Source organism: Leuciscus leuciscus (genome assembly GCF_965113295.1).
Source record: "Leuciscus leuciscus genome assembly, chromosome: 11".
Taxonomy (NCBI): Eukaryota; Metazoa; Chordata; class Actinopteri; order Cypriniformes; family Leuciscidae; genus Leuciscus; species Leuciscus leuciscus.
Genome location: NC_138735.1, coordinates 16,587,375 through 16,715,540, shown reverse-complemented (window position 1 = coordinate 16,715,540; position 128,166 = coordinate 16,587,375). Strand labels below are relative to the sequence as shown.

Here is a 128,166-nt window from a genome sequence, read left to right as displayed (position 1 = left end):
ACGGTGGCCATTGACTTTCATAGTAAAAAAAGAAAAAATACTATGAAAGTCAATGGCTAGCCTACCGTCAACTGTCTGGTTACCAACGTTCATCAAAATGAATTGAGACAAACTTTGAATTTTGACTTGACAACCCTGTTTGAGAGCTTAAAAAAGGTCTTCAAGTTTGAAGGTTTTAAAAGACTGGTTTCCCAGAATGCCATTGCTTAAGTTTTTCATTTCCTGTCATTCCAATTCAATTTCTCATGGGGCGTGTTCAGTTAAATTCAAATTCAGCAGATAAATTGAAAGGGAATTCATTTTTAAACAACCCTATTGGTGTTAAATTTTAAATACATTATCTAAAAGCATAAATCCAAAATGCTAGCTAAACAAATGTCTCTATGTGACTGGCTTAAAATAAAAACAGTATTTGCATTTGCCTAGCGGTTTGAGTTTTTAAATGGTATGAACAGACAATTTGATTGGTATGATTGGTATGACGACTTTTCATACTCAAATTCTAGTCAGAATATGAGTCTGATACTGCTCCATAGAGAGCCTAAGTCCCTCCCCTCCGCGTCCGGCTCATGGGACCTTATTTCGGAAAAAATATGAATGGTAGTCAATGGCGAGAGACAACTTATCTTTTTATTCCGTCTGAACTGTGCCCTGAATTACACATATGATGTTTGTCAATTTAAAAGATAATTATGAAAGTCAAGAAAGTCGCAGTTTGTCATAAAACAGAAGAGTATTTAGTCTTATGTGAAAATCGCTCAATGAACTACATCTCTCGTCTCGCACTATGTACATATGTGTGCAGTCTGGTACAAAACACTCAGGCATGACGGCGTAACGTTACGATTATAACGTCTTATAACGTAAGACTATAGAAAAAATGACAGACGTTAGCTCCAGTAAAGTTAGCTTAATTCATTGAGAGAAAATGTATGATGTCACATGTGCGCCTTTTGGGTTTGTAGTCTTTGTAATTACGTATTTTCACAGTCTTATACCTCAACAGTTTTACATCAAACTGCGACTTTCTTGACTTTAAAATGTATCTTTTAAATTGTCAAACATCATATGTTTGAATCATATATTCAAACGAGATTAAAATATTTGTTGTCTCTCGCCATTGACTACCATACAATATTTTTCCGAAATAAGGTCCCATGGTGGTCCACCGGAAGGGGAGGGACTCAGGCTCTCTATTGGGCTGTGATTTTGGGGCGTGTTTCAAAAGAACCAGGAAAGATAAATGCCTCTGCACTCAATTGGATAGACCTACAACCAATCATAGCAATGGAGTAAGTGACGTATGTTCTTCATTCATCTTTCCGATCGACTTGATTCGATCGCGGTTCTCTGTTCCTGTTTTATATCTTATACAGACGCGATAGCGGAATCTACACATCTCAATTCTCCAGCAGCAGTCATCTTTGTTTTAAACGAATTCAACCCAATCGATCTTTGGTGACGTTGATGATTACATTACTGTTGATCATCTGTCCATCATCGTATAAGCCCGCCCTGACAATTTAATTGGTCCGGACAGCTCTGGTTCGAGCATTGTTGCTCCACAATGGATCAAGTCTAGACCGAACTTCCCGACCTCAAATGTTGTGGGCGGGGCTAAGTTCGGCTGGCATCCAGGCTAGCATTTGCCAGCTCTATCACATAATAATTAACAGAAAAACCTCAAGCCAAGTCAAGGTTATAGGTACTACTGTTAAACTTCATGATGAGACACTACTAATATTGTCTACTTGAATGGAAATCAGCTTTCTACTTTGCAATGAAGTAGCTATTGTAAAAAATCAATCACCTCACTTCCATGGTCACTTAAATCAAAAGCGGTCACATGAACCATAACAGCCCAAAATATTCTTAGAGTTTAGCTTTACACAGCGCACAGCTGATTTCCAACAGCCTGATATTATTCTAAATTCATCAACAATCAAATTCCTGATTTATTTAATTCATAAAATCTCCCATCTGATGTTTTTTTATGTGCGGTTTATACAAATCTCTGGTGGATGAGGGCTGACTCTCCCTACAGCGTAACCACATTAAAAGAGCCCTCAGTTATTTCTCCTTGCGCGCTGGTAGATGCATCACTTATCTTCCCTAGACTCCAAAATGTCTGCTTTACCTTTCCCCCAATGTTTGTTTAAAGAAATATCCTACTCTGGGGCAAGGATCCAACAAGGGGCGCGACTGACAGTAACGTACAAATTCCTCTTTTACGTCCAAGCCATCTGACAAGAAAAAATGCTGTATGAACTGCCACCTTACGCTCATCCAGACGGACGGCCAATAGCAGACTGGCAATAACATTAAATCCAATCGGCCTGCTTGCTGCAAACCATCTTTGCAGATGTTCAATGTAATATGAAAGACGCTCACCCACTCTCCATGGCTAAGTCCATTACTTCACTGCCTCATGCTTTTCTTTATAGCTTCAACAGGTATTAAAGAAGAAGAAAAGCTATTTGATTTTTCTTCTGTGTCCTGGGGAGCAGGTCCAACTACTAAGGCCAAAATTCTTTTCAATTAAGGATTCATCCAGGCAGATGGTATTGGCATTAGAGTTGAAGATGAAAAATAGCCCAGACTCTCAATAAACAGCCCTTTCTTTCTTCATGCAGAGAATATGTAACTCTTTTTTGAAATATAAGAAATATTGAAATATTCTTGTTCTATCTATCCAACTCTTTTTTTAATTTAAATATACACTACTGTTCAAATGTTTGGAGCCGGTAAGGGTTCTTATGTTTTCGAATGAAGTCGCTTATGCTCACCATGGTTGCATTTATTTGGTCAAAAATACAATAAAAACAGTAATATTGTGAACTATTATTACACTTTAAACCATGATGCATTTTAATTTCAGGTTTTTTTTGAAGAATAAAAAGGGGACGCAGGGGATCACATAATAGTTACACAAACACATAATACAAAACGACACGGAACAAAGAACAGAGGAAACTAAGGGTTTAAATACAGACAGAGTAATCAACAGAACTAAGAACAGGTGAGAAACTAATGAGTAACTATGGAAATTAATAATGACCAGGAACACAGGCAAAACAGGAACAGGGAAAATTAACCAAAACACAATTAAATTTAACAGATTTAAACATAACCCTGACATTAGGGGTGGAGGGACAAAGTGCAGCTGAAGGGCCAGAATTCCGTGGCACAGGCAGAGCGACGGAGAGATGGAGACGGAGAGACGAGGGAGCTGTAAGGACGACCGCCCCGGGTGGAGCTGAGAAAGGGAGGAGCCAAGGTGGAGCCACTGGTCTACAAACCGAGGTGGAGCGACGGGCTTGGCGATTGGAGGCAGAGCCAGGGATCCCCTTGCCAAGGCGAAGCTGGAGACCGGAAGATCCTGAAGGCTTGCTGGGCTCTAGGTCCGGAGTGGTTCTGGCGTTCCTTGGATTGCTCGCTGAAGTTGAGTTGAAGACTCAAAGCAAGCGATATGGGTAGTGGGTGAGACATGCCAGATCTAGGAAGTCCTTGGTGTGATGCTTCTGCTCTAAACAGAGCAGGCGAACTGCATGTAAGTCCATACATTTTTTTGTTGGTTCCATGTTCTGTCACATATTGTCGCTGTAGAAAGTGTACAATGCAGGAGAATATAACAAAAACATACAATATAGTACACAACCACATAAACCAAAATGGCACGGAACAAAGAACAGGGGAAACTAAGGGTTTAAATACACAGACACAGTAATCAACAGAACTAAGAACAGGCGAGGAACTGATGAGTAACAATGGAAACTGATATTACCAGGAACACATGGCAAAATCAAAACACAGACTTAAACATGAACACAGTTACTTTATATTGTAATAATATTTCACAATATTACTGTTTTTACTGTATTTTTGATTAAAAAAAATGCAGCCTTGGTGAGCATAATATGTCTGTCTGTAAGGCATATCAACTTTAAAGGTTAAGGCTTTTTAAATTTTCAAACAATGGCTTGACAAAAATTAACCAATTTTAATTCTACTGCTGCACATTTAAATTGGAATTGCATCCTGTTTTCAAATTCAATTCAATATTTGGAATTCAGTTATGAATGATGCACAACCCTGCCCAGTCATAGACATACATTTAAAAAAAAAAAAATCCCGCGCAGCCACATGCGTCAAATTGGCCGCGGAGGAGTAGATCAATTAAAAGGATTGTGGGGGGTTGAGAGGAGAAGCTTTTGTAAAATGGATGTCCTCCAAGAAAGCCAAGCAGAGTGCGTTTAAAGCGTGAATAATTTATCCCGAAACTCTATCATGCTGTTGTATCGGTTTCCATCATAAAACCTGGCAACGGGAGAGGGAAAATACATCAGCATCTGTGTGACAAGCCTCCGGTGAAGAGGAGAAGGCTTTTTAGGTAGCGGTGGCACAGTGAAAAAACTTCTAATAAATTAATTCAGCGTCAAGGCTGAGGGACACTGAGGAATGACAGCATATGGCGAGGACCCGTGTGTCACCTCTGGCTGCACAGGGAGCAGACAGCACATGTTCCTGTGCTGCCACACACCCACACACACACACACAAACTGTCTGGGCTTCTGATCCAGGCCTCTGCTTTTTTTTTTTTTTTTTTTTTGCCATCAGCAAGGCGAAGAATGGTAGAAAAACAGGAGAAAGACAGTGTGAGGAGTCTGGCACACTCTCCCAGTATTACATAGCCTCCAGCGACAATTTTAAAACATCATTTCAGATTTGGGAGTGAATCTACTATGAAGCAACGTCTCAGCCCATAATGTGTGTTACAGGCTCTGATTGCTTATCAAAGGCTAACGTCGAGCGCGTAGGAGTTTCTCATCACTACCTAGTGAGACCGGGCCTCTTTTTTTGAAATATGAGAGTATATGAGAGAGTCGTGGCCCAGACAGAGAAACTAGGGAATGTGTAGAATGGCTGGAGAATGAGAGAGCACAAGAAACAACAAATATAAAAAAGAAAAGAAAAGAAAAACATTTTAGTTTCCTTTCTACCAGTTGCTACGGTCTGGGGAAAGAAAAAAAAAACCCTCCGGCCAAAAGAATAATCTGTTATGACAGTGGGGGGAAGAAGATGCTGAAAGATTTTGTTTCCTGTTCCTGTACTCCTGATTTTATGCTAATGAATCTCAGATGCCGACTGTTGTGTAAACACAACCTCACAGTGTTTTGAGAGCGGGGTGGATTTGATATTTAATCAGTGAATTCATCATCTGCCAAAATACATCTTTACGCTTCGGTTCAGTTGAAGTGCAAAACCACCTAAATACTGAAAAATGTTTTGAGATTGTAGTTTGTTGTTGTAGAATTCACAGATTCATGGAATATTCCCATTTATCATATAACACTTTTTTTCATACCTAAATTTTTTTTTTTAATAATTCATCATTTACTCACCCTTATGTCGTTCCAAACCCACATAACTTTCCTTTGCATGTGCAACACAAAAGGAAATTGAAGACTGATCTGCACTGTTAAGCAAAATTCAGAATGGAAGAATTGCCCGCCTTTGATTCATGAGGTTTGAACTGAATTGGAAATGCTGGATTACAATTCATAACATTTCTTTAACCCTGGTCCATTGTTATATAACAAAGTGACCATAAAATAAGTATACATTTCTATAAGTGACATTTCAAACAGATCGATCACCTTTAAGACTTCCTAAACTTCTTTGTATTTTTAAACAAGCCATCATTAAAATAAAAACATGTATTGCAATTACATGTTTAAATTGCATTCTGTTCATTTTAATTTAATTACTCCAATTGCAATTATGTTTGCTACCTCAATACAAACTGAAGTGAAATTTTGTAAATTTAATTCTGAATGCCTTAGAGCCTACGCTGGTCACTATTTTCATGGAGCTTTTAAAGGTGCAGTTAGTGATTTCTGAGAAACGCTGTTGATATTTGAAATCACTAAAACAAACACGGCCCTACCCTAAAGGATCTTGATAGCTCCGCCCCCAAATTCATGAACAGGATGTGCAGCACAGGCACCTCCCTCCTCATGAGTGGACACGCCCCTAACTGCTGATTGGCTACAAGCGTGTTTTGGTGCTCGATGCGATCCACTTTCAACAGTGTTTCTCAGAAATCGCTTACTGCACCTTAAAAGTTGCCATCATATTAATATCTAAAAGGTTGTCCATATAATTAGTATGCTATATTCCAAGTCTTCTGAAGCCATACAATAACTTTGTGTGAAACAAACAGATCAAAATTTAAGTAATTATTCACTGATAATCTTTCCCTCCAGTAAGCTATTAACCACGATGACTGGATAACTGAATCAGTGAGTTGAGCTTGAGAACTGGATCAGTTTGATTCATGGGTGAATCATTTAAACAGTATCTATGAACCGAATCAACCGACTCATTAAAAAGATCGGGCTAAAAATTAATTGCATGAAAAAACCAACAAACGCAGCTTACAAAATGTCTTCTTTTGTGTCCCACACACCCACACACAGACACACACACACAAAGGGTTTGGGATGAAGGTAAATACTTGATGACAGAAATGTACTTTTTGGGTGAACTATCCCTTTAATTACTACACAGTTTAGCCCAGCTGTGTGCAGGGTGATGTGGCACAGAAAACTAAATCATACATGATTTACATTCTTTTCATTCAGCAGCCTTGAACACGGGTAAAATCAGAGGGCTACATTTACATTTGTGTATGTTTCCAAACTACATAAAAATTACAGAGTATGTATGGCCTACATGACTTCTGCATGCCAATGTTTGCCTTTTTTCCCCCCTCCAGACACTTGGGGGCTTGTAGGGGGTGATGGAGGTTTCTAACGTGAAGACTTCCATCTGTTGGTGGCTAATTGTGTCTGAGTTCAGTCTGTAGCCATAATCACAGCACCATCATTTCCATCTGCTGAGAGAGCGAACTCGGCTACCGCACGCTCGCCGTCGCACTTTAAAGTCGGCTGCCAAAGGCCGAGCCTCCCAAAGGAAGGTGCGATTTTCTTCAGAGTGAATGTCCTGTTTCAGCTCCAAAATTAAAAATACCAGATTGTTAGACCATTCCTCCTGTGGCCTGGGAATCTGAAGGACGGTAGAGGAAATCTAGCATAATTATAGCTGAGCCTTAAAGAATTCAGCCAGTCAGGGACTGGATTCATGTAATGTGCTCAAGACAGGAACAAAGATAACCTGTGCTGCTCAACCCCAGTTAAGTCTTTATGGGTGGACCCATGTGTTAATGGGAAGTTTTTATAGGCTTTCATCGACTCCCATTCTAAAAAAAAAAGACATTGCGTATATTATAAATGACAAACTGTTTTGACCTGTTTCTGCCTCACTGTACTGCTGACAGTAATGGACATTTAATTGTATTTTAGCCTGACATAGAGCAGAAACTACTGGGGCTAGTTGTCACAATAGCATTGGTTGTGTATATTTGTTTCAAAAACATATAGATATACTCCAAAATTCATCAATATTATATTTTTATAATATCTTTTGGACATATAAAGGATTTTCATCAAATTGCTGAACTATATTTTTTAGAACTATTATTATTCATAAATGTCAGGTAAAGGCGATTTACACAGGTAAGAGTCATTTTATACTTTTCTTTAAAAAAAAAATTTGTTTTGCCATTTAAATTGTTCTAAAAAGCATATTAAATGCGTATTAAATTAAGGGCAAGGTCGTAATATGACAACTTGGCATCAACTTGCATGCAAGCGTTTTTTGCCGATATTTATACTAAAATTCATTAAAAAACGAACATAATAATCACTGAATAAAAAGTGTGGCAGCTAGCCTGGTCGGCCTTTTGTGAACTGAGTAAACCAACACGTAGATTTACCTCAGAAGTGTCCTAAATACTCACTTACTAAGAAAAGGAGGGAAAGCCCAGAATGCACTATGACACTATGTTGTCTTGAAAAGAAAACCTGAAGACACTTCTCTGCTCACTTCTCACTCACGGATTTTAACAGAGTGTCCATTTCCTTTGCATCTATAAATAGAGAACTTCAGTGTTTCCTTTGTGGAGGTGCACACAGATCATATTTGCCTTGTTAAGGAGGTGCTAATCTGCCGCTGGCTAACATTCCCTCAAACAATACATGTTACAGTGAGAAAAAAAGAAAAAAAAACAGCCTGCAAAATTAGATCAGGACTGCACCTATTAGACGTAGCAGCGCCGCAGCTGTGTACACTGTGTTCGTTAGAGTTATATTTCACCAAGTGAAGAAATGAACATGTATTATTCTCTTCTGTCTGCACTAACTCTGAATATTATCTCACATATCACATATACTGGTTTATTTTATTGTTCACGTTGTGCTTTTAATCTTTTTTTTTTCCGCTGTACTCGAAACACAGAATAAAAAAAAAGTTGTTAACACTTACGAAGCTTATTTTTAGTAACATTTATAAAGAAACTGTAACTATAGTTATGATAAAGCTTACATCTTAAATACAATAAAATAGAAAGCACTGCATTTTATGTAAATATTTGAGGTAGAAAAAGGCTAACAAAAAAAGATTGAGAATCCCTTTTTTAACAATTGTGATTAAAAGAGCATGTATTATAAAGCATTGTAAATAATACTTGATTCATTCTAAACAGAGTCATCGAAGTAAGTGTTACCAAAAATTATATAAATTAGAAGATACTACACTCCATTATGGGTGAATTTGTACCACATGAAAACCCCCAGTGCGCATTCATCAAAGTGATACGTTTGACTACTTTTTTTTTTACCTTGTTCTGGCACATTTTACTTCGTTACGTGACTCACGGCCCCCTCATCAGTGCAGACCACCTGTACGGATGACTCAGCGCTGGCCTCACCTTTACCTGCATCAAAAGAGCAAAACCTGTGTAAACCAGAGCACTTCCTCGGGCCTTAAACAACCCGTCTGAGATACCGCTAACAGGTCGGGCTTCCTTCCGAAACACCTACCTCCATCCAGTAAAAAACTCCTAGTCTGGTGCCAACAACATAAAGAAGATGAGACAACTAATATTGTCTTGGCTACCTTTGCATAGCCTGCAGTCACAAGCCCATTGTTGCCATGCTCTTTTGAAGCCTGGGAAAAATATCAAAGTGTTACGGCTTGACAGAGCTTTGAACACTTAGGTACTGGCCCGATGACAAAAAAAACCTTAGACAACAGAGAGAAAGAGTGAGGGAGAGGAGAGCGAGAGACATTTCTTTTCCCTCCAGTCCTTTATTTCCCCACGTCACACTGGCCATAGCATTTCTCCAGTTTCAAGCCCTGACTTGATTGTTTCAGGGTTATGTGAATGGCCTGCTCTTAGCAGAGAGACGCTGGCTCGGCAGCCCCAGGTAAGGCTCTCCTGCAACATGACAGCTTGACAAGTGAGCTTCCATTTACTCTCTCTCAGGAAGTGAGGGCCGGAGTAGCGCACAAGTTCTGGCACATTAAGGCCGGACTCTCTTCTTTCTCTCTCTCTCTCTCTCTCTCTCTCTCTCTCTCTCTCTCTCTCTCTGTACAGTATGTCTGTCACCCGTACCCCCATATTCACCCGTCCCCCCCGGTTCCCCTGCCCCAGTCTCACACACACATCCCTATAGGGAATTTTTTTTTTTTTTTTTGTCAGATGATGGTGTATCTAACTCTGCAGCACAAAGAAACGGGGGAATGCCAAATACTTCCAATCATGCCATTTCCACATGGAATGAGCCTGTCAAATTGGTATCTTCCATCTGACAAGCTGACAAGCAATGAGAGGAAGAGAGAAAAAGTGGACGGAGAGAAAGAAGAAATGAAGAAATAGGATCACATGAGAGAATGCTGTCTAACTCCTTGATGAAAAATGTTCTTCTTAAAGGGATAGTAATCACCTCCATGCTGCTCTAAACCTGCATGACTGTCTTCATGAATTTTTAACAAATATACTGGTTGCTGTTTTTATGTTTAATTTGACATTGCATATTCAAAAACTATGCAAAACACCTGAAAAGTATTATAAATCACCACTTGTGCACTATATTCTGAGTCTTGAGAAACACATAAATACATTTTAATTACTATTAATTTTCCCCTCCAATGAGTTGTTATGATTGCAACCGAATCAAGTCAGTTAGTCGAATTCAAGAACTGTATGATTTGCGAGTGAATAATTCACATTATTTTTGAGAACAGGATCAATAGATTTAATGAAAATATTCATCTCAAAAGAACAATTTATGTACAAATCAAACTACTTCTCTCATGTAGCCTACTCCCATAATTGTCCCATCCAGTGACTGGATCACTGAATCATTTGAGAACCAGATAAGTGTGATCTGAGACAAAATTATTCAAATAGGTTGTTCAATCCAATTCATTGACTGAATTTGACTCGTCCATTCGCAAATTGGACATCAAAACTTCTCTCACGAAATCGAAAATAATGAAGTGAAGATTTTCAGTGAATTGTGAATTTTTGCATCTGTTCTCCACATAAAGCTATCATGTAGCTTCAGAAGACTTGGAATATAGTCCATATAAACCATATAAACCACTTTTATAGTGAAGCTGGAAGATTTTTGAAGCATGAAAATTTCAGTCCTCATTATCAGTGATCTTCAAAATTTCTCTTTCTGTGTTTCATGGAAGAAAGAAAGTCATGTATGGAATAACATGAGTGAGTAAATGACAACATTTTGTGTGTGTGTGTGTAAACTAATCCTTTAATAGTGTTGGCCAGAGTCAGCATGGAGTATAAGGGAATGACTTCTTCTTTTCTCAATAAATAAATGGTAGATGGAAAAATACAAAATGCTGACAAAATAAGTATTTTAAAACATTACTGTCAAGAGTCGTTAAACTCTCTTTAATCTCTTATGGCTTCTGACAGGTTTTTGCAAGTATTTTTGCAGTCAGCTTTTATTTAACCATGAACTCATGGATTCACAGTTACATCAGACATTCTTTGAGGTTTGAGTAATTGTATTGACTGCATGTGCAATCTCTTTCACAGAATTAAGTAGCAAACTGTGAAATGACTGATTCACTCAATAAACAAGATATGAAATGATGATACATCATCTGAAAAGCATTTAGCGATCCATATTCGTTATAAAAGGCTGAGAAGAGGCTGAGAACTTGGAGGAGTTGTTTAAAGAGCATTATTTTGCTACAGCAGGGGTCCCCTCTGTAATATTGGAGCTTGATTATGTTTGGCTGTGTTCCATCTTCCTTACAGTGAGCCAAACAATATCAGCATATTCGTAAACTATGCTTCATTTGAACATTTTAAGGGGAATTCCACCCAAATACCACCTTCTGGTAAGTCCAAAAGCTGTCTGTCTGTTGTTTGGGTAAAACGGCCCTTTATGTTGTTCATTTTCTTGACATTTACAGACGTTCTTTTGTATACGAGCCTGTATTGGCAGTTAGACTAATGTTCCCATAAATCTCCTGTCGGTTCAAAACACAGGGCACAATATAACGCATGAGAATATAAACCTACGCTTGGCGTAGGTTGTATTTAGCGCTCTCTATCAGAGTCAGAGTAATCACGCCACATGGTTTGGTACCCCACTGTTTTAAAAGTCTAATAACAAACACCATGTTTTACACCCTGGCAACGAATCAAACACGTTTATATTAAAAACACCCCGAAACCACATCCAGTAATTACATGAAAATGCGTGGCTCCTCCATGACCTGGAAATGTCGAATTTTTACCTTGTAATCCAAGTTATGGCTTTTGACACGTAATGGAGGGGCTCTAACTTTCCAATCAGTTTTAGAGTAAAGTGGGTTTTTGGTCTCTCTTCCTCAACTCTCTTTTCTAAAGAGCCTGAAATCTCATAAAGCCATATGAAGTGCTGAAGGTGATGTAATATGCTCTTAACATCAGCAAGAGGGGCGGACTGGTGATTTACTGAGCGGAGAGGGAAGACATGACAGAGACTAATTGCTGTCATTTATCACGTTTGTGCGCATATTCACAGCGTAAACTAATTGAAATCCTCTTACCTGACAGGCAGCCAGGCGGTGTGGAGGAGTGTTGGAGTATGGGTGGATAAAGGATGGAGGAAGAGAGAAAGTGAAGGTCCAGACAGGAAATGAAGCTTTAACTCCAAATAAACCATGTCTTTGTCTAGACAAATCTCCCTGAGAATGGTAATGCCCTCTGAAAACGTGTTAATGTCATGTAAAGTCTTTCAGTGGAGGCAGACTCATGGCCAAAGCCCAGCACAAATGTGGCTCGTGAAGAAAGGCTCTTTTCCGGCATAAAACACCAAATCAAATTATTCAGGCTTGCAACAGCTGCCACTGCCGTCTGAGGGAGGCACGTTTGTACTCTAAAACCCCTGTGTGACAGGAACCATTAAAAAGCCTCAACCATGAGGAATAGAGACATCAACATCTCCACAGACAATACTGATACTTTAGCAAAAATACTGAGGGCTGGATTCACAAAACAATATTTTCTGTGCAGTATTTTTAATCACTAATTACTCACAATATAGTTGAATCAGTAACTAAACACTGCTTTTAATATAAATTAAATGAATGCATAATCAATTACATGTAAATCAGATATGACTTGTTCGCAGAACTTTTTGTTCTGACACAATGAACATCATAATTAATAGTATACAGAATTGATCTGTTTGTTTTAACAAATCACATACGGGCGACGATTTAAGAAACCTGTTTGAAATCAGGTAACTGTCATTCCCCATCACAAACTTGATGTTTGTGATGGGGAATAACAGTTACCTGATTTCAAACAGGTTTCTTAAACCGTCGCCCGTACGTGATTTGTTAAAACAAACAGATAGCCCCACCCCGAACTCACAGCATTGGTTGAGCTGTTGCTATGCTGGGGTGCATTTCCCAAAAGTTAGCCAACTATGGTCGCAAGTTCTGTTGTTATCAGCATAGTTCATTCCAGAAACCATAGTTCCAACGAACATTCGCAAACAGCATCGCAAACTTGTGTGGTTGGAACGACAGCTCTCGACCTTTGGTTAGAAGCATAGTTTCTTGTTTGCATGACATGTGGACTCAATAAATCCTTGTCTTGATCCCAAAAATTACAATCTATATATTTTATTTAGAATACATACAAATTAATTTTCATCTTTTAGTTTGTCAAGAGATTTAAAGCGTCGTTTTTGAAGAGTGCGCATGTGTGAACGTGCTCTAGTACGTAAGAACGGGCCTATTGAATCTGGAAATAAGGCAAAATAACTGAGAAAAATGAGAAATAGTCCTCAGATGCCATGTCCGTAATTTAAAACATCTATCATTAATTCAATCTCAAACAGATTAATTAAAAGTAGTTATTACTCCACCACATGCATGACATCATTACCAACGTGGTTGAACTACCAATTTGCGACACTGCGGTTTCGGGAAACAGTCGTGAATAGCTATTTGATTTCTTCTACGATGCATAGTACTATGGTATATTTAAGCAGAGAGTTACTTTGTTGTACGGGAAACGCACCTCTGGTCAGAATACTTTCCTCATGACTGTTTTCAAACAGGTTTCCTGAACCCTCGATCATATGCCATTTGATAATACAAACAGATAGCCCCGCCCCAAACTCACAGCATTGGTTGAGCTGTTGCTATGCTGGGTTGGTTAAAATGCTCAACTAGCAATTCTGAAAGTGCCATGGATCCAAAGTGTTGTATATATTATTATTTTTCTTCGGAAATAAACCTAAAAATACATTTGAAAAATGTGTCTCTGCATATTAAGCTGGGATCTAAAGTTTTTTAACATTAAAAACACATAAAGCCATGATTATGATTCAGCATTATCAAACGACCCCTGTGCCAACTAACCGTGATTTAATAGTTTTCACTGGGCTGTTTTAGGTCTACACCCACTTCTGTTGTTGTAAAAAGGGGAAGAGAGGATCGGAAGGAGCTTTTATAGGCTACCAGTTAAAGACCAGTGCTTAAAGGAAAGGTGCAGAGGAAAAGCGTAAAAATGTTAATCCCATTCCACCCTCTCCGTCATCCATCAAACATGTCTTTTGTTTTCTGTCCAGGGCTGTAATTACTCAAAATCGGTAGGTGTACACGAGAATGAGAGGGGAGGAGGACAACTGCATAAAAGAGAGAGAAAACGGAAGAAAAAAGGAGAAAAGAACTCATGTTTTTCACGAGCAGTGGGATTTACCCTCCCCTAAAAAAAAAAAAAAAAATCCTCACACAAACAACGCTGTTCGGAGGGTAAATTAAAAGGATAGGTCATTTGTTTTGCCAAGCTCACAGTGTACGCCCGTGGCCCGGCAAGGCATTCAGGAGATGCAGGGGACAAATTCAAAAGTGATTGCCGTGTGAAAAGAAATCCTCCTGCCTTGAGAGCGCAGATCGAATTTCGAGGTCAGAGACAATTAGAGAGAGAGGATGGGACCTGGCCTCCGTTGTCATGGAGCCCGGCCCGCTGCAGCTCAACACGCTCACATGCAGTCAGCCAGCCAAGAAGCCGCTAAGTCACCCATCCTACACGCACATAAAAAAAACACAGACGTTTGTGATCCACCCTCCAGTGACCTCTCCCGCAGAGTTGAACTGGCCTCAGGCTACAGGGTGAACGTGTAATTCAAGGTGCAGATATTAATAAATTCCCCCTTGACAAATATTATCTGTTGATCTGGCAAGTGTTAGTCGCTTCCTGAACATCACTTGTCATTGGTGTGGGGCGCTGTGTGGTGAGAGACTGACTTTAGATGTTATCGCGAGTTTAATCTTATTGGGTTACAGCAATTTTTTAAATGCAGTATTCCAGAAGACGAGACTGTATTCACAACGAGTCTTTTATGATCTTTTTTCTCTCTCTCATTGTCAACGCTATGTCTAAGAGTCTGGATGAGTAGATAGTGCTTCAACAAAATATGTTATGTCTATGGACTCCAAACCCACACACACACACAACAAGAGATATATTATATAATAAGGTTTTCATTATTTTACGCCATATTCTATTTTTTGGCAAATGACGACAAGGATGTTAGGGATAAATGTACAGTTCATTTAATAGGTTGTTCTGTCTTCAAGGTAAAATCTGTATATTGTTTGGTAGATCTTTATTTTGATGGTCCCTTTTGAACATTCTGTTGACTATAAGTAACTTTGTAACTAAATGTCAACTAACTCTCATTAGAGTATTAGTAGACTGTCTGCTTAATATCTGATAACTCTTTATTGTGATGCTCCTTCAGCAGACATTCAACTGATCATAAGTAACTTTGCAACTACATGTCAACTTTTTCTAACCCTAACCCTACCAGTCTACTAATACTCTACTAACACTCTAATGAGAGTTAGAAGACATGAAGGTGCAACGTTACTTGTAGTCAACAGAATGTTTTAAAGGGACCATCAAAATGTAGAGAAACCTTCTTTTTTTATTATTATTATTTTTTTTTTTACCTCATTCAAATTTTACCCCAAAAGAAATTAATAGTACTTTTGATTATTTTATTTCTTTTAAAGCATGTCCATTCCTATAAGATGAATACTCCAGAATATACTATATCAGTAACCTAATAAAAGCTGTTTTATGTTACCAGGAAGCGGGTCACCTCATGGAGGCAGCCATGTTGAAGACAACAGAGCTGTCAAGTCGGACATTTTTTGCTTCCCATTGTGACTCCTGCGCTGTTTTTTTGTTTGTTTTGTTTTTACGGTGTTCTTTTATGAAGCAACAGAAAAACACTTCATGTACTGCTTAATGCAGCGCCATCTCTACAAGGTCAACATAAGCCTATACTATTTAAATACCAATAAAGTGGGTCTATATTTTTTTTATCAGTTTTATTTTGATAAACATGACACAATATAACATTATGGTTAGATGAAAAGAGCTTTTACTGTTACAAAAACATGGATTTGTGAGCAGTAGTGGAACTGAAGGCATCAGAATAAAGACGTAACACGTCATCGCTGTCATCTGTGAATCCGGCCAATCGTGGAAGAGCTGTGTCGGCATTGCTCTCGCGGTACTTTGATGACATTAGTCACAGTGATGTGGCGTCGGCGCTGTCTCAAGTCGGACAACATTTCGAAGCGGTATGCAGTGCTTCAAGTCAGATGGCGATCGGTCTGCGCACCGCTGCATGAAGTCGAACTTACACACCTAGCATCTGTTGGCGTGTTTAAGTCATCTTGGAAAGATCATATTAACAAGTTAAATGCACATGAATGCCACAACAAATTATGAGTGATTTTGCAAGTACTGTTGTCAGTGAGAAAACATGGTGGACACAACGGGCGGTCTGTTTTGATGGTATATTTATTGAAATGAATGTTTCAATGTTCAAAATATGATAGTATTGTACATTTACGATAGAATATATAAAAATTCAGTTTACAGATAATTACATAAAAAACTTAAAAGCAAAAACACACCTGAAGCACATTCTTTATTCATCATTTTGTAGAAGTAGGACCAAAAAACCGTTGACGTCGTTTTAGTAGAAAAGGTATATCGCCATCTTGCTTTTCGACCAAAGTGGTTTGAACACACCTGACATCGTAAACACACACTCATAAATACAAACTTTCTAGGAGGACTCGAACGCACCATGTGTCCTTTTATCACTTTTGCATGTGGAATAAATTTATCATGGCCGACTGTAAATATTGCATTTCTACAAATCCGTCTGTGATTGAGAACTAATGCTACCACTAGGTGTCTGTATAAGTCAGGTACAAGACGAGTACCACATTGTCCAGCGAAACAAACCAATAATTTGATTTTATTGAAGCTTTATTGGACAGATATGGCATCTACCCTGATTAAAATCCATTAACAGACTGTTATGTTATGTTGGAAGACGCCAACATGGAATTCGATCTGCCAAACACAGAGGCACATTATACCTTCCATACTCATTCCATATTCATTTTATAATGTAAAAATGCATAATTATTTATAATCATGGCAGTTATGCACAGCAAGATAAACTGGACTTGACAATGGGAGAGTGTTTCTTTTAAAAATGCAGAGTTTAAATAGCCAGCGAGGGTTCGTATAGACTGAGGGACACTGAGAAATCCACAGAGAGTTGCTGGTTGCCCAGAGTCAGGGTGAGCGAGTGATGCAGGCAGTGTTTCTTTTGCAGAAGTGAGTTTGTGGTTTTAGGACACATTTACACTGACATGTAAGCGCTTACCTGCTAAGAGAGAGAGAGAGAGAGAGAGAGAGAGAGAGAGGGGGGGGAGAAAGAACAATAAGAAGGTCCTAGACAAATGTTTACAGGAGGAGTACAATGAGGTTTCAAACAGAGCAGTGTGAATAATTAAGGTGTATATTGTTTTTACGGGACTATGAATCACTGTTGACTGCATTTTCAAATTAGTTACACTAATAAGTAATATTGTAAACAGGACCAAATAATTACATGTTTCTTGGTTTTTGTCACTAGCACATTTAAACCTCTGAAGATCTGGGACTGTAGAATGAACTAAGTGAGTAAATGTTTTGGAAATATGTCAGACACAGATGTGTAAAATGACTCCTTCAGCTCTGTCTTACAGTCAGCATCAAAATAGACACTATTTACAGTACTTTCTTAATACAAGCTCCTGGTCTTATTTGAGAACAAATTATTGGTTCATATTATTTTAAAGTTTACATTAACTGATTATAAAAAAAAAAAAATAAAATAAAAAAGTTCCCCTTTAGCCAGAGAGCACTTTATATGGCATAGAAATGTTGGCCAATGCCAATAATGTTGATTATTTATATTTTAAAGCCATTAACCGACATATTGGCCGATGTAAGATATCAATTTACATTTGGTAAAAAACAAAAACAAAAAAACTGTTCTTACCCACAAACATCTTATTATAAACCATTGGACTAAAGAAATCATACATGAATTCGGCCATCTTTTTTACTTTTTATTATTAACTTTAAATGAAAAATATAATTTACACAAATATAACAGCGAATAAATATTAAACAATTTTTACAATTAAACAATTAGATAAACCAACTTGAAATAATGATCTTTTGGCTATAAATGATCAACTTAAATATACTTTTTAATACAGATAACATTAAAAAGTCACATTTATTGGCAGAAACAATGACTGCCAATATAATTCTGATGAATAAAGTCATGCCTCTGCCCCCATTTCTTCTTCTTCACGCATTTGAATATCTTGTTTCACTTCAAAATGCTACCTAAGGAATTAAAAAGGTTGCAAATTGCATTTCATGTTGACTTTAAATTATCGACTTAAATATATATTTTTTACTTGTCAGATTAATACAGATAACATTAAAAAGTCACTTTTATTGGCAAAAAGTATGACAGCCAATATATTCCTATGTATTCCTAATATTAATGGATAAAGTCATGCATCTGCCTCCATTTTGTTCTTCTTTACAAATTTTAACATCTTGTTTCACTTTAAAGTGCTACATTAAGTAAAAAGTTTACAAATGGCATTTCATGTTGACTTTAAGCATGTCTTTGAAAACTCTGTACTCTTTAATCGAACAAATAAACCCACCGAGAAGCAGACGCTCCCCTGCACAGCTGAGAGGGTATTCATTTCTACTGTGAGCGCTTTTAATGCTTTAAGGTGATGGCTTGGTCAGTGGAGAGATAGAGCGTATGAATTATTGAACAAGGGCAATGGATGGTCCCTGTGTTGCCCAGAGGGATTATAGCGCTCATCCTGGACTCATTAGACAATAACGCAAGGCGCATTTTAACACTGGACATTTCTGTGAAATTAATAGATGCGTATAATGTTACTAGTCAGATGATCTTCGAGTTGGATGTTGAACGCATTGACTTTTTATAGTACTTGAATAGATTAGTTTGTGCATGTTTTTGAATTCAAGCACGGTTAGTGGACTGACTGATGTAAAGGAAGTCATTACTAACTTAAAGCCTTCTCGCTAATTGTACTGAATTATAAACTACGTCTGGGCGCTCTCTAACCTGTCTGTGATTAAATATGCATGAGCGAGTCATTGTGTGCCCTTGTCCCGAGCGAACCCTGACCCGGCAGTGACTCTGCCAGCTTCCTGTGTCTTGGGGCTGGCTAAGTGGCGGGCAGGGGCCGCTGGCGCAGAATGCCATACTGTATGCGCTCTCTGTTGTAGGGCCTTAGGGATGGAGGGATGGAGGGATGAAGGTGGGGGGAAAGGCTGTGGTTTCCTGCTCTCTGAATGCTTAGCTCCTGTCTGTACGCAGGTATACAAAGCCTTCCTTCAGCTTACCGGAGGAGCAGCGGTCAGATGAAAAGGACTCGCTGATGGCTAACAGATCTGTCCCCCAAGATTCCCTCCCCCACCCTCACAACACCGTGTTTGTTTACACTCTCCCAGAGCCTTTTTAGCATTTTCAGGCCTGGCCCGGGACTTGGCGGTCCTCCATACTGCTGATTGCCATATTCCCAGACCAGAAATGTCACTTACCACTTTGCTTTCCTTCATCCGCCGGCTTAAAGCCTTTGTAATCCCCTGGCCGAGGGGAGTCACAGAGGAAATCAAATATTTTTGCTTGTCCGAAAAGGCTGATTTGCTGGGGTTTTTTGGTCACTGATGGTAATGAAGGGTTGAAAAAAAAGTTTTGTCCAACATTAACATTCCTTTAGAAGAAATAAAGAAATAAAAGAAAGAAAATGCAGTGAAAAACACATTGTGGGTACACTGATTTTTATTTTGTACTTATTAAACAGGCAAGATTTGGTAAAGAGAATTAAAAAATATATATATTAAATAAATATTACATTTGCATTCTTCCTGAAAACAAGTTGTATAGCATATATTTACAAATGTAGTGTGAAAAAGAGTAAATTACAAAAATGAATCAGTTCTCAATTTTGTTAGTTCTTAAAAGGTGACAGATCTGCATGTGTTCTTTAATCCTTCATCCCTCCAGCTGGATTCCAACATCATATAGTTGAATATGGTGAAGAACTCAAGCAGAGCAAGCTGGTACACAAACATGGAAACAAACCATGAAATTAAAAAACAAGGGTGTGTAAACTTTTGAACTAGGAAATGTATGTAAATTCCATTGTTATCATGCCTTGTGGAATATATTATCAATTTTGTTCATGAATCATTACTACTGGTCACCCTTTACGTCTGTCTGTGGGTTTTTGCAAATATTTAATCAATGAAAATTATTAAATGAGTTTGTGACTAAACCTCTTAACTCTATTGGATCCTCGAACTGTTGGTAAAACCTCATAACTCCACCCGTCCTCTATTGTGAATGAAGTGCCACATGCAGTTTGGACTGTCTCTGCTTGTTTGCAATGCATAAATAAGTAGAGTGTTTTCTTTACTCATCTATAAATACTATATACTGTATAAAGGCCCTTAGACAAATGCTTAATGTATTTGAGGAACAGAGAAGAGTGTCTTAGTCTCGCATTTGGCATCAAATCATAGCCAATACGGTCTTAAAAAAGCCTGGGTGTTGCACTTCATCTTTTATAACACGAGATCTTGGCCAAATGACAGAAACAACTGAGTGTCCAGATAGCTACAATACACTTTATAACCTGTAAGCGTAATGCGATGCACTTACTGCCTCAGGCTCAAAGGACGGACAAAACACAGGTCCGAATTTTGATTCGCTGGTCAAAAACCTCGTAACTCCATTTGAGCTTGATGGCAAAATGTTAATAATATAATGACACACGCAAGTGTCTAACCATATGTAAAGCCACAATATCAAGTTTGACAACGCAGTGTTTAATTATTTAAAAAATACTGTGTTTTTTCCAATTCCTGAATATCACGGTATTTAAATATCTTATATATAGCTTCACGAGGGTGGTGCTTTTTATGTTCAAAGAAGTGTATCCGACATGGGAAACCATCTCTGACCCCTTGAAGAACATATTACCTCAGCTGAAGCCAGAGTAAGTGTGGTGTATCTGTCATCTACCCGTCAATGACATCAGTCTACATTCTCCAGTATGAGAGAGTCCGCACCGCTCAAACATCAATCAACAAACCCAGACAGAAGAGAAAGAAAACTGCACTCCCACTTCACTGGAATCCAAGAAGAAAAGGAAGTGTTTTACGAATGTAAAGTTGACTTACTTTAATGCTTTACTGTGGGACCCAATGAGCAGGACACAATAGAAGAATCAGGCAGTAGGAGGAGATACATTTTTATAGAGAGAATAAACGATCCATTAATCTCTTCACATGGAGAGTCTTTTAGCCTCCAAAGCATTTCTCTGAAATCGCCCGTGGAGAGAGACAGGGTGCGAGAGAGGAAAAGCGAGAGAGGAAAAATCCCATGACTTATCGAGGAAAAACAAGCCAAGGCGGGACACAATGCTGTTTTATTAACCGGACGACATAAAGTTTATTAAACTCACAGAGAGGTTGGAACGCGGGCCAGCCGAGAAAGGGCTTGGAGCGAATCCGAGCCATAACGGGAGAAAGTCTGACCAATTAACACCAGACCGGGAGGTCTGAGCGCAGCTCGCTGGCCAAATTAAGTCCCGGGAGATGCAGAAGCTCACATCTCAAAGCAGGGGAAGCCGGAGTCATCGACTCTGTGCTGCCAAAACGAGCCCTGAGCCGTCCATATAACTCACTGCCACTCACTGCTTGGTGGGCCTACAAAAGAGCACTGAGCATGCAGTTTGACCGCAAGTGCAGGTGGAGGTTGCGAACGGGAGAACGGAAAGCCAAAGCCACGCTCTCTCGCAAATATGACTAACAACTCCCAGCTTAATGACTGGGGCCAACCCTCTGCTGCTATAAAACCAGCACTGGCCCATGTGATAGGCTGCGATGTTTACACAGCGGAGGGTTTGGAGGACACATCTCACAAGGCACTACTTTGGCGTTGCACTGAAGATCATCCTTCTAAAATTGTTAATAAATCAAAGATTCTTTCAATGAGCCAATTGGAGAGACATTTTAACACCTTCAACACAGATATCATAAATTGCACTTAACTCGAAACATCTATATGGAATAATGTGATAAATTAATGGTTTGGATCCAAGGTCCACATAAACAGGAGTGCAAAGACAAGCCTCTGAACATTTTTTGTTAAAGTGGAATGACCTTTTCGTGATCACTTGCTTTGTTCCAAAACCTATTGAGCTTCTTCTGTAGGAAACATTTTATGAATTTTTATCATATGCTGCTCCAAAAGATAGGCAGCAACATTATACTGCCTTCTAAAACAATATTGTCACATGAATTGTTGTGCAGAAGGCAGTCCCAGAATGCACTGCGACAAGCTCAGTGAAAAATCTTATGGTGGACAGACTTTTTGAAAGAGACATTTTAAATAAAAGAATTAAATAGCCTAATTAAATTAAATAATAAAAAATATGCTCAGTAACATTTAATTCCTCTCTCTATATACATTCCTGTGTAATTTGTTTATATTATATATAATACTTTTTATTCACACAATATAACACTGAATTAAACCATGCTACTATCACCGTTTCACTAGCGGGACGCCTACGTTTACTTCACTATATTACAATTAAATCCTAATCTAACCATGACAAACTATATATCGTTGGAAAGGTCTAAGACTCCTAAATAGATATTTTAGCACTGTTTTTTGTTACAAATTATGTAGGAACAGTAATAGATGAATTTATAACAAGAGTGCACCTCAAAATAGGTTTAAAATTGGTTTTCATGCTAAAAGTTCATAATAAAACATATAATCTAGTAAATTATAAAATAATATTTACCTCTAAAAAGTATAATATATATAATATATATATATATTATCCTCTAAAAAATGTTTTTATTACATCACATATTTTAGTAGTTATCATAAATTAGGTATCATTTGAAAGCTTACAAACTCAGAATTCATCCCGTGAAAACCGTTTCGATATTGGACGTTGCGTTACAATAGAAACGGTACTCTAAATTATTTTAACGGGCTCCTCCCCTTTTGGGCTCCTCCCCCTCATCCTGTTTCATAATTTATGATCAAAACTTTTCTAATCTTGACAAAACACATATTGTCAGAAAGGTCTGAGTCTCAAAGTTCCATATTTTGTGAAAGAAGTGATATTTGGACAGAAATGTATTAATTTGTTACGGCAGAATGCATACAATTTAAAAGTGGATGCTGCACACTGGAGGTGGTTGAGGAGAGATCCCCTGATATGATTGTAAAGCGCTTTGGGTGTACAGTAGTACATATGAAAGCGCTATATAAATGCCTCATTCATTCATTCACAATTAAATTCAATGGAATGTATGTCACCCGGTGGCTATTTTTGGTATTATGCCTAAACAAAATTTCATGCGAACTTAAATTTTGGTGATATCAACTTCAAATTTGGAACACAACTTGGTTAGATATATGGCTTTGATTTTATAGTAATTTTACAGTAAAAAATATTTTGTAAAATATATATTTTATATAAAAGAAAAAAATATTAAGTACAGTATATTTGCTTTACTGTAAATTTTAACTTCCATAACTTTTTCATACTTTAATGTTTTGAAGTGCTTTCACTTCAGCAATACTCTGCTGAGTGTTTTCTTTAAAATAAGACAAAATCATTTTATTTCAAAGCATTCTTGAATTACAACCATTTTAGTTTGAATAGTGCATTTTAATGTCCATACTCAAAAAGGGGGGTGAAAGTTAAGGGGTTAAAGAGTATACTTTACTTAGAAACATCTAAGTAAATAATACAAAAGATATTGCAAAGGAAACTTCAACTGAGTTTACTCAACCTTTTTTCTGGCCAAGTTAAAATTACTTGTTTTCTTTGTTAATTTTACTTAAAGCCCTCTGAAGTGCCTTGGAACACGCAGCTTTGGATAATGTGTTGATGTAATTTCCACTGAAACAGGAAGAGGGTTAAGAACATATTGAATGGCTCCTCCCCCTTTTCAAATAGCCAATAGCTTTAGTTTACCTCACAGACTGCAATTCGTACTTGACAGCACCATGGAATCTAATCCGAGCGCTGATGAGATGTTGGATTCAATAGTAGAGGTGTGAATAAATTCTAGCCGTTTCTTTCTTAACCAACGTTGGAAAATGGAATAAAACTTGAGCGTTTGAGCAATCGAACTCACATCTCCAACCCACATTGCTCTGTGACGTGTCAACGGTCGCTTTGGCCAGGTGGTATTTATAGCATAGGGGGCGGGACGCTTTAGATTCTAGAGAGCATTTGATTGGACAGAAGATGATGAGAAGCTTAAGTCTGCGGAAGTGAGAGACTGTAAGTTTTAAATGCTTATATCTCCTAAATGTGAATTTTGTCATTGTTTTAGAACACACCGGCTTATTTATAACCTTAAGGCTAACATATTCATACTAAAAGCTAAAAAACGTACATTTTGATTTCAGGGGGCCTTTAATTAACTTAGTCAAGTAGAGTTTACTTAATTACATAATGTGAATTTTACTTTTTTTTTCTTTTTTTTCAGTGTACTTAAAAATGTATCTGAAAGATATTTTTGCAGTGTTTCGTCAGCAGAACAATCCAAAAACAATGAAATAACAGTTCAACCCACTGAAGTCTATCCCTCACAGCCTTGCTTTCATTCCTGTTAAAAATCAAAGATGGCGCTGCTGTGAATAAGGTCTATTGCAACTTTTGTTTCATGCTTACTTTAATCAAGCTTTTGAACTTGAATAAGAACCTGTAAAATGTATTCAGTGCACATTTAAATCATTAAATCATATATACAAATCCAAAAACCAACCAACCAACCAACCAATAAGCCCAGTATGGCAAGGCCCACAGCTGTAATGGCAGGTCAGTCGCTCCCTGGGAGAACTGAAGTAAGTCTTTACTTTGAGCAGTAAATCGGCCTGTCCAAAACACACCATGAAAAGAGGTAACAATAACTTCAAATATGTTTTTCTTCTCACAAAGACAAACATCATAATTAAAGACGATGGCAGTAAAATAACAGGCACCACTGACTTATGTAGTTTCATAATGTTACTGTTGGAGGAATGTGAATTTCAAGTGCTTTATTAGAGCCTCTCTCTCTCTTGTCTGCAGTGTAAAGATGGAGTGAACTCCCTCAGCTTGAAACACATTAGCTACCGCATCTGTGGGGAACAAGGGCCTTTTAATAGACCCTCTGGTTGTAAAGTAACTCATGTGGAACGAGTTTTTAATGTTTGATATGTATGTAATATAATATTAGTTCACTTACGATGCTCCAGGAGTGGCTCTTTCTGTGTGAATCTGCATGAAATCGGTGTCTGGGCTCAGGCAGTAAATCACTCTGGTGCTGTTTGTCAAGGATTTACTCACATAAGAGTGTAAAGTGATTTTCTTTTTCCTATGCCTATAATTTTTTCAAATTCTTTCTTCATTTTTATTTTAGAGGTGTCTGAAACACATATCATGTATTATTACTTGTAAATCTATGAATAATCTGTGAGAATAACTCACAACAAAAATATGACGCTGCATGGATAAGTTGGTTTGAGATGATAGATAGATAATTAGATGATATATATATATAGATAGATAGATAGATGGTAAATTATTAGATAGACAGATTATATATATATATATATATATATATATATATATATAACTTCAAATATGTTTTTCTTCTCACAAAGACTTATATATATATATATATATATCTCCCAGTTTTTCCAATGTGGTCTCAGACTTTTGGATCCATTGCATATCAAAAGTGAACAAAACCCATTCTGTCCCAATGTGGTAAATGAGCCTCAGACAGAAATCTGGCTTCTCCTTCTCCTTCTTCTTTTTTTTTTTTTTTGCATTCCAAGGATAACAGCCCTATCAGCTCTTCCTGGCAGCCTTTAAATCCCCTGGCATATTGCTTAGATGCCATCTGAAAACATAATTGACTTCAATATTTGTAAAATAAGATTCCATGAATGCTTGATTCTTCTGAGCACTTGCAGGAACGCCTCTATTCCTCTGCCAGTCTCTCGTTACATCTTCATTTTGGCCACCTCATAAAATCAGCCTCATAAATATTTTTCATGCGTTATATAAACCAACTCCACTCCCAACTGCAAGTGGCCGAGCTGTGATTTTTTAGAAAAACACAGGGAAACATTTGTGGAGAGGAGCTGTTATTGGAAGCATTTGGCTGTTCTGCAAAGAGAAATCACAATTAGGTGAGGGTTTCACCTTCAACTATCCCCAAGAATAACACAAACCGCCCGACTGACAAATCGCTGGTGCCTATGTAGCACGATTATAGCGTATTCCCCTCATCTGAATCCAAAAATACAGCTAAAACAGAAAATCAAAGCTTCTATCTGTCTCTTTATAAAGAATATGATTAGACAGTATTCATACCAAAAGAAAAGAAAAATTTCAGTCAATTTGTGATCAAATAAGACATCTAACATTGTTTTTGCATCATATTGGGCCCTATTTTAACAATCTAAATGCATGGTCTAAAGCTCACGGCGCAAGTGCACTTAGGGTGTGTCCGAATCCACTTTTGCTAGTTTAACGACGGGAAAAATGGTCGGCGCATGGTCTAAAAGGGTTGTCCCTATTCTCTTAATGAGTAATGGGTGTGTTTTGGGCGTAACGCGCAATAAACCAATCAGTCTCATCTCCCGTTCCTTTTAAAAGCCAGTTGCGCTCACGCCATGGCGGATTCGCTATTTACATGGCGGAATTTGCAAGCGGAAAAACTGAACGCTTCTCCAGCGAGGAAACGGATCTGTTCGTGCACGAGGTTAAAAAGCGCATGCAGACCATCTACGGGACAAAGTGTACGCATGTTGTGGACCCGCCTATAGGCTCATATTACTAACGCGCTCTTTAAATAAAAAATGTAATAAAAAATACTGCGCCATTGACTTTAGACCAGGTTTCAGTTGGTCAATGGCGCAGTCTATTTCAGTTGCCTCAAAATAGCAATGCGCCTGAATACACCTCGTTTTCATCATGGGCGCACAAATGCATTTGCTATTTAAACAATGTGACTCGGGACGTGAAAATGATAACTGCGTCGGGCTGAAACTAGCAAAAAATACTTGCGGCGCGCCTGGCGCTGCATTGCACCGGCTGTATGATAGGGCCCATGGACTGGAAGCGAGTCCCTAAAATGAACTGAACATATTGACTTTAAATGTACTTTGAAATCCCACATATTGTTCTAACAGTTGCTTTGCACAGAGATGAGAGGAACGGAGAGCTTTATATGACATTACATCAGTTATGATGTTTTAAGCAAAAGTGCCATACATGACGTGTTGTCTGAGAATCTGTTGCTGGGGGAAATGCTGAATTGCAGACCACCAAATGACAAAAGAGGCCACACAAGTATTACATTCCCAATCCCAATAAAAAAAAATACTTTTATAACATCATCCTTCTGTGCGTGTGTGTATGTATATGTAAAATGTTAATATAATGATCTCTGGACACACATCAGTTGCTCATATGTTCAGAAGACCGCCATTCCAAAACACTTAATTTGGAGGCATTTGATCGTAGGACCAAACAGTCAATAAATACAAACTCCATGGCAGAATATTGCAAAGCCACCATTTCAATCACTCGCAAAAAGGGGAAATGTGTGTAACAGTTCACAAATCAGTTTTTATTAATTTAAACACAATCAAATAATAAATGTCAAAAACATCTGTACACATCTTTTTTTGTAGACACAACAAACTGTGTTTCACAATGAGGCCCACATATCGTAAATTATTTCCAGTTTGCATTATGATTGCATCATTTATTTAAAAAAAAAAATGCTGTGTTAAATCTAGAAAACATCTACTGTTACCATGATCTAGCAGCAAAATGTGATTCCCCAGTAAGGGGGGGGTGGCGGGCGACGCAATAAGAGGGGTGAAATTGTAAATGTGGTGAGAAAAACTAGGCCAGAGAAGACGACCTCACCTGCAGGAGTCGAACATCATCATGTGCCGGGAGGGAAAATTAGAAACAGATCGAGTTAGCTGGGGAAATTCACAGTCGATAGCACATGTATGTTCTAAACTCCATTGTGAGTGTGTGTGTGTGTGTGGGTGTGAGTGAGTAGTGGCTTTCTTTCTTAAAGTCTAAGAGCTAGAGTTTCCAGTCCACAGTTACCTTAGAACTACCAATATGCATCATGAAAATCCAACTACAGTGGACTCAATCAAAATAAAAAGACTACTTCATACAAAAATTACACTTGCTGTACAAGACTTTCTGCTTTAGCGCCAGTACAAAAGATAATAAAACCTATTTAAGCTTAAATGCCCGGTTCAATGTCCAGCTCGGGCAGGAGATAGTACTGGGAGATACAGACATTTACACTCAGTTTGAAGCTTGACATTCAGAAGATTATTATTCTTATTATGCTGTTTATGTTCTTCCTTGGGAGTTTGAGCTACCGTTGGGACTTAATTCACTCTATCCGGTGTGAAATTCTGACAGAAAGAGTCGCATTTCATTGTGGAGAAAGTCTCTACAAGTTCTCACCACCAGAAGTGTACAAAGGAGGAAACAAAACATCACTGAAGAAAAATACGAAATTATTGACACTTGACATCCATGCTTTTGGTCATGACAAAACAATTATCACCAAAAAAAAAAATCCTTATCTACATTTATTTATTGAATTAAACCTCGAACACGTCAACACTTTCAGGCTTTGCACGAGCAACTGCGGGCAACGCCTTTACGAACTTCCATGAAGCGCTTTCCACAGCATGTACCTTATCAATATAGGAAAGAATAGTCCAGTGATTACAAATTTACACACAAAAAAATTTCTGTACACGATTGTCTCTGCAATGTAAATAGTGTTTTGTTAAATTTTTTTCCTTAAATTACTTAGAAAATCCTTTTTTTTTCTTCCATAAACTTCTTGGTGTAGTGGAATCAAAGTACTTTGTAACACAAAAAGGCACAAGTCTCTTAAACAAAGCGCCTTTTTTTGGGGCCGGTGCCGCTCCACAAAGTCTCTTGAAGATTATAAATAAGAAGAGCAGGACATCCAGGGCGATGGGGCTGGAGAAACGAGAAAAACGAGGGGGCCGTGCCCGACCGTCTTTGTACCATCGATTGAGAAAGACGGAGACATAGAGACAAAACATTACACCAAGTCGCAGTGGGATCGGAGTCCTGCTGAGTTCCAAAGGCATCGGTAGCTCAGTTTTTGTCACAGGTGTGAACCCTTGCCGAGTCCCCCGCGTAGACAGGGCTGTAAAACATTTTGATGGCTTTGGAAAAAAAAGCCAATTCACAGTAACCAGGGCCAGCAGCTGCAGCGCCATAAATTCACTCTCCTCCACTTCGAAAAAGGTTTAGGGTTAAGACGAATTGCGGCCATGTGTCAACACGCTGAGAGTGTCGCTCTCTCTACGTTGTGTGTGTGAACGATTTTGTTTTTGGTCTGGTGCTGTTGGAACGCAGACGCTCGGGCGACGAAGCAGGCTGACGGTGCTGGGTTTGGGTCTTCAGGGCCCTCGCACGCCCTGGGACAGAGCCGTCACAGTGCTACAAGTACTCCAGGTCCAGAGCGTGGTGAAGGGCCATGAGGTCAGAGTGGCTAGAGATCCTCCAGAAAGGCATGTTGTGCTAGAAAAGACACAGAGAGCAAGAGTGTTTGAGGGTGAAAGAGAAAATAAAGAAACACAAAACCCGCAATGAACACTTCACTTAGAAAAACAATCACGCTCATGAGTGCCGACTGAACAGCCTTGATGGCCCGTAACATCACGAGACTTGAGAAGAGGAAGGACTTGCAAACTACAACCACTGAAGCGGCACCATTCCATTGAGGTCACTCAGTAAATATCACTTTAAATAATAGGCTGATAATAAAAATATCACATTTTGACAGTTAGCTAAATGACATATAAGAAAATAAAGCATAATATATTATAAAACATGCAAAGTTCTTAGTAATGTAGTTTTTGTATGCATGTTGGTTTCATATGGTTTTACAAAAAACATTTAGACCTTTTAATTTAATGTAAAAAAAAAAAAAAAGTGGTGTAACCATCAAGTGAAAAAAACAAACATTTTTCTTTAATTTTTTTAATATATATATATATGGACAAATATCACAAATGATTAATTCATAAATATCATAAAAATTGAGGAGGACACATGACATATTACAACCTGAGCTAATTTTGCCTTGTCATAAAAATATTAAATTATCTGATATTTTAAGAAACTTGACCCTTGTCACATAACCATGAAGGTATATAGGTGTCCTGTTTATCATTTCCTGTTTAATGTTTTTTGTTTTTTGGTGCATGTTTCTGCACGATGATTTGGCAGCTAAATGTTTAAATATTAATAGGCAGTGAACAATTTAGATATATAAAAAATTTTATAATTTTTTTTAATACATTAAAAAAAAATCGAATTCAAAATGTCTTACAAATATTTACAAATATGCAAAGTAAGGAATCCCCATAAACCCCATAATACTCCTCAGGAAAAAGAATCTCCAGGTGGGAAATGAAAACTATTAAATGCACTATATATACAGCACCTCTGCACAAACTTATCCGGACACAACGCTGCAAATGAGGCATTGTTCCTGGGAGAGGCCACAGGGAAATATGATTCTGCCAGAATGAAAGAAGCTTGTCAGCTCAGAGACGTCCACACACAAACCATTACTGAGTCTTATCAAAGGTATAGCCTCTCTCAGGCATATGTTCCGCTTAGAGAAGCTTGCACTGACCCTTAAAAGACTCTTTTCTTTTGTTTTGTAAATTGTCTTTGCTTTTAACTTTAAAAGCCAGAGATGGTATCTCCCTTTGCCTTGGTCGGTTATTAACTAGAGGGGAATTGTTTCTGGGATACGATGGAAAAAAAACGAAAGTATACAAAGGTTTGTCTTTGCTTTGGTGGTTTAATACAATGTCACCCTTGACACTAGTGTTGTATCTGACAAAACTGCAGGCTTCTTAAGTGCCAAGGACTTATTAAAATCCCCGGTGTAACATCTAAACACTTTGTTTCAGAGGAAATGGGGACTGACATGTAAAACTTAAACTTGGTGTTGACTTCCTACGTTCACATTCCTTCTATGATTAATTGACAACATGGAACTAATCACTTGGCACAATATAATAAAGAATCACATCAACACTCATTCATCTGTTTGCAACCTGTCTGAACAACAATCTGCTTTGATAATTACATGATGAATAATTTCGGGTTTTGTGGTTTATAGCTCTGGATTTACATGAAAACTTGGCAGAGGTTCTGAATACACAGGCAGCAGGTAACATAAATCTTCTGGTTCGAAGAACACGAGTCGTGGAAAACAACACTAAGGTGTTTGGCTGCCCCTCTGACGGTTCTACTGTTCTTCTGAATATCCTCAACTTATCTAACAATGATTTAAGCCTCTCAAATGCATGTTATATTTATGAAACGGGCTCTCTAACATGCCTGAGAGGACTTGTCTAGCATTACAAATGGTGAAACGGCACAGTCACATGCAGGGACGTGTAATTATGTCATCTTGCCTCCCTTTACATTTGAGCTGTCAAAAGAATTGAGCTGATTACAATGTGAGATTTATTCTCGCTGGTCCAATGACATTTTTCAGAGAATGGATTTAAGTTTTGAAGGAAAAGTGGTGTAGAGTTCTGGGTGTCTTCGTACCTTTTTCGACCCTTGCTCCTCCTCCACACCGTCCCCCACCACCACATAAACAACTTTCCTCCCGAACCTCTGGATTACTCTCTCGAAGCAGCTCTCTTTTCCTGGGAAGAGGAGAAACAGGTTAAGTTTGCTGCGGAAAGCAAGGAAGCCACATCCAAGACCAAGCCCCGGTGAGGGGCTCTTTAAATTCGCAATAAGTTACACAAAATTACGCAGTGTAAACACTTTGCCTTGGGTTGGAGATACGATAAGATCAATGCTAAAATAAAAGTAGTCTGAAGAGCATTATTCCCCACAGAACGTGGGACAAATGGCTAAAACAAGCCAAATCAACCTCACATGCAAATGCTGCAGTGAGGGAGGTGCAAGGGCTTTGCGCAATTGAAAGTACGAAAGTAAAGGTTGGTGTTTATTTTGCATTCGAAAAAGTGCAGAGGCTGAAAAGAAGAAAAAAAAAATGTCAAAGTGGAATGACATAAATTTGCCGAAGTGGTTTCATATGTGGACCTGAAAAGGAGAGGCCCAGTTCAGGCTGAGCTCCAAGAAAATAATCCCAGCCTGATTAGACCTCTTCCTGAACATCAACCCTCTCTTGTGTCTGCCACTTCTGCAGCCTAACCCAATCACACGCCATGTGTCTTGCGCTGTTTACACATAATATCATAGTAATTACGGCCACACTCCAATAGAATCCATTCACACACAGGTAGTTAATACTGAGCTCACACTTACCTATTTTCGTGGCGCTATAAATGTTTTCAATTGGAAATACTACTCCCAGTCCGTACAGAAGGACCTTGGCGAGGGCAGGTATGAGCTGTGTTGTGGTCACTAAGATGTTCACACAGTTTGATCTGTAATTGAAAGGCAAATTATGTCAAGTTAAAGCACACAGGGGAGGACAAGTCTAAAGTTTGTCATCCAAAACGCCCCGTGATAAATGGACCTTTAATTGTTGCAAATAATCGGTGCCCTAAAATTATATATTTTTTTCAAAATAATACAGAGAATAAGTGTTCTTTGAGGTATTGGGGTATAAAGAGCACTGTTATTCATGACTCTCCCTGATTTATGTGTATCAGTGATGGGCTCTATATAATTCGCTCGTGCTAAGGCCTACCTTGAGTGGATTAATGTTAGTGCTTTCAGTGCCAGTGTTAACCAGGAGTCAGTCAGGGCTTCAATTTCTGCTCGCAATTGCAACCAGGCTTCCCTTTTGGCTGGGCCAAGCAGACCTGAAATGAACAGAAACATTGTTTGAGTTGGACTGTCCTGCGAATACTTTGAGAAATTTAGAAATTTACCCAGACCAAGTGGTTTCTGCATAAGGGATTATTTGAGAAACTTATGAGTGCTTTTGTTGACGCACCACCCCTCTTCCCCAGCAATTTTAGAAAAGCAGTTTATTGGGGGATTACCTCCGACGTTATTTTTATAGGTGGTGTAAATTTCTTTTACTCGTCTGTAGCGGAAGGCAAGCTTTCTCATCCAGTCCACACCTCCTCGTACGCCGGTGGCCAGGCACAGGTTGGCACTAGTGGCAGCAGCGTGGAATCCGTCTGTGCTAAAATTATATGTACTGAACAGAGAAGAGAGAAAGAGAGAGGGCTTTTGAGCTCGACTTCAGCCAGAGTGAACTGTGAAATGGCTAGTATGATGCCAACTCTACCTTAGATCCTGCCCGTTGTCGTCCGATGACACATCGTCGATATGGACTTGATCACACTCCTAGACACAAGCAAAACAAAGGATGGTGAGCCGGCTGGAATTAAATATACCAATTTGATTAATTGTTTTCATGTGCAAAATTGGGTTCGATTTGGCAACTTGAATCCATGAAGTGAATAATGTCAACAACTGTTGAATTCCCAATTGAAAGCTCTCTCCTAAAAGCTCAAATCAACCCTCAACCACTTCCAGCCCCTAACCCCCCACCTGCTAAATCTTAATAAAAATAAACACCATCATCAGGGGACCAGGGATCCAACCCATTTGGCCACTACCACTAGGGGGATCTCTTGATATGCACATCTGCTGGTACGGAAAGTCAATTGGGACGGGATCGGTAGACTCCAGGAAGGTAGAGGTGGCCTCTCTGTGTTAGGTCTGCTAGTCCAGAGACTGGTGCCTGAACAAAGAGATAGCTGTGGGATAATGAGTGCGTCTGTGCCCCCTTCAGGGTCTCCACTTCTTGGAGAGGCTGAATGATTCTACAGCTCAAAGCTGATTCAGCCAGTGTACACAGTAACACAAACCAGACTTTCTGGTAAATGTAACGTACTAGAAAAATTGAACCTGATGCTAACCGCCAATGAAATTATGACCTCTGATTGCTGCTGAGCCACACACCAACACAGCCTGAGGCCAGCTTTTTGGAGAAAGCAGACTGAAAATCTGTTATTAGTTTTCCATTTATAGTCGTCCTCTCCCACCTCCCCTCGGAAGAGCCCTAGATATTAGTGAGCCTGAGCATTCAAATCAAACAAAAATCACATGGAAAGACAGAGTTGGTGGCTTGGGCGTTCCAAAAATCATATGCAAAAAAAAAAAAAAAAAAAAAAAAAAGAATTAATAAATTTAAATTAATAAATACATACACATATAAATTAGCTGACCACCATTCAAATTTCAAGTTTAATCTAACAATTTACTTGGTAGTAGAATTTTAGAAGAGGGTATTTCCTTTTAGCCATTCCTTAGAATTTCCTTTCCAGAACATTAAGCCTTTTAATTAAGTTTCAACTGGCTGCTAAGACACAAAAATACAAAAAGGACTTCCTTGTTTTAACTCAATCTGAACCTGGCCAAATGCTGACGTTATTGCATTCCTGTCTAATGCTACAGCAGGGTAGGGGTAAGCGCTTTAGACCGTAAACCTTTTTTATTTTACTGGTTCCCCTCTGAACAAATTTTTCATCTCTCTGGATTTGTGGGGAGAGGGAGGGGAGAGCGACGTGAAGAGAAACTCAAACCAGCTGTTCTTTAACAGAATTAAAATCTTGACCCCCAACCCCTGCTCTAATGCAGCCATTCTCTCGCCAAGCCTCTCCCAGCAAGCCTCGAGATCCAAAGAGGAAAAGACTTTGACCTGGTGCCCTGCTCCTCCTCTCCAGGGCTCCACAGGCTCAGATAAGGGGGAGGGGGGCAGGAGGCGGGAGGGTTTGTGAGGGGGGAGTCGGGGTGACCTCACATGGAGAACTCGGAGTGTTGCGGGGCCAAAAGATGGACTGCCAATTGCAGCCGCGGCTCAGGAACACCTCCAGCTATTTGTGTAATCTGTTTCTAGATAGTCAGCAGTGGATCTGTAATACTTCTGAAGTACCAATTTGTTTTTCAAAGAGGACCTTTGGACAGGCCAAAATCATTACAGAAAGCTGGGGCCGCCGCCACAACGTTTAATCCTGAGTATTAACTGTTATGATGACAAATGCGCCATTTCAGATAAATAAAACATGGAGTATTTGAAATATTTCTAACCAAGATTGATTAAAACATCCAAAACATAAAAACACATTCCAGTAGTTTTGCCCTTGTTCAATTGTGCGCAGCTGTCTAGGTCTCTTGACACGTTACCATCTCCCTTTGACGGAATCACCGCATGTTTACATTGCCTTTTAATTCTCTGGTTATTACGACACACAATTAACAGTCTTGTTGTGGGCTTCCAGACCTCCGGGATGAAAGTGAGGGCAGAGAAAGAATGCACAACCTCTAGCAATTACTGCACACAGCTGGAGCCCACATAAACCACTTGACTGCCACTCTGGTAGCTGCACCCGGACCCTAATGGAGCCGCCCGGTCCTAATGTCTTACAGTAACTCATGAGACTCATTAGGGCAGCTTCTTAAGCGCTCGTAAACACCGTTAAGCCTAATGACCGAGGATGGGCCAGCTTTAAGTGGTTAAATACAGCATGTGGTTGATCTTCAAGGGTGGCTGTCTGAAGGTATCTTCAAAAACGTGTTATGTTGAAAGGAAGAGATACTGTAAATATTGCTTGAAGTTTAGCACAATTGAGCTGGTGGTAGGAATTCAATTGAGATAATGGGGTCAATGATGTATAAGAGAGTTCATGATAGCATGTACTTTAAAACACACTTTTTCTATTCATGTTGGTTGCATGCTTTTGAACTTTTATATCATTTTCAAGGACGGTTTACATTTAATGAACTGAAAATGTAATATGGTGTATCCATTAAGTAAAAAGTGATAAATATACATATACTGTACATATTTAAATTCAGTTTTATAGCTAAAATGAAATTAAATAATAAAAAAATAGAATAAAAAATATTTCAAACAATAAGCAGTGAAGCAATTGAAATAATAATAAAAAATTATAATACAAGATTATGCAACAATCTCATTCCTTTAATGATTTTTCTGCATTGTAATATAAGGACATTTATTAATTTTTGACATTATACCTAAAAAATATAATAATAAAAAAACTAAACAAGCAATTGAAAATGCAAATTAAATATTTTATGCATTTTGAAGGAATATATAAGAAACAAATTGTGTCATGTTGACCCCTTTAGATAGCAATGAAAGTTGAGTGTGATCCAGTGTAAATAGGTCTGTCTTTTCTTCATTGTGGATCTCCTTGTTCACCAAGAAGTGGTTCTTACAAACCTAAAATCACACCTAACCAACACCAGATGTTCCTACAGTAGGCTGTGTAAAGATCCTCCTCTGCAATCCATACATAATTACGTCTTACACAAACACTATGTCTCTGTTTAATTCATCAATTTTTTGATCTCCTCTCATTCGTTACACTATATGAAGGCCCTGGTAGACGAAACAAATGTGTAAATGTGTGGGAAAAACTGTGGGAAACTGCAAGAGAAGCCTAACAAACTACAAAATAAACACCTTGAAATCAGCTCTTCTCTATTTCCATTCACTCGCTCTCATTTTCTTTTCAGTTCCTCCTCTGACTATCCAGGCCTAGAAAAACCTTTTCATTTATGCGAACTATCAGAGCCTCCTTTGTTCGGCTGGCATCTGTCATTAAGCAATCAGGCTGGACTGGCTGATTCTTCCTGTTGGCCAGAGGAAGGGCTTTGCTGCCGACTGCACAGAAGCAAATGCTGCAGAACGTCAAAAAAGAAAATGATTATTTAAAACTACAAACCTCACTTTCTCTCTCGTCCCGAGCTGGAAACATCCGTATTGCATTACTCTCCCTGGCTACCTCCGTTTCTCTTTTTTCCCCCTCTCTCTCTTTCTCTCTCTCTCTCAGCTCAGGCTTTCATCCCTGGCCGTGCCTTTGGGCCAGACCCTAAACTTTGCTGAATCTCATTCTGGAGAAGGAACCAGCTCCCCACACAGGTGAGCGGCCCAGGTAACAAAGGCACAGTGTGAGTGATTACAGCCATCATCACAACATTCCTCCAAGCCTACAAGCTAAGTCCATGTGAAAAAGCCCAATCCATGGTTCGCAGGTTCTCAATGCTGCCACTCCATTGGCAGGGTCTGTCATCCCCCGTCTGTGAGGGGGGTTCATGACCCCAGTGTTTGCCCCCCCCTCCCCTTCACTTTCCCACCACAGTTGGCCCACGCAAAGGGTGAGAGAGGTAAAGGGGAAAGAGGGAGGGTGCAGCTTACCTGTGGGTCGGACACAGGATATGGAGAACAAAGAGAGTTCTTCAGACCCACTTCATTCCAATCCACAGTTTGTGCTTGAACAGTCATGGAATTCAAACAGCCGAGTAAAACAAAGCTCTCTGGAAGCGCGACTTTCCTAAAACCGAGGCTTTTCGCACTCTCTCATATGAAGATAGAAAAGAGAAGGGGCCAGATTGATGAAAATCTTCTTAAGATGATTAATTCTGAAAAGTTCATAAAAACATTCCTAAGTACAATTATTAAAGTTCTCCAAAAAAAACATCTTATTCTTTTTCTTAAGAAGAAAATGACAGGCTTTGGTATTATTTGATTGTACGGCAGTTCTTGCCGAAGACAACACACCAAAGGAAGTCTTTTTATGCTGCCTGTATATTACCATAATGATCATAAAAAGCATGCACACTATTTTTGGTTTGTGTGGTTTGATGGGAGTTCAGCACTCAGAATCCCACTTTTTAGGGTTAGGTTAGGGTAGGGTGTCATGTATTTTAAATCTTTTTTTTAAAGAGTATGTCACAAGATTGAGCAGAGATGTTGAATTCATTTGCGCTCCGTTATTTTATGATGATTTTTAAGAATTCTTTTCAGCAATTCAAATTCTTCTCAAGTTGTGTCTTTAGAACAATCTTAAGGAAAAAAAAGAGATAATAACAGTCTTAAGAAATGGTTTTGGGAATTAAAATAATTCTTAACTTTATTCTTAAATTATATAAAAAAAATAGCAGTTAAGAAGAATTTCATTCTTAAGTATGTTTTGTGTGTAGTAAAGTAAACTTGAGTAAAGTAAGTATGATGGAGAGAAGATAATGGAAAATATGGTTTGAATGTGGTCAAACATGGTCTGGTACATCAACACCAAATGTTCCACTGCGTTTCTACCTTATAGATGTGACGCAAGTAAAAAAAAAAAAAAAAAAAAAAAACCTTTGTCCAAATAGAAGCAAAACCTACACTTTTTAATACCCTAACGGTTTGAGGATTATATCAAATGATAAATTATTTTTACATTTGGTCTTAATTGAGGGACTTAATTTAAACCATAACCTTGCTTTAATCCCAAAAAACTCTATTTATACATAAGGGTGAGCAATCAGCTTCTAAACCATCTTTTGACACCACATTGTTTGTAACACTACATTTTCCACAGACGCATAACCTTTATTGCTTTTAGGCCCCATTACTGTGGGCTCCTGGGTAAGAGAGGGGCCGATGCTGAGAGAAGATAGACAGGCCGACTTTAAAAGCTCTCCTTTCTCTCTTTAGTCATTCCAAAACACATCAGGGCTCCTGCCTGGGGACCTCTGGAGCTCTGACAGCCAAAAGACACTACCTGCGTCTAGACGTAAAAACACATTAAATCCACCGAGTCAATCGTGTTCCCGAACACACAACACGTGCAGGGAAAGTTATGATAATGACTTATTTCACTTTCAAAAGAGTCACTCCTCTATTTTGGTTTGCTCCAAAGAGCTCGAGGAATTGTGATGGAACATTTGCTTGTGGTATTGGCCAGAAATACAGTATATTAAATAACAAAGCTATCTACCTAAATAACCGAGAGGACAACTGGAAACTAAGATAGTTGAATTGCACTGGAAAGATGTTAAAGCGCTGTGTTGTTAAATGAGAAGAAAATGTCACAACTATGCATTTGTAAAAAAAACACTAAAAAAACCACCTCTACTTGATTCCAGCTGTAAACTGATAAGCAAAGCCCCTCCATCCCGAAGGTGCTAAACCCGTCCCGTTTGCAATGTCACCGGGTTGGCCTCAGGTATGCATCGGCCGAGGTAAGGCCGGGGATAATTGAAACCGTTCCCACCTCAGTAGAGTCAGGGAGGAGATCTCTGTCCCGCAGACGGCTCTGTGTTGTTTTCTCTCCCGGCGAGCCGTGGCCCTTCCCTGCTGAGAGGGAGCACGGCCGGGCCTCCAGAGACGCACATTCCCACACACCAACCCGCACTCCACCTCTCACCCAACACACAAGAATGCTTTCATCCCCAAAACATCCTCACACTCAGGTACTACACGCAGCATATCTCACAAGCTGGGTAATTGCATACAAGAGTTATGGTATAACCAGTTGCGGTATAACCAAAGAGAACAACGCCAACAAGTCTCTGCGTCCTGTACACATGTTAAATGTGGGATTTGTCCAGTAAAAATACTACTGTATTTCTTGTGCCTTGTTCTGTCCTAAAAATAACTTAATATTTCAACAAATTAAAGGATTATTAATTTGTAAAATTTTGTTTTGTTTAAAAATCATTTGTGCTTCCAATTTATGTACATCTTTTTAAAAGAAAATAAATTAATATTAGGTCAAATAATAATATTAATATTTAGCAAGGCTGCATTACAACTGCTCAGTTGGTGACAGTAAAGGTATCTATAATGTTACAAAAGATTTAACTTTCAAATAAATGCTATTCTTTTGAACTCTATTCATCAAAGGATCCTTGAAAAAAAGTATCACAGTTTCCACAAAAGAATTAAGCAGCAAAACAGTTTTCAACTATGATGATAAGAATGATTCATGAGCACCAAATCAGCATATTAGATTATGATTTCTGAAGGATCATGTGATATTGAAGACTAGAGTAATGATGGCACAGGCATAAATTACATTTTAAAATATATTCAGATTTTTTTTTTTGTATTTTAAATAAAATAAAAGCAGCCTTGGTGAGCATAAGAGACTTATTATTATTATTTTTAAATATCTTACTGACCCTAAACTTTTGAATGGTAGTGTACTTGTATTTATAAATATAAAAATAGAAATGGGCCTGGAGATTTTTAAGAATATTATATTTTTAAATATACAATAAATTGTTCAGCAACACACATTTTGATTATCCATTTAATAAAGTTATTCGTAAAAATGGCACAGGACATTCTGCACACTCTATTTTAGTATAAACTTGTGGTTCCTGAAATTTTCCTTTGTCATGAAGAAATTTGAATCAATATACTGCAATCAATACAAGGATCATATTGCTGACAAGCATGAAATATATTCTGTCATTGTACAATATTAATAATTTTGTGAGCCAAAAAATCTAAAAAACAAGACAGAGTGTCTCTTTTTTTCCAAAGACCTCTCTTTATGTGTCTGCTCGGTCACAGTAGTGTGTGTGTGTGTGTGATTTATAACCCTTAAGAGCAATACGACATGCCTCTTCCTTTTCATTACTTTCCTCTATATCAACATTCATCTGTTATTATCAGAATATTTAAAACTCCCATCAAACACAGGTGCAAGAAAGCGGGCAGAACGTCAAATAAATACCAACCCATCGACTGCACCGAATAGTGTAACACAACACAATGCAACATGACCCCACACATCACCAACACAGACCGACGCTTTAATCAGACAGGATGTGACCATGAGAAAATGTATCCATGTGGATTTATACACTAAATACAAATAATTACAAGTCAAAGTCCCAAAATGAGCATTGTAAGTGCTTGGCACAAATCAAAAGTTGAGAGGCTGATAGTGTATTTCTGGATTGTGCCGGCTGTCCTTTGCACATTTGTCTAAGTTACACAGTTGACAATCACCAATCACCATTAGGCATTTGTATGTGCAAAGCCAGAGGGAAATCCCTTTATGGCTTTGACTAAATTAGACCGAGCATGTGTATTTCTACAAGGTCTAAAATACATATCTGCTGTGGTATTATTTACAGTTTGAAATTCTCCCACCAATTCAGTGCTGAATTATTTTTTTTTTGTCCATCTGAACACCCCGTTTAGTTCAAAGAAAACATTCTGTTACGGTCTAAAGTACAGAAAGTGAAGTATTCAGCTATTGCATGCAATTGTCGTTTTAAGAGAAATGTCCTTAGCTTTAAAGTGTCAAAACGAAATGTAATAATTCCGTTGCTGAGATATAGCAGAAAGGAAAAAACTGCACATTGCACAATCCAATCATTTTACAAGATGCCTCGACAGCCGAATCATACGCGAGCGGTTTAAACACATGAAACGAAATCAAAATACAGGACAGATGTTGTGAAAAAGCCACATTTAAGCTTTGTCACAAAACTGTCATATTTTTTTTTTCAAATGGGGGGGGGGGGGCATACCCATTATACAAAGTGCAGCGGGCACAATTCAGTGTAGCCAAACATACGGAAATATTTAACAGCCAATTGCTGCCAATTAACTTTGATCAAGATGAGTGCGATTGGAATCTCCCCGTCACTCGAATGTCTCGGGCAGCACAAACATTTTCTTTCTCCCTGGTTCTCGTGGCAGGAAAAGCAGAGCGAGGCCGTTGACTAATGAGACTTGGCAGGCTCGCAACAGTTCTCCTCACACTTAAGTATCAAACAAAACATTTCCTCCTCCGCGAGGTCAGCCACAAGCAGGACACGGAGGAAAATCAATGGGTCAGTGGAGTTGGGTTCTGGGACGAGGGAAAGCGGCTCGCCAGCGGTGTCTGGGATCGGGTGGGTTCAGCGGGCTCGGTTAGATCTGGTCGGCAAAGTCTGCTACTTAAAGGCATAGTTCAGACTTCTTTTATCGTTTATTCACCCTCATGTCGTTTCAAATCTGTATGACTTTTATTCTTTAGTGGAATTCAAAAGGATAAAGTTTGAAGAATGTTCAAGCTGCTCTTTTTCATGCAATTACAATCAATGGCAACTGAAGCTTTCAAGCTTCAAAAAGAAAAGTTATGCATCATAAAAGTGGTGCATAAGACTCAATTGCTATATTCTAAGTCATACGATTGCTTTGTGTGGGAAACAGACTGAATTTTTCCAATTTTTCATTTTTATTATTCATTGATAATCTTCCACTGCAACTGGATATATGAATCAGTGAGTTAAGTAAAACACATTTTTATTATTTTTTGTCAGATTATGTTTATTGAACCAAAATATAAAGAAATCTTTAAAAAAACTTTTTTTTGTTGAGTGTTGAAAAACACAATATATATACACTTAGTTTTATGAACAAATATCTGTAGTTTTTATTGTGGAAGGTAAAACATATAAGTTAATTCAATACTAAGAAACATACACTAAAAAAAGTCACTGCCTTAAATTTGTAAGTACATTCAACTTGGATGTTTAAGTCATTTCAACTTAAATGACATTAAACTGACTAACTTAAAAAAAGTAGAAAATTGATTTACTTATTTTGATGAGTTAAAGCAATGTAAAAACATATGTTGTCAACTTATTGATCATATATTTTAACATGATTTTTCTAAAAAAAGTATATATGGATAAACAAGTAAAAAGTTGGTTCAGTCGAGTGACTGTTCATCTGGAAATATTAGTAACAATATAAAAGTTAGTCTAAAATTTACTTTATAAAAATCATTTAAGATATCAAAGCAAAAAGACAAGTGTGAAACGACCTGAAGGGAATGCTTAGAGAATGAAATGAAAAGGCCTTTTAAACTACCAATCAGAAGACTTGTACTGTAGCTTAGGCTTGTAGCAGATTGTGTACAACAGGTTTTGAGCATGTTGATAATTTAGAGGCCTTGGAAATATGCATACCAAAATATGATACAGTCGGTTTTATAGGGTTAAGAACTTCAGAAAGAGATCTGTTCGATTTGTGAATGAATCATTCATAACAGTTTAATCGGAACTGAATCAACAGATTAATTTAATAGATAAATAACAACTTAAAGTTTGGTCTTTTCTAACACAAAGCCATGGTACAACTTCAGAAGACTTGGAATAATAAAGAAAGTCAGGTGAATAAATTATAACAGAATTTTTATTTTTGGATGAATCGGCTTTTAAGGGTTTGTTGAATTATTAGCATAATTTTAGACCTGAAGCTATTTTAAGAAGCCATCAGTTTAAATCACTAAATGACGTACTAGATCGAGCAACACCAGATCTGGTCAAACTGAATTACACTGCTATGAACACATGGAGTGCTGCCAATCACGAGTAGAAGTGACCCCACCAGTTTCGTTTTCACCCCTCACCAGGCGGGGCAGACAGACACCTAGATACCCTCTCAGTAACTGCCCCCGGGGGCAGATTTTACACTGATCCTACATGAATCAGGCAGAGCGGGCAGAGCAGCCGTTTTCAGACCGTGACTGAGAGTCAGAGACACCGAGCACACAGCATGACACGCAGACAGTCAGAGTACGTACAGAAATATTAGAAGCTGACAAATTGGCCTGGGCGGCAGGGAAGGGAGGGGGGTGGTGGTGGTGGGCGCAGGTCGGGGAGACTGACAGCGCATGTAAAATTCATAGTGTCCCATGGGCTCCGAGGTAATACTTCACCACTGAGGGACGTTAGCGAGAAATAGGCACCCTGCTATTAAATGGTTGTTGATGCTATGGCTTAAACTTTAATGGACTGCTCTTGTGCTCGTAATGTAATGTATACACTCTGTTGTGACTTATCCACATCTTGGGGCTGGGTTTTAAATATGGCCGCTAAAAAAGCAGGCTGCAGAAGTAATCACAGTATTAGAAGGCTTGCAGGAAGTTTCACTGAAGCCAGTGAGAATAAAAAAAAAAATACAAATAAAAGGAATCCCCAAAGCCACAAAAATTGATGGACCTACTTCCAAGTCGTTGAAGAAGAAATGTGTGTCGGCCAAGTTGAAGATCATCTCTTCCATTCTAAGTCCCAATGACACCGACGTTGGTGGATCCTGAAAAAAACCACACAGAAAAAAAAACTCAATAATTACTTATCCTTTCCACAAAACAATATGAAAATATATATAACCAGGCCTAATATTCAATCCTAATATGATTCAGCTAATACACGATGATGCTTCAGAATCAGTAATATAGTATATTTAGCTCTGTTGAACACATTTCCCCATATTTACTTTGGATAATGTTTATTTAATAAAATAATATATGGCTTAAACAGAATAATAGATAAAAAAGTAAATATGGAAAAATGTGATCCATCCATCCATCCATCCATCCATCCATCCATCCATCCATCCATCCATCCATCCATCCATCCATCCATCCATCCATCCATCCATCCATCCATCCATCCATCAGTCCTATCTATCTATCTATCTATCTATCTATCTATCTATCTATCTATCTATCTATCTATCTATCTATCTATCTATCTATCTATCTATCTATCTATCTATCTATCTATCTATCTATCTATCTATCTATCTATCTATCTATCTATCTATCTATCTTGCATACTTTAAAAATAATGAAATAATGAATAAAATACATAAAACACATCTCTGCCTATCCTGATACTACAAGGCTCAAGAATTAAGAGCTTCATTTTTCTCTAAAAAGAAACTGGGCTTAATTTTACACTCTGTAGGCAGTAAAACCCAGTCTTAAATGTGTTATGCGTTGAAATGAGCTTGAGGTCAAAGTGTCATCATAAATATATCACTGTCCACATACCTCAGAGCCAAGATCATCTTTCTACACATTACTACTGATGCATTTCACCCCCATTTCCCCCGAACAATCTTCTAGCATCAGATAAAGCATTTTCCCAACTATTTGTAAAAGGCTCAAGTTGGGAATTTAATAGAAACTTCTAGGAACAGGAAGATGCACATTTTCCTACACAAAACAGCGTTAGCAAGTGATGTTTAAACCTGTGCACTGGCAGTAATCAAAATGGATTACTCACTTAAAATATAATGGACTCTTTTTTTTTTTTAAATGTATTCAGTTTCCACGGTAATGCAATACTGTCAGTAATGGTGATCTCATGGTTGTGTTAGAGCTGACACAAAGACTGGAGTGACTGCTCTCTAAATTGTTAATGAACCAGTTGCAGTGTGTTTTTCTCTTTAATACCTAGTCAACACTAACTAAGGAAGCTCATAACAAAATGACACATTTTCATGATTACAAACTTATGTTGATTAGTTGTTCCGTCCATCCATCCATCCGCCCATCCATCCATCCATTCGCCCATCCATCCGTCCATCCATCCGTCCATCCATCCATCCGTCCGTCCGTCCATCCATCCATCCATCCATCCATCCATCCATCCATCCATCCATCCATCCATCCATCCATCCATCCATCCATCCATCCATCCATCCATCCATCCATCCACAGTATGTATATATATATATATATATATATATATATATATACATACATATAGTTGTTAATTGCTATCTTAACTAAACTGCAAATATTCAGGAGTCAGTGCATTTAAAGTGACAGTACATAGTGTTGAGACAAAGAAACACTGTATTATAAGACTAAAACAAGGCCACAGGGTTTATTAAATGGACGTTTAGACTAGTATTCAGTTTAAAATCATCTTTTTGTAATCTTCATTCCACATGGGCTTATTTTTCTAATCGGAGGCCACTATCCCGTTGTTCATTAAGAGGATAAAACGAGCAAAGGAGGGGATTTATTCCAGTGTCTGTACGGCCGTGCTGAGTCAGAGAGCTCTGCTACAGGGATTAGAGCTTAAAGCCACCTGAAGAAACGGCTGAGCTTTTTACTGATTACTTATCACACTCCACAATGAAGATGTTTTAACTACGGACAGCAGGAGGGGAAACCACACAAGAAGAACAGAACCAGCAAAGATACTGATTAGGTTTTTAAGTTGGTGTTCACACACTTGAGTATCAAGAATTGTGTATAATAAATACACAAATTTGTATATTTTTGATGGTACAGATAATATGGTGGTACAGATAAGACTCTTATGCTCACTTAATTTATGATTAAAAAATACAGTGAAATAGCAATAGTGTGAAATATTTTTAAAATGTAATTTATATTACTGTGATGCAAAGCTGGATTTTCAGCATCATTACTCTAGTCTTCAGTGTCACGTTACTTCAGAAATCATTCTGATATTCTGATTCGGTGCTTAAGAAACATTTATTATTATTATTATCAATGTTGAAATCAGTTGAGCAGCTTAATATTTTTGTGGAAACAATAAAAACCAGATTTGTTTTGATAAATAGAAAGTTCAAAGGGACAGCTTTTATTTGAAACAGAAATCTTTTTGTAACATAAATATCTTTACTGTAAATTTTTGATCAATTTAATTCATTCTTGCTGAATAAAATGATACATTTCTTCTTTTTTTTAAAACTTACTGATCCCAAATTTTTTAAAGTTAGTCTACTTTAATTTTAAACAATTAACCCTCATGTTCTGCTCAGACTGAGTTTTAGAGACTCAGAATTATGTATGTATACATGTAATAAATTAAACCTCTAATTCTTCCATCAAATACTTGTAATATGTTCCTCTGACCAATCAAAAAACAATTAGACAGAAATTAAGTTTGAAACATGGCTTTTATATATTATAGTAACAGTTGTAACTTCCAATTTGGGGTCTGTTTGATTTGAGAGAGAAAAACACATTGCAGAAAAATCCAATAAAACAAATTAAATTGGCAGGAATGCATTTCTACGGTCCTTTTTGCATGTGAAAATCCATTGCAATTATTCTATGTTTATATCTGAGGTCTCTGAGACTCCAAACTGAAGTAATATATTTCATGGAGGTCGTTGGATGCATGTTAGCAAGTTAAAATTATGTTTATAATCAGTTCTCATGAGTGCAGGAAGTCATCAACCTGATACTCCAACGTTAAGTATGTTTTCTAAGCTATAAAAAGAGTCATGGAGTCTCTCAGACTCCCAAACAGAACATGAGGGTTAATGAAAAAAATGATCAATAATTTATACTGTATATACCGAGTTGCTCTCATGTTACTTTTAATTATGAAAAACACTTTTAAATATATAGCCTAATCTAAAATAGGTCCATTCTTTGTTAAGGCTTGCTTTAAAACAGCACGTCTCAATATTGCTCCTCTCCCATCTATTCTGAGCTTGCCAGTCAGTGGACTGAATATAAACACCTGTGTATGTATCTGAAAGTTAATAAAAGCAGGTTTGGTGGTGAGAGGTATGCAAAGTGCACTTCTCCGGCCCGACGAATCCTCTCCAATTAAATCTAAACAATCATTCAGCAGGAGAGTTAAGAATACAAGCAGGCCGGAGTGCCAGAGGGTCTTCTGCTCTCGCTGCCACCTGTCCCCACACATCAGCGCCACCCGACGGGCGCCAAGTCCTCCCCTCCGAAACCCCCTCACCCCGCAAGCTTTCCCTCCGGGTCTGACGGCCACACAGCTGGCCCGAACCATCAGCTTTATGGGAGCGAGCTGCCCTGATGCCAATTAGGATAACTGAGAACCACAGCAGCGAGCTCTCCAACACGGCTCTATTTATAGAGCTCTTCCTCAACGGTCTCCCTGGAAGAAATGCATTTCGCTGGGTTTTCTTTCTGTTTATGTCATCTACGCCTCATATCGGAGAAACGTGAAGCACCTTGGTTTTTAATGTAAGGGTTTGAGATGAGTGCGCTGATATGATTTAAGAGAGCATTATGCGGTTTGTAATGTTGCAGGGTAGATGGGAAAAGCATATTTCTGGTAGAAGGGCAACGCGTAATCAGATTTCGAGAGCAGAGAGGAAGAGAAAGAATGATGGGGGCTCGCCGTCACATTATAAATGAAGGTTATTTTGGGAAAAAGACCTTAAAATCAGAGGTGTTTATTCTTATTATTATCAATGTTGAAAACAGCGGATTGCTTAATATTTTTGTGGAAACTGCAACACATTTTTATTCAGGATTCTTTGATGAACAGAATGTTCAAAATATCAGCTTTTATTTGAAATAGAAATATTTCTAACATCATAAATGTCTTTCAATTTGATGTAATCTTGCTGAGTAAAAGTATTAATTACTTGAGTTTAAACTCCAATATGTTTGTCTAAAAGTAATAACATAAAATTGGAAATGAATTCTCTAATTCTCCATTCAAATTATTGTAATATGTTCCTCTGACCAATCAAATCCCAGTAGACAGAAATTATAGCAACTTGTAATCAGATTTTTAGAGCAGAGAGGACGAGAAGTTCTGATGGGGGCTCGCCGTCAAATTATAAATGAAGATTGGTTTGGGAAAAAGACCTTAAAATCAGAGGGGTGACCAAAGGCTCAGTTGAAGTGTGTGTGTGTGAGAGAGAGAGTGGATGCGGTTGAGGCGCTCTCAGAGTTTTGCTTCTTTACCCAGCATGCTCAGCCAAGATAAAGTAAATAAACAGTGCAGGGTCGAGGGCCAGGGCTCCCTCACCCTTAAAACAAAACACCACCCCCATCAAACACCCTGCCTGAGGAACAAAGAGAACAAACCAGCCGCCGGGCCCCGTTCCACTGACATCCGAGCGCTGCTGTCATCTACACTCACCACAAAGAAAAAACCCTTCAAGAAGCTCAGCCAAAAAATGCCAAGTCTGTGATTTATTCCCTCAAACAAGGAAGCAGCTTTCTACATTCTTCAGACACAAAGCGGGTTTAAAAACACACGCATGTTGAACCCAGACTTCGCGATTTTTGTCAAAATATAATCTGGTGAATTAAACGAGCAGTTGCACAAGTAAAATAAAAGCATGAGATCATTGACGAAGCCTGAGAATTTCAGATCGCCGTATTTCCCAAATTGTTTGTTTTGAAAGTTCAAATATAGCTTATGATGGTTTATGTTAAAATAACAAATACAATGACCACAGAAGTAAACTAGTTCTTAATTGCATGTTCATAACCCTTTTGAACCTGCTAAATTTGTCATTATGTATTAATACAATTATCCTATAAATTGCAAAAAAAAATATTTAACATACCAAATTTATATACATATTTTTGTATTTACATTTTGTATATATTACACAAAATATGACATGCTTTATATACACTACAAAACGTTTGGGGACAGTAGGTTGTTTTTTTAAGAAATTAATACTTTTATTCAGCAAAGATGCCTTAAAATGAAGCATAAGACATAAATAAATAATGTTACAAAATATTTCTAATTTCAAATAAATGCTGAACTTTCTAGTAATTAAAAAATCCCCCAAAATGTATTACAATTTCCACAAAAATATTAAACGGCACAACTTTTCAGAGCACCATGTTTCTTGAACAAGAAAATCAGCATATTAGATTATGATTTCTGAAGGATCATGCGGCGCTGAAGACTGGAGTTAAAGATGCTGAAAATTCAGCTTTGCCATCACAGGAATAAATGACATTTTAAAATATATATTCAAATAGAAAACAGTTATATTGGTAGTAATATTCCACTATATTTAGTCAAATAAATGCAGCCTTCTTTCAAAAACATAAATAGGGAATTTTTGAAAACATGTTTCTTAACTTTCATCAACTTTGCTCTAATACATTAACCTCACTTAAAGGGTGGTTTCGGCAAACACTTAATTAAACTTAACAATGAAACATTTCTGAAGGACAAAAAACCCTTAAGAAGTGTCAATGGACATTCTCGGTGCAACTGGTTTGTAATCCATGCCTGTACCAGCCACATAACTCAGACAGCTGCGGGCCGAGCTGAATGCCTGCGAGGCCTCGACGATCATATTAAAAAAAGAAACAATTACTCTGAACTCTGAGTTCCTCGAAGCTGGATGCTGTACCCAAACAGACCCCTTTTCTGTGTATTTTTCTAAACTTTGCCGCAATATTTGCCTGTGTTTGCATTCAAAATACATCACTTACCCTTCCGAATCTGTTGGCGTAAGATCCTGTGAGCAAGGAATGGAAAACGATGATTGTTTCATCCAAGTCCCAAATGAACACGCGCTGAGAAAAGAAAGAGCAAAATCAATGGCTCACTCAGCATGCAAGATGATCTGATTGTCAATAAGAAGGGTGCATGGATTCATGTGCCCTGGGAATGGTAGATACACAGCCCTGATGGTCACCATAGCACCCCGCAACTGCGGGAAGAACCACCACCGGACCATCCATCCATCCATCCTCTGCCCCTGATGCATTAACACAATCGATACCAACAAACTAATTAACTAGATTTGTTAACATGCTATGATGTCAGCTTGCTAATGGGGCCGAAACGTTCCTGAGATTCAGATCATGTTAATGAAAAGACCACGACCCATCATCTGAACTGTGCAGCTCAAATATGACCAAGATATAAATAATGCATTTCTACATGATTCAAAACCAATCTGAATTCTAATTTTGAGCTCTAAGTGTTTTTACACGCACAACTAAATGCTGACAATTATCAGAAATCTGTTCATTATAAAAACTTAACCAGGCAAGAAAACTGTTTATAAGAGATTTGAAATGATCTGGTTTTTCTTTAGTCTTCCTGTCGAAACATGTGATGTGCACACTAAATAAACTGACAGAATGCCTATTAAGGTGTTTGCATGCAAAGCGAAGCATGCAAAACAAAGCTTTCACCAAAAAAAACTCTGTTTAGGGCATTTACATGTTGTAACATGTAAAATTGAGCATGTAAAAGCACACTTTAAACATGTCGATGCATTGTTTTTAAGGTAAAGCAGAGAGCAGAACTGACACTTCTGGATTATCAAAAGTATCTTGATGGTAATGAATTCTATCACTGCCTTTCCAGTCAGATACACTGAGAGAGCGGCAGTGGTCCAATACCTCAAGGTCAGAGTCAGGAGGTGGGGACGGGTTATTGTTCCTCCTTCCCCGGCCACGTGACTTTCCATCCGAAGCTCGGCGCAATCGATCTGATTCTGAATCTTTAATGGGCGTTGATGGACTGTGGATTGTACTGTACTCTCCTGCAAGGAAAAAAGAAAGGCAAAAAGTATATCAAAAGAGGAAAATAAAAAAGGCTTTCACCTTCACATTGTGGCTGGATCCGTTTACCTCATCTGTAGCTGCTGCCCACATGCTCTAATATCATGCTGTTTATCTGATCTCCTTATACCCTAGATACCATTTCAGCTTTAGTTATGGCAATGGGGGTGTTATGCACTATATCATCATTTCTTAATTTTGCGTTTACAAGCTTTTGGAAAAAAAAGGCGTGAATGAAATACTGTATATATATTTTATAATAGTTCGGTCCTCGACTTTGATTGGCTGAACATCATTTCAATAGTGCAGATACATAGTTCAACAGCACTGAAATGTTGCATTGTTTGTATCTGACTGTCTGCGTTTGCAGCATTCCAGGGCAAAATAATTAAAACAATAAAACTAAAATTAAGTATTTGAAATGCTACAAGTGAATTTGGGCATCATTATAATGAATATATATTTAATAAAAAATTCAATTTTATTATAAATATATAATATTATAATATATTTTTATGAAATATAAATGTATAAAATTAGAAAAAAGTTGAGATATATTACATTTATTTTAAATCATTTTCAAAGATTAACTTAGATCTTATCACAGGTAATCTAAATGTACTCAGAACAATACTGATATTTAGTACAGAAAATGAACAACTTAACTAAACAGTGATAAGCTAAAGAAGTGTCACACTGTAAGTAAAAAACATAGAAAAGTGGAAAAGTACCGGCAATTTTCTGCCAGGATATTTTCTCTTAAATTTACGAACATTTCCTTTAATCCCCGGTTTCACAGACAAGGCTTAAGCCTAGTCTGATACTAAAATGCATGTTTGAGCTGTCTTAACTGAAAGCAACTTGCACTGACACATCTTAAAATATATCAGTGCCATTGTTTTGTCTCATCATGCACATCAGTAATGGTTTTTTTTTTCAAAGGCACATTTATAAAAGCTACTTAAATGCCCTAATTGAACTAAGGCCTAATCCTGGCTTAATCTAAGCCCTGTCTGTGAAACCGGGCCAATGTGTAATTCAAAATACAAATTACACTCTTGTGAAAAATCATTACGGGGAACTCCAGTACATTTATGGACTTTTTTAGTGCACCACCAGTGTTTAGTGTTTCAAAATCAGCCAATCACATCTTGTCTTTGCAGCAACTTTTAGGACTTTTTTTTATCCCCAACCTCTTTTTCCCCAAACTGAACTCTCTTACCTGCCGGCGGCTCTGAGAGGGCCTGGCTGGTGATCGCTGATGGAGGTTCCTGTAGGGTGTAGGTGGCAGTGGTGGAGGGTGTGGTGGGGCTGGTGTTGTTACTGGTCATGTATGGAGAGGTGTAGGGGCTACTGTTGTAATACTGCGCATACTGAGTCTGGCCAAAAGCTGGGTAGGAGGGGTAGTCCTGCAGAAAGACATCAAGGCGGTAATGTGAGATAGCAGCACACAACGCTGCTACTTTACAGCGCAGATTCCAAAACGTAAATGTGAACATATGTCTCCTGTGTGCTACATCTGGACAGCGATCTGTCTTCACTTTTTTCCCCCTCTGCTCGTGGCATAATTCATACGCGAAAAGAGCAAGAGGTAATCCTTGCGTACAGTGGTCGAGACATTTAGAGTGATTCATATCATGTGAGTAATATGCGAGCGTACACATGTTCTATAAAGACTTACAGGAGGAAGGAAAAAAAAATACTGAGCACATGTGCCAAATGGAGGAAATACAATTTCAACGTGTGCTACAGACTAGATAGTCAGAGATAGAAATTCAATTACAGCTACCTGTTGTGTACTATTAAATCCAGTTGAGTTTGTGAGGGAATTGCTTCCAGCGTACAGCCCTGAAGTTGTTGTAAAACTGCCTCCTACAAGAGAAAGAGACATAATGGTGAGAAATCACAATGCAAAACACACAGAAAGACAATCAAATGAGGCTTTGGCTATGTCTACATTAATCAGGGTACATTTGAAAACAGTGTTTCACTGTGAAACACTCATGCTTTCCAAAAGTTTCTCGTCCATACTGAAACATTGGAAAACACTTAAAGGGATAGTTCACCTAAAAATGAAAATTCTGTCATCATTTACTCGCCCTCAATTTTTCCAAACCTTCATGGATTACTTTCTTCTGCTGAACACAAAATAAGATATTTTGAAGAATTTGGGTAACCAAATGGGTAACATAGTAGGGGGAAAAAAAATACTAGTCAATGTGGCCCATCAACTGTTTGGTTACCAAAATTGTTCAAAATATCTTCTTCTTAACACAGCAGAGACATAAGGCCAATTCACACCGCACAGACAAACTGCAAAAAAAAAACACGTTTTGGGGTTTGTCAGATCAGCCTGTCGGCGTTTGTCTGCGTTTTTTTTTTTCACCCGACTGAACATGTTCAAATGAGCGTTTGCCAGTGTCTGTTTGGGCAGAGTGAACATGACAGTTATTTTTCATAACATTCTAAATCCAATGGTCAACTTGTTTGCTGGCGTTTTTCTGTGCGGTGTGAATTGGCCTATACCAGTACAAGCATAGATATCAATGGGTACAAAATGTGCCACATGACTAAGTATGTGTCGTTTTTGAATATCGCTGTTTTGCACAATCCACACTACAACGTGAAAATGGCGTTTTCAAAGTTATGCAATTGGGAGAGTGTCTTCAAAAAGCATCTTCGTCCTTTTGCAGGACAAAAACACTGCCTCAGTGTGGACAGAGAGCCAAAACTTAAGAGATAATTATGCTTTTCATATGTATCCAGATTAGTGTAGACATAGCCTTTGTTTGCAACTGATGTAAAAGACATCACTCAAAATAAATGACATTTTTAAATTGTAGATGGGGGCTGAGCCAAGCATGACCTAAACTACCTCAAGCGCATTTAAGACAAAGCCTTGCAGGTACTATAGGGGCATGAGGGGTTGTGTATGTGTGTGTGTATGTGTGTGTGTGTGTTGGTGGGTGGGATATAACAGTGGCTCTATCTTTTCTCTCTCCATATCAGTGATTGGATCTTTGCTGATGGTCGGAAAGAAAGAGGAAAGGGGGTTGGGTCTATTATTTCATCCATCGCTACCTTTACAATGACAGACACAGTGCCACTGTTGTGACCGAGGGGGAGGGAGATGGGAGGTCTTTTTTACCTGACATCCTGCCTCAATAAATATGCATATCTGTCTTCTTTTCAAGCTGCTCAAAAGTAGCACCTTCTGGGTAATTAAATCTCTCTATGGAGAGATAGCATCTAATGACTTAATAACATACATGACATGAGTTATATGGGGCGGGACAGCCTGGAGGTACGTTGTGTTTCGAGGTGTTTCTTGAAGTCAAAGTACTTAAATCACTGGGTTCTGGGTTCAGTACAAGTTAAGCTCAATCAACGGAAAATTATTTAGAATTGTCCCTCTGGGTTACAGTGAGGCACTTATAATGGAAGTGAATAGGGCCAATTTGTAAACATTCAAATACTCACTGTTTCAATAGTATAGCCATAAGATCCAAATAATATGTCTTAATGTGATTTCTGTAAATTACAATATATATATTGTTTTTTTGTTTTGTTATTTTGCTATGTATGTTGTTTTGTCATTTTTATTAGTTTATTTTTAATTTTTATTGTAGTACTTCAAATTAAACTTATTTTATCACAGTTATTTGCAAAGGCAACATCTCTAATTTTCAAGTTTTTGTTTTATTTCATGTTTATTTCAATTAACAAAAACTTTTAATAGTGCTAGTTTTAGTGAATTCTAACAACACTACTGTAGAAATGATAACAACTTTAAGGCTGAAGAGATTCACAGGTTTCAACAGAAGAAGTAAAAGCTTCTTATTTCTTTTAAATCCTCCAGAAACGGGCAGCCTTCACTTCCATTGTAAGCGTGTCACTGTAACCTCAAAGTTTGCTTCTTTACAGAAAAAAAGGGACTGCTTATCGTGTATTGAACCTGGATATTCCTTTTAATCAGTTTTAGCACATTTCCCCAGAAGTTTTCTTTTGCAAACTAACATAACCTGGCGATAAACTAATGAACACAACCTGCTGCTAAGAGTTGTGGGTAACCTTGGAGTCATCAGTTATCTCTTTTACAGCATTCACAACATGAAATGGGCACAAAATTAACTCAATGTGTTTAAATAAAAGGGTAACTGTACAGAAGCTATCAAAAAAATAAATAAACAGAAGCACAGTCTTTCATCTTCTGGTTTTCTGGGGGGCTTCAGACTGTAACAAACATACAACAGCTTTACTTGTGGACTACTGTCTGGCTCAATCAGCAAGTTTGTTTCTTTTGTTCCAGTTTTTTCTTCTTTTTTTCTGTTAAATAACAGCAAGAGGTGCTCTAAAAGCTGTTGACTTCCTCTCCAGACTCAGGCCGTCATTTAAAACGAGACGCATCAAACTCCCATTGCACAACAAATTAGCTAAATCCACAGTTCAAAAAGTCATAAAAGCCAGGACTCGTAGGAAAGCAGTTGACTCCAGAGAGAGTCCGGAGCCACATAAAAGCCAAGCAAGACCCCCTCCGGTCCCAAAAGAATGACTCCATGCTGGGGAGAGGCCTGGTTTTTCCCAGGGGCAAAAAAACTCCCCCATTCCTCCCCCTTCTCCGCTCTGTCTTGCTCCAGTTAGTTCACTCAAGACGAGACACTGGCTCTCCTTATGGCCTCTCCAATTGGGAGTCCATTTGCTGTGCTTGATCAGTCCTCTTGCCATGGGCTATGTCTATCATCAGTGCACAATATTTGTAGCAGAAGTTTTGTAGGCCTCTCTAGGGAGCAAGCGATCAAGTCCAGATGGGTTTCTTTAAAAAGCAGTCTGCTGCTCCTCTCACACGGTGTGCAGAATGGAGGGAGGCACAATTGTTGCTGTAATTATCATCTACTTTTAGTGAAAAAATAAGCGAGAGATGCCCCTCTCTCTCGCTCTACTCTTGCTTTAGAGCCGTTATGTTTATGACAAAGGAAGCAAAGCTCAACAGGTGTGAAACTGGAAAATTGAGTTTCAAAAACTGAGTGAAATGCTGTCAAGAACATTCATAGATGTCATAGAGAGAATTAAATCTCAGCTAAATTACAGAAAATTAATTAAAGCTCATGCTTTAATGTTTCATTTATTTATATTCGGATTAATGCAGACAAAAATATTTATTTATATTTATTAATGTAAGATCTTACGTAAATCAGTATATTTATTTTTATTTAGATTAATTCAAAAACTTTGTATCTGTATTAAAGCAATAAAGCTCCTATATACATGTTTTAAAATAAGTCTCTTCTGCTCACCAAGGCTGCATTTATTTGATCCAAAATACAGCAAAAACAGTAATATTGTTGTTGTTTTTTTACAGTAATATTGTGATTACTCCAGTCTTCAGTGTCACATGATCCATTAGAAATCATTCTAATATGCAAATGTTCTGCTCAAGAAATATTATTATTAATATCAATGTTGAAAACAGTTGTGCACAATTTTTTTCAGAATTCTTTAATGAACAGAAAGTTCAGAAGGACAGCATTTATCTAAAATAGAAATCTTTTGTAACATTATAAATGTCTTTAATGTAACTTTTGATCAATTTAATGCATCTTTGCTGAATAAAAGTATAAATTTCTTTGATTTCTTTCTAAAAAGAAAATCTCACTGACCCCAAACTTCTGAACGGTAGTGTATAATGTTACAAAAGCTTTCTATTTCAGATAAATGCTGTTCTTTTTAACTTTGTTCATCAAAGAATCCTAAAAAAAAAAGAAAAAGTTCAACACTGAATGATTTCTTGAATAATAATAAATATTTCTTTAGCAGCAAATTAGCTATATTAGAATGATTTTTGAAGGATAATGTGACACTGAAGACTGGAGTTATGATGATGAAAATTCAGCATTGCATCACATGAATAAATTGCATTTTCAAATATATTCAAATAGAAAACAGTTATTTTAAATTTCACAACATAAATTTTTTTACTGTATTTTGGATCAAATAAATGCAGCCTTGGTGAGCAGAAGAGACTGCTTTTGAAAACATGAAAAAATCTTACTAATCTAAAACGGTAGTGTACACTATATATAAAATTACTTGATATCCAGATTAATGAATCAAAGGAAATAATCAAAATATTTACTGAGAAACTCAATAATTGTAACATTTTGGCATACCGGTAAATAATTTAATAGACATCACAAGAAGTTGCTTTACAAGTCAATATATTATTTGTTTTATTTCCATAAAACTGAACAAAAGCCTGATCACTGACACCCGAGTTTTGATACTGTCAGAGTGTTCAAATTACCATATTATCGCACTATTTTGTGATATTTATGATAATCCCACAATATGTGACGACTCCAAACCTCATCATTTTAAGCCAGGAAGGTTCTTCTGTGTTACATTTCTGGATCGTGATCAGAGAAAGCCAGTGCTGTTCCATTAGACATGAAAGAGCGCTGTAAAAACATTAATTTAATTGTATTCCCTCTGACAGCTGGGTGCAGGCTCGCTCTACTAGGGTTATGGGACAGCAGTTGGTATATCGTATAATGGGGGGTCTACATTTGGCTACCGTGTTGAGACTTTTCCTCTGAGTCCAGACCTGCCTAATCGATGAGGCACAGAGAGGAAGCCAATAGAGACAGACTGGCCTGGTTAATGGTCATCTGTCATCTGCTCTTGCAGTTAGTGGCTAATGTGTTTATGGCTGAATGGGCTTTGAAAGGAAAAAGGAAAAAGGAATTTTGAAGAATTTTGAAAGACGTGGTCTTATTTTTGGAAAAGAGCTGCGTGAAGATGATCATCCGGTTTGGAATGACATAAGGGTGAATAAATTATGGGTTTGGCTCGAGGTCATGGTGCAAAGGACCCTAGATTGATTTTACTCCGAACCATCCCTTTAACATAACAACAATTTTAAATTAAACAAAACATCTCTACAAACTCCTAAGTCCAAAATATCCTATTGCGATGAATATTCAAGTGCTTTTATTTGACAACTAGGTTGATTTTTTTTTTTTTTATATCATCTGGATGCTAAACAAGGTCCTTATTCCCAAAATTATTCCCAAAATGTCTCAGATTTGGTATCAGACACCTTGTGAATAGATTTGATGCCCACTTTGGTTTCTATACTTTCATGACATTTAGTCTTATTGGACTTGAACGGTGTGAACAGGCCTTTAAACTTCTGCGGTCGGAACAGGGTAACACTTACAACCCTAGTGTTGAAGCAGCATCAGCAGAAACAGAAAGTTTCTACTTATGAGGCATGGAAAAGAAGCTTCCACAGACCACATATGTCACATTATTTATTGTGAGATGCTCTGGAGAGATTTCAAAAACATGGAGATGTTTCTACTGTCACACATTATTTGGAGATTAGAGAGCTCAAACTAGCACTAACTGTTGGAGGCCCGAAGGAAAACACTAGAGGGAGAAAGACGGGAGAAACGGAACGACAGAAAAAGACTGTTGGCTTTGGAGCTGGGACAATGTCTCCGAAAAAAAAAAAAAAACATAAAAAAACACTGGGTGGCAGGAAATTTGCTTGATGCACGTTTAATTCCCAGTACGTAAGTGTGACTTCCATGAACTGACCTCAAAGACGAGAGTACTTGAGAATGTACATGGCCAAGTGCGAAGGAGAAAAAGATTGGTCTTAAAGAGGAAAAAGGGATTTTTTCCCCATCTGTGTTGTTTCTCTTCAGGCTTAACGCAAAAAAGACTGTGTCCAACTACAACCTAATAAAACCATCTGCTCGGGGATGTTATGAATTGGTCCGTGTCTGCCATTAATTGTGTCCTCTTTTGAAGGGGGCCTGAGAGGAATCACGGCTCTATTTTGTCACTCCATTGGGAAGAGCAAAAAGGGAAAAGAGAAGAGGGTGATCCTGACCTTGCATCTGGTAACTGTAGGGTGCTTGTCCCGTCTGAGGCGTAGAGAAGCTGGAACTGTAGCTGAGGAAACCACTCTGGCCTGGAGACTGGGCCTGGGTCAATCCACCCTCTGTCTTGATGCCTGCCCACAATGGACCTAAATCAGTTAGTGACACCAGAGCAGTATGATGCACAATCCTCAGTGTTACTCTTTCCACTTCAGTCAAGAATGAAAGATAATGGTGGCTTGTTTCGCACAGGGCCATGGTTCAAGCAACCTTTGCATTGAAGTGTTTGGGCCAAACCCAGCACAGATTTCCAAGAATTTGCTGGTCGGAGTTAAAACAAACCTGTTTTTTGATTAGATTGAATCAGGCCCAATGAAGGTTTGCGTTTTGCTTCCACTCAAACAAACATGTGAACTCTCTGGAGCATATTCGAGATTGTTCTACCTAAACAACATTATCTGTGCGCATATTTTCGCAAAGGTTTCACAACGTTCAAAACCCTTGGAAAAACATTTCTAGCTTGAGTTGGGTTCAGTGTGCGCACGATGAACTGAAATCTTTATATCTCCCATATCTGTCGAACTAGCATGAAATTAGCAACTGTCAGGAGGAGTCACTGAGTCTGCAAACGCAAAACAAAAGGTCAGCAGAGTCCCAAGTTTCGACTGAAGGTGGGAAAAGGAGCTACTAAGGGCTGAGGTAAGCGTTAGCATAATCTTAGTGATCAGTTCATTGTTAGCTAAGTTTTAGAATTAATCTTAAAGCTACATGCTAAGTATCGAACTAAATGCTAAACTGCGTCTCATTTTATGACTTTCAGTTTAATTAAATGCATCAAAGGAGCCAAGAAACATTAAATATTGGCCTGTTTTCACCAAAGGAAGGAAATACCTGAAAAGTGAGGTATGCACAATAAACCTGGTAGTAAGGTTTAAAAAGTTAGGTAATGTAATATTCGCTAAGTAGACTAGACATAATTGTTCACATTTCCATCACTGTCCATAAATAAATTAAAATACATTTTAAAAAATGACCAAAATTCTGAAACATTTGCACACCTTTTAATAAAGATTCCATCATTCCATATCAGTGTATTGTATTTTTAGAGTATGGCAGAAAATACAGAAATGGGTCCCATATATGGGTCTTTATATTAGGTGTCTTTAACTACTATGTACTAACATTTGAATTAATAATTTGACACAATGCACTTATTATGTACATGCATCTTTTTACAGAGTATTTATATTATTATAATTACCTGCATTTAATTACATCTGTAATCAATTTCTGTAATTACAGTTATGATTCGACATTTGACCCTTCCTTCCTCTTTTAACCCACCCTTAAACCTACCGATACCACCAAACCTGTCCCTAAAGTTATCCGTATTCCACCTCAATAGCAGCACAAATGTTTTGCAATACAACATCAATACAATAAGTACATTGTAGTTATTTTTGGATGCAAGTACATAGTGGTTAAAGACACCTAATATAAAATGTGACCCAGAAATGTTTTGTAAGGGTTGGAGTTCATTTGCTTGAGTGAAAAGCAAAGCCCAACCAAAACCTTTAAAGCATAGAAAAGAATAAGTGAATCAGTTACCATAGGCTGGGATCCCATAGGGCTGGACTGGCTGAGAGTACGTGCCATAGGCAGCAGCCTGCTGCATTCCTGTGGTGTATTGCGTCTGTCCGTACGCGGCCATATTTTGGGCGGAAGGAGTCGGAAGAATGTGTGGATAGGGTCTGCTATTTGAGAGCAAAGTAAGAGAAAAGGGAGACGTGTAGTTTTACCCAAAAGCCCATATCGTAAAATTTGCTCAAAGACAAATTCTGTGTGATTCTGCTACTTAATCATAAATATTTGGCCAAGCTGTGAAACGGAGAAAAATCTAGCCATTAAGCAGCTGATATACATTGCGAAAGAAAAATAAATCACAAGGGAAATTTTCGCAAGATAATAATTACAACAGATTTTGGAATATGCAAGCTGCAGACATCAATGAAAACAAAGCAGCCGGAGAGTCCAGAATCTGGCAGAAGGATCTAATTAAAGGCCCAAATGAAGTTGGATGCTGCTTATTTTTTAAAGAAAAATAAAAGAAGCCTTACTTGGAAGGGTAAATCTGGGGAGAGAACTGGTGAGTTTGTCTTGGGCTGAAGCCACTGGTTCCAATGGCTGTGGAGAGTTAAAAAGAAAAGAGGCAAGCACATTCAAACATTAAAAAATAAGGCAAATATTATTCTTTGCCAACAGAACTTCTGGAATCCAAGGAAACAGTAATTACATTGCATTACACTATTTATTTCACTAACCTTATTTTAGGTTGATAAATTAAGAGCAATAACGAAGTAAAATAATCAGGTAATATGGGAGCGTTTTTCTGCTGACTTGTATACATAAAAAAAAAAACTACACAGGATGGAAAGGCCTAGTGTCCACAAACACGCACACACACAGAGCTGGGAATGATGTATAGCTGTGCACACTGGAGGGTTTAAAGTGGACTGTACAATGAGAAATCATCAGGCCTGATTGCAGGTAAGTAGTACACATAAGGAGCCTTCATTAGACACATACCGGCCCTGTGGTTCCCAGCCCTTAATGACGGTATGGAGGGCCATTCAGTTAACTCACACAAACACCACAGAGCAACATGAGATCTTTTGATGTGCCAGTGAATGCATGGCTTAAGTCTGGGAACTTGCGCTCAAATTGTAGTGCCCTTAAAAGGTACCTTTCACGGCAAACAATATAACATGAAAAAAACCTTTATAATAAAATATAGGATTTCAAATCATAACTAAATAATGTATTATTATTACAGTAATACATTATATAATACAATTATAAAATATAATTATTTTTATTATTATTATTATTATTAAAGAAGATTTTTTTTATTGTTTAATTTAATACTGTAATATAAGTGACACTAAAATACAAATAAATATACATAAAATAAATATGTAATTTTCTAAATAATGTATTATTATTATTCATTTATGTTTAACAACAACAACAGCAATTATAATAAAACCATATATATAAAGAAACTTTTAATTGTAAGTATTCATTGTAAGTATTGATTTATTATTATTATTATTATATTTTTTTTTTTATAATCATTACTAATAATATTATTAGGCTGGCTATTGCCATTTCTAGATTGCTAGATATAAGCCTATAGGTCCTTTGTGCATTCCCATTTGTAGGGTTTGGATGTCTTTCTTTGGGGTGAAGGTATTACGAATATTGTGGTGATCTTGGCTTTTGTGAATAATTGTCTGTGACATCTAAAGTAAGGGCTAGTTAAGTAGCTCTTGCTCAATGTAACTGTATTCTCAGTGCCCTGAAAACGGGGCCTTTTCCCCCACACTTCAGCACCTGGTCTGGGCAAACACCGAACCTCTGCACAACTGCATCCCCTGAGTATAAAACAGTCTCAAATGACTTCATTTCATTCATATTCTCAGAGATAGAAGTCCGAGCCATGATTTATAAGAGTCTAACATAAAGGTATCAGGTACTTAGTCAAATAGGTAGGGAAATAAGACAAATTAGCAGGAATGTAATACTCCATGAAGAGTTTTTGCATTTGCTTAGTAAGTAATGTGAGGAGTCTATAACATGGAGTAGATCTATCTAAATTTGTATGCGCAAGTTTGAAAATAGACCATTGAGAGTATAACGTTTTTGACACGGTGCAAGCGAGCTGTTTTTTTTAGCTCCAAAAGTTTCTTAGAAATAGAGTAAAAAACAGGCACTTAATATCAGTCAATTTACACTTCACGTCTTACAGTTATCGAAATTAAATCTGGTCCAAAGTTCTGCGGTTTAGAAAGCCATTTCACAATTTAGGAGACTTAGTTTTAAAGCATGCATCTAAAAGTGCGAGGGCCACGGGGACGGGGTGTCACTCGATTAGGGCCGAGAAGGGGGCTGGGAGGGTCATAACTCAACGCCTGTTGGCATGGGAACTGAGACAGAGCCTCATGCTACTAGAGTCCAAGCCACAGGGACACTTCCTGGGCCTCTGCTTATCAGTAACCCATCTCTGGGATCATCTCCCACCAGTCAGCTCTACAGCTTTGAGTGTGTGCGTGTCGTACCTGATCCTGAGAAGCTGTCTAGAGAGCCGTCTGCTACAGAGGTGGCGATTTCACTGCTGCTCATTGGCTCTGTTTTAACTGCAAACAGAAGGAAAGCAGAGCATTTGTGGCACAGCACTACCAACGTCTGTTGTCAGTCACACTACAGGCAAATGCCTCTCTGCTTGTAAAATCAACATACTTAATCTCAAGGTAATGTGCAAATTTAAACCATAGCAGAAAAACAAACTTCTGTAAATGTCAAAGTGCTCATCCAGATGGTTTCATTGGCTTACAATGTGAAAGGATCATTAGGAGGTTGGGTTTTGTAAGGGTGTAATGAACTGGGGTTTCTATTGAGATGATAATAGAGCTTTCAGGTTTTGACAGTTCTGTCCTAGCTAACTCACAGGAGAGGCCAACAATTAAAGCTAATCTCTTCTACAAATAAGACAAGGACAATTCCCTTCCAATACACACAGCTCTGGTGTTGATTTAAGGACAACAGTCTTATAATAACCAGTCTTCTTTAAATGCATAAACCTCTCAAATCTACTTCTGACAGAATGACATGAAACAATGTTCAAAAGTTTGGGGTCAATACGTTTTCTTTTCTTTCTTTGTTTTTTTTTTGGAAAGAAATTCAAACAAAATATTTTTATTTCCAATTAATGCTGTTCTTTTGAACTTTCTAAAACATTTATCAAAGTTCCCACAAAATTACTAAGCCGCACAACTGTCTTCAACCTAATAATAAAATAATAATATAAAAAAAAATTCTTGTGCAGCAAATCAGCATATTATGTGACACTGAAGACTCTGAGGCAGCTGAATTTTTAAAAATTAATAATATTCCACAATATGACTGTTTTTACTGCATTTTTTATTTTAAAAAAGCAGCCTAGGTGAGCATTGGAGACATTGAACACTAAAATCTTCCCAACCCCAAACTTTTGAATGACAGTATACATATGGTTGTTGTTTTTTCTTATTATTATTAAGAGTATTAGTTTTTCTACATTGAAAATTGAACTTTTATTTAATGCCAACTGATCTATTCTAAAGGGTTAGTCACTTGATTTCTTACCGGAAGGGTTTTATGTAGCATCAAGGGAAAACAGGCAAAAAAAGGTGGAATTTAATGGCAGGAATAAACTGTGGAATGCATGGACGTGCAGCATAATTGATATGTCAAGGCAATGCATGGTGTATAAAAAAAGTGTTTGACCCAACCGCTCGAAATACAATGAGGGCAACCGGGAGACGATTTCACAGCGTTTAGACAGGCCCGGATCTTTGAAATGAATCCATCTCTGTCTCAGGAGGGGGTGGGGTGCAGGTTTACATTTATGAAAACAAAATTCTCTATGTGGGTACAGAGTCATGCCCACTGAAATCCCTCATGTCTGAGGTAGCCATCAGCTTGTCATGTCGAACATGTTGCAGCTATGCTCTCCCTCAAAGGAACACATGTCGATGGGGAGCGGTTTGAATACGTACCAACGCTCCCCCCACCCCTCCTTCTCGAAGGGATACGGGAAAATAGTGGCACGGCACATGCAGAAACTAGTGCAGTCAAGTCTTATCACATACCACACATAACCATAAAACCGTCCTGCAGAACATCAAATAAAAAAGCTAAATGCACATTACGCGTGCCCACAGCTTTACCATTCATTGACAGAATGGAATCAAAGCCAAAAAGTCTCAAACCATGCTTTCAACAGATTCACCATAACACAACACAGAATGCCAAACAAGAGTCCAAATGAAAGGCACAATAGTTGAAGAGATGTGAGCACATCAAATTGGCTTTTCACATTCGTGAATGTAATCAGATTTGAAATGTTAGGATTGCCTCAGAGTGAAATGACTATAAAAGCGTGTGTTGTTTCACATATGACGCCAAGTATTGTCCTTTCATTGTTTCGCCAGAACTGCACAAACCTGCAGCGGACTGTGAACTAGAACTTAACAACCAGTCAGCTGTGGTAAGCATAGTGATGTTATCACCTATAGGGAGAAAGAATGGGACAGGACATATGACAATCTGCACTGTCACAGGTTGGGGCTTATCACTACAGAAATGGAGAAAAACCACAGTCAAGATTACATTATGTAAACTACTTTAGAGCTGAATAAAATTCTTATGGGCTGTAACATGATCTGTGAAAACACAGAAAGATCTACAGTTTATATAGTGCACTGTTGCATAAAGAAGAATTTATTTAAAAATTTAGAATTCAAATATTACAGCAATAAAGTTGAGGTCAGGGAAACATTCACATATATTCATTATTAAGAATATTAATGTTTGACCAGATTACAATAGCTAAATTGGAGTATAGCCTATAAATGAAAAGACATGGCAAACATATTGCGTATCCATCAGAGCAAAAAATCGTAGATGTTTAACAAAGATCTAACTTTTCACAAGAGCATAAATGCTATACAAAGGGAATGTCCATGTTAAAAACGAACGTAATGAAGGTATAAGACCAACGGGAGGCTGAGAAGACGTACCTTCAGTGCCATTTGGTGTCATGGAATTGTTATTTATATGTGAGTTGTCGATGTTGGGACCGTTCGGGGACTCACTGCTTCCACTTACTCGGCTGTGTGGACTAGCTAGATCCTGCATTTCCATAGACCTGAGAGGAAGAAACACACAGACAGTCACATGCTATTGAATGACACACGCCCACACACACACACACTCAAACTAATCAACAGGAGATCTGAAATATGAGTGCTCACTAAAATAAATATGAATGTATTGCATTTACTAAAAAAACAATTAAATAATACACTTTTAAAATTAAAACATAAAGGCTAATACATACAAATATGTCTAACCACATTATTGGCAATTATTTTTAAGTACCGGTAGCTAGAATAATTTTTTTCCTCATTTTAGCTATACATTATGAACAACACACAAATACAGAATGACAGCAAAAAAGAATGATAATAATAATAATACGAATAATTATTATTATCATATAAAAAATCTACATTAAACAAGAACATTCCAGCAGCTCTCCAGAGAAATACGCTTAACAAGGACCTTCCCCTGAGGCACATCAAATGACATTTGACACAAATTTAACAATTAATGAGACATCTGATGATTGATTGACTTTCTCATTTTAGGTATTAAAAGTTAACCACCATTGGCCCCTTAGCGCACGCTGCAATTTTCATACGTTCATTTCCCCCAGCGATCTCTGATCTGAAGCAGCAAGAGCCGGAGCCGTGTGAGAGAGATGTGTGATTGCGAGGCCTCAAACCTCAACGAGAGCGACTGAAGAGTTCACTAAAGCATGCTGTTTGCTCTGGCGAGCGTCTTAATTGTTTCTTTGTTTATGTACCGAGGGCCACGCCACTGAAAACATTATTCTACTGGCTCCATAGCGCACTCGCGGGATTTTATTATGCATAGCAAATGGAAGGTCAGGCCAGTGTGCGTCTGCGGTCGGATGTATGTTACGGGTGTTTGTGTGTGATGTGAGCGTGGCCGCAAAACTAAAACACACATCAGTCTTCAGAAAAGCATTATTGCGCTAATTGCGCCAAAAACATTATGCCTTGCGTGCCGCTCTGCCAGAATCAATTAGGAATGGTCGTGTCCCTGCTATCAACAAACATTTGGATTTTTATGAATAACAAAGAGGAGGAAACAAGAAACGTTTTATCAGCGTAGATTATCATACCTCTTTTTCTTGATCGGCTATAAAATATCCGTTACAGCTGGTCGCAGTTAAAACAAGGGAAAAATAATCCATGCCATGGAGATGTTAAAACTTGACTTGCTTTTAAAAATAACGTCAGTTTCTGACACAAACCGTATTTGTCAAATGTTTTCCTTTTCTGACACTCCTAAATCCCTCTGTCCTGTTTCTTTCACACTTCCAGCAGTTTGCAAAAACTTCCAGACACTTTCTCCAGAAGTTCTGAGCGTTTCAACGCTGAAAACCGGTGCACTTTGCTAAACAAGTGGTTGCTTTTCAGTGATGCTGCTGGCAGCAAATCAACTCCCTCTTACCTGAAACTGGACGGACCTCAACCATCTGTCAAACAGTGGTTTTCACCCTCCCTCTCTCTTTTTCTTTCTTTCTTTCTTTCTTTCTTTCTTTCTTTCTTTCTTTCTTTCTTTCTTTCTTTCTTTCTTTCTTTCTTTCTTTCTTTCTGTCTTTCCTTCCACCTGCCAGGACCCTAAAAACAATATCGCTCCTTGTTATTTCATCTCAGTGTCTCTGTAAAGAGCCATCCGTGACACAATAGACGTTGTCTGAGAAAACATTTTTGTTATTCTCACGCAGAATGGGAAGAGAGGAGTCGGTGGAACAGAGAGGCACATTGTCTGTAGGCTCAACCCCTCCACCGTTGTTTCCTCCTTCCAGGTCTTCCCTCCTCCCGGCCGAATGACGGAAAGGTGATTCATCATTGGTCTACGACAGCTGCAAACTGGATTAGTCCTCCCCCAATCAACATGCAAAGCGGCTTAGCCAAGGTAAGCAGGAAAGGGAGGGGCGGGTGTTTGGAAGGGGGGGGGGGGGTGTTTTGGGTGAGCGAACTGGGGGCGCCTGCTTGAGGTCGCTGCCGCTGTTGCCTCTGGAAGTGTATGGGGGGTGTATACTGTGAGAGATGGGACTTTGTTGAACAGAAGCTAGTCAAGCATGACACCCCTAGCATCTTTCATCTGCAATTGACACTATCTGAAATTTATCTACACTCCCTCTCCAGGCACACTGACAGTTCTTAATGACGGTCAGGGGGATGAGTGGGACTTCGCCTGAGGGTTTAGGGAACACCGGACCACTATAGATACCATCCTGTACAATAAATCAGAGTGGAGTGTATTGAGTGCATCTTGTACAATAAGTTGAATTAAAACATTTTGAGTGCATTGCAAGCTATATAACAACTTTGGATTGACATACAAAACTATCAAATATTATCTTTATATTGTAATATTATTGTAATTGCTGCCTAACACGTTTGTTGTGTCTGCTTACCTGAATAAATAACATTAACTATTAACATTACATATATAACATTTTAGCTGTATATTTCTGCCACATGGGCATTACTTTGACACTCATCTCTGGCTGATAACAGAATATTTATTAATTGTTAAAAGCACTGAAAAAAGCATTTTCTGTAAAGCTGCTTTGATACAATATGTATTGTGAAAAGCACTATACACTGTAAAAAAAGGTTGCTGTCTTACAATTTTTAAGTACAATCAACTTGAATGTTTAAGTCATTTCAACTTAAATTACATTAAATTGACTTAAAAAAAATTTGTTGAGACTATTTTTGATGAGTAAAAGCAATGTATAAACATATGTTGTCATCACTTACTGATCATATTTTTTTACAGTGTATAAATAAACTTGAATCTTCTACAATCAGTTGGAGTGGGACGTATGGGGTCACATTTGACACTTCAAATGCCACTATTACTCTTATTTTTTTAGTCGATAATTAGGTTTTGCCGTCCACCTCTGCACTGATACCTGCGGCGCTATTTCCCAATATCAGACCGGAGCCGAATTGTTGGATCTAGGTCACAGTGATCCGGCCTTTCCACCAAAAATGTCTGAAAAATCCCTGCATGAATTTTTAATGCTGGGCTGTTTTCATGATGTAGTAACCCGAGCTGTTTGGTCTTGGTGTTTTTTTCGCCCCCCTCTTCTCACAATGGCCGAGTCGTGATGAATAATGGTCAAGTTTTTCAAATTTCTCTTTCGGTCTTCTTTCTCTTGACCCCGTCTAGTCACATTAACACACTTTCGTGCCCTAAAGTCGTTCCTTACATCATCCGAAGCTTGGGAACATTACTTTGGCTTTCTATAAAAAGTTCAGCACAAGTTGTTTCATTGCAAGAAAAAGGGAGATGAAGGAGGGAGAAATAAAGACCTTGCCACGGCCTGCGTTCAGCGCCCTGAGCTTACGAAGCATTACGCATACCGGTCTCACGGCAGAGCCCCTCATCCAGCAGGTGATTTTCACCAGGTGAACAGGGAGGGGCTGGTGGGTTTTTAAAAGCAAAAACAAACCCTTGTCCTGTACTGCTAAATATTTATTGTTTAAACAAAAAAAAAACGAAAGAAGTGCATTCAGCATCTTTGATGTGTGCTTGAATTCAACCTGAACTGAGCTGTCTTTGAAGCTCTCAGGAACAAAGAGCTACGTTGGAAGTGTCATCAAAAAAGCCAAACTCGCTTCACTCACGACTGTTTGCACGGCTTTTTGTCTCGCTTTGCTTATTTCAAGCGCTGCGTTTCCATCGGCAAACACCGCCGGGCTTTTAACATTGATCATTATAGAGCACGCGGGCTGTCTGAGCCGCTCTGGCACGGATGAGATTCACCTGAATACTTAAGCTCTGATGTAATAACACATATTTGGTAGCATTTATTATTGCATTTATCTTTTTGTCAAATATATGAGGTGTACAATTTAAGGAATAAGCCAATCATATTTTTCAAATTCAAAAAGTCATAATGAAACGGTTTATCCTGCTTGCTTTCCAGCCACGGTTTACAAGATTGTAATTTTATAAGGCAAGACATGCATGTTCCTTTTTGAATTTCATAGATTATGCAAAACATGTGTTGTAAGTTTCTAGTTTTGAAAAAAACAACGCTTTAATCAAAATAACTTTAAAACAACTAATCCCAACTTAAGCTGGTCAGCTGAATCCACATGGTGGCCCAGGAAAAATAAATCCACATGCAAAGAATGTCGATGTAGACAACAATTGAACACAGATGTGACTAGAATTAGACACAGTTTACAAAATGCTACACTTCACTGGACTCTGTGAGCATAGAGCAAAGAAATGTGCACCACCAACAAAACACTGATTACCAAATATATATATATATATATATATATAAAGGACAGAATGAGAAATGTGTCAATAATATCAGACTTCATTTTATTGCAGACATGCTTTCAAGTTTTTTTTTTTTTTTTTTGTAACTGAATTATGGATTTAAAATTGTGAATGTACTGAAATACTAATAATGCATTAATAAAGTGTGACATGAAAACTATTCACTCAGGATAATCAATATGTATTGATACATGAGGCCCATAATATTAATTATCAAATTACACATTTATGCGCAAACGCAGACTTGGACACGTACTTTTATTTTTTTATTTAAACAGACCATTTCAACTTTTTGAATTTTGTGTAATTAAAATGTAAATTCCGAACACATGCTGTGGTTTGTTGATGTGCAATTTGTCCCTTCCATTTTGTTCAGTCTGACATGAAGCTCAAGCGATGGACAGCGCAGCTACATTAAATCTGTTAATTCTGAGCTCTTCAACCCCTAAATTATTTCCAGAAGTCCGTCCGCTTTGAGAGTCCATCAGAGAAGATTTAAGGTACACATCTGATCGAATTCTCCCCACCGCAGTAACAGAAAAAAAAAAAGCGATCACACTGCGAACACGTAAATTGTTACTGAAAACCATTACATTTTAATGCATCCTTTATTTTATTGTTTTCTCGGCTTTTAATTTTGCATTGTAAAAAGTCTGCTCTACAAATTAATTTAATCTTAAAAAGAAAAAGAGAAAAAAAACTAGAATAAAAACTGATTTTTATTGTTAGGTGTTTTCATGTTAAAGTATTTATTTATTTTCCGCCCATTTTCTTTTATTCACAATACTAAAACCTGAATCTTCACAAACATCCTAAAAGCAAAAAAAAAAAAAAAAAAAGACACTCAGGTTTAGCTCATCCTCTGCTCTCCTGCTTAAGTAAACGAACTCCTTGATTACATGTAAACAAACACAAAGGAATTGTGAATGTAGAAGAGCCGTGATCAATTGAGCTTCTCAGCCCTTATTTCCTGCTCCCTGAGCGACGTTTTCCTGAGACCAACAGTGGCATGTTAACAAAATAACATTCTACTGTATTTAGTAAACAGCTAATCGCCACAAACCATTTCCGCTGTCTCTATCTCATAAACAGTGGAGCGCAGCAGTTTCAATTAACCCTGTGTCTTTCACCGCGCACCGTTTCCAGCTCGGCCGCACACACACGGAGCGCATTGGGCCTTCGGCAAACAACGGCGCGTCGCGAGGCTGAACGCATGAGGGCTTATCGGAGAGAGCTTAATGCTGTCAAACTTATGCCTTATTAAAACAAATACAGTGTGTAAACAGTCCAAATCAAGCAGCACATTATGAGCTAATTAGATAAGCAGGGTTATTGTGCGAAAGGAACACAGAGAGGGCGGCTGGAGGCAACACAGTGTTCACACACTCCGGAAAAAAAACAATGCGAGTCGGAGAAACAGCTGCCGTAGAATGACTTTTCAATTATTATAACATAAAAGCATAATTAAACGCCTTTTATTTTTTATTTTTTTTATTTACTGGACAAAAAGTGAAACAAGATATCTGTTTTGAGAAATATTTAAGTCCTGCATAATCACGCATTTAACCGTACAACACAAAATGCTGGGTACTCAAAGAAACTGCATCCCCGGATAGAAAACAACCCTTCCAAAAATGTGCGGGGTGTCTTGGTTGTGGTGGCCGTCTGCCGATGTCTTACAAGACAGCAATCTGCCTGTCTGTCTTCCCTAAAACATTCCTCCCTGCAGCAGATGGCATTGGATGTCAACTGCTAAAACTGAACTGGTTTTGTTTTATTCTGCCAGCTGAATAGAATATTGGGTTTAACTTACTGGATGGAAAATTATGGAAAACTTTATTATCTTAGACCTAAAATGGGGTCATTATTTACAAAGCAATCTCTTATTTCAGTGCCTCGTACACCTGTTTTAAAGTACCAAAAAAAGGTGGTTGTCACCTGAGGGCTCAGGAGATGCAAAAAGGTGAATTCGAAAAGGGTGAAGGTGTGAATCAGGTGCGTAAGAGAGAGACAGAGTCACTGGGGATTTAAATTTGAGCGGCAAACAGTGACATGATGCTTTTAGTGCAGTATTAAAGACTTTAAACTTAAACGCTGTTGCTGAATTTTACAGGGAGTTATATGTTAAAAAAGACTGTGTGTGTATTTATCAGAAGATTTTTAATAAAATAGAAATTTGTAGGAATGTGAACTCAACATACTATAAAAAAATATAGCTTTTTTAATAAAAAAATATGAAATACTTAGCAATCAGCTTTTTATGAACTTTTATAAATGTTTTGGAAATTGTCAAGTCAAAGTATACTACAGCAATTTTCACTTTTAGGCATTTTGCTAATTGCTATTTTAGTCTTTTATGAAATTTAACAAAGTTAACACTGTTGAGGTTTTAACAGTAAATTAGGCAAAAATTCAAAAAATATATTTGGTAAGAGATAAATCGCTAATAACTTTGATAGAATAATTTGTCAGAGGTTTCAAATGATTTTAATTTTGTGATTCAAAAAACTCCTTAACTGGCGTTCATAAAAATATCAAAAGGTGTGATTTCAAAAAGATGTCTCAATTTAATCTAGACCTCGATTATGTAAAGTTAAGACACACAGCTGCATTTAGCCATGTTTAAAACTGACATAAAAAAGTTTAGCACGGGACACGTAAAATAACATGTGGAAGCAAAGACCGTTAAAAGAAAATCAAAATAGTACTCACTACAATTATGGTAGAATCCTTGCACTTTTTCTTTTATTCCTCCTTTTTTTGCAATCTTCCGTTGAGTGTCTGTCTGTTCCACAGCAAATAAAGAACTAAAAAAAAAAGAAAAAAAAAAAGAAACTTCTCTCTGAGTTGACTTTAAATGCGCAGATTAGCGATAAAAGACAACTTTTTTCTTTTTCATTTTAAGGGTGAAAAGTCATGGAGCCCCGTGCTAGATCTCAAGAGACAGACTCCGAGCAAGAACGAGAGTTGTCCGATTACTGCTGCAGGCAGTGACTAGCTAGTGTCTGAGGAAGAGAAAAAAAAAAGAGAGAGAGAGAGAGAGAGAGAGAGCCGGTTGAGAGAGCGAGAGGGAGAGAAAGAGAGAGAGGGAGGGAGGGAGCATGCAGTTTGAAAGCGCAGAAAGTTGCTCGCTGCTCTCTCTCTCTCACAGGAAGACTTTAGTTTGGAGGAGGCACTGGGGAGTTTTCTTCACACCAGTCCTCCATATGCCATTCACTCACAGCTTTAAGCAATATAGCCTTCCTCTAGATTGTATCAGTGATCCTAAGACAATGAAACGGCAGATCCTGCATGCATCTCTGCTAGTCTGCTGGATCCCGTGGCTCTGCACACACACAGCCCAGGGGCACAGCTTTTTTCATTTTCTCTCCTGTTTATTTTTATTTTCTTCTTTCCACAAACCGGTTCTTTTTTTGTGGTTGATTCTTTTGTGGTTTGTCCCTGACAAAAGGATCCTAGTAGGTATGCATTAAGTAAATATAGTTTGTAAATGATGGAGCTGATTTTATTGGAGCAAACTGGCTCGTCCGATCAGCGTTATAGTGGAAGCCTTCCATCAACAAGTAGACCTCTCACTGCTGTTTGTAAGGTAATGACTGCCGTCTGTCTGCTCCAGCTTATTACTTCATTTGTTTCCAAAATGTACCTTCATCCCTCACAACGGAATACTACCAAACGCAATCTATTACATAAAGAAATACATACATATATATATAAGACATTCAAAAATGTCTCAAATCTCAATTTAATAGACCTCGATTATGCAAAGTTATAGTATTTACACATACCTGCAAACTACAAATGTAAAGTAGATCTCAATTTAAAAAAAAAGTACCGTATGTTCTAGCCTACATAAAAAAAAAGTAAAGTAAAAATTTCAAATGTTTAATTTACCTATAGAATTACAGATGAAAGTTTACATTTTGATAGGAACACACAATGTGGAGATCATATTGTCAGATACGCTAATATTTATAAATGATAGTTTAATAAGCGTCTAAACAAATTATATAATGAACAAAAGCAGCATGTGCCTTATTTTATAGACATACAGGCCTATATTAAAAATCTATATTTGTATTCATCTTTTGATAGGCCCTAAAGACATAGTCCTAAATATCATAAAAGAATAGCAGAGTCCACACCACAACAAAAACGATAACGACACAGAGAAACGATATCGTTGGAATCACTTTCAGAAAGATTTGTTTCCAGCTGATGAACCATTAAACCATTGACAGTCAATCAGAATCCATCCTGCTTTGAAGAGCTCCAGCATTTGAAGTGGCGGACGACATAACAGCAGCGCCCTTATAATAAAGATAACATTGTCATCCATGCTAATATCGTTATCATTATAGTTATCGTTCTTGGTGTGAACGGCCCTAAAAATAAGCTAAAAAGTGGTCAAAAAGACAAACCAACGCTCACAAACTCATTTACACAACTTGATGATGTGTGATGTGATGAAATGAAATGGACTTGGCAGCCATATATGGGACAGCAGGTCAAACCTCTGCCCTCCTCTTCAGTATAAATAGACCCGAGCTTGACTTTTCCTCATCTAGATGTGGCGCACTACTAAAGCAGTTGTCATGCAAATGCACAGGCGTTTACGCTACAGATGTGCCTACAGGTAAAAGCCGGCGTTTCAAATTACAGCCTGAGAAAATTAAATATATTGCATTTTGAAGAGGCTCTTGATAACTCAATAGACTAATAAATGCAGAGGGGATCTCAAGTAACTATTCACCGTAGCTGAGGGGTTTATACGCCAATCGAGTTATAACCCCCTCTCTCGCACATAAAATTAACTTTCAATGTAATTTTGCAGTTATTTTAAAATTGCACAGCATAATTATCCCAAGTAGTTTATGTCTCCCAAGAAAACACTTTCATTTTCCCCTAAGCAAAGGCATCATCGTCAACAGAAAGGTATGTTTCACATTACTGTACCATATAACTATAAATAGCTCAATATCAGGTGAAAGATTGCTTATAATATTCAATAAGACTGAAATTAAAATTCTGAAAGACTCATTAACATGAATAGCAAAACTGAATTCATATCTTGGGAAAATAAAGAAGTTGATAGTTTGTTTATATATATATATATATATATATATATATATATATATATATATATAATTATTTTTAAAAGTATATTTCAAAAATATATATATATAAATGCTGATCCTAAATCTGAGAGCCTAAAGGCTTTAACAGCCTTATTTTTCCCCTAGACTTAAACGCTTAGCAAAACGCTCTTTAGAATTAGACAATCAAGCTTGCAATGTTCCTATTATGTGCCCGTGATGGACTCAACAAAGATGCATTGATAGTCCTAGACTGACATCAGTGCTAAAACATTACTTGCCAAAAACTATATCAGGCTAGAAATATGAGAAGTGGGTAAGATTAAAAGTGAAGCCGTTCTTTATTAAGGATTATCTTGATGGGACCCTGCAGTCTTACTGGGAGGCTGCAGAGATGCCTGCTTGAAATGTAGACACATGGGGGGATCTACAGTGTCCTGCCTTGCACTGGGGGTTATCATGAAATTATGTCACAAATGCATAATTATGCTATGATTCATGCTTTGCCCACAGCTGAGCCACTAAAAGCAACTGGCTGAAGTTGAGCTACTCAGTAATTCAGCTGAAAAACAATAAATGAATGCCCTGATGGAATGTCATTATAGCTATTGTATAGCACAATTATACTTCTTTAAACTATGAGCAATACCTGCTCAGAGAAAACGAGAAAATGCACAGTGATTGTGATGCTAATAATGCTAATGCTATTAGACAACAAACTAAAATCACAACGTCACCGGTTGTTTGCAATCTGCTACCAAAGTGTTTACACAATGTCACACTTTGAGGGGATCGAGTTGCTTTCTCTGCCTGTCTCCCAGAGCACAAAACTCTAAAGCTTCCCCCAAGATACGAAACCTGAACTTCAGTCTTTGTCTAATGAAAACAACTTTTTATACATTTTACACAATATTTACCAATACTTCTAACGTGAAGGGGAAAAAATCTAGGCCTTTAAATTCATGTCCCTGATAGATAGAGGATGGGAGAATTGGATCTGTGGTGATTTTAAAGAGCAGTTGATATTGGATATTTTCTTCATTCTTTGAAGGATTTTTGTCATAGTGAGTATATTTTCTGCTTTGAATAACTGAGCAACAATAACTTGTCTTGAATGACTGACAATGTAAAAAAAAAAAGACAACCAGGTGAAAACTGAAGCGCAATTTTCATGTGCTAAACTCACGCAGACTTGACTAATGACACCTATGGTATCAACACTTCAAAATGAACATTTTACTATAATACTTCAGATAATTCAACAGTGAGAAACGCTAAGAGTTATTTACAGATCACAGACAATTTCATGACATATTTAGCAAGAGTGTATAAAGCCATAAAGCACATTGTCTTATATATTATTATTCATAACAGCCAATTGCCCTAGTAGTTATTCATATGTAAATTAAAAGTAACGTAAAAAGTAAAAAAATTAAATAAAATAATAATAATAATAATAATAATAATATTAATAATAATTATATATATATATATATATATATATATATATATATAGTCTTATCTTTATCGTTCCTGAGGTCTTTAGTACTTTGTGGGCTGCAAATTTTTTTTGCAAGATATTCTTTGTGCAGTAAGATTATTTTTCAAAAGGAATTAATTAATTATTTTATTCAGCAAGGACAAATTTCACTGATCAAAAGTGACAGTAAAGACTTTTATAATGTTACAAAAGATTTCTATTTCAAATAAATGCAGCTCTTTTGAATTGTCTATTTATAAAAAAAAAATGTATCATGGTTTCTCCAAAAATAGTAAGCAGCATAACTGTTTTAAACATTGATAATATGTTTCTTGAGCTTTGATTTCTCAAGGATCACGCGACACTGAAGACTGGAGTAATCAGCTTTGCCATCACAGGAATATATTACATTTGAAAATATACTAAAATAGAAATAGTTGCAATAATATTGAACAATATTACTATGTGTACTGTATTTTTTATCAAATAAGTGTAGTGTACTGTATCAACATTAGTTTCATACCAGGTTTAGGTATGACAAATAAAAAGGATTCTGATTGTTAATCTGAAAATCTCCATCTGATACAGTTGCATTCAGAAAAAAAAAATATCAAAGCTAAATTCAAACACAATATACAAGACATTTTATGGATTATACGACTCCATCAGTGGGTGTTTTTCTCTCCTCCTGCCTGATCCCGCAGACTGCACCATCAATCTCCAAAACTACATTTGCTGATCCAACCTGCAGTGCTTAATTTCACTGTTAGAGAGGAGAACCAATCAGATGGAATCTGCTCGACAGAGCACCATGCCCACTATTCCAAAACCATCTTCATTTGACTCCGGGGCAATCTTTGATGATGATGACGAGTTGTCACCACAATAAAGATTTCGACAGCAGAGACAGATAATTTTAAAGCCCCCTGAGGTAAATTAGTAGCAAGCAAAGTGCTTTCAAGTGGTGAATAAAAGCTGCAGTGAAGCTCCATTTCTCTATAAACAAACATCAAGTTCATCTGCTGGAAGAACTAATGGAACTGAAGTATGTTCATATTCATGCCTATGAAATACAACTAGATTTCTCCTCAGAATAATTCAGCTGGTTAACCTTTAAAGGATGGTGAATAAATCGAAATTTGCAATCACAGGCAAGACAAACCAAAAAGATGTTTCATATTCAGTTAATTACATTTATTCTATTGTAAACTCATCAGTATGAATTTCAAACTACATTCATGTTTGTACTTTTAGAGATGAAAAAACATCAATGCCGACAGAGTGTTTGTTTAAGAGCGGCACAAAGGACACTTCTGCCCATGAGTGCACTGCAGGCCGCGCTTTATGAGGATTCAAGCACACCTGGTGAAGTTCTATGAGGGCCCTCTGATCCTCAAGAAGGCAGTTTATGACTCTCCAGGGCTCTGAAAAAACAGCAAAACAAGCAAACTACAGAGACCTATTACTCAGAAAGAGACATCACAGAGGATTGTGCTGATATACAGGACATACTCCCTACTAGAGTGTTTATTTAAATGCTGTACTAGGGTCATTGGGTGGTGTTAAATGGAAGGAAAAATGGCAAGGACTGAAGCAAGTTCAAATGTTTATTTGTTCAATCAAGAATGCATTCTAGACACCGTTTTAAAAAAATGTTTCCAATTTCCACCATTTTGGCAGTGTTGATGTTGACAAACTAAACTAGCTGCAGGTGTTGCAAGTCAAATGAAACCCCAGAATGCATCAGTGTAGAAACTAAAACAGTGGCATCATGTGCCATAACAAAACTGTTGGTCAGGAGCATAAGCAAAAATACTACTTGAAAATATATATGAATTAAAAGAAAAAAATTTCGTGCATTTAAAAAAAAAAGAAATGTATACTTTTAGTGAGGAAAGATACATTTAATTGATCAAAAGTGACAGTAAAAACTTTTTCATTGTGACCAAAGATTTCAATTTCAAATAAATTATGTTATTTCTATTTATCAATGAATCCTGAAAAAAACATGATCAGTTTCCACTAAAATATTAAGCAGCAAAACTTTTTTCAACATTGCTATTAATAAGAAACATTTCTTAAACGCCAAATCAGCATATTTTAATGGTAATTTTTGTAATATATATATATATACATACATACATACACACACACACATACACATACACACACACACACACACACACACACACACACACACACACACACACACACACACACACACACACACACACAAAACAAACTTTTATCCCTGGGTAAACCATAACTAGAATCTTAAATTCTGGAATGGTAAAGGCTGCTGAACTCCACTAAATTTAAATCAGCTGCGCTCTAAAATACCAATACGTTTCGTAATAAATTTCCAGGCCCCTTTCTAATAACTCCAAGCAAGCATGCCTGGCGTCCATAGGAACATTTGTCAGCGCTGGCCCAACTGTCTTGGTTTTGGTCAGAAATGTGGCATTCCCAGCCTTCACAGCTGCCTCCCCCAGTTGGGTCCAGGTCAGCAGAGTGCCGGGGCCAGACCGCTGCTCCCTGGCCCCCGGAATGGGCTCTCCCCTGCAGAGAGGACACTTCGGCTCTCAGGCGGAGGGATTAGTTTCAGCCCAGCAGAACTCCCAGTGGGGGAAGAGCACTGAAACTACAGAGGTTAGAGCCACTGCTTCCTTCCAGCCGGCTGACATTTGTGAAGCCAGGAGTCCACATAACAAAAACACATTAGGCAAATGTCTGGTTGGGGTTGTCTGTTTAAATTGGCCAGATGAAAGCCACTTTGACTGGGGCATTGCCATTCTGCACAATGGCAGTGGGCAGTTCCAGTGAAGGGGAAGGCTCATGGAAGGAATGCAAGAGGGAGAATGCGACTGTGTCTCGGCGTAAGGGAGAAATGGATCCGTGTGTGCCTCAGCGGGTAGTGTAAATGTGCTAGATGATACCAGAGCTTAGAAAAGTGCAGCCTCATTGATATGTAGGCATCATAGGTTAAAGCAACGCAAGCATTGTGAAAGGCCTATAACAGATATTTTTGAGAGAAAAAAATCCAATGTGAGTTCTTTTTGATTTCACATTCAACAGTTTTGAATTTTAGCCTGGGAAGCGTCTTCGGCCTACAACTCTGAGGAAGCAACTAAACAATCTGTACTAAAAATATTTCCACACTTGCTCTTCAGGAAGTATAATTAAATCACTCATGGCTGCTTACCATATATAATGGCAGGGTAGCTATTGGGCAGCGGATTTCATTTTTAACTCTAGTTTAGACATTTAACAGCTGAACTTCCCTGGCTCTTTCTTTCTCCTTACGCACATGCATTTAAAATAACGCTCGGATTATATGGATATGGAATGGCGTTCATTTTATAGGACAGGAAGATGCTGCAGCGGCCCCTGAAGTGTGTGAACTATTAGCAGCTTGCTTGGCCAGCGGTTGCCTCCCATCATGCTGGCGTCATATAAAGTGACTTGAAGCATGACCAGAAGTTCAAAAATAACCAAAGGTTAATAACAGTTTAGGACTATGCATGAGGGAGAGAGAGCAAAGACACATGCTAATAGCATCCCCCGATGAGGCCTAACTCTCCGTGACTCCGTACTCGGCTCTGGGTCTCGTCTGCTTAATTGACAAAACTCACAAAGACAGTTGCCTTTAGTTAGAATAAAAATCTATCACCCCTACTTTTTTGTAGAAGTCTTTTTTCAAGGGCAAGTGCACCAAATGCACTTAACATCAAAACACTGGAGCAACAAAGTCAAAGTTTTTGGACTGACGTGCCAACTTTCCATGTTTATTTCCTTTTTGTGCGGTGCTCAGAAGGTGATTTCCTCTTTGAGGAAATGGAAATTGCCTAGTGGGATTTCAGCCTGAACTCTTCAAAAATATGTCAAACCTTGTCTTATATGTAGGCCTCTGAATGATTGACACGATGGCCAAAAATCCCATCCCAACATCAGTGGGGTGTCGTAGACATACTCAAAAGAGTAACAAACTTAAAAGTAAAGCCTCTATATGCAGATGTTCATTTCCAGATGTATATATCACGTCCAGTCCGTTCTGAACTTTCATCACAAACACATTTCTGAGATCCAAAACCGCAGGGAAAGGCCTTTTATTGCTCGGTTGCATGTAGTATACTTGCTCCATGACTTCACTGGGGTGTCTCATATCACCGCGTCTGAATGGGATGTACAGGGTGGATTCCTCGTAATGGATACGCCGGAGAGAAAAACTTGTTTCAAAACAGCATTTGAAGTTCACCTGATGACACATCCTCTTTACGGACCCTATCGACCTCTTAGTATACACAGCCTACTGTCAGCTTATGGAAATATGACAAGAAAACACTGACAGGAAGCAGTAATCAAGGCGAGGGGCATCCGTCATTGGTGACGCAATAGTCCTGGAGCGAAATGTGTTTCGACGAGCAAAGAACTGAAGTAAAAACAGGCCACGATGGAGGTTCGACCATTGTGAGAAATGCTTTCATTCAAATACACCAAAAAATGGGTTCACAGAATCCCTGCTGCCCTTCATTTGATTCGTATGACTAAAATGTTTATGGGAGACGTTGAGTCACACTTTCATTTTGTGGAAAAAATGCACAGGAAAAGAAAAAAAAGATTATGCCTGGCCAACTTGAATGCTTTCAGACAGGGTTATAAAATCCTCTGCATCCAATAACATTAGCAGGCTGTCCGTATGCCGAGGGTTTGGCTTTAATAAATGATGATAAACGAAGAAAAGGATGACTAACTTTGCACTCAAGATGGCTAACATATGATTCAGTTTACCCACTGCCACAAACACCTAAATAGATGTTCAAGGCATATTGATTTGTCATAAATTTCAACTTTTATTGAGGGACTTTATAAACTGTGTTGTTTTATTCCACTCATAATCTTTCAATGCTGTCATGCATTATCATGGTCAATTCCTTAACAACAAAACAGTTACAAAACACAATTTTTAAAACAAACATTAAGTAAAGCGATATCCAAAGTCTGGTCGTCAAACGTCTGAGGGGTATAACTCACAGCTCACAGCGAGATTGATCTATAAATAGAGAAGCGTACCATGGTAACACTCCCTGCCAAGTCTCGGTTACACGACTCGCAACTTTTTATAGGCCGCAAAACTTCCTGTTGCCGTGGATACAATGCAGAAGAATAGTCCAGGATTTGGATGTGAAACAGGTAGGACTGGTCAGGCCAATTAGAGGAGCCATTTGCTTGAATGAAAGCTACCAGAGGGACATTCAGGGTAATTGGGGGTTTGTTCATTCACTGGGCTGGAATTGTTCTCCCTCTCGGCCGCACCTGGCTTAGACTCACTAGAAGAATGGAAATGACATCCAGCTTCAATTTTAATGGCTATTCAGCATATACAGCTGTCATTTTTGTCTTTACTGCATATTAGAACAGTGGATTAGCGAGACAACACATTTGGAGATCGAAAAATAGAGATAAAAGATGAATTTATTAGTCAACGACTGTAAAAATGCTATGGTAAAAACCTGTTAAGTTACATGAAAAACATGTTGTTTTTTTCATTTAAGTAATTATGTTTCTTCTTAGTTTTTTTTTTTTATATTTGTATTTATGTATTATGTACATTAGGTTTTTATGTTACATCTTCTGTTGGTAAATTACTGTTTATTGCGTTATGTATTTGTTTGACACTGTGCACCTTCTATATATTAGTATTTGCCTCAGCTTGTGGAAAAGCTGATGAATTTTAATCATCATATGGCTTTCTCTTTAACACCTGTTTTACATTTTTTTATTGTTTTTTTATTAAGTTTTTGTGGTGCTTGACCATACCTGCATAATTTCATAGTTAAAGGAAAGGTTATTATCATAAAAAAATTATCATTGTTTCTTCACCAAACACGTATGACTTAATTTCTTCAGTGGAACGCAAAATAAAATATTTAATAAAAAAATATTTTTCACTTTTTTTTTAATCACTACAATTTATATAAAGTGTTAAATTCATATAAGGTGCGAGTTGTTCTGTGCAAACAGACCGAAATTGATGTTGTTATTCCCTGATAAACTTCCCGCATTATTCTAGATCAGACTGATTTAGTAACAAACCATACAGACTGCTTTGATAACCGAATCAACTGATTCAATTTAAATGCTCAGAAAATTATTCATTCAGAATCTGACATATTTTCTCATATGAATTTTCGGTGAACAACGACTCATATTTCAGGCTGTTCGTCACACAAAACTTATGAAATAAGGTAAAATAGAATATAGTGAACATTTCGTATAGACCACTTTTATAATAATTTTTAGACTTTTTTTAAAACTTGAAAGCTCCAGTGTCCATTCAATCGTATAACTGCATGGAAAATAATAGCCACTACATTATTAAAAATGTCTCCTTTTGTGTTTTATAGTAAGTCATACAGGTTTAGAACAGCATAGGGGTGAGTCAATATTTTCGGATGGCCTATTCCTTAAGTAAATGAAGTCTTTGACAAAGTGAAACCTCACCTATTGTCTGTCTCCTGAGGATCTTCTGCATTTACTGGCATGACGAATGACCCATCACATGATGACTATGCTATTTACAAAATTACAAGCTAGCTGAAATTCTGTCTCACCAAACGGCTGCTCTGGGCCTGAATAATTGAACAGATATCGAAAAGCTTTAATAAAAGGAGGCAGCCTGTTATGCAGTCGACATTCTTTTCTTCGGCAGCTATAGACACATCTCTAATACATGAAGGAAAGGGCTGATTAGGCAGAAGAGGGCAAATGTTGTTCCTTATTTTTATCCCTCCAGGAGGGCAGAATTTGAAATACAAGATTAGGTTACCGTGGTGCAATCTGTCATGCTAAGGGAACACGCCCAACCAGTGCCAACGCCAACTAGTTAAGAGCTCCCTGCTGCATGAGTAACACGATCAGAACAAAACAGCATATTTATGACATACTGTAAACAGCATAATGCACATATATAAACAAACCAAAAATATGAAAAGATGTATAGTAAAAAGATTTTTGTTTTGCCACAAAAGAATAAAGAACGCCCAGTCAAATGGATAGACCCCAACACAAAACAAAAAACACTGAATTAAAGATTACTGAGCCATGCCACCTCATAAAAACAAAGCCTGTCAGAAGGCAATGTCTCCTAAAATATCAGATAATTTAACTTGATGACATTACAAGGTTAGGTCAGGTTGGAAAATGTCATGTGGTGTGACAATGTCGGTAATATATGTAAATGAACAATGCCTTCTCATTCTCTGTGTTACCTGGACCGAGAAATTCATGTTTATTTGTCAGCAAAAGTACATTTTTGTATCCCTGCCCACGGACAGTCGGATCGACATAGGGTTATTAACAGAACAGTTATTGTAAGGGTAGGTTATCTATGCAAATTGTATCATAATATGTCTACTATTTAAACAGCATTATGGTAAAAATGGAACACTATGGCAACAGCTTTTTCACTTTTATGAGACGGTGTTATGTGGGGGGAGGGATCTGACAGAACGGCAGTTTCTTTCAGTTTTTCTCCTCCATTTGGCCTACAACAGTGTGTTAGTGGTCATCCACTTTGAAATGTTGACTACAAACAAGGAGTTTTTTTCTGATTTTCCATCACAGTGTTCTCTATATATTTACGATTCTTTGCAGCCTTCAGCCGCTGCCTACAACGTGCTGGATCCTCGAAACTGAAATTTCCTCATTTCTGCTAAACGTTTATTCTTTGAATTCTTGCACCCCGGGAACAATACAAGTCAACAATTACACCATTATAACTAAAAGTTTGCTAAGAGGCATTTTCTACTAAAGCAAGGCGCTATTTGACTCTGGTAAGCGTAAACATATAGCAGACTGATGGGAGTGGCCTTGGATGACAACATGCCAAGTGCATTATGGGTGTTGAAGTACCTATTCGGCAAAAGGTAAGACAATATTTATATTAATATTACAAAATATATTATTTTGATGTCTTTAAAATTATTCAATGTATTCCAAGCTTTGGCAATATTGTATTATGTACAGTCATGCCAATAAAGCAATTTTGAATCGAATTGAATATATATATATATATATATATATATATATATATATATATATATATTATTATTATTATTATTATTTCATATTTTACAAATATTTCAAATATTAAGATGTGTACAGGTGCAAGGAAAATATACAAAAAAGCAAAATTTTACTTGATGGTTAACCCATGGTTTTCAGTGGGATTGCATAGGTTGTAAATGCAAAATTTCTGAATGTATCTTTGTTGAATTTTTTACATCACAGAAAACAGCTGTTTTCAGGGATGTGTAGACTTTTTATATATACTGTATAAACTATATTTTCCTTTCATGGGCAATTGTACATCATTAACCCACAGTTTTGCTTCTAAACCATGCAAATTGACCATACTCACCTCAATTTGACCCCAAGGGCACCTACTCCCAGCATCCCTGACCCCCAACACCATCAGCTGTGGTCTCTTTAATAAATTGTACTTTTTACCAAAGAGAAAGGTGATGAATTGAAAAAATGTTTAGCAGTGCGATCAATTATTTACGCTGTCTTTTACTCAAATCAGCTCTTGATGAATAATTAAAATTAATCTCATTACATGAGATTTCATTAGGAGATAATTTAATTAAATGAAAGCCCAAGGACCTCAGACGTCTGTGAGACTCGCAGTGCTGTCTTAATGGGCTGAGGGGGCACAGAAGTGGGAGGATACACACATGGGCACGTACATTATTTAATGGCTTCTAAATAAAGACAAATCAATAATAAGTTGTCATCTCATCAATATGTTGAAAGCATTCCAGAGCCACAGCGTATCAGCTGAGCTACTTCACCCCTCTGTCATTTAAAATATACCAATAGTTTAATGCTTTAAAACGATATACCTGCATCAAGGCTAAATGCACAGACGCTGACTGAAAAACTACAGCAATGAAAAGAAAAGGCTACTTTTCCATCGAGGTCAAATGTGCCTGTGTACAAATTATGAAGGGTACAACTTGTAAATCTGATCTGAGAAATACATGATATCACGGTCTTGTGGGAGCCATTAGGAAGCTTTCTTTGTGGGGAGATTTTTTGCATGTCTTGTCTTCAGGAGCACTTAAGAAGCCGAGGAATTCCTCTGAGCCTGTGATACACATCTAGGTAATGTTCCGGCTCAAGCCATTTTGTGCCATCCAGATATCAAGTGTTAAAGGTTTTTCACACACTCACACACGCTCGTCCACATCACATTATATCATATCACAGGTGGATTTAGGTTGAGTCCCAGAACTGCACATTGCTGAAATAGTGGAGGAATGTTTGAATGAGTCACGCGTGACTGTTTGAGAATGTCATGCCATGACACATCACAATACCTGGATATTGTTACAGGTAATGTGTTAATCATGTACAGGTTCAAAAGAAAACAACAATGAAAAGGGTATTTGGCCTGATTTCCTGTTTGAAATTGGATGCTCAAAAGTAAGAAAATATCTTAGCATTATTATTACACAGCTTCTACAAATATACTGATTGGTCAAACGCTGCATTCAGGGGTCAAATACGGAATATTTCTGAATACTGACTGTTATCCATGGCAACAGTGCAACTGACCGATCCAGGAAACTGGTTTCAAATACAGCTGGGCTCTCCAAGACAGACAATAAAAGTATTAATTAGTTTAATATTATGTTTATTTACTTGTAAAATAAACAAATGTCTGACACAAATTGGAGGTTCAGTTCATTTGAGGAAGAGACCTGGAGGAGTATGTGGAGGAATTTGTCGGCATCAGAGGCTAACGTTGGCATCATCATGCTCATGGAGGGGCTTTGGTTCGGACTCGACGACTAGAGACAGCTGGTGATGCCGCAAGGAAAGTCCTGTGCCCACGTCCACTGAGGATAATAAACCACAGACTGAGAAACCTAGCTGATTCCAGCCATGGAGATTCAAGCCTCAACCAATGCAAACTAAGGAATCAGAGCCAGAAGCCAGAAGTCTGTCCCGCAGGTAGAAGCCTGAGGTCCCGGTTGAACAAGTCTGTGAGCCCGCCATAACATCCGTGACAGTGGGGGTTTTAGTGGACCTGGATTCAAAGGAATCGTCAACCCACCCACAAACCTTCTCTGCTGCTGGTCCCTTCCTGCAAGAACACCTCTGTCTTCATCATAGGCACTGGTCCTGTCCAGCCCTAGTTTGTGGTCGACACCAGCCCTGTCCATTACAGCTGTTCTTCGTCGCCACCACCCCATCTTTCTTTATCACCACCATCATTGTTCCAAGCTCCATCTCATCCCTCTGAGCCCTTAGTTCCACCTCGGCTCATCGACCAGTCAGCTCCATACTGGCTCTTCACCCCCTGGGGTCCACCTGGGACCGTCGTCCCTTTGACTTCACCGGGCTCCCTTGTCCCACCGGCTACACCTTGGTCAGTTGTCGCCCTACCATCGCCACTGACTTCTGGGGCTGTCTGCTGCGCTTCATCCATCCACCCCTACGGCTCCGTCAGGCTCCTCCATCCCTCAGGCCTCACCGTGGTCCTTACACCGGCGTCATCTCAGTCCTCCGGCTCCCTAACTCCACCTCGGCCACTCGTCACCTGGACTTCGCCGTGGTCTCCCAGTTCTTTGGTGTCACCGGGTCTTTTGGCCCCACGGACTCCATCTGGACCTCTACATCTCCAGGCATCATTGCTGTAGGTTGGGCTCAAAGTACCACCTTGGCTCTTCTCTCCATCACTGCTGCCGTGGGAAGCCTCCCTCATGGCCGTCTCGCTCTGGGATCTCGTCAGCCGTCTGTTCCTCCCTGGATCCTACCACCACCCACTCCTCCAAAGGTCCTTAGTTGTCTTAGTTGAGTTGTCTGGTATTGTTTGTGTGTCGTGTCAACACGCTGTTTCATTGCCTTCTTCGTACATGTTGATTACCTGAGTTTGTTTTATTTAATAAATACTTTTGTTTTGGAACCTTTCGCATCTTTGTCATTTTCATCAGACCAAAACGTTACAGTTGCACTCTTATTTTCCAGTAAACGCACACCTTAAGTAGTTACAGGGAGGTCTTGAACGCATTACAGTTCCATATCACTTTGGTATTTCAAAGGTCCTTAAAGCCTACAACAGCAAAAGAACCAAAAAGCAAATAAATATAACAAACAAAAGGACACAAATGACAAACTATTTCCATGTTTTTCCAACTAAACTATCTTTTATTATCTATGGAAAGCACACCCTCTTTCTCCTGCTCTCTCACTCCCACAAAGACACATACGCACAAACACACGGAAACATTCACGTGCAAAGAAACTCGTCAGTACTGCCCTGCAACTTTATCAATAAAATTGTTTTGCAACTGAAAAGCTATGACATTTTCAGTAGAGAGCTAGTAACGTTGCTGTTCTTGAAGCAAAAAAACAAACAAAAAAACGTAAAGATTCACTATTATTAGAGACGCTGCTGCCGCACACTGTTGAGAGAGACACAGACTTTGGTAATTCACACACGCTTATGCAATCTCTCTCTCTCTCTCTCTCTCTCTCTCTCTCTCTCTCTCTCTCTCTCTCTCTCTCTCTCTCTCTCTCTCGTAACTAATAACTGCATTAGTCTACGTATCAGTGGCTCAAGCCTCAGTTACTAGCCTCAGTTAATCAGCAACGGAGGCTTGCTATGAGATGCGTAAGAAATTAGTCCAACACACAAGAGCGTTTTAAGGACAAATACCTGACAAATGTCTTAAGCTGTAGTATAAGTTGATTAATTGACTACAACTTTATATAAAGTTAAATATATACTATATTATTAATGCATAAAGTACAGATCAAATGCATTTATTTTATTCTTCATAACAAGGTATTGCAAATGAAAATCCTTGAAAGATATGAGACGAAGGACAATAAGTGTTTGAATTTCATTTCAGCATAATGTATATTCAGGCACAGGCTTCAATTTAAAAGAGGAAACCATGACCATAAACATTAGCATTTTGTGCAAACAACTGCGTAATTTGTTTAGCCTCATAATAAGCTGGAGATGGCATACAATGAAAGAAAGCCTTTTGGTTTTAAAATGAATAAAAATTGATTGCGTCCCAATAAAAAACGAATTGGCAGAGTGTTAACTGAATTGCACTCAAACGTCTGTAGCAGTCCCTGGTCGCTTTATTGTGTGCTAATGCAATAGAGCACACTTAGCAATAAATGCATCTTTCTGATGAGCTCGGAGAGGTTTTCCAAAATGGCCTGATGAAATTGTCCAAATTAGATTAGGCTGAGCTGCTAATGACTCTTAAAACAAAGGAAAATCTCCAAATAAAATTAGCCGAGCCTCTTGTTCTCTAAATAAATCATATGTAAATTACTGTCATTGGAAAAAAGATGCCTGCCTGGAGGGTAAAGGTTTCATTATCTCAATGGGTTTGGAACTCTAATAAGGAGGCTCCTCCAAGACAATTAAAACTTGAAAATAAATCACAGGAAATTTATCTAACTCGCAGAAAGCCTCTTTGAATCCTGATACTATATTTATACTCTAAATATTCTGATTTGATTCTCCTTGGGCAGTTGCTCTGTGTGACTCCACTTGTTCGCCAAGACGTCTTATTATATCAGGATGTGACGGTGTTGAGTTGCCTCTTCTGTTAAATAAACTTTCCAACTCATTCCTTTTCATTTAATTTGAAATTCAGATGAGGTTGTGAAATTATTGAAAATCATTAAAATGTTTGAGTTTACCTGAATAGGGTCCCGTCACTTCTTTGACGCAAACCAAACAGGCTGATATGACAAGTCTGCAGCAATTACTACAGCAAATAAACAGAATGAATGACGTTTGAGAACAGCTTGAGCGCGACTCAATACAAACACAGGGATTTCAGTTGCTTAGGTACACGTAACCGCTCTAGTCTTCCTGCCATTCAGGTAATTCTGTCTATTGTTCACATTGTATTCCTGTTTGACCTGGTGGACTCGCTAAGCTTTGGTGGAGAAAACGTCACAGAGACCTGAAAACACATCATTACAGGTGTTCTTGAAATAGGCAAGGATTGTGTGGATGTTTTCTGTGATGCAGATGCTGCTAATTCACTAAAAACTCAATTAGAGAGGAAGTAAATAAGGAACAATGACAGACATAAGGAGAAGGCAATAAACCACAAGCAGCTGTGCGTCACAGTGACTTTAACCTCTTTACCATGGTAAAATCACTGTAATGTACAACCTTGAGTGGCTTACTGCTTTATTTTTGTGACGGCTTCAAATGTGGCTCATCCAATCATAATTTAGAGTTTTTATTTCCACATTGTTTCTACTTATTTCCTTGATCTGTCTCTAAACAATGAGCATCTCAATAAAAGTCTCTCATGCTCACCAAGGCGGCATTTATTTGACCAACCATTATTATAGTAAAAACAGTAATATTGTGAAATATTATTACAATTTATATTTTAAAATGTAATTTATTCCTGTGATGGTAAAGCTGAATTTTCAGCATCATTACTCCTGTCTTCAGTGATCCTTGAGAGATCATTCTAATATGCTGATTTGGTGCTAAACATTTCTTATTATTACCAATGCTGTAAACCTACCATTAAGCTTTATATTTCTATAATATTTCATATGCAAAATATGTATTTTTTTGTGTGGAAACAGTGATACATTTTCAGGATTCTTTGATGAATTCTCAATATCAGAAAGCAGTCAGAAAGGCTAAGTCTACATATTTACCTGAGCTCATTGATATAAGAATGCTCTTCAATACTATAAATGCTGCTGTGAATCCACCTGTTTGTAATAGTTAGTAGTCAGTAGATACATGTGAAAGCTTTTGTCATTTTTGGAGATGAGATGAGGAAAAATTAAGACAGAACATCAGGCCTTCTACTTATGATCCTGCTGTTCCTTCAAATTCTACTGTTATCTTTAGCCAGGTCAATTCTGTTTCCTTTTCTTTTCTACATGAGATTGTTAACCTACTAAAGCCTTCTGGGTCTCTGTGTGATGTCATTCCTCCCTGCCTTTTTAAAGAAGTATTTGATGTGGTGGGCCCTGCTTTTCTAGTTTTTTATTAAGTGCCTGGAATCAGGAACTGTACCTGATTGTTTAAAGCATGCTATTTCTAACATGTTTTCTTTCTATATGCTTCCTTCAGGGTTTATTTTTTTTAAAGCAAGACGATACACAACTTTATTTGCCCCTGAAGCACAGAAATGACTAAAAAATAATGTTAAAAATAATGTTATATCTAAATGAGAGTAAAACTGAAATAAGTGTGTTTGGCTCTTCTGAAGTCCCAAACATTTCTCAATTAAATTCTGGTGTTTTATATAGTGTAAAAAACTTGGGCGTCTTATTTGATAGTGCACTTAAATTTGATGAGCAAATTAATGTAGTCGTCAAATCAAGTTTTTACCAACTAAGAGCGCTGGCAAAAGTGAAGACTTTTCTTTCTTTTAAGCACTTCGAAACTGTGATTCATGCTTTTATTCCTTCTAGACTATTGTATTATATTTGTATATACTATTACAACAGGGCTATTGTAACTCCCTGTATTTGGGAATAAACTATTCTTCCCCATCTAAATTACAAATGGTCCAAAACACGGCTGCAAGACTTTCAACCGGTGTTCGCAAACATATTACTCCGGTTTTAATGCCTTTACATTGGCTCCTAGTCTGCTTTACTGCTTTTAAAGTGATTCTGCTTGTTTTTAAATGGCCTTGCCCCCTCTTACCTTTCTAACTTGTTGTGTGTACACCATCCAGTGAGAACTTATAGGTCTGCCAACCAGAGTTTGTTAACAGTTCCAAAGTCAAAGTTAAAATCTAGGGGTGATCGAGCTTTTGCCATAGCCGCACCTAAACCTTGGAACAGTTTACAGATCCATATTAGAACTGCACTAACAGTATTATTATTATTTTTTTTATTTTTTTATCAAAGTTAAAAACATATCTCTTCACTCTTTATAACTTTTGATGTCCTTTGTTGTCTGGTGTTGTTTTGCTTTTTATTCATTGTTTTTTTTATAGGTTTTGGTGTATTTATAAATCTTTTTAGAACATTGTACAGTACATTGGTCAACGGTGGTTGCTTTTAATTGTGCTTTATAAATAATTGAGATGAGATGAAAATAAAAAGTAAAAAACCGCATTTATTTGAAATAGAAAACTTTTGTACCATTATAAATGTCTTTACTGTAACTTTTGATAGATTTTTTTTTTTGCATTGTTGCTGTAAAAAGTATTGATTTCTTAGATCAAATCTTAAAATGAATGTATTCATTTCTTTTTTTTTTAAAACACACTGACCCAAAACTTTTAAACAGTAGTGCAGATTTACATAAGAACATTTGGCATATTATAATATACAGTATGATTGCATCCCTTTCATTTAGATAAACAAAATGCACCAATTATACTTCATACTTCAAACATTTTTGTGTTTGCATCTGTCAGAAAATGTCATATTTCATTTCAGCAAATGGAGGCACATTAATTGCTCCAAGTGTTCTTAAAGGGGCTAGAAAACACATTACCATAATTGAAAGTCCATACTGTGGTAAAAATAACTGTTCTCGTGTTGAGCTAGACCCACTGGTGCCTTTTGCTGTCTGTTGGTGAGAACTAAATATATTTTCTGCATTCTGAATGGCATTCCAGTCCAAAGTGTACGTGCCAGTAGTTAACAGTGTATGATCCTAAATAGTTTTCTCAGCCAAAGCATTTTCGAGACTGAGATGGGTCTTGAACAGAGGAAGTGCAACTTTAGAGTTATTAGCGGGTTTTATTCTCTTGCTAAAAGCATACTTTAGCAAATGTTATAATATCAGAGTATTAATTTGAAATCAATTTCTGGCAACATGATGGTTTTGTAATATCGCAAAGTCTCAACACTGGGCCAAAATTATGTCACTTGGACCACCTGTTCCTGGAAAATGTCATCACCCTTAAGCAGTTCCGGCTGGCTTCCAAAAAGTGAACTTCTGAACTGCTGCTTTTGGTCCTGATTTGTGAGTAAGCAGGCAGGCAGCAACAGCCACTCTAAGTTTGTTAGTGTGGTTAGAGGGGTTGCATAAGTTATGGACTGACTCTACACGTCACTCAACATCAGTTTGCAGCAGTAACGGGTATTTGACCAATTTAAGCGCTAATGAGAAGAACACACATGCTCACAGTTAAAATGTGAAACTAATGTGAGCTCCTTAATGTTCTGCATTTGATACTATCGACCACAACATTCTTTTGAATAGACTCTCAAATGATGTTGGCATTAGTGTAATTGCATTGGCATGGTTCAAATCATACTTATCTGACCGTTATCAGTTTGTAGAAGTAAACGAAGAGGTGTCATATTGATCACAAGTTCAGCATGGAGTAATGCAAGGCTTAGTACTAGGACCATTGCGTTTTATCCTGTACGATACCCTTTGGAGATATCATAAGGAAACATGGCATTAGCTTTCACTGTTACGCTGATGATACTCAGCTCTATATTTCTTCGTGCTCCGACGAAACTTACCAATTCACAAAATTAATGGAATGCATAGCTGATATAAAAAATTGGATGACTAGTAATTTCCTACAACTTAATTCTGAAAAAAACAGCTATTCTAATTATTGGACAGAAAAAGTTTTGTGAAGTCCTCGTCGTCAGTTAGGAATCTGGATGTGCTCTTTGATACCAATCTTTCATTTGAAAGTCACGTTTCTAGCATCTGTAAAACCGCATTCTTCCATCTTGCAGCAGCAAGGGTTCAGGAAGTGACCATATTAGCCCAGTCACACTGCATTTGCTCACTATTAAACATTGCATACATTTTAAAATCTAGCTAATTACTTACAAAGCATTAAATGGTTTAGCTTCCCAGTACTTGAGCGAGCTCTTAACGCATTATAGTCCTTCACGTCTATTGTGATCTTAAAATTCTGGCCAGTTGATAATACCTTGAATATCAAAATCAACTGCTGGCGGTAGAACCTTTTCCTGTTTAGCACCTAAACTCTGGAACAGTCTTCCCAGTGTTGTCCGGGAAGCAGACACACTCTGTCAGTTTAAATCTAGACTAAAAACACACCTCTTTAACCTGGCATACACATAACACATTATCAATTTCCATAATTCAAATCATGTAAAATGATAATTAGGCTGCATACATTAGGTCAGCCGGAACCAGGAACACTTCCCATGACATCTGATTTACTCGTTACATCCTAAGAAGAAAGGCATCTACGCTAATATTAGTCTCTCTGTTTATCCCGAGGTTTACCAAAGTATCTGGGCTGGATCTGGGTCGTATGCAGATCAGATAAGGACCTGCACCTAGACAAGACCACAACGCAACTCTGAAGCGTCAGCAGAGACCTTGTCAACTGGGGTATTCCCTGCGAAGGCCTTATCGACACGACAAAAAAAAAAAAAAAATGTATCCTCTGTACAGATGATAACATTATCAAAATGATTCCCATTCACACGGATCCATGGAAATTATTAAAATGCTGTATTATGCAGGTCAGATAAGTAATTTGGCGATGTCACTTTGTGAAGACTACGCGCCTGTGCACATATGCATTCAAACGCGCATGCCTACAGGCTAAACACGTAATACGCATGTACATGCTGTCACCGTTTTCACAGATTCACTTTTTTGAAGTTTACACAGAGATGATAACGGTATCGTTAGCCAATAAAATCTTTGTTGCATTCATTTCCTATTATCACTGTAAATCTGCTTTGAAACAATCTGTACTGTACAATCTTGACTTCAAATAGTTTAATATTAATGAGGATCTGTTGTGTTGTGAATTTTGAAAGTCTATCATTCCATTCGTAGATTTTGAAACAATGGGAAATTAATGATTATAGCCCAACAAGTTCAAAAATTCTGCCATTATTTACCCACGTCATTCCAAACTACTTCCAAACTATTTTTTAGACACAAGCTTTTGCAGAGTGAATACAAATCAGTGAATAATACATTTTAATATCAGTCATACGACTAGAAATACTATAGAATGACATGAAGGGGTGTAAAAAAAATTATTAACTTTTCCTTAATATAAAGATGTATAAAGGTAGTCTTAGATATGTAGTCTTAGAGTTTCAGTCAGTACCAATATGTTAGTCTTAGGTCTCATTCTAAACGACCCACAACATAGCCACATTAATATCATGTCCAGTATTAATTAAGAGTATACGTTTTGATGGTTATAGGAACAATAGCCAAGCTCAAATATTGTAATTCTTTTGGAAAATGCACAATATACTAAAATGTTGCATATAATGTCTGCGTCGGCATGTTTCACGTAAATCATAATACTCCTTTAAGAGCAACACTAGCTGCCCGCACACAATTTTATAAAATCAAAGTTGAAATGAAATTAGTGCAATACTTCAAATCCACAGCTTTACAGCTGTAAGTGGTAACAGTAAAATAACATGCACTATTTCACCCTCTGCCTGGTGCTGACTTCAATATACCCACATTTTGTTTGTCCACACTTTGCCGAAAAGGTTCTCTGTGACTAGATGGAAATGGCATTTATTATTGTGGGCAAGCTCCCGTTTTAAAGACTAAATGTAAAGAGAAACACAGTCATTTCCAGCCAAGAGAGTCCTTGGTGAAATCACTTCACACTTTGAGAGAGGTGCTGACAGTAGGGATCAGGGCTGCGTAAGTTATTCCAGAGGTCTCAGCAGGATAGCAAATGATGTGACCTAAACAAGAAGCCGATAAGCCTGTGACATACAGGGAAACAATCCCTGCTCTACCACCAGCAATATATTCATCCACACGAGTTGATTGCTTCACGAAAGGCCCCGGGGGCCAGTAGAGGGGGTCATAGGCAGGCCCACACAAAATCTGCAAACTTTTCTCGTATTTTCTGTATTAATTGTAATGAAAAGTCTTAGGAATTCTGCAGATAGATAAATCTGATTATGCGGTAATCCACAACCACAGATTGTGAATGGCATAAAACCAGTGTTTTTGTTTTGTTTTGTATTATCTATAAACACTCTAAAAATTAAGATTATTTAGTGCCATCTACGTTTCAATGAAGAAGCTTTAACATCTATGGAATCTTTCCATTGTACAAAAGGTTTGTTATAGTGAAAAAAGGTTCTTTGGATTTTTAAAACGTTCTTCACACTAAAAAAAAAATCATTATTTTAAGAACGGTTCACTGAAAGGTTCTTTGGGGAAACTAAAAATGGTTCTTCTATGGCATAACTCCAAAAACCCTCTTGGAATTTTTTATGTTTAAAAGTGTACAAGTTTTTTTTTTTTATATATAGATTTTCAGTTTCCATTTTAATTTTAGTTATTTTGTTATGTGCTTTTGTCATTTTTATTAGTTTTTCTCTCTTTTTTATTTTTCGTGAGATTTATTTTACCTTTATATAAATGAACAAATAATTGTTTTAATACTTTTAGTTAATGATAATAACCCTGCATACCTCTTATAGATCAATTTATCCAGTTGAATAAAAAAGCATTCAGGTTAGCTTTTATTTTTATTTTATTTTGTTATGTGCTTTTGTCATTTGTATTAGTTGTTCTTTTTAAATACTATTTAGGTTTAATTTATTCTGATTTTAGTTTTAGTTTTTATTTATTCCCAGTTAGCAATTTTGGTGCTTCAAATTAAATGTATTTCAGTTAGCTTTTCGTAAGTCTTTCATATATATTTTATTTATGAACAAATAAATGTTTAATAGTTTTAGTTTTAGTTAATGATAATGATAACTCAGAGATCAATGTCAATAAAAGGTTACAGTGCTCAGGTTACAAATAATCAACAAGGCATTTAAAGCAAAGCGAAGACACTCTCCAAAAACTGCTGAAAATTACAGAAGTGCAAGTAAACAGCAAGACTGCAGGAGCATATAGCTTTTTTATAAAGAAAAAAACCCACATGACATAATGGGCATGAGATTGGAGGCTAGGGGCACTATATCCACATTGACTTTACACACCTATTTAAAAACAGCAGCCCTTCACACCAAGTTTAACAGGAAGAGGCTGTAAAATGAAATGGCCGGGACCTACAGTATTTCATAATTAATAGTTAGCGGCGAGGGAAAGAGGTCTGCAGTGACGTAAAAAGGTCAACAATAAAACGTTGAAAAAATAGTCATCAATCTCTCTTTTTACATAATTCAAGATAATTACGAACTGGATAAAATCAGTAGTGGCCAGGAGCGAGGCACGGTAGCAGTGATTGCTTTGACTGTACACGTTTCCCTGCTAGCAAAGAGTTTCGTCAGTTCCTACGGTGGTCTCTTGCTCAGTAGGAGGCCACACCTGCAAACCGTAGAGTAAATTACTCTGCAGGCCCACTTGCCCTTGTCTGCTACACTGTGCTAACTCTATTGTCAAAAGCTTAATCACCACCACAAGATTTATATCCTAGGGTTAACTCGTGGGAATGACTCAATAAAGCTGTGAGTTATTTGTTCTTTTTATAGTCAATTACATCTCTACGTTTAGAAGGAGCAAAAGAACTTGCAGCGATACACCAACGTCAGATTACCGCATTGCAAGCGGCACTATATTTAATCTAATTCTATATTTATGCTGAGATTTATGAAATAGGGATTAGACACTTGGAGAGTAAAACAACTTTATGGCAAAATAGAGAGCAGAGAAAAGATTGACACTTACCTATTAAGGGATATTATTTAGCCTCAGCTCTCATTGACTTCGGTAGGGGGTGGAAACTCCTTATAAACCTAGGTGAAACACAGTAAGAGAGCAGTTTAGTCATTTTCATGTTTCCATCATACATGTTTTAAATATTTTCCCGCCATTAACAACGCTTCCTTGCCATTGACGAGTTTTACCAAAATGTCCTGCACCCTGTCTCGCAATGACATATTGGATTAAATCCAATAAGTACACATGATTTTTCTCCAAACCAGGTTAAGGTTTAGGGTGTAGAGTAGATTTAGGGGTTAGTATTATAGCGTTGTGCAGGCAGTCAGCATTGTGATTGACATCAGTAATGAAATCTTTTAAATCGGCTGCAGGACAGTTTTTACACTGAATAAAAAATAATAAAAAAACACACACATCCACTACATTAAATTTAATCCAGTATGTCATCGTGCTACAGGCTGCAGTGAGGATAGGCAATCCATGTTTTGACTATTATAAGGCAGGGGGTGCTATTACACATCTTCTGAAATAGTACAAATAGTAAATAGCTGAAATAGCTTCAAAAAAGCTGCCTTCGGAGGACACATTCCAAGGAAGGACGGCATCAAGACACGTCCGAATCCAATGTTAGCTTCACTTCCTGTCTCCTGAGATACCTTTATCTGATCGAGCAAAGATGTATCCTTCATTACCTTTGATATCCCACTATCCTATGCATCCCATTCGGTGACAGTTAAGCTTGAAAAAGAAAGATGGCGTCTGAAAGTTGCGGTTGCTGGTCAGTTTGTGTGTAACTGTACATTTTGAACCAACATTTTCCACTTCCAATGTCATTTCTAGCAAGAAATTACTACTGTAGTAATTAAATAATTGTTTAGTTCACACCAAAGCTGTAGATTGTTAAACTGTTACACTGCCTCAGAAGTCAGTTTCGTGAGGTACCTTCGTGCGCAAACGCTGCCTACAGAGTCAATGTCATAAGGCAGCGAGGCAACAAGTCAGCTGCCTAAGTTTTCGGATGTAGCCAATCTCCGGCTCCAAAAACAAGCAAAGAAGAAGCAGAAACAAGCGATAGAAAGGCTGTGTCCAAAATCGCTCCCTATACCCTAATTCACTTTTCCCGACATTAGTCCAATAATATAATCCACTTTAAGGAGTTGAATGAAAATGCGCCGAAAGGCCTTCCGCTTTTGCATAGTTTGTGCTTGCCATTTAATAATTGTTTGAAACTTAGCAAACTGGCAGCTCCAGTAGTAGGCTAAGATGAAAAGATTTATCTTGAACTCTGTCATATAAACTATGTATAAACCTTAATTAAACAATTTAATAATCAATTAAAAAGGAATTTATACCTGTATTATATTACGCTGTAGCCACATTGGACTAGCGGTTTGGAAAATGAATGGATGGATTTTGTGGGCGCCATCTTCAGGTCAGATGCGGGAATTCACTCAGCGCGCAAATCTCACAGTGCATTATGGGTATTCTCTAGCCGTTGAGTGTACATCATTTGTACACTCGTTATTGTGGTGCATTTTAGGATTGAACGAGTGCACTCGATAAACTCCTATGTTTTTGGACACCACTACTAATGGCTGTGCTCTCAAATAATGCCCAATAAGTGCCCTATACTGCTTTTTAAAAAATTTTTTTTTTTTTTTTACTTACCAACATTCAAGTGCTAATAAACAGAATGAAGCTACAATACTATCAAAAATGCTGGTGCTGGCTGGCAACTTATAAAAAAATGCTGGTGGGGAAAGAGTTAATATAGTAGATAAAATAATGAACTCCGTTTTTAAAAGATGGGAGTCATTTTAGCTGGTTAACTTTTATCAGAATATCACAATTAAGTGAGCATGACTACAGATAATTTCATTACTTTGCTTCAAGCGGATGTTGACATTTTTCCATGTCCAACTTCTGACATGAAAAATTTGGCAATTCATAAAGAAATATTCCAGGTTTGATTAATTGATAAAAAAATTAGTTTTTGAACTTTCCATCCTGTTAGACTTTCGTAATATCCCTTGCCAGATGCTTTTCCTGCTTTTTTTTAAACTGGATAGATGAATGACATGACAATCATAAAAGCATGTCAAACATCAACACTGATTGACAGTAAAGGAGCAACTTAATAAACAAATAAATAAATGAACGAGGTAATAAGGAAATTACATCATTTTGGGTGGGAAAACAATAGCACAGAAACAAGAAAGCATTAATGTTTTTGATGTTGTGAAGAATCAAATTTGGTCAAAAACATTTTTAAAACGTTAAGTTCAAAACGTACAGCAAAAAAGGAACGAGTTAGTTGCAGATGGCAGCTTGGTAATGATAAGTTAATGGAGTTCATTTCAGAGAGTTAATCTGTAGTAGATTAGTGACTTAATATTGTATAATCAGTTTGTAAAAGCCCCAGGTTTCAGTGTAGAAATAAAGCTGAAACCTCAGCCAGAGCGTTCATAACCTGTAAGCATCCATCTTAATCATTCACTGCATTAATGGCCAAAAAGTGTTTGCAACACTCAGTTCATAAAGAGAGTAGAACGCTTAGCTAATTCATCGATGCACTCAAGAATCAGGATCTGTGTAAGAGAGAGACAGAGAACAGCGATCTGGCTGAAGGGATGTGGTCTGTGTGGAGATGTCAGGAGCATAATGGCCAGCTGAGTCATAGGTTATAAAAAGCTGTCATTAGGGATTTCAACCCACTGCAACTCATGACAGTGGAGTAGTGAATTATTTATTAAGGTGGAAACTTAAGTGCCCCTAACTCAAGGCTGCCTGTTTTTTTTTCTTGTTTTTTTTCTTCAGGCTTGTTTAAACCGCTTTGCCAATAATTGTCATGTACGCAAGTTTTAATAGGGATGATTTATTCGCATGACATTCGTTGTTATTTCTTTGCTGCCAACTAATTTTGTTACATAAAATAATAAATGAATACATTTTGAAACTATGCCTTTACGTTGCTGGACGTGATTAACATTGAGAGATGTGGGTAAATACATCCAAACATGAAGTTAAATGAACTATTTATTTCAATGAGAAATTCATTATTTTTTTGATTACATTAAATAAAAAATTTCCATAAGTTCTTGGCAGATATTTTCTTACCAAAACAACAGAAAAGTAATGTGTTTGTGAATATTAAAATAAAAGTGGAATACTAATTTCAAGACTAATATAATAATATATTATTTAATAAATAAATCTTAATTAATAATTTTTTTATATATATTTTTTTTATATTAAAGGTGATTAAAACTGCAGCTGCATATCAGATGATGTTGTTCTTGATCATTCCGGCCCAATTTAACCCATGTTATCCCAAATACCCAGTAATCGCTTTCCAATTTTACATGAGTGTGATTAATTTCTGTATTGGGGTAAATGCACAATTTTCTCAGAAATTCTACCTAGTTTTACCTATTATATCTCCACACACAAAATGTTTTTTTGTTGACAAAACCCACAACATTTTTCACATTGGTCTCATTGCCTTTTGATAGCGAACTCCACACATATCAGTCAAGGCATTTGCTCTTTGTTTTGTCCGTAGTGTATGAAAATGGTTAAAAATCCCATGGGTCAGTGAAAACGATCTGTTCATTCCAGTTGCCTGTTTTAAGTCAGTCAAAACATTCCAGACTTCAAAAGGGGGCTTTGCCTTCTTAGGCCATTTCTGTGTCCCCTTCTCAATGGCCCAGGAGGGCTTGGTTATTTGGATAAATTAATTTCTGGAGTCTGCCTGCTATTGCAAAAGCACCACATGTCTGACAGCAAATTAGTCTCACTGAAACAACAGAGACTTTAAGACTGAAAGAAAACACCACAGAAGGAAGGTGGCACGGACAATACAGCGACTTGAGATATAACACAATATTGAAATGTACATCTGTCGTGGGGTATGTGTTTTTTCCTTACCGAACATTATAATAGTAGTTTGAAGCAATTATATGTGATCACAGATCACATGGGTGTTAACCTAAAACTAGGACATGTAATGGATACTGAATTTCTCTTGCTTTGTGCAAACGCTCTGACCTCACCTCAAAAATGCAGAAAACATCACTCGAAAAACATCCAATCACAATAAACATCTCACACAATCAAAACTTGTACCCTTAAGGCCGGTTCACACCAAGGACATTACTGTAACAATAAGGATATAGTTCTAAAATTCATTCTAAATAAAAGAAAAGCAGAGTCCACACCACAACTATAATGGCACCGAGAAACGGAATTATTGGAATCACAGAACGATTTTTTTTTTCCAGCTGATGAACGATAAAAACATTGACAGGCAATCAGAATCCATCCTGCTTTAAAGAGCTCGAGCATTTAAAGCAGAAGACGACACGTTTGGAAAAAAAATTTCCTTTTCGTTTTTCGTGTACAGGCGACAACATTGTCAAAAGGATCCCCATTCTCACGCTAAAAACACTGTATTATGCATATCAGGCCAGTAGTTGGCGATATCACTTTAAAAATAAAAACTATGCCCCTATAGACTGAACACGTAATACACACGTGCATGACGTCAACGTTTTAAACAATTCTAGTTTTTGTAGCTTACACAGAAACGATAACGGTATCGTTTTCAAAAACTAGCACTTTGAATCCCTGGCAATTTCAGGCCCCCAAAACGCTGTTGTTGTGTAAATGAACAGCCAAAACTAATATGTTTTCTGATTTTAGCTGAAAACTGTCAGTTAAACGGCCCCTAAAAGTGTAGTTCACAACATAACTGTGGGTATCATGTTAGTGCAAACTGATCTCTCCGCCATTAATCTGCTCGTATCAGTGATATTTACTCAAAAGTCTGAATCATATCAGTTCTTGACGACAGAAGTTGATGAAAATGTCTTCATAACATTGACTCAGACGCAAAGCCGCAGACTTAGAGTGGTGCGGAGCAGAGGTCTTTAAGAGCGGAGGCCTAGACCTCAGCCAACACATGAAGACAATTCAAGATAAATGGAGCATGCTATTTTCACAGTACATGAAAGGCTGCCCAAGGACACTGCCCTGAAAGAAAGAACACAGCTAGCCAGTAAAAGCGGAAAAAGAAGAAACTTCAAAGTAGTACCAAAACACATTTTGATTTAGGATAATTCATTTGATGAAATGCTTTGTGGGTCTTGGAATTGAAGCAGTTACCACTCCAAATGCTTAAAGTGTATCGCTCCGCAACACGAAACTACACACCGTTTGAAAATAACACCACGTATTAGCCTTAATGATAATGTAACGTAATGGTGCATAATGCAGATAAAGAGCTGAAAACGTAAATTACAGTTGGAAGTGGGTTAAATCTAAATTTAAAACGGGCATGCATTAGCAGATGCCACAAAAAAATTGTTTCAATGAACAGGCTGTGTCGCTATGAACTGAGCTCTTATGAAGATTATTCTAGTGTGTGACAGTGTCTTACACAACAGTTTGCAAAAATGAATGGAAGCTAAAATAGGTGCATTTGGAGTATATAAACCTGACATGATTAAGCATTTATTGACATTTTATTCATTTCCATTATTGCGGGTAAGTTGTGCCAATTTGTATTCAAATTTGTATTCAAATTCAAAACGATTCCAATAAATGTAATAGTATTTCCTGCAACAGATTGAGTCTCTGGCACATCTTACCCCAAAGCATCTGACACAATTTACCCCACAGATGCTATTTTATGTCATATTTTATTTAATATTTGACCTTTATACATGATGCCAAAACATTTACATGGTTTTATTCACTGGCAATTCATCAAAATGCATGATGCTTATTGTTTAAAAATTGGATACTTTTACTTGGGACAGTTTTTTTTTTTTTTGCATTAAAAAAATGCTATACTCCCTAAAAGTACTCCAAATTCTTTAATTTTTAGTTAAACTTTATTTTGATGGTCCTCTTTAGACATTCTGTTAACTAATGTCAACGTTGCACCTACATGTCAACTAACTCTAGTATTAGTGGACTATTAGTAGACTGTTAGGTGTATGGTTTGGGTTAGTAGAATAAGGGGTTAGCAGGGCTCCAGACTAACCTTTCCACTGGTTGCACTGGTGCTACCAACTTTCTCAGTTGGTCGCACCAGCATATGATTTGGTCGCACCTTTTTTTTTTTTTTTATACATGCCATGGTATTAATCAATGCATGCTGATGAATAGTGGTCTTAATCTGCATACCTTAGTTTTGCACTGATGTAAAAAGACTGACAGTGACAAGACCTCATGTTAGCAAAATGTTTTAATCTTTTAACTCTCAAAAAAAACCAATTAAAAAAGCATGTATGTTCTTTAATGTTTGATTATAATTTTACTGTCTTCACATAGGGATGGGAATTGATAAGATTTTATCAATAATAATGCCACTGACGATTCTGATTATCGATCCGATTCTTTAACGATTCTCTTATCGATTCTTGATAGCACTGTGTGGAAAAATGTAGTCATATGCTTTTAAAAAAAACAAAAAATTTATGTAATTTATGTAATAAATAGAACCTTATTGTAAAGTGTTACTGATTATTTATACACCGATTCAGACGTCTCCTGAGTTCACTGTTGGAAAAATCTGTTGTTTTAACCATTCATTAAAATTAATGGGTTCGAAGGAGTCATTAGTTCGCGAATTGGACGTGTCGTGCGCGTTGTGTGATTATCCCAGCAGTTAGGACATGGACATCCAAGATTTGTGTCAACACAGAAAACATTTTATCACTGGATAGTTTTTTTCGTTTAATTAAAGTGTTGTTTTATGTCAGCTGAATGTCCGGAACGCTTTTCAGAGAAGATAAGGCAACTTATTTAGCACAATTCACACCCAGCGGTAATTCAAAAAAAAAAAAAAAAAAAAAAAAGATTCTCCGAATGCTCCACATGAAACTTTGTTCTTCCGACCTTTTACCACCGTGTCGATTTATTTTGATTAATATGTGCGAGGGCGAGAGAGCAAGACAGCGCTTGGTTTGGAGACGGTGAGGTCTTGTTTACACTTTCGCCTGGCTCAGGAGAAAGAGTGCGTGCGCGCGACCGGGGCTCTCTCTCTCTGCTCGTTCTTTCAGTTAAACATGCACCCTGTCACGCGCAGCAGTTCATCTACATTACTCACCGATCAAATAAGACAAAAATGAACTTTGGCGGGAGCTAAAACAAGTTCAATGCAGGAAAATTCATGCGTGAATTTAACGACCATGCACTCGCACAAATGCGACCACATAAAATTTTAACTCGCACATTCTCAAAAAATGGTCGCAGTCTGGAACCCTGGTTAGGGTTAGTAGAATAAGTTGACATGCAGTTGCAAGTACAAGTATGTCTGTTGGGGACCATCAAAATACATTCTTAGGATATTTAAAACTCTAATGAGAGTTAGTTGACATGTAGGTGCAATGTTACTTAATGGACAACAGAATGTCTAAAGGGGACCATCAAAATAAAGTTACCTTTTTTTTTTTACTCTTTTACCAATGGAATTCCGTGTGCAGTCTATGAATTTAGTTTTGCCTAACATTTGTATTACCAGACAGACCAAAACAGTAAAATGACAAATTTACTGAGCTTGATTGAGTAGAAAACCAGGTATTTCAGTTTAGATATTACTGCACAAATTCACTTCTACTGCAGCTCAACCTTGAACTCAATGTAATGACACCACTCGGGTAATGAGACCACAGAGCCTTGATGACGCTACACGTCTAACCAGAGGGAGGGCTAGTGTGTCAACCACACACGCTACAGTGAGACCAAACCCAATGACCACTGTTACAGTGGGCTAAAACATGTTCAGTTAAACTGATACCACACTCAATACAAACTTCATATGCCTTGTCAGTCTAACAGAAGATTCATAATTGCTGATTAGGATAATTAAAATGTAATGATAGCAAATTAAACGTACACAAATGTACCTACATTAAATGCACACTTTGCACTATATCAATTAAAAATGAATTTAAATATTTAAAAATAGAAAATGTGCATTTAATCTTCAACAAGGCTGAATGGAAAACTCTCCCACTATTAACAAATTCAAACAGATCATCAATAATACTAAATACATAACACAATCTAATATACTCTTCATTTGCAATTTGCACATTTACTTTTTTATATTTTATACAGAACCATGAAGCATAATTTCTGGCTTATGACTATATAGTTTGTATTATTATTTGTTTTCTACAAAATGTACTAAATTAAACTTTTGCCATTAATATTAGTGGTCTTCTGTTTACAGTTTTGTTTATCAGCACTGCCAAAACATTAGAACTTAAAGACTGACAAAAGGTCAATATTAGAAGAAGGTTTTATTTATTTATTTATTTTTTTCTATGTCGCATCAGCTATTGGCAGATCATCACATCTGCGCCTGTGAAAAGAATGGAGTGAATTTATTTATCATTTTACTATTTGGACTGCCGGGATGCAAATAAGGGAAGGAGTTACAGGTCATATAATTTGGCTACAAGCTGACAACTACATTTAACTACAATAATGATAATAATGAACTACAAAATGATAATAATTAATCTTCACCAAAGTATATTAATTTACAGATAAGTTGTAGAAGCTTTTTTTAATGCCTTGTACACATCTTACTTTTGGGAGCTGGATTAAAGTACACTATTAAGTGACATAAACAATATATGACCTACGATGTAAGCTCAAAAAAGCATGGCAGCTGAAAAAGATGAAGGGTATTTAAAAAACATAGGATAACTGTTTCCCCTCAAGGAATAGTGAATTACCAGGTGGTAGTACACAGAAAATGTGCATCACAAAATCAGAATCTCTATTAGTCCCTTTATTAATCTTTAGTCCGCTTATAAGCTAAATGTAATTAGTTTAAGTATCCAAGTTACAATGTCTGTTTCTTAATGAATAATTTACTTATCTTTATGCATCTGTACTATCAGTCTAATTCACTTTTTATTTGATTAAAATCTGCAATCTTTTAGTAATACAGACACATTGGTGTGTCATTTTAAAATGACTTAAGTGCACCAATTTCAGCTTATTTGCTTGTGTGAAGCTTTGGAAAGAAATAGATATCCCTCCATTCCTGTTCCACACACAACAGTAACAAAATGCAATTTTATTTAGGCCGTAATGAAATCAAAACATTGCAAAAACAGCTACTGACAAACACTGCTTACCTTCAGGTCACAGAATAGCAACACACACTGCAAGGTTACCCTCCACCAGTCTTAGACTATATTTACTCGTATTTAATACTGAATGTAATGTGCCCTCTAGAGGATGTTCCTTCCAAACACTTTGCACCCTTTGTAGCAACTCTGACTGCCTCTAAACTGACCTATTTTTGTGTACTTAAACATTTTTGTCATTTATCCAAATTAAATATTTAACCACTGGAAAATAAAATTGGAAGAAACAAACTCATGAGCCTCAAATTCGAATTCCATCCACACGAATCCATCACTGTTTTGTGTTTCTGTCAACGCTCAAACCAGAAAAACTGTTTATTTTCAGGCATGAACATTACGACTTGAATTGACCTCATCGGTTACAGCCGGGCTCTAGATATCGTGCAGCACAGATGACCTGGCATTAACCCTGCAGTTCCACTCATCTTAATTCTGGATGTAAAACTGTTAATCTATCCCACTTGCCTTCTCCAACTAAAAGTTTTCTTCAATTAATCTCTTGTCGAGAATCAGTTAAAATAGCATTCCTCATCTGTAAGAAGATCACTTCTTTAGGAGGACATATAGGCCGGTACCATCAGAGAGAAAGGCGTCTGCGAGCGAGCCCTGCTTGGCAGGAGCGCATTCTTAATTTCTTCATGCTCCATCTGTTGAAATGATAAAGTGCAGCCATAATGGAACACAACAAGATTAGATTAATTGGGTTTGTCCATTATACTGCAGGCCCTTCCACAGATGATCGCAATTTTCTCGGTTAGGGCCATTATTGTGAGATCTGTTTAGCGGCTGATGCAATTAAAATGGGCTTAATGTAAATTTAACAATACAAATAACACTTTCCCTCCATGTACGTTGGGAGTGGGCGGCCTGCACAAAAGTCCAAAAACGGAACGGATAAATAGCGCTGCAGCCCATATTTAACTTCAAACAAACCAGCGCTCGATTTGATTAGTCTGAACTCTGTGATCAATAACTGTGTTATTGATGTGATCAGCGGGCATGTTTTCATGTTCTCAAGGATGTTCGGGGATCCGATTGCAGAACGTTCTCGAGTGTTAGATGACTGATCTACTGTGTTTAAATCGCTCGTGGGCCTCAGAGTGTACACTTCTCCTATGTGCTACTAAGCGTGTGTTGATATACAGACATGTCAAAGCCAAAAAAGCAGTCGATAGGGAAAACCGACGGGGAACGAAACAGCGAAGTGGAAGAGAAAAGGATAAGAAACTTGTGAATTTCCTTTCATGTCTTTTCCCTCGTCCTTGTCGATCTGATAGTGCTCTTATTGGCGGTTTCCTGCAGCTGTATCAGGTCTCTTCTAAAGGAGGAGAGCGGGAGGAAGTAAAACTGACAGAAGGAGGTCCCCGTGTATCACCCAATGCTCTGACCGCTACTTAAATGGACGACCGGCAGACTGAACGCTTTTGGTCTCAGCATGACTATAACTTTTGATTTATATAAAACTGTAAAAATATAACGATGTTATAGCTATTTATTTTATTTTTTTCAGTGGAACAGGCCAGTATTGGCAATACTTTACATTGTAACATGCATTTTTCATTTTATAATTTGGGGATCTGAAGCGACATCTGTTTTTTGTGACTTTGTTTGCATTTGTTGCACAAAGTCCTGAGTTATTGTGGCTAAACGGAGAAATGAGCATAACCAATCAGACAACACAGCAAGTGTTTTGAATTAGTGTCCTATCATATTTCTGAACATATGAAATAACATGCACCTGGTGAAAAAAATTTTTCTTTCCATACACAAAAGAGAGGAAATAAACTTCATTAGTAATTAGTTTGTCATATCAGGACTCCTTGTACTCCATTTCTATCATTTCACTTCATCAAACATGACATTTATCATACCAGGATGCCCACTAAAGCAACACAAGGATGTGAAGACTTACATAACTTGTGGTTTTGCTATCACAGGATGGGATGTAAGATATCGGCAGACAAAAGAAAATAATGGTGTTCAGTGATGTTCATTCTCCATATGTCTTTGTAACTCAAGAACTTAGAATATAATAGAGTATACAATAAGAATCAAAATAAATAAATAAAAACAGTACACCTAAATTAAAAGAGAGAGAGAGAGAGAACACTTATATGTAACCCATATCCTTAGCAGTAACACTCATTTCAACATATTTAGAAGTTGCACAATTGCTGAGCATGTAATTCCTATGTAAGGAATTTGCACAAAAAAAAAGGTAACATAGAACCTTTGGACGGTTGAGGTTCACTGAGAAATGTTAATAAGCTGCTTTGCCTATCCAAATACTCTGTTAGTTTGGGTTTTGAGATGTGGTGTAAGGCTTGAGAGCCAAAGTAAATACATTCACAGGTAGGGGGAAAACGGAAGAAAACATACTTTGACTCAGACCTCATCAAGGACCTACTGAAAAATAATGAGCAGCAAACTCTGACCAGCTATCAATGATGCATATACCTGCAAGATTATCTTAGAATCACATTTGTCTGAATAATTGTGTGAATATATATATATAAGTCTTTATACATATGTAATAGTCTCTAGGCATATGTATCCCAATCCATATGCAAAAGCCCTATATGCAAATACAATTAAAAAAAGACAATGAAAATCGTGAAAACTTACCTGAGAAATGTTCTCCACTAAAGAAAGTCTTTGGTAAGTCAGCAGTGAACTGTGTTTGACCCTCACCATCACCTTTGTTCCTGTTTACCACAATAAACTGATGAAAAAGTCAGCCAGGCGTTGACTGCCAATGTTCATAGGCCCAACCCTTAGCAAACAGTCTCTTGTCTTCATGCCAATGGGTGATCATGTGCCATCATGACCCAACTAAATATTGAAATAACAACTAAGTGATATTTGTTCCTTGTCTGCTATGATTTCAAACAATGATTGTAAACTTTTTTTTAACCTTTAAATTACCTATAAACAACATAAGCAATTAGAAACTCAATATTCTGAAATAAATCAACTAATATACAAATTGTGTAATATTAGAAGGAATTAAACAATAGAAGGGCAATGTGCATGTGTAAATCATGTTTAACTTCTCAATGAGGTTTGCACAACTCAAATGTCTCTACCACGCACCCTCGATCTCACATTTCTCTCTGCCAAGCAATTTGCATTATGTGTGTAGAACACAGGAAAAAAAATGTAAATATGATCCAACTAGAATCACAAAACCTACAGGTGAATGGCTGCCAAAGTGTTACCAAACACATCATGTACACCTCCCTCAGTCTAAAAACAATATATATTGCCTTTTTCACACACACACACACAAAAATTATATATATATATATATATATATATATATATATATATATATATATATATATATATCCAAGCACATACCATCATGTTTAGTCATTAGACTGGTTCTGGTTCCAGCTAATTTTATGGTGGCCTGCTCTTAGACTACTGACTCATGGGATAGACACAGTACTCAGCTTGATGGAGATGAAATGAACCCAGTCATAAAACCCAACGCCAGCACACGCTGTGGAACAAACTTGATTGTGACGCTTCTGGATGCACGAGGAGGAATTCAAAAAGACCCTTTCATGTGTCACATGCATTTTTCAAAACGGGATAACTTATTGTAAAAGTAAAGGTACAAATATACCTTCCAGCCATAGGGCAGTAGGTGTGGCTCAGCGACAGTGAGGGATCATGGGAAATATACTGCATTGAGCCATGCGTGCCTCTTGAAATTTGCATTGGCTTCACCTTCCAAAGGCTCAGGCCAAAACCTCCCTCTGCATTTGGACAGCCGACCTAGTGAAATAAAATAGAGATTTTTTAGGGGGGGTGGGGGGTTTGAACGAGAAATTAAGATTTAGTGGAGAGAAACAGTAGTCCACAGCCACTGCCTTACTCAATCCATATGTGGGATTGAACACAGGAAATACCCACCGTTCAGTGTAATCAAGCTGGAGGCCTATCTATCGAGGAGATCCTTGTGGAACTAATTGAACAGCATTAAGACGGTTGCTTCCAAATATGCAGCGCGTGCAAAAACAAGCTTTTATGCAATAAAAAGAAATCATCGTCATAAGACGCAAAAAACATCAAGAGCTGTATTTCATTGAGATCTAATCATGATTTCAAGAAAAATGAAAAAATTTCATTTGCGTCCTATCAGTCTTTCCATAAACAAGATTCATACGCTTATCTCCCAAAACAGTAATCAATCCATTGAGACATAAATTGGCAAACCAAAAGTACAAATCATCCTCATTACAGTGAGTGCGTCGTCTATGGACTTAAATAGATTACAGCGCATTTGTGACGTAACTGGATGTCTCAGAACTTAACATCAACCTCTATCAGGCGCAAATGTAAAATGTCAAGATTGAAAACTTGATTATTGCTTCTTATTGATTGATTATTGGTTTTGGAATGTCATCCCTTATGCCTGCTACAGACTGTGTGATTTCGGCAATCCTATACGAATACGATCATTACAAATCACACAGTACGACATGGATCTAATAAACTTGGTTACAACATGTATGTAGACTGTGCGATGATGACACCTATTGAATAGAAGGCTATGACACAAGTTAGTATAGAAGAATAAAACATCATCAGCATGCGCTAGTGGTAAACAAATAGAGCAAGATGAATCACACTTTGGCAGTTGTGTTTTTTATGTGCGAAAGAGGAGAATATGGACACGGTCATGGCTAGGGCCACTTTTGTAAATGGAGCTTGAGGTAGTTTTAAGTCTGAGTGGCATGTCGCATAGATCAATACGCCATTTCAAGTTGCATTTTTATTGGCTAGTCAGTAGACATAGGTCGTAGCAGCAAACACACTGTGAGATAATCATGCTAAATTTCTGACACTGTCACAAATTATCGCTGGCTTTCTTTGGTCACAAGACCGTAACAACGGCCATCTTTGAACCTCTCTCACTGTATGAGGTAGGTTCACGTTTAGGAGCCACAGCCAAAGAAATCGCCACGATTGGTCATCTTTTGTCTGGGACAGCCCAAAATCATACAATGTCTACCGAGCATTACATGCATTTGTTGAAGTAATGATGTCGTCGTCGGTTAAAATGCATGCGCAGGTTAATTTACTTCCTGAACAATTGCACACCTGAGACCAAGTTGCATTCATATTCATATGAATCGCGCCACAGTTCAAGTGCAACTAAACTCAGACCACCTCCTACCTCCTCCCGGGTCCTCATGACAGCTTTTACATTACCAATCTTTCATATGAACCGTGCCCCGTTTTGAACTAAACTTCCAGTGTGAAAGCACCCTAAAATAACCAGTTCAAAAGAATCTTTCGTTTAAGGAAAACTGTCTATACTGGTCACACTGTATGTTTTATTCACTGAAAATAATCAATTTCAGTTTTACACTGGCCGCACTATGTCACAAAAAATAATCAGCTAGGAGTCATTTGTTCAAGAATGAGACTACACTGGTGGAGCTATATGCTTTTGATTCACTTAAAAGAATCAGCGTTTAAGAGTCATTCATTTGGGAAACAGACTATACATTGGTCGTTCTGTATGTTTTTGATTCACTAAAATTAATCAGCCTCATTAGGAATGAGATTAAACTGGTCAAATTAGATGTTATTGATTGACTACAAAGAATCAAAATGCAAGAGTCATTTATTCATTCTGAGAGTCATTTATTCAGGAACCAGCTGTGTTTTTGATTTAGTTAAAAATAATTGGGTCATCAGAGTGTTATGATGGTGCAAGGAGATGAACCCAAATGCAGACAGTATTCAAGTGAACTACGTTTATTACAGAAAAACAGGGAAAACAAAACCCACGAGGGGGCAAAACAAGACAGGATCGACTAAATAAGACTAACAAGACTAGACTAACACTCAGACAGATAACTGAACAATAAACTAACAGCTAAGACAGGATCAAACTCTTCACAAGACTTTCAACAGGTTACTCACGGTTGGTCTCACATTGATTGACAATGAACCGGCACAGGACAGCAAACACAAGGGGATAAAATAGGGAGAAACTAATGAGGGAAACAGGTGACAAGGGTAAAGCAATGATGACTAAACGAGGGTAACAAGTGGGCGGGGTTACATGACGAGACAAGGCAAGCACACAGCCCAAACAAATGGCCATGTGCTTACACATAAAACATGGGTCTGTCATGATCCTGCCTCAAGACCAGGGAAAATTAAAGACTAGATGGCAGAATCATGACACAGAGTCATTCATTAGAAATGAGATTAAACTGATCAAACTTATGTTAATGATTCACTACAAAGAATCAACATATAAAGGTCATTCATTCAGGAATCAGTTTATGTTTTTGATTCACTAAAAAGAATCAGCTCATAAAAGTAATTGTTCAGGAATAAGTTTAGACTGGTCAAAAAAGTCATGCTAAAACATTGATCTTGAGATTTTAACAATCAATAATAGGATATTTCAAGTGAAGATGGTGATTAATCACAAAATCCACCCAGACCTAGTTCTTAAAATGTCATAAAAAAAAAAAATATTATTAAAAAAAGGAAAATGCCGCATGGGGTTTGGTCACTAGCTTGTTTTCTGCTTCCAACACAGCAGTACTCAATTACAGTCACAGACAGATGATATGGGTTTTATAATTAGTACAAACTATTTCAATGTTTGACAGCACAGGCAACAATTAAAATCTACTATATGTCCTTGCCTCTTCTTTGAATCATTATCTCTTGTAATCATTGAGCAGCCCACAGTTTTTCATCTTTCGACATCTCTGACATTTGCGGGATTGAGTTTGTTTACCCCAGTGCTGGTTGTGGTGGATGGAGTGTGACTGGATGGACCGGTGCCAGTTGAAGGCGCAGAATAGATTTTGACAGCTCTGTGAGGCAGTCACCCTCCACATATGCCATTGATTTAGCCAAGGCTTCAATAAAGAGCTGGACGGCCTGGTTAACAGTTAACACACTCTCTTCTCACACACACTTCCACTCCAGAGAGTGAATCCGAGAAGAAGGCTAGGTTCAGAAATCCTTGATTTGTAACCTTCCTGAAAAACCCTGACAAGTCCTCCCACACCCCAGCCGTCCCTCATCTCTCCCCTTCCTCCCACTCCCAGACTCCCACACAACTCCCAGCTCAGCTCTGTTGGTCTTCTGTGACAGCATATGGTTATCCACTCAAACTGTCTCGAGACACTTGTGCATCATAGTCTGCTTATGAACAGCGGGTTGCACTCAAAGCTGAATTGGACTAGTGGCATTTACTGTTCTGGATATACAGGTGCTGTTTTTCACCATTTAAAAGACCCATGACCAGGCCAAATGAAATCAGTGGACCTTTTTGCAGTGATTTTGGGTAAAAAATGTGTAAATTTTTTTTTTTTTTTACTGATATAAGAACAATATCAAATTAGCCAATGATTTTACACATTACCAATTATTTTGAAAACCATTAAGTCGTAAACTTATCTTCCAGGTCCAGACTTTTTCACTCCATTCAAAGAGTGAAATCATTCTTTCAAGAGCTATGGTTTCAAATATTACCAGAGACATTTTATCACCAATCAAAGACATTATATATATATATATATATATATATATATATATATATATATATATATATATATATATATATATATATATATATATATATATAATAAATTATTATTAAGAAATGTTTCTTGAGCACCAAATCACTATAATTATGGTACATCATGTGACAGCGAAAACTGGAGTAATGGCTGCTGAAAACCTTGCCATCAAAGGAATAAATTACATTTTAAAATATATTAAAATAGAACATTTTTTCAAATTGTAATAATATTTCACAATATTACTGTTTTTTTTTTTCTTCTATTAGCCTGCACCATCTAGAGTTTCATGCCAGAACTTTGTATTTCTTTATGACAGTCGAATAGTTTTGGTTGATAATGATGACAAAATCTGTGACTGCATATTCAAGTAAGTTGCCTGTCAACTGTAAACATCAAGAATTTAAGTATAATAAAAATATTGTATTAAAGTATTTATTACTAATTATTACATTTTATTTGTTTAAGAATTAAGATTATTTCCTAATATTAGGCCTATATTCTAGTCTGATTATACATATTATCACTAAAGTATCAGTATAGTATCATTATAGTAAGAGATTTTTTAAATATATTTTTAAGAATGTAGTTAACCAAGCAGTTTCGGTTCCCACTGACTTCCATTATATGGAAAAGAAATACAATGGAAGTCAATGGGACCCAAACTGCTTGGTTACAGTGGTTGCACGTTACAGTGATTTGACCATGTTAGAGGAATTTGAGACACTAGGGATTCATGTTGCGCCCAAATAAACACCCTTAACCATGGTAAACTCTTTGGTTACCAACATTCTTCAAAATATCTTCTTTTATGTTCCACAGAAGAAAGAAAGTCATACAGGTTTGGAACGACATTTCGGTGAAATGTCTGATAACAGAAATGTCATATTTGGGTGGACTATCACTTTAACAACAAAAATATAATATTTTTAAAAAGACAAAAGTGCTCCAAAATATATGTATTATACAAAATTATTACTTTTATTCAGTGAAGATGCATTAAATTGACAGTAAAGACATCTACACTCACCTAAAGGATTATTGGGAACACCATACTAATACTGTGTTTGACCCCCTTTCGCCTTCAGAACTGCCTTAATTCTACGTGGCATTGATTCAACAAGGTGCTGAAAGCATTCTTTAGAAATGTTGGCCCATATTGATAGGATAGCATCTTGCAGTTGATGGAGATTTGTGGGATGCACATCCAGAGTACGAAGCTCCCGTTCCACTACATCCCAAAGATTCTCTATTGGGTTGAGATCTGGTGACTGTGCGGGCCATTTTAGTACAGTGAACTCATTGTCATGTTCAAGAAACCAATTTGAAATGATTCGAGCTTTGTGACATGGTGCATTATCCTGCTGGAAGTAGCCATCAGAGGATGGGTACATGGTGGTCAGAAACAATGCTCAGGCCGTGGCATTTAAACGATGCCCAATTGGCACTAAGGGGCCTAAAGTGTGCCAAGAAAACATCCCCCACACCATTACACCACCACCACCAGCCTGCACAGTGGTAACAAGGCATGTTGGTTCCATGTTCTCATTCTGTTTACGCCAAATTCTGAGTCTACCATCTGAATGTCTCAACAGAAATCGAGACTCATCAGACCAGGCAACATTTTTCCAGTCTTCAACTGTCCAATTTTGGTGAGCTCGTGCAAATTGTAGCCTCTTTTTCCTATTTGTAGTGGAGATGAGTGGTACCCGGTGGGGTCTTCTGCTGTTGTAGCCCATCCGCCTCAAGGTTGTGCGTGTTGTGGCTTCACAAATGCTTTGCTGCATACCTCGGTTGTAACGAGTGGTTATTTCAGTCAAAGTTGCTCTTCTATCAGCTTGAATCAGTCGGCCCATTCTCCTCTGACCTCTAGCATCAACAGGGCATTTTCGCCCACAGGACTGCCGCATACTGGATGTTTTTCCCTTTTCACACCATTCTTTGTAAACCCTAGAAATGGTTGTGTGTGAAAATCCCAGTAACTGAGCAGATTGTGAAATACTCGGACCGGCCCGTCTGGCACCAACAACCATGCCACGCTCAAAATTGCTTAAATCACCTTTCTTTCCTATTCTGACATTCAGTTTGGAGTTCAGGAGATGGTCTTGACCAGGAGTCCAGGACCACACCCCTAAATGCATTGAAGCAACTGCCATGTGATTGGTTGATTAGATAATTGCATTAATGAGAAATTTAACAGGTGTTCCTAATAATCCTTTAGGTGAGTGTATAATGTTCTAAACGATTTCTATTTAAAATAAATGCTGTTCTTTAGAACTTTTAATGATCAACATACTGAAAAAAGTATCAAAGTTTCCACACAAAAAAATATTAAGCTGTTTTGATAATAATAAGTCATGTTTCTTGAGCACCAAATTACCATAATTATGGTACATCATGTGATGGTACAGTAATGGCTGCTGAAAACCTTGCCATCAAAGGAATAAATTACATTTTAAAATATATATACTGTTATAATATATATATATATATATACACACACAATATTACAGTTTTTTCTGTATTTTTGATCAAATAAATGCCTTGGTGATAAGAAACTTATTTTAAAAACATTTAAAGGGGTGGTATAATGCCCTTTTCACAAGATGTAAAATATATCTATGATGTCCCCAGAGTGTGTGTGTGAAGTTTTAGCGCAAAATACCCCACAGATATTTTTATATAGCAAGTTAAAGTTTGAGGGTTTGCAAAAACGCACCGTTTTGTGCCTGGCCCTTTAAATGCAAAAGAGCTGCTGCAGAGGGCGGGGTTTCAAGAGCTGCTGTTACCTCTCACAGACACACTAAAATGACAGAAACTGTTCTGCCTTTAATGTTAAACAGAGTCAGATAAGGATGGAGAGACTCAAGAAGAAGTGACAACATGTAGAATGCAACAGGACTTCTCTGAATGGTTAGTTGATTAATTTATGTTGCTGATGTGGAGTTAACTATCTTCAATTAGGATATTCTGTCATGATAAATCTATAAATCGCTCATATACTGTAGGAACTGTTGTGAGATGCACACAGAGTGACTTTCTATTGCATGTGAAAAGATGGACGCTAAAGTTTGAGCTGACTCACAAATGTACTCTTATACAACAACTTTTCCTCTTCTCAACATGGACTGCGTGTTCCCGGGGGCGGGGTTTATGTAAATTCTAGGGTTAGTGATGTCACTAACCCGGGAGGAATGTCGTGTAGTCCCATTGTTGTAGTCCTTTTCTTTAAAAGCAAATATCTCCCTTTGCTTTGAACTTTGAGCGTTGTAACTTTGCAGATGTTGTTTATGCTCAAACAACAACATTACACACTAACTAAAGTTAGAGAAGTGAAATCACACTCAACCACCCCTTTAAAAACCTTAACAAACAGTAAAGAACAGTATGTACATTTAATGATTATTAGTGAATAGCTAACACCTTTACTATGCATTATTAAAGGTACAATATGCAAGAATTTTTGCCGCTAGAGGGCGCTAGATTCCAAACAACAACAACGGCGTAGCTTGATGACGATGTGAAGGAGCGTGGAATGATGGGAACTGTCGTTTTAAACTCCACCGTGGATGTAAATCAGTCAGACGGGAATCGAAAAATCATGTTCATGGATGAGGCTAAGTTCTATTTTTATAAATGTTGCGTTTAATGACATGCTTTTAGTGGCGAGGCTGGCGTGGTTCAGCGCGGTCTGTGATGGGAGAGAAAAGAGACGAGCAAGTAGGTCAAGTGCAAATGCACCTGTGTCTTATTGCAGTGATCGGCGTGGAGAGACCGCTTATAAGCCGCGCTGGAACGAGAGAGAGACTGGAGAGAAAATTGGACGCAGAGGAAGAAAACCGGTGGATCCAAGCTCTCATTTTTGAACTGTCGCGGTTGCCACAGTGAATGCGCGTTGTGCGCGGCTTTTGTTTGTTTTGCTTTATTTTAATAAAGTACGAGTCCCAGTCACGACGACGCGTCTTCTTCCTTCCTGACTCTTAAACCTCATCACACTTTTATTTCATTTAAATGAATTAACCGCAAGAAAAGTAAGGTTTAATACTTCATAGATGTTACTGTATTTGTTGAATTCATTGTTGTGATAACGCTGCGCAGTTTTACATGTTCTAAACAATTGTTGTAAAAGTACATTCGAACATGCCCACATCATTTGCCAAAATACTGATTCATCTTTATGTATAACATATGCTATGTTTATTTACATGGCCATAAACACCAGACGTGATAAACAATGTCAATAAACTAAACACAAATCTAAAGCAATAATACTTTCCTTACATAAACATAACTATTACCGAATGCTACATTTGGAAAATATAAAATTAAGCATGCTTTGTCGACAGAACCAGCTGCAATCGGTAAAGAATAATTGTGTCCCATAATGACTGCAAGAAACAAGCTAAAGTTTGTAGCTTGATAGACGCTACAACTACAACTTTCGCATTTGTCCAGGACTCCACGCAGTATGAGCGGAAACCGAGGGTGACGCGGATATGACGCAATTGACTGGCGACTCCCAGCTCCCCCCTGCTCTAACGCCCCGTTTCCTTGGTTAAAATCGCAATTTTCTCACGATTTAAAAATAGTTGGAAACATTTGGGATATTGTAAGTAATCAACTTAACAAAATATATAACACTGGCCTTGAGATTTTGGGATATTTTAATGCAAAATTCTTACATATTGTACCTTTAAAGACATTCTAAAATATTTTAACATTTAAACATTATTGCTTTTTATTGCTATAGGAGTCTATTATATATTATAAATAAAAGGTATACATAATTAAGTAGCAATATTTTAAAATGCATGTCCAACCTTTAAATACTTTCACATTAACATTTGCAGGGTAACTTTTCACATTGAGATGCATTGCAAATACAGCTAAAAAGGTACTGTCTCTTTAAGAGAGTGGGAGCAGTTCAGTAAGCATATCATCAAGGTGTTCCTACAGAAAATAGTTTGGATCAGATCTTCATGGAACAAATCAAATCTTAACACACAGCATCCCATTCCCTAGTAACTGTTAAATTCATTTAAAAATGGGGTCAAACAAGAGCATTGCAATACAGATAAAAAGCATACTGCTTCATTTTTAGTGTACATACAAAGAGTTTAGGACTGCATGCAAGTGTGAGAGAGAAATGGGGTGGCGGTGTTGGATGGAGTGATCAGTATAGAGTGATAGCATCCTTAACCGAGCCCCAGGGACTAATAGGGAAGGAAAGAGGAAGGAGAAAGAGGATGGGAGGAAAACTGTTCTGTCTTCTCAAGTGACTGTATTAGACGTTGTTCTTTTGCCCATCACGACTATGTGTCTGCGGTGTTAAAAGATAATGTCTCTCTGCCTCTCTCTCCCTCTGATTGATTCTCTAGATCAATACATCTCACAATGTGCCCTTAAAGCTCCCTTCAACACATCTATGCATTCAGCAGATCCACAGTCAGTCCAGCAGTCAATGAAGGGTGCTTTGCAGAGGAAACTAAAATCTTTAGCCCAGAGCAGAGGCCATGTGGAAAGGTGAGGACAGTTTAATGGGTCCTCTTCAACAAGATCCCCCTCTGGATCCTACTGCCCCACAAAAGCAATAGACCTAATAGTCATTTTAGGAGATGCAGAAAGAGAAGGATAAATTAGATGTTAACATTAAGCTGTCATTCAACATTATAAAGGCTCTCAGTTAACAGTAAGCCGATTTAAAACAACATTTTATGAATAACATTTTTAGTCTGGATTGGTTGACATGGTGGTTTTAAAGGGATAGTTCACCCACAAAATTATGTCATCATTTACTCCCCCTCATGTAGGTCCAAACCAGTATGTATTTTTTTTTTTTTTTATATAATGGAAGTCAATGGGAACTGAAACTGTTTGGATACAAACGTTCTTCAAAATATCTTTTAACAACTACTTCCCCTAAATCTATAACCACTAAGACCCCTAACCCATAAAATACAGGTACTAGCAACTCCATAGCAATACACTAACAAACTGAAACCATACAGCAATGCCCTGGAAACCACACAGAAGACCTTATCATCACTCAAATTTCATCAGAAAAAGTAAAAACCTAGTTCTGTCATGACAACCCTCGGAGTGATTGGCATGGTAATGGGTATGACAATATTGATATGTTTGGTCTTGGTGGAATAGATTTTCTACGCTGCTGCTGCTGCTGCTTTTATTGCTGCTGCTGCTGCAAGTACGGGACTTGCTACAGCCAATACATACACAACACATTGCTGTGAGCAAGACATGCTGCTGCTGCTGTTGCTGCTGTACAATATAGTGTACATGAATTACCCGTAGCAGATCTATACAGGTGGAGCTGGGGAAGATGGAGGGTTTCTGAAGTGCGCTGCACTGCTAATGCAAATGTTACCCAAGTATTTGAAGGTTGAGCACGCAAGCTCATTGGCTACTGATACGGCAGGAACCAATCAGCTGTGCCCTAAAGATAACGATGTGATTATGAACAGGTGAGTAAAAGGACCTATTAGCCTGCACCATCTAGAGTTTCATGCCAGAACTTTGTATTTCTTTATGATAGTCGAATAGTTTTGCTTGATAATGAAGACAAAATCTGTGACTGCATATTCAAGTAAATTCTATGATAATATGGCAAGTTGCCTGTCAACTGTAAACATCAAGAATTTAAGTTAATGAGTATTATATTACTTGGCGAACGTATTGTTTATTATCATTAATGTTAGATGTATTTATTAATTACTGCCAAGGGCAGAAATTAATGGCAGCCTGGCTCACAAAAATAAATAAATAAATAAATAAACAGAGGCAAAGATAACCCCAAATATATTTAATAATGTATTAAAGTATTTATTACTAATTATTATTTTTTATTTGTTTAAGAATTACGATTATTTCCTAATATTAGGCCTATATTATAGCTTGATTATACATTATATCATTATCAATAGTATCAGTATAGTATCATTATAGTAAGAGATTTATTTTTAATATTTTGAAGAAAGTAGTTAACCAAGCAGTTTCGGTTCCCACTGACTTCCATTATATGGAAAACAAATACAATGGAAGTCAATGGTAACCAAAACTGCTGGTTACAGTGGTCACACATTACAGTGATTTTACCATGTTAGAGGGATTTGAGACAGTAGGGACTCATGTTGCGCTCAAATAAACACCCTTAACCATGGTAAACTCTTTGGTTACCAACATTCTTCAAAATATCTTTCAATAATCTTTTATGTTCCACAGAAGAAAGAAAGTCATACAGGTTTGGAACGACATGACGGTGAACTTTCTGATAACAGAAATGTCATATTTGGGTGGACTATCTCTTTAACAAAAAAAATTAATAAAAAAAAAAAAAGACAAAAGTGCTCCAAAATATATGTATTATACAAAATCAGGGATTCAAATACTGCTTTTTAACATCAATCTTAAATTCTGACACTCTTCAATGCATTACTTGAAAACATGCAAAAACAAATTTGAAAGGAACACAAAATTTCATGCAAACTTTGTTAACCTGGCATTCATATTTATGATCATTTATATTAGATATTTATTAATTGAACATATTTTCCTCTTCATATTGAGTTTGCCACCATTTTTTAAATAAGTTCCTCAAGGTTGCACGTTACAGTGATTTTACCATGGTAGAGGGCTTTGAGGCACTCAGAATTCATATTGTGAACTAAAATCCCTGTGATTTACTAGGACATCTTGTAGCTTAAATGTAAAGTCGGTTGCAGTTTTCCCCCAAAAATATTTGCGACTATCGATATCTGGAAGACTGGAAATTCCTCATGACAACATTTATTCATTCACCTAAGAAGCAATATCTATAGTGTAGTAAAAGTCTATAAGAGGGAACTTCGGCCTCTATGAGTGATGAGCCCCTTAGCTGCCATTTCTTCTTAAGTACACACTACTGAGCGTGAAAGAGGAGTGATCATGAAGACAAAAATGTTTTTAAACTGCAATTTATGCATCAGCAAAGGCGACTCCCCCTTCAGGCATTACAATAATGGATGACGTAAAGGTCACCCTTAAGATCTGAGTTTGCAGTCGCGGCTTGGTAGGAGGCTGAAAGTGTAGAGGTTGGCTCAGCGATGATTACAAATAGTGCTTCAACATCCCGTAGACATCAAAGGAGGTCTGAGGAAGGTTACTCACCCTCCGAAGGGGGTTAGTGAAATATGACCAATAGAGAAAAAGACAGAAACTATATGAGGCTCTCCAAGGACCGACTATTTGTGTTCCTTGTCAAATAATGAAGCCTCAATGCATAAACTATGGCTGTTATGTGTCTTCAGTGCACTTGTAAATATTGATGTAATGCTAAATACTGCCCTATGCAAAACATCACTGCAAAACAAGACTTTTAGATTGTTACAGGAAAAAAAAGTATTTAAACAAGGCAGGCTATTTGCACTTAGTGTAAATAGACACTTCGTTAAAGTAAATGATGTTCTTCAGAACTTACTCTTCATCAAAGAATCCTGAAAAAAATAAATCGAGGTTTTCATAAAAATATTAAGCAGCACAACTGTTTTAAACTTTAATAATAATATGAATACGAATAATCCAAAGAATATTAGAATGATTTCTGAAGCATCATGTGACACTGAAAACTGAAGTAAATGGCTGCTGAAAATTTAGCTTTGCCATCACAGAAATAAATAAATTTAAATAAAATAAAACATTTATTTTAAATTGTTATTTCATAACATTATTGATAAAAATTTTTTATCAAATAAATGCAGTCTAACCAACTCCAAACTTTTGAACAGTGTGTGTATACTGTAGGCTTATTCATACATAATATAAAAGAAATAAGAGTTGATTTTATGTTTTTTATTTTATTTTGTTTTTTTGTTTGTTTTTTACCAATGGTTAGGGAAAAATTTTATTTAAAAACAACAACAACAACAAAAAGGTCCCCAAAAACCAAATCCAGGATGCAAATATAGCCTCTTAACATCAAACTTAATTTCTGACACTGGTCACTGCATTATCTGAAAACGTACAAACGCAAAATTAAAAAATTCTGAACATTTATGCTAACTTTCTCATAATGATTTCTGATATTCAGATTGCCCACAACTTAATAAATACATACACAAAACCACTTTAGATTTTAACGTCTGAATACATTTCCCCTCATTCTGGAGTTTAAGCAGTGCTAGCAAACATAGGTATGCAAGGACGTACGGATTGTTCCAAAAGGCAGGATAAAGGCTTATGATTCTAGGATTTATTCTTTCAAGCCGAAGGTATTTTTCGGCAGGAAACCTGGGGTTTTCCCACCAGGTATAATAACATTGATTTATGCCAATGACAGCAAAGCTACTTTTAATTTCACGTCAGTGCTCCCCCACCCCGTTCGAAAAGCGTGCGCCTTTCTCTCCGACCAGCGGCCCATTATGCTGTTGTAATACAGATAATGAATACATAGATAAAGCACAAACTCTCCCAAGACAATGGCCTTCCTATTGCAAGTGTGGATAATTTTCCTGAGAAAGGCAGGGCGTGTTTTGGCAAATTGCACCAGATTCATCTATTAGGCATCCCCTTTCATTATCGAGTTTCCGCCGTCCATCTCTGGGGCGGGCTTATCGTGAGGCTGCCTCTCAATAGCCTGAGCCATTGCTAAGATTTCAGGTGCTGGGGGACTGGGCTCACTAGAAACAGGTGTTCCCTCTGTTTGTGGGCCGCAGAGGTCCCGGGATGGAAGCATGGGAAAGGGCAGTCACCACCGTAGTTCTACATCAATGGGCAGCTAACAGTGAGCCATTGATTTCATGAATTCAGCTAAATTGGCATACTTAAGTAGAGGCTATAAGTAGTGGTAAGAAAGGGAAAAAAAGAAGTCTTCCATCAGTAGGTTTAGGAAGTGTGTGTGTTGCTTTTAATGACATACCAAAGCTTTAGTGGAAGCACACAGCACTGATCCCACCCCATCCCACATGATCCCAAGGTCTTTCCAGAGCATCAATTGTCAAGAATTCCAAGTATGATTGTGCAAGTGATTAATGAAATATGATTGGACTTCTACCTATCCAACTTCATGGGCAATTTAAGAAGAAACATTAAACAGCAACACAAATTAGACAAAAATGTCAGCGGGATTCTGAACACATTTGAAGGGGTCATTAAAGGCTGAGGTGGGCGATGTGGTGACTAGGAATGTTCTTACCAGAGAATAGCAGGATATTGACAGCATGGCCTCAGTCTATGGATGCTCCCCGGACCAGCGTGGTGAGATCAAACACCGGTTCTATCACCTCTGGCCACACCTGTCAGAAATAAAAAGTGATCAATGGAGCAGGTGTGAATGTTTACTGTAGATGTTTAGAGCTTTGTTCACCTGCAGCCTTACCTGTGGAAATTTGGAGAAATATATTGATATATCGCAATTCTGACTTTTTTTTCCGGACAATTCTGAAAGTTTAAATCTCACAAATTAGACTTTATAATTCACAATTGTGACTTTACATCTCACAATTCTAAGAAAAATGTAAAAATGTGTGAGATATACACTCGTAATTCTGAGAAAAAAGTCAGAATTGTGAGAAATAAACTCGCAATTGCGAGAAAAAAAGGCAGAATTGTGAGAGATAAAAAAGCCAAGGAAAAAAAGTAAAAAATTGTGAGATAAAAAGTCACAATTAACTTTTTTTATTTTTTATTCTGTGGCTGCAACACTAATATGATTATTTCATTACGAGTATACAGTAATGAAGAGCTTTTTAAACAGGGCAGATATGTCTACAGCCGGAGTTCACAGTACATTCATAAACATGAAATGAAATCATTATCGTGCATACTGAGAAAAAAGACATTTGCAAATGACATTAACCAAACCTCTCCATTCCAATCTGCACACAAGTGATAATATATAGATGGCACTATCCTTAAAACAGTTTCGTGCTCCTTGTGGATTCATTTGCGCTGACCCAGAATGCAATATTTTCTTAACACTAGCAGCAGGCCGCTTTGATGTTATCTGCCTGTCCAAACAGCCCGACTGGCGCTCGTGGAGTGCAGCGCCTGCGCCCGATCTACCGTGGTGGACGGAGGAGCCATATTAATCATCGTGAAGTCTGCAAGAGCGCCGTCATAAATCGCACGGCCCGGTCCTTAACGGAGAGAGTCCCTGGACGCCCTCTCCTCATTTATCAACACGCTCCGACTCCGGATGCAGGGTAAATATAAAGGAGGAATATGGGGGTTGCTGGGGCTTGTGATGTTGAGCATATCACGGAGGTCGTAATGACTTTATACTGCTATGAGTGATGTTCTTTTCCCTCGCTCTAACCTCAGGAACAATAAATAGTCGTCACAACCGGTAACGTTTTCTTCAAGTGTAAAGGCATGAAAGTGAGTGTTTATGCCCCCACAGTGCTGGAGGATGATGAGAAGTCCGATTTATTTGTGCAAATTCTTTTCAAAGAACCGATTCAAATGACAGTTTAAGTGGTTCTTTTAGTTGCGTCCTCATGTAGTGCTTGGCATCCAATTCATGCTATAAAACGTTATGACAAAGAAATATCTAGACATAATGCTGTTTTTACATTTTCTTTCTGACAACATTTTTATTTCATCTGGGCTTATTGTTCAATTATAGAATTACATAGCTGAAAATGTTTTTGCACGTTTTAATGATATTTATGAATTTGTGTTGATGGAAATGTCATACATGCTAGTGATGGATGTGGATGTGTGTGGAGTTTTTTTCTTTTCATTTATTCATTTAACTTACTTTTCAAATCAGTCAAATTCTCAGTTCACTCCAAATTCTTTTACTATCAATTCACACATCGATTTTGGAATTGCGAATTGGACATGTCCTAGGTGTTCCCATTCAGTCGGTTCACTCAGTACAGCACATGGCTATGGGATATCGCGCCCTCGCGCCATTTGTTGAAGACATCTCCTAAAAGGCCAATGACACATTGACACCTACCTGCCCACAGCATATACAGTAAATGTGGCCCCCCTCGTTCTTCAGCTCTTCGCCTGCTGCTAGAACACCACGCCACATTCACAAGAAAAACCCACGGTGGTGACTCTTGTTGAAACTAGCCATAAAAAGAGAAAGTTTTTTAGCTCAAGTTCAGCTTAGCCAAGAAAGGGCTAGAAAACTTTTTTCAAAGAATATGTCTAAACATAAAGGTTCTTGTCGCTGTCCTATGGCATCTGGATATTTACACTCAGAAAAGGATAACCACGAGCACTGGCCGGTGTGTTTAAGCTGGCTCTCTCCAACTCCTGAGCATGTGTGCACTGCCAGCAGCTCTGTTGTTCCACACTTGAGCAGCATGTAGCGTTTGTTGAGCGTGTGCTTGGGGGAACAGTGGCCAGACACAATCCGCTTCTATCTTTGGGTGCTGATCCAGATGCCTCTGGTCGCTTTTGGGGAGGCCACGAGGAGTTGGGGCAATCGTGTGGAAGCCAAGAAGAGTCTGTGTGATCACAAATGTTCCTATGACTGCCCCGGAAATTTGATCATGACTCGTGAGGATGACTGTCTCACTTGATGTGGGCGAGGAATTCTCTGACGACATTTTTCAAGCAGGGCAAATCACGGTCCACGACCGACTACATATTATGTGCAATACATTGCGCATTAGTGTGATTGAGTCATGCGATGGGCAGTATTGTGGTGGCTCAGCGTCATCTTTGGTTGACCCTGGCAAATTTGCCTCGGTGCACCGGTCTCCCCGCCTGGCTTGTTTGGTGACGGTCTTGACTGGGTTCAGGCGCGGTTTGAGGACTCTAAAAAACAGGCAGAATCTCGGGGTTCAATGCCGAGAAAGTACGCATACCAGCGCAGTTGGCTGCACATCCAGGGTTTATGGAGTATTCCCGATGCCACCAGCCAAGAGGTGCCCTCAGCAACAGAATCGAGGCCCAGTACTTGGGGAGCCAATCTGACGCACACACAGCCTAAACAGCAGGCGGGGTCTGGAAAAAGGGGAGATGAAGGGGAAGAAGGGGCAGTCAGATCCCTAGCCCGCAAGAGGGGGATCTTCTTCTCTGTCAGTTCAGAGGTAGCCGCATTCTTCTCTCTGCATAGAAAGGACCCCGCAAGAGAGCAGGTTCAGTTTTGAGTATATTGTCAATAACAAAACTTTGTGTTCAGCATTCAATGCCTCGTGTGTTGAATTGGTCAAGACGATCAGTATGCTTTAGAACCACTAACCTTGCAACCGTAGGTTCTTTGCACCATTCGGGGGGTTATCGGCTGCAGTTTCTTTCGTGCCCTTCCTGTTTTGGTGGAGTAATTGCAACTTCAGTGTCACAGAGGGTTTTCTCAGTGCTGAGGGAGGAAATCCATGTTCTCCTCAGAAAAGGGGCATTTCAGGTGGTTCCAAAAAGGAAAATTGAGGGAGGGTTTTATAGCCGTCACTTCCTCCACCCAAAGAAAAGTGGGGGCTTGTGCCCTATCCTAGATTTACAGCAGTTGAACAAGCATCCCAGGCGTTACAATTTCAAAATGCTTAATGTACATCACCTGTTATGCTCTCTGCATCTTCGGGATTGGTTTACATCGGTGGTTTTGACCAATGCATATTTTCACTACACTACAATCCACCCAGTGCACGAGTTTAGGTAGGGGTTTCAGGTCCTGACATTCGGGCTGTACCTAGCGTTGCACATACTGTATTAACAAAATGTGCAGAAGCAGCGTTGGCTCCACTGCGTCAGCAGGACATGAGAGTGTTCGCCTATTTGGACAACCTGCTCCTGGCTGCACATAGTGGGGAACAAGCAGTGTTACAAATACAAGCACTTGTCTCCCATTTGCAAGGTCCGGGATTCTTAATAAATGCGTTGAAGCCCTGGTCCCCTGGGGAAACACGGATCTGTTGACAGAGGGAATTCCCCTGGGCAGGGCTTTGTCACGTATAGTAGTGACTATACTCCCTCTCTTCCCCTGTCAAAATTGTTACGGACACTCTTGTTATGGGGCAGTCAACATTTAGTGCACTCAGGGCAGTGCACGTCCCGGGCCATCTGAATGGTGAAGCAGACCTGCTGTCCAGGGGGAGAGCGCAGGTCAGGGAGTGGCATTTGCAACCTTGGATAGTGGCACATTTCTGGGATCAGTTCGGCAGGGCCAATTTTGATATCTTTTTGCGTCTGCGGAAAACTGTTTTTCTCGATCACGGACAGGAGCCCTCCGCTGGGGGTGGACGTCCTGTCTCATGCATGGCCTAGGACCCTGCTGCACACGTTCCCGCCGGTGGAACTGATACAGCCCACCCTGGACAGGGTGCATCGGGAGGGTCTGTCACTGATTTTGGTGGCTCCTTGCTGGCATGGTATGCGAGCATCATGACGTTGCTGTCTTACCCTATACAGGGACCTGCTGTCCCAGACAAGAAGGAAGATTCTGCATCCTCAACTGGAGCTGTGGTCTTTATGGACTTACTCTCTGAGAGGGACAATCTGATGGCA

General features: G+C 37.8%; 1 protein-coding gene across 11 annotated transcripts; it reads right to left on the bottom strand.

The window, feature by feature from the left end:
- Positions 1–27,511: 27,511 nt before the first annotated feature.
- Positions 27,512–124,143, bottom strand: eya1 (EYA transcriptional coactivator and phosphatase 1). Of its 11 annotated transcripts, XM_082184878.1 has the most exons (20): positions 123,899–124,143; positions 109,776–109,927; positions 96,978–97,045; positions 65,359–65,486; positions 64,783–64,848; positions 62,857–62,934; positions 60,856–60,922; positions 60,347–60,492; positions 58,750–58,887; positions 52,642–52,724; positions 52,075–52,261; positions 50,691–50,833; positions 49,770–49,853; positions 43,760–43,849; positions 33,230–33,288; positions 32,979–33,139; positions 32,681–32,795; positions 32,293–32,414; positions 31,561–31,661; positions 27,512–29,505 (listed from the first exon to the last, which is right to left on the bottom strand). In XM_082184878.1, the coding sequence occupies exons 4-20, from the start codon at positions 65,480–65,482 to the stop codon at positions 29,425–29,427; spliced, it is 1,845 nt and encodes a 614-aa protein (XP_082041004.1). In that variant the 5' UTR covers positions 65,483–65,486; positions 96,978–97,045; positions 109,776–109,927; positions 123,899–124,143; the 3' UTR covers positions 27,512–29,424. The 11 variants fall into 11 exon arrangements, with proteins under 11 accessions (XP_082041004.1, XP_082041002.1, XP_082041005.1 ...); XM_082184876.1 differs by lacking the exons at positions 96,978–97,045; positions 109,776–109,927; positions 123,899–124,143 and adding an exon at positions 72,455–73,116; XM_082184879.1 differs by lacking the exons at positions 96,978–97,045; positions 109,776–109,927; positions 123,899–124,143 and adding an exon at positions 66,549–67,381 and having other exon boundaries at positions 60,347–60,489.
- Positions 124,144–128,166: the final 4,023 nt, after the last annotated feature.

Excerpts from the sequence above, each read along its gene's own strand:
- eya1 (XM_082184878.1), bottom strand. The coding sequence starts at position 65,482 with ATGGAAATGCAGGATCTAGCTAGTCCACACAGCCGAGTAAGTGGAAGC. Across the intron at positions 60,493-60,855 it reads CCCCAGATTTACCCTTCCAA|CAGACCCTATCCACACATTC; the intron begins GTAAGGCTTCTT and ends GCTCTCAAATAG. Across the intron at positions 31,662-32,292 it reads TTATAGCGCCACGAAAATAG|GAAAAGAGAGCTGCTTCGAG; the intron begins GTAAGTGTGAGC and ends TCCTCTTCCCAG.